Here is a 144,179-nt window from a genome sequence, read left to right as displayed (position 1 = left end):
AAAAAAATTGCTAAAATTGATGCAGCTCATCAGTTGAAAAGGTGAATAAGGCTGAGAGTCGGCTTCACCTGCCCCTTCCCCAGAACTAACTGGTGTTCAGCACCTGCTCCTTCCCCAGAAGTAACTGCTGTTCAGAGATGGGTTTGATTCCTTCCAAGCCTTTCCCCTTTGCATGCAGCTGTGTACACGTACTTAGGTGTAGACATACACCTGTTCCCTGGAGGGGTTACTTTTATTTTTTTATTTGGGGAGATAACTAGTGAGGCAGCCTGGCATTTGCTCATCTTGTCTTTTAAGTGTGGAGCCCTCTGTGGAGTAGGCACCAGGTACTTACTAGTTGGCCTCTGTTAGCTGTTTGGCTGACCCAGTTTCTGCCCTTCACAGACATGCTGGCCATCTGGTGTGACATTCAGCAGCCTTGTTCACAGCTAGTATAATGAAACAAATGGATCAGTTACCTTGTAAAATTGAAAAAGCATATAACATGCAGAGAGAAAAGAGTAAATGACCATGTGTGTACTGCTCTGCTAAAGTCCATATTACATGACTGAGATGACAAAAATTTTTTTCACCTGACATTTGGGTCCTGAGAAAGGGCATTGATGTGTTACTTTTTCTTTTTTTTTAGATAGAGTCTTGCTTTGTCACCCAGGCTGGAGTGCAGTGGTACAATATTGGCTCACTGCAACCTCCGCCTCCCAGGTTCGAGTGATTCTCTTGCTCAGCCTCCCAAGTAGCTGGGACTACAGGTGCATGCCACCAGGCCCAGCTAATTTTTTGCATTTTTAGTAGAGACGGGGTTTCACTGTGCTAGCCAGGATGGTCTCCATCTCCTGACCTCATGATCCGCCTGCCTTGGCCTCCCAAAGTGCTGGGATTACAGGCGTGAGTCACCTTGCCCGGCCTTTTTATTTATGATAGAGTTAGAAGAAATGCTACCATGCTTTCTTTTCCGTGATCCCCAACTCCCACTTCACCCCCTCTAGAGGAGCTCACCTGGTTAATGACAGCCTGGAATTATTTGAGCCAGGTCACTGTATAAAGGTCATACTGATTCTGTCCTCTTGTGCATCACTTGCTCAGCTCAGATATTTCATAGCTCCCTGTATACAGGTAGATGTGTTACCCTCTTAGCCTGCTTTCTTGGTTTGATACATGCCTGAGAGCATGTGAGAGCACTTAAGATCTGGGCTCATGGGAGGACTGTTCTGCCCACCCCATCTCTCCAGGTCAGCCTGCATGCATGCCTTCCTCCATCTGGTTCCAGAGTAGGGGAGGTCTCACATTGACCTCAAGTTTATGTGACTTTTTCTACCTCTACTTTCCCAGACAGCCGGTGCTGTGGGGCTTGTAAGGTGCCATGGGGATTTGTGAAGTCAATATCTACTTTTCTTGTTTGGGTGTTTTATAAATTAGAGCCCTGGAGGGGAATAAATACTACAGGTACTCCAAACCCCTAATATATAAACATCTAAGCCTGTCCTTTTTTTGGTGGTAAAATATACATATCATAAAACTTACAATTTTAACCATGTTCAAATGTACAGTTCAGTCGCATCCAGTATATTCACAGTGTTGTACAGCCATCTCCTTTATTCATATCTACAACTTTTTTATTCTAAACTGAAACACCATACCCATGAAGTCATTGTATAGAAGATTGATGCATTTGACTCTGTAAAAATTAAAACTTTCTATGAGAGAAAAATGCCTCAAAGTCAAAAGTCAACAGACTGGGGAAATAGATCTGCAACATACATGTCAGACAAAAAGCTAATTTGGGTAATATATATATAAAGCTATCATAAATTATTAAAAGACCTGGCTGGGCGCAGCGGCTCACGCCTGTAATCCCAGCACTTTGGGAGGCTGAGGCGGGCAGATCACGAGGTCAGGAGATCGAGACCATCCTGCCTAACATGGTGAAACCCCATCTCTACTAAAAATACAAAAAATTAGCCAGGCATGGTGGCGGGCGCCTGTAGTCCCAGCTACTCAGGAGGCTCAGGCAGGAGAATGGCGTGAACCTGGGAGGTGGAGCTTGCAGTGAGCCGAGATTGCGCCACTGCACTCCAGCCTGGGCGACAGAGCCAGACTCCGTCTCAAAAAAAAAAAGAAAAGAAAAAAAATTATTAAAAGACCAGCAGACAAATTGAAAAATGGACAAAGGACGTAAAGAGACAGTTCAAAGAAAAATGTAGATTTTTAAATATTTGCTAATTTTTTTACTGTGGTAAAATATGTATACTAATTTTTTTTACTGTGGTAAAATACATATAACAGAAAATTTACCATTTTAACCATTTTGAAGAGTACAACTCGGTGGCATTAAGTACAAATACATTGTTGTGCAACCATCACCACTATCCATTTCCAAACCTGTTTTATCATCCCAAAGTGAAACTCCGTATCCGTGGAACAATAGCTCCCCATTTCCCCTCTCCCATCCCCTGGCAACCACCATCCTACTTTCTGTGTCTATGAATTTAACTGCATTAGGTACGTCATAAAAGTGGAAGCTTACAGTATTTGCTTTTTTTGTGTGTCTGGCTTATTGTACTTAGCATAATCTTTTCAAGGTTTATCTGTATTGTAGCATGTATTAGAATTTCTTTTTTAAGGCTGAATAATATTATGTGTATTGACTATATTTGCTTATCCATTCATTTGTAGATGGACATCTGGGCTTTCTCAACCCTTTGGCTATTGTGAATGGTGCTATAAACATGGGTGTGCAAATTCCCACTTTCAGTTCTTTGTGTATATTCTCAGAAGTGGAATTACTGGATCATATGGTGATTACTGTTTTCCCCGGTGACTGTGCCATCTTACTTTCCCATCAGCAGCGTACAAGAGTTCTGACTTCCCCACATCCAGCATTTGCTATTTTCTGGGTTTGTTGTTGTTGTTGTTTCTTTGGGTTTGTTGGTGGTGGTTTTTTTTATGGTAGCTATACTTATATGTGTCAGTTGGTATTGCATTGTGCTTTTGATGTACATTGTTCTCATGATAATTGATGCTGAGCACCTCATCTGTGCTTACTGGTCATTTGTATATCTTCTTTAAAGAAATGTGTATTTTAAAACCTTTGCTCATGTTTAAATTTGATTATTTTGTTGCTGCTGCTGAGGTCTTTATATAGCCTGGATATTAATTATTTATCAGATATATAATGTGTGGATATTTTCTCCCCCTCTGTGAATTGAATCTTCAATCTATTAATTGTATCCTTAGATACATAAAAGTTTTTAACTTTGATGAAGTTATTTTTATGTATTTTTGTTGTCATTGTCTGTGCTTTCACTATCATATCCAAGAAATTATTGCCAGATTCTATGTTATGAAACTTTTTCCCTATGTTTTCTTCTAAGGGTTGTATAGTTTTAGCTCTTAGAATTAGATGTTTGGTCATTTTGAATTAAGTTTTTTATATGGTGTAAAGTAAGGGTCCAACTTCATTCTTTTCCATGTAAATATCCGTTTTTTTCTAACACCATTAACTGTCCTTTTTTCATTGAATAGTTTTGACTCACTTGTTGAAAATTATGACCATATTTTTTGGTTCCTTATTTCTATTGCATTGGTCCTTATGTCTGTCTCTATACTGGTACAATATTGTTTTGGGTACTGAAGCATTGCAGTAAGTTTGAAACCAGGAGGTGTTAGTCCTCTAACTTTGTTCATCTTTAATATTCATTTGGCTACTTGTGGTTTTTTGAGATTTCATCTGAATTTTAAAATAGGTTTTTCTATTTTTTTAAATATTGGGATTTTTATAGGAGTTTTATTGAATCTGTAGATGACTATAGATAACAATGACATCTTGACAAGGTTTTGTCTTCCAATCCATAAACACGTATGTCTTTTCATTTATTTGTGTCATCTTTAATATCTTTCTGCAATGTTTATAGTTTTTGCTGTACAGGTTTTTCATTTCCTTGGTTAAGTTGGTTTCTAGGTATTCTTTTGATGGTATCATAAATGATACTGTTGTCTTGATTTCTTCTTCATATAGCTTGTTATTGTAGAAATACAACTGATTTTTGTGTATTGATTTTGTATCCTGCAGGTTTGCTGAATTTTATTTATTGCATCTGACAGTATATTTCATAGAAACTGTAAGATTTTTAATATATAAGACTATGTCATCCACAGATACTTTTACTTTTTAAAAAAATTGGAATATCTTTTATTCTTTTACTTGCCTTATTATTCTATCTAACTAGAAACTTCAGTACTATGTTAAATAGAATGGTAAAAGCAGGCATCCTTGTTTTTGCTCTCAGGGTAAAAGCTTTCAGTCTTTCACCATAATGTTACTGTTTTTTGTTTTTTTTAAATATAACATACTATGTTAAGGTGTTTTCTTTCTTTTTATAGTTTATTAAGTATCTTTTATCATGAATGGGTTAAATTTTGATAAATGCTTTTTCTTTGATTAATATGATCACATGAAGATTTTTCCTTCTTTATGTTAGTGTGATATTACACCGATTTTCATGTGTTGGAGCATACTTTTATTTCAGGAGTCAATTATACTCATTCATGGTGTATACTCCTTTTAATGTACTGCTAAATTTAAATTGCTAGTATTTTGTTGAGGATTTTTGCATCGGCATTTGTAAGGGATGTTTGTTTGTAGTTTTCTTATGGTCTTTGTCTGGCTTGGTGTCAGGGTAATACTGGCCACACAGAATAAGTTAGAAAATATTACCTCCTCTTCAATGTTTTGAAAGAGTTTGAGAAAAACTGGTGTTAATTCTGCTTTAAATGTTGGGTAGAATTCAACAGTGAAGCCATCTGGTCTAGGGCTTTTCTTTGTTGCTGGGTTTTTGATTACTGATGCAATCTTCTTGCTGACTCTCCTTGCTGAATAGGTTTATTTAACTTTTCTGATTCAGTCTTAGTAGGTTGTTTCTAGGAATTTGTTCATTTTATTTAGGTTATTCAGTTTTTTGGTGTACAGTTTCTTATGGCACTCTCTTACACCTTTTTTTTTTTTTTACTCCAAATTTAGTAGTAATGTACCCGTTTTATTTTTTAGTTTAGTAATTTGAGTATTTTCCTTTTTTCTTAATCTAGTTAAGGGTTTGTCAGTTTTGTTGATCTTTTTCAGAGAACAGACTCGGTTTTGTTGATTTTTGATATGGTTTTTCTATTCTCTATTTCACTTATTTCCACTGCTATCTTTATCATTTTTTTCTTTTGCTAGCTTTTAGTTGTTCCCTCCTTTTCCCTCTGTTTTTAGTTGCTTAGGTGTAAAGTTAAGTTGTTGATTTGATATCTTATTTTTAATAATCATTTATAGCTATAAATTTTTCTCTTATAATACTGCTTTTGATGTATCTCAGCTTTTGGTATTTCATATTTTTAATTTGTCTCTAAATATTTTCTATTTTCTCTTGTGATTTCTTCTTTTATCCATCATTGAGTGTTTAATACCTGTATTTTTAGACATAAAATGTGTAACCTACAGAATTTTCTTGATTTGTTACAATTTTATTTGTTGTGAGTTTTTATTTCAGAATTAAATGTGTGTATCAACATTTGTTATGTTCTCATAAACTCTGTAATACGTGGAGGTTCCTGGTCCACATGCATAAGCCTCTACATGAATATTATTTTGAAGCATTTAACCTTTTATTATTCCAAATGTCTAAATGAAATTGAGATTCGGGTTTCTGAGATGAAATCGTGGTACATGACAGAAGTGCTTAAAAATTAGCCAAAACTTAAGTTAAAGTTTACCTTCAAGATTCAACCGGAATGAGTTGCTCTGTATTGCTGGTAATAAAAAAATAAGTCTTTAATGGTATAAAAGCAAACCTCAGAGAATGGTTTTTTTTCCCCAGTTGACATCTAAATTAAAAGCTGCAAAACATTTTTATGGCCTTACGCACTTTTTACTTTAGAATTCCAACTTTTTCTAGTTATAATTTTTCTAAACAGATTCCTGTGTATTTGAAAGACAAATGATTTTTTAGTTGAAATGCTTAAACAGCTTTTAAGGAGCTAAAGCTGTTGTGCTTATTCTTGCATTAAATAGTTTCTTTAATATAACTACATTTTAAGAGTTTGATTTAGTGTTAAGTTCGCCTAAATTTTGGTTAAGCAGAAAGCATTACGTGAGATTCTTGACATATGCTTTCAAGAAATCTCTTTAAAAAATGTTAAAGGAAGAACTATTTTATTTAACATAAAATTGAATCTTTAATTATTTGTTTGCATAATTTGAAAAATTATGTCTCACAGCTTTTTAAATGCTCAAGTATAATACATATTTTCCCTTAGTAATATGAGGATAATAACTGTAGTTACCATGGGCTAACTATATGCCACACAACATGCTAAATTCTTTATGTATATTTATCTTCTAATCTTCAGAATTGTCTAATACGTTTGGCAGTTTTATTGTCTTCATTTTTATAACCATTATTCTTGATTCATGATATAGTCTCATGTTTCTGTGCTTGATTCTTTACGTATGTTTGTTTGTTCAGTGCTTCTATTTCTAATGTAATAAACATTTAGAAATTAGAAATTAGAAAAGTGAGATTTAGGCCCGGCACAGTGGCTCACGCCTGTAATCCCAGCACTTTGGGAGGCCGAGGTGGGCGGATCACCTGAGGTCGGGAGTTCGAGACCAGCCTGATCAACATGGAGAAGCCCATCTCTACTAAAAATACAAAATTAGCCGGGCATGGTGGCACATGCCTATAATCCCAGCTACTAGGGAGGCTGAGACAGGAGAATCGCTTGAACCTGGGAGGCGGAGGTTGCGGTGAGCTGAGATCATGCCATTGCACTCCAGCCTGGGCAACAAGAGTGAAACCCCAACCCAAAAAAAAAAAAAAAGAAAAGTGAGATTTAAACGTAGAATAAATTGTCCATGGAATACCCAGCTATAAGACATGGAGCCACGATTAAAACTGGCATCTGATTCTAAAACCTGCGCTGGTAACTACTGTCATCACAGAAAACCTTCCTTGATCGTTCTACATGAATTAACTTATCTGTCTCTTTCTGCTCTCACTCTTCATTTTTTTAATTAGTACTCATTACTACCTGGCGTATATGTGTAGAATTTTTTTTTTATAGAGATGGGGTCTTGCTCTGATAATCATAGATGTATGTTTTTAATTTGCTATCTGTCTCTCTTGCTTTTTTGTTCACCATTCTCCTAAAATAATTCCAGGCATTTGTAAGTGGTTTGTAGGTATTGGTTGATATTAAATGAATGAATGTAATTAGTGTATTCTGTACACCATCAGTACATATACTATTAAAGATGTGATAGGTTTTGTGTTTTCCTCTCTTTATATTGTTATTCCTATATTGCAGCAGTCCCCAGTCTTTTTGGCACCAGGGACTGGTTTTGTGGAAAACAACTTTTCCATGGACTGGACAGGGGGATGGTTTCAGGATGATTCATGTACATGACATTTATTGCATATTTTATTTCTATTATTATTGTATTGTAATATATAATGAAATAATTATACAACCCATCATAATATAGAATCAGTGGGAGACCTGAGCTTGTTTTCCTGCAACTAGACAGTTCCATCAGGGGGTGATGGGAGACAGTGACACCCAAAATGTGGTGCTTATGTCCAATCTAGTCTGTAACCTTGTTTTGGTTGCTGTCACTGCAAAAAACCCTGCTTCACAAAGACAGGATGTTGGAAATGGAAGCAGGCATTTCAGTGATACTATTGACAAGGAAATGTCAGTGCTCTGTGGAGAACAGCAATGGCTTCACTGTCCTTAAGTTTTACATAACATTTGCTGTTAGTGATCCTCCTCTGTGCTCTTTTTTTTTTTTCTGATATATTTCCTCTCTTCTTCCTCCTCTTAAATGGTACATATAATCCTGTTCTTTTATTTCTAAATTTTTAAATGCTTTTCAATGCCTGCAGGTCTTTACTGAATACCTCTACAATCATTTAACTCCAATTCTATTTCAATAGCTAAACTGCCCATCTGGTATTTCCATTGGTTATTATACTTATCACAAACTTGGTAAATCTGAAATTCGGTGCTATAGATAATTTTTTTGTGGTAGTTTAAAAATATGTTCAAAAACTATTTGAAAGTCTTCAAAAAGTATGAGGGATCTTCAAAAAGTTCATAGGAAATGCATATTATGAAGAAACTACGCATAGATTTCAAAAATATTTTGCACCTAAATAAACTTGTACTAACTTCTTATAACATGTCTGAACAGGATCTAATTTGAGGAATTCTAATAAGAAAACTAAGACACCAATTTGAAAAGAGGTCCCATTAGAGCAACATGAATTCTGCTAAAATTAAAGCAAGAATAAACATAAAATTTATAGCAATACGGCAATTTTGGGTGAATAGTAAAATCACTGATTCTTTTATGACAAGTTTATGAGAACACTGCCCCCCAACATTCACAAGTTTACAAATGAATAACTCATTTGAAGAAGGGATACAATGTTGAAGATAAAGCCTGCAGTGGCAGACAATTCACATTAATTCACCAGAAAAAAAAAAAAAAACTTGTTCATGCCCTGCTTTAGGAATGACAACAGCATAAACAACAGCCAACACCATAGCCGTCTCAATTGGTTAAATATACACAATTCTGAAAAATTGTCCACTCAATAGATTAAAAAACTCTTGTTTCCACATCAGCTGCAGACAAGAGCAGGGCTTTCAACTGAAATTTTACGTAAGTGGAATCAAGATCCTGAAGCATTTCTTCAAATAATTGTAAGAGGAGGTCAAACACAGCTGTTCTAGTGAAATCCTCAAGACAAAACACTATAAAAGCAATGGCTACCAAGAGGTGAAAGTGGTCCAGTCACAGCAAAAGGTGACTGTCTAGAACAAAGCTCATAGCAACAGTGTCTTAGGATGCTCAAGGCATTTTTTTTGTTGACTTTCTAGAGGACCAAAACCAAACCCCAATAACACGTGCTATTATGAGAGTATTTTGAGAAAGTTAAAGCTTTAGAAGAAAAACTTCCAGGAAATTTCACCAGAGAATTCTCCACCACAACGTTCTCCTCATTCCTCTCATCAAAAAAGACAATTTTGCCAGTTTCAATGGAATATTATTGGGCATCCACCTTTTAGCCCTGATTTGGCTCCTGCTAACTTCTTCATTTTCTTTTCTGATCTTAAAAAAATCAGAAAAAGACAGGGGGATGGTTTCAGGACACCCATTTTCTTCAGTTAATGATGTAAAAGAGACTATCTTGACGTGGTTAAATTCCCAGGACCTTAGTTTTTGTAGGGATAGGTATTATTGCTTATAAAAGTGTCTTGCATTTGATGAAGCTTATGTTGAGAAATAAAGTATATATTTTGTTTTTGTGTTTTACTTTTGTTTTTTTACAAACTTATTCAAGTCCTTGCATCGATCCTAATTTTCTTCCTCTTGAAAGTATGTCAAGCTTAATAATCCTCTCTGGTGAATAGAATGTGACAGAAGTGACCAAGTGTGACTTCTGAGTCTACAGCATAAAGATTTTGCCACTTATGCTTTGCTTTTTCCTAAGCACTCACTGTGGAAGAAACCAGCAATTATTTGGTGAGAACAGTCAAGCAACCTTACAAAAATATCCATGTGAAGAGAACCTGAGGCCTTCAATTACAAACCCCACCAACTTGTGGGCCGTGAATGTGAGCAAACTTGAAAGTGGATCTTCTAGTTTCGGTCAAGGCTTTGGATGACAGCCCCAGTTAAACTCTGACTGTAACCACATGAGATATCCTGAGGCACAACCACCATGATAAATTGTTCTTGAATTCCTCATTTACAGAAACTCAATTAGGTAATAAATATTGTGATTTTATGCCACAAAGTTTTGGGGTTATATGTTATGAAATGATATATAGCAATTTCACACTTTCAACATCCATTTTATTTTTTATACAATCATACATTTTTAATAATGGAGATATATCTTGAGAAACACACCACTGTGTAATATTGCTGCATGAACATCACAGAATGTACTTACACAAACCCAGGTGGTATAGCCTATCACACACCTAGACTATCTGGTATAGCTTATTGCTCCTAAACTACAAACCTGTATAGCATGTTACTGTGCTGAATACTGTAGGCAATTGTAACACAAGGGTCAGCATTTGTGTATATAAACATAGAAAAGGTACAGTAAAAATATGGTATAAAAGATTTAAAAATGATACACTTGAATGGGGCACTTACCTCAGGTGGTCTGCTAATTTTCATGGTCACATGAAGATTCCACTGAGATATATTCTGCACTACCCACTGCCATAGGTGACAGCCTTGACTATGTGCACCACCCATGAAGGTCCCCTTTGCCTTGCTTTTCCTGACTTGTCAAGTGCATGATGATGTGGTAAGCCAGCATAAGAGCTGAACTCTGTTCTCTTTCTATTGAGTTCTGCAGCTATTTATCCTGAGTTTGGTGCCTAGATTTTGTAGACCCCATTTCTTTGACATTCTTGGTAGAATCAGGCCATCTTCATCTCACTGTGCTATCCTTGTGTTACTGTTATGTGTTATGATGCCTAAAGTTATTTTTTATAAGAATAATCCAAGGGTAGGCCATAGGCATAGGACCTTTGAGCCTATTGTTTGAGCCAACCTCACAGAGAGGACAGTTAGTGGTTTTCCCTGGATCAGCATCAATTTGGATAAACATTGCTGTCAGTTACTATGAAACTGGTTACATTCTCCTTTCACTTTTTTTGTCTTAAGAAAACATCTTTAATCCATAGAGCATGTTTTCTCTGGTTTTATACCCACCAGGATCACAGGCTTTTTTCTGCTTTAAGATATGGCCAACCATCACATTAGGGCCTATACATTAAGTGCACAGAATTACATACAAACTGTCCTCTAAATACTCTTCATTTTAGGACAAAACTATTGGTACTTATATATACTTTTATTACAATTCTTACGCTTATTTCTCTGAATAGCATTACTTCATCAAGGATTATTTGAAACTTTAATGGCCACATTAATGATTGACTAGAGAAACATTGTTCCTTTGAAAGGAACGTTAGAAAAACCAAGTTTCCTCAGGTCCAATGGGCAGTATTTTTAGTTGGTAGGCAAAGGAGTCCACATATAATTCTGAATTAAACATTGCTCCACTAAAATATTCTGTGGTTAAAGATGGCTAAAGATGAAAAATTTTACAATCAGAAGTAACAAAAACTAGATACATTTTTTAGTAAATCCTTCCCCTCCTTGTTCTTCCGTTGCTTCCTGGTGTGCAGCTCTCCCTCCTGCCCCTTAGGATTCTGATCTCTCTTCTCCTCTGCCCCACCACTGACTTCTCCTTCTTGCTTTTTGTTCTGAAATTATTTTCCCAACTGTCATAAATTCCCAACTTTCTTACATCTAAAGATCCACATTTACAATGACCCAGATATGTAAGCGACTGCAGAATTTAAATCTAGCGCATGAGTTCAGAGTCTACATGAACTAACAAGTTATACATGAACTAACAAGTTACAATTAACAATTTTTAAAAACTAAACAAAGTCAAATATTCATCAAATAATTTAGAATTATTTAGGGCATACATGGCCCAGGGTTACTTGACATATCAACTTGTACACCTGTTAATTGGAACATCAGATGCTAAATCCTGGATGATGAAATGTCTGACCTGGTAGGAAATTTGTAGAATTCCTCTTTCCAAAATAAATATCAGGGTCAATATCATTCATAAAAACATGAATAAAATTATTAAACTATAGAAGAATTTGGAGATAGACTATAAAACATTGTCGCAACTCAGAGTTAAAACGGGTTTTTATTAAAAATCTATGTAAAAGTTATAAAACTTAAAATCTTAACTGGGATAATTATATAATAAAAGCTATCATAAATGCTCAACAGGAAACTTCAGAAATTTTATTTTGTCATTTTGTTTTACTATCAACTATAATTACTGTGTTTCTTGTAAGAAATATACCATTATGAGGTGATCAGAATCAGGTAAGGAGGTTAGACATTCCCTCATTTATTCACTCAGCAACCCTGCCACAGAACTAAACCTGTGCGAAGTGCCCTGGTGGGCCCAGCATGTGGTGCTGGGAAATGATTGAGTGGCCCTTTCCCCCACTCAAGGAGCCCACAGTCTGAGGATATATGGACAAAAACACTAAAGCAAGTGCATATAAAAGAAGAGTAAATGCTATAATTAAAGTAGGATGTTGGGAGGGAGGGCTGGGGAGCCATAGCATTTGAGGGACCCAAATGCCTCACTGAGGTGACATTTATGCCATGACTAGGATGACAACAGAGGGCTAGCCCTGCACAAGTCTGGGAACAGTGTGTCAGGGAGATGCCACTCCTGGTGCAGAGACATGCAGGCAGAAGTGACTTTGGCAGAGGATGTGAGAAAGAGGCCGGTGGGGCTAGAGGGAGCCTGGGGAAGAGAAGAGGAGAGGCAAGGAAGGCTCTGAGGCCTGGAAGAAGAAGATAGTGATCTGCTTCTCTCTGACATCATTATCCCCAAACTTAGCACCTTCAAACAACAAATGCTTACTTATCTCATGACTTAGGTGGACTAGAATCTGGACACAGCTTTGCTGGCTGCCTGCAATGAGACTGGGGCTGTGTTCTCAGCTGAAGCTGGGCTGCGGGAGGATTGGCTTCGAGGCACACTCATGTGGGTATCGGCTGGATTCAGTGTAGACTGAGAGCCTGAGTGTCTCCCCTGGCCTGGGCACTCCCTCATTCTCTGTTGTGTAGGCCTCTGCACAGGACAGCTCATAACACTGGAGCTTGCTTTCTGAATTTGAGGAATGCAGTAGAAAGTCAGGAAGAAAAATACATATTGACAGAGAAAGAGAATGAGGGAGAAAACACTGGACAGAGTAAACAGAAGAGATGAGAGAGATTGAGGAAGAACACACAGAAGAAAGTGACTAGGAGAAAATGGCAGCTTTTTGGATAATAACATAATGAGAGTTGCAATAGACTGAACATTTCCCCACCAAAAATTGTATATGTTGAAATCCTGGCCCCCAGTATAACAGTACTAGGAAGTGGGGGGTAATTAGGTCCTGAAGGTGAAACTCTCATGAGCGGGATTACTGGCTCTATAAAAGAAACCCCAGAGAGCTCCTTCCTCCACTATCTGTCAGGTAAAAATACAATGTAAAGTCTACAGTCTGCAACTCAGAAGAGAGTTCTCACCAGATGCCATCCATGCCGGCGTTCTGATCTTCAACTTCTGTCCTCCAGAACTGTGAAAAAGAACATTCTGTTGTTGATAAGTGGCTCAGTCTATCTTTGCTATAACAGCGTGACCTAGGACAGAAGTGTTATCCCATCATTTTCGTTGCATTCTGTTGGTCAGAAGTGAGTCACTAACTCCTTAGTGTTGTGAGCCCTTCCTATAGGCTGCCCAACACATAGGCCAAAATGAAGGACATGGGTCTGATTCTGAATATAATGAGAAGGCACTGAAAGGAGTAATGTCAGAGGATGACAATATCTGAATTTCATTTCATCTCAAACTCTTACTGGTGCAGAATGAAAAATGGGGCTGAGAGGGGAAGTGACTTTCCAATAACACACTGCTGGACACAGGCCTGTTTGAATTGTATTTTATGCTACCTCCCATTCCTTATAATTCTTTTATCTCTAAGTGTGTGCATTATCTACATGGGATGCCACACCATGAGTTTTACAAGTTTTATCTCATACACACCTGATGAGTTCCCTAGGAAGGAGATGCTGGCATGTTACCCCATTGTACATGTTGAAAGACCCCAAAACCCACAGTAACTTTTCTGGTGTCACAGAACTAGTAAGAAAAAGTAGATTGTTACCTGGATCTGTGATCTCACACCTGAGGCCCTGGCTGCATTCAGGTCTTTCCAGGGAACTGAGAAGGGCTGTACTTGCATAACTGTGCACAGGTAAAGAGTTGACATGCAGGGATAGTGAGCAGTCAATAGCCCAGCAGGGCCTTTGGGTAGGTCTTATGGAAGCAAGGAGCCCAGAGGATGAAACTTTGAAAAAGCCATCTTACTACCTTGGTGACAGACCCCAACAAAACTTAGAACTCTGGTAGCCAAGCACCCACACCCTAGAGACAGCCCTGTATCCAGGTCACTTGGTGGGAAATGCTTAAGAGAGCATAATGTGCTCCTGCTCTATCCCAACTCTCTTAGGCTCTTGCTTCAGGAAGGCCTAAAGTGAAAACCTTTTCTGAGATGCTCACATTGGCTTATTTCTCACCCAAGATGCCTCTGGAGATTTTGCAGAGGTCACCCAGAGGTAACATACAGTAAGCCGAGGGCAGGCCCCTCTAGCCTAGGTCTCACCAGTGCTTTCATTTCCCTTTGCATTAGAATGTAAAGAAAAATCAGGAATTTAAAATAGCAAAAATTGACCAAAACTACATTTTTGTTAGATTGCCTAAGGTTCTGTGTTGTTGTTGTTTGTTCGTTTGAGACAGGACCTCACTCTGTCACTCAGGCTAGGGTTCAGTGGCACAATCATAGCTCACTGCAGCCTAGGTTTCCTGAGCTCAAGCAGTTCTCTCACCTCAGCCTCCCAAGTAGCTTAGAGACTACAGGTGCACACCACCACACCTGGCTAATATGTATTTTTTATTTTTAGCAGAGATGAGGTCTCATTATGTTGCCCAGGCCTGTCTTGAACTCCTAAACTCAAGCAATCCTCAATTTTTGATACATAGCTTTGCTAGGTGTAGGATTCTTAGTTGACAGTTTTTTTTTTTTCTGTGAGCACTGGCCAAGGAAATTTTAAAAGAAGAAATAGAGAAACTTCAAATAAGTCAATTAAATGAACAAATCAAGAGCTAAGAAACAACAAAGAATGAGTACTGAGGTTGTACTTATGGCAGCTAATGATAGAATAGATCCAGTTAGAGAGTTCAGGCAGAATTGTATTTGTAGAGAGTAGAAGTCTGAGGGGTGAGGGTGTCCTGAATGAGGCCAATTGGAAGACTTGTTTGTTATAGAATCAAAGACAACGCGTGGGAACATACCATGCCAAACCCAAACAGGCTGAGCTGGTGTTCTGTGCTAAGATATATAGGTTTATGAAAAGAAAAGCTACCATTATAACATCAAGTGTTTTTCTTAATTAAAAGAATCACAAATGTGGCAGTTATTATCAGGGTGGAGTTATACTTCAGGTTTGGTTGGTGGGTGTCACAAAGCCAAAAGTTTATCTGTTGCCAAGAAGTCGGTGTTCTAGTTTGTGAAATAAAACATCCCCATGACTAGAAACAGTAGAGGAGAAAAAGGAATGGGATGGCAAACACAAGTTCCTGACCACAATCAGGCACAGCAGCTGTGCTGCGTTGTGGTGAACTGCCCCCTGGTCCCTGGTGCCAGCAGACTAGAGCGGCCAACTCAAACCACAGATATAGCGGCTGCCCCTCCCCCCGGGAACGTGGTCCATCTCCGCCTCTTCAGCCTGCTGCCGCTGGCCAGCTGGAATTCCAAGTCAATGGGTCTTAACTTGTGAGGCGCTGTGGGAGTAGGGCCCACAGAATGATGCCACTTGGCTCCCTGGATTCAGCCCCCTTCCTAGGGGAATGCATGGATTTATCTCGCGCTTTGCCGGACTTCTGGGGGCAGAGAATGCAAAACTCCTGGGTTTCCACGCACACCCCAGTGAGCCAGCGAGTACTCCCCTGAGACTCCACACAGCTCTGTGCTTCAGACCCAAGGCCATGGTGACTGGGCTCACGAGGGAATCTTCTGATCTGCAGGTTGCAAATATCCCTGGCAGAAGCATGGTTTCCCCGGGTAGAGTCACACAATCACTCACCGCCTCCCTTGGCTGATAGTGGGGCTCCCCTAGCTCTGTGCCACACCTGGGTGGGCCATCGCCCCACTTGCTTTTCCTCACTCTCTGTGGGTCGAGCTGTCTGCCTAGTCAGTCCCAATGCAAGAACCTGGGTACCTCAATTGAAGGTGTAGAATTCACTCGCAGTTTTCATTGCTCTCCATGAGCGCCATGAGCCACAGCTGCTTCTAATCCACCAGCTTGGCCCCATCTAAATTAGGATTTCTTAATACATGAGATGTTTTAAATATTTTACAATAATGATATTTTATCACAAATAATATTTTGTCTCAATGTGTTATGAAAATTGCTAATAAATAAATTCTTTTTTGGTTACCACAAAACTATCTGGAAATGTAACTTCTGCCATTTATAAAATGTTTGTAGAGTTAATAGAACTTTACCTGAAGGGAGGCTTGCAATATACATCATGATTTCAAATATAGTATTAATTGTTTTGTAATTTTGTGTTTTTTTAAACTAAATTTATTAAATTGGTGATATATTACTTTAGGTAAGATTATTTGGTGATGAGAGAATAATAATTTGCAGAATATTAAGAATATAAGAGTTCCTTATTATGAAAATGTCCTCTGTTTTATATTACTACCATTTCCTCTGAAAGTTTAAAATTGTAATTTTCTAATTAAAATATATACTCACAAATGTGACTTGTAAATGTTAATATGCATAATTTTGGATTTTTTTTGCATTTGGTAGGGATAGGATTTTCTGGTGTCTATTCTTCAAGATAAAAGAGAGAATGGAATAAGGATAAGTTAAAACACAAAGGAACACAGGATGATAATAGAGATTATTCATTTGCAGCCTGCCATGGCATAAAAATATCAAGAAGAAACATGATCAATAGAAAACCTGCATGTCCCTGAACATTAGAGAATTTTTCATTTGTCTCTTTTTTATTCAATAAAAGTGTAAACTTATTGAGAGATTATAACAATTGTAAATATATATGCACCCAACATCTGAGCACCTAACTATATAAAACAAATATTAACAGAACTGAAGGGATAAATAGACAGCAATACACTAATGTTAGGGGACTCCAATACTACACTTTCAACAATGGATTTATTATCCAGACAGAAAATCGGTAAAAGAATAGTGAACTGAAACAGCTATAGACCAAAAGGATCTAACAGTAATATTCAGTTCACATTAAAAATCTCTGCAGTTTTCACATTTAGGAGAGATAAAGTCAGAGTGCAGGGACCTCCCCTGATCCTGATCAGAGCACTCAAAGTACAAAGCATGTGTATTTATCCCCTCCCAACTCCACAGTGGAAGCAGTTGCTCTGGCTATCTTATTACAGTCATGCACAGAGACATGATGGTCAAAGAGCTTGCGTACTTTAAAAAAGAAATGTTCTATTATGTTGAGATTTAAAAAATGACATGATTTGTCTACAGATCTTCATAATCTGCCTCAATTATATTAAATTTATAAACAACTTACATAATAAAATAACATACTGGGCTTTTATTATTATTTTGATAATTTCTTTGTCAACATCATTTTCACCATATTGTATAAACAGCATTGTAAGACCTATGACTGGTCATTGACAATATATACAATACGTATATATTTGTACACAGGATCCAGCTCTGTCATTCTTGCTGGAGTGCAGTGGCACAATCATAGCTCACTCCAGATTCAAACACCTACCACCAGGCAGGATTTTTAGAGGTTTCCAAAAATTGTAAGATATGACTTGTGATCAAGCCCCTCCACTGTTTTTTGTCTTTTGTCTCTGCAGTAACACTTCTAGTACTTTTTTTCTCAACGAGCTAAGAATTAAATGTCTTGAGATCATAAATGTCTATGTTAGTAAACATCATGATTATGGCTGCACCCTGCATTAAGTTACATTGCCAGAGAAATTGAGATGTATTTTAGTTATTTGGTTATTACCTTATAATTATTCTTTTGGCACTTCTGCACTTCACAAGATTATTTTCATGGAAATATCTAGTTAGAAAGAATAATACTTTTCTAAAATTGTAACTTCAGTTTCTCAGTTTGCCAACTATTGCCACTGAACCAACCAACCTTCCTTTATCTGTCACATGAAACTCTCATAATCACTTTATGTTGTTGATAACCAGTCATAGGTCTTACTGTGCCATTTCTAGAATATGTTGAAAGTGGTGGGGACCAAGAAATAATAATAAAACAGCCCAGTATTTTATTATATAAGTTGTATATACATTTAACTTAAGCCAGAGTGCAAAGATCTGTAGACAAATCATGTCATTTTTTAAAAATCTCAACAAATTGGACATTATTATAAAGACGAATAAACAGATTTATAGAGCTCTATTTTCTTCAAATTATTTTTCATTACACTCTCTTTCTTTGCTTCAGACATCTGATCTAAACACCTGCAGTATTTGTGATCAGTCTATTGTTTTGGTACATTTAATGATGTTATTTTTCCCACAATTATTAATGATTATATATACGCTTAGGGACTTATACAGTTTTGAAGGTAAAGCAAGCACAATGAGAATGAACTTGATTTGCATTGTCTGTCTCTGAGAATGCTCAGAGACTTCACCCTCAGCCCAAGGACAATCTGGTTGCCACATTTCCTGGTGAGAGCTCAGATGTACATCCTGATTTATGTTTTCAATGTATCATTTGAAACTCAGTTTTCTTTTATACTCTTACCAATCCATATGACCTTTTATTCTTTTTTCCCCACATCTGTACAATGTTTTTGTAAATCCTATGATACTTCCATAATGGATGTGTCAGATTCACCAAAAGAAAATATAAGAAACAGTAAAGTTTAAAACTAGGATAAACAATGAATAACTTTTTAGCATAGCTATGAATATTTGCATATTTGTGTGTAATATGTTTAAGCAATTATTGGAAGATATTTATACAAAATAATAACATTACTTACCCCAAATTCAAATTGAGCCAAGTGTTTTATAATTTTTTAATTTTTGTAAGCACATAGGTATATATGTTTATAACATACATGAGATGTTTTGATACAGACATACAAAGTTAAATAATCACATCACAAAGAATGGGACATCCATCCCCTCAAGCATTTAGTTTTTGAGTTGCAAACAATCCAATTACACTCTAAGTTATTTTAAAATGTACAATTAAGTTATTGACTATAGTCACCCTATTGTGCTATCAAACAGCAGGTCTCATTCATTCTATTTTTTGTACCCATGAAAAATGCTCACATCCCTCTAGCCCCCCACTATCCTTCCCAGGCTCTGGTAATCATCCTTCTACTCTCTATATTCATGAGTTCAAGTGGGTTGATTTTGAGATCCCACAAATAAGTGAGAGCATGTGATATGTGTCTTTCAGTGCCTGGCTATTTCACTTAACATAATGATCTCCAGTTCCATCCATGGTCTTGCAAATGACTGGATCTCATTCTTTTTTAAAGCTGGATAGTACTCCATTGTGTATGTGTACCACATTTTTTAATGCATTCTTGATGGACACTCAGGTTGCTTCCAAAGTTTAGCTATTGTAAATAGTGCTGCAACAAACATAGTAGTACAGATATCTGAACATACTGATTTCCTTCCTTTTGGGTATATACCCAACAGTACAATTGCTGGATAATGTGGTAGCTCAATTTTTAGTTTTTTAAGGAACCTCCAAACTGTACTTTATAGTGGTTGTACTAATTTACATTCCCACCAACATTATATGAGGGTTCCCTTTTCTCCAAATTCTCTCAAGCATTTGTTATTGCCTGTCATTTGAATATAAGCCATTTTAACTCCAGTGAGATGATATTGCACTGCAGTTTCAATTTGCATTTCTCCATCGACGTCGAGCACCTTTTCATGTGCCTGTTTGCCATTTGTATGTCTTCTTTTAAGAAATATATATTCAAGTCTTTTTTGGCCATTTTTGATCAGATTATTAGATTTTTTCTTGTAGAGTTGTTTGAGCTTCTTATATATTGTGGTTATTAATCCTTTGTCAGATGGGTAGTTAATCCTTTGTCAGATGGGTAGTTTGCAATTATTTTTTCCCATTCTGTGGGTTGTCTCTTCACTTTCTTGGTGTGTTATATTTTATTGTTCATTTATTATTTTATTTTATTTTCCCATAAGTTATTGGGTTACAGATGGTATTTGGTTACATGAGTAAGTTCCTTAGTGGTGATTTGTGAGATTATGGTGCACCCATCACCCAAGCATACACTGCACCATATTCATTGTCTTTTATCTCTCACCTCCCTCCCACTCTTTCCCCCAAGTCCCCAAAGTCCATTGCATCATTCTTATGCCTTTGAGTCCTCATAGCTTATCTCCCACATATCAGTGAAAACATATGATGTTGAATTTTCCATTCCTGAGTTACATCACTTAGAATAATAGTCTCCAATTTCATCCAGTTCACTTCAAATGCTGTTAACAAATTCCTCTCTATGGCTGCATAGTATTCCATCACATATATTTCTTTATCCACTCGTTGATTAATGGGCATTTGGGTTGGTTGTATGATTTTGCAATTGTGAATTGCGCTGCTATAAACATGCATGTGCAAGTATCTTTTTTGAATAATGACTTATTTTCTTCTATGTGGGTACCTAGTAGTGGGATTGCTGGATCAAATGGTAGTTCTACTTTTAGTTCTTTAAGGAATCTCCACTCTGTTTTCCATAGTGGCTGTACTAGTTAACATTCCCACCAGCAGTGTAGAAGTGTTCCCTGTTTGCCACATCCACGCCAACATCTACTGTCTTTTGATTTTTTTTTTTATTATGGCTTGCAGGAGGTAAGGTGGTATTGCATTGTATGGTTTTGATTTGCATTTCCCTGATCATTAGTGATGTTGAGCATTTCTTCATGTTTGTTGGCCATTTGTATAACTTCTTTTGAGAACTGTCTATTCATGTCTTTAGCCCATTTTTTGATGGGTTTTTTTTTTTTCTTACTGATTTGTTTGAGTTCGTTGTAGATTCTGGATATTAGTCGTCTGTCAGATGTATAGATTATGAAGATTTTCTCCCACTCTGTGGGTTGTCTATTTACTCTGCTGACTGTTCCCTTTGCCATGCAAAAGCTCTTAGTTTAATTAGGTCCCAGGTATTTATCTTTGTTTTTATTGCATTTGCTTTTGGGTTGTTGGTCATAAAATCCTTGCCTATGCCAATGTCTAGAAGGGTTTATCCAGTGTTATCTTCTAGAATTTTTAGAGTTTCAGGACTTAGGTTTAAGTCCTTAATCCATCTTGAATAGATTTTTGTATAAGGTGACAGATCAGGATCCAGTTTCATTCTCCTACATGAGGTTTGCCAATTATCCCAACACCATGTGCTGAAAATGGTGTCGTTTCCCCACTTTATGTTTTCGTTTGCTTTGTCGAAGATCATTTGGCTGTATTTGGGTTAATTTCTGGGTTCTCTATTCTGTTCCATTGGTCTATGTGCCTATTTTTATACCAGTACCATGCTGTTCTGGTAACTATGGCCTTATAGTACAGTTTGAAATCAGGTAGTGTGATGCCTATAGGTTTGTTCTTTTTGCTTAGTCTTGCTTTGGCTATGAGGCTCTCTTTTGGTTCCATATGAATTTTAGAATTGTTTTTGTAATTCTGTGAAGAATGATGGTGGTATTCAGATGGGGATTGTGTTGAATTTGTAGATTGCCTTTGGCAGTATGGTCATTTTCACAACATTAATTCTACCCATCCATGAGCATGGGATGTGTTTTCACTTGTTTGTGTCATCTATGATTTCTTTTTCTTTTTTTGTTTTTTGTTTTTGGAGACAGAGTTTCGCTCTTGTCACTGAGGCTGGAGTGCAATGGTGCGATCTCGGCTCACTACAACCTCCGTCTCCTGGGTTCAAGTGATTCTCCTGCCTCCACCTCCTGAGTAGCTGGAATTATAGGCATGCACCACCACGCTCAGCTACATCTATGATTTCTCTCAGGAGTGTTTTGTAATTTTCCTTGTAGAGGTCTTTTGATTCCTTTGTTAAGTATATTCCTAAGTATTTTCTTTTTTTGCAGCTATTGTAAAAGGGGTTGAGTTCTTGATTTGATTCTCTGCTTGGTTGCTGTTGGTGTACAGAAGAGCTACTGATTTGTGTAAATTAATCTTGTATCTGGAAACTTTGCTGAATTCTTTTATCAGTTCTAGGAGCTTCCTAGAGGAGTCTATAGGGTTTTCAAGGTAAAAGAGCATATCATCCGCAACTAGTGACAGTTTGACTTCCCTTCTACTGATTTTGATGTCCTTTATTTCTTTCTTTTGTCTGATTGCTCTGGCTAGGACTTCCAGTACTATGTTGAAGAGGAGTGGTGACAGGGGGCATCTTTATCTTGTTCTAGTTCTCAGAGGGAATGCTTTCATATTTTCCCCATTCAGTATTATGTTGGCTGTGGGTTTGTCAAAGATGGCTTTTATTACATTAAGGTATGTCCCTTGTATGCCTATTTTGCTGAGAGCTTTAATCGTAAAGGGATGCTAGATTTTGTCAAATGCTTTTTCTGCATCTATTGAGATGATCATGTGAGTTTTGTTTTAAATTCTGTTTATGTGGTGTATTACATCTACTGATTTGCATATGTTAAACTATTCCTGCATCCCTGGTATGAAACCCACTTGATCGTGGTGGATTATCTTTTTGATATGTTGTTGGATTTGACTAGCTAGTATTTTATTGAGGATTTTGGCATCTATATTCATCAAGGATATCAGTCTTAGTTTTCTTTTTTGGTTATGTCCTTTCCTGGTTTTGGGATTAGGGTGATGCTGGCTTCATACAATGAACTGGGGAGGGTTCCTTCTTTCTCTATCTTGTGGAATAGTGTCAAAAGGATTGGTACAAATTCTTTGGATGTCTGGTAGAATTCTGCTGTGAATCTGTCTGGTCCTTGACTTTATTTTGTTGGTAATTTTAAAATTACCATTTCAATCTTGCTCCTTGTTATTGGCCTGTTCAGGGTATCTAATTCTTCTTGAGTTAAGCCAGGAGGGTTACATTTTTCCAGAAATGTATCCATCTCTTCTAGGTTTTCTAGTTTATATGCATAAAGGTGATCATAGTACCCTTGAATGATTTTTAGTATTTCAGTGGTGTCAGTTATCTCCTGTTTCATTTCTTAGTGAAATTATTTGGATTTTCTCTCTTCTTTTCTTGGTTAATCTTGCTAATGGTCTATCAGTTTTATTTATCTTTTCAAAGAACCAACTGTTTCATTTATATTTTGTACTTTTTGTTGTTGGTGTTGTTTCGATTTCATTTAGTTCTTCTCTGATCTTGGTTATTTCCTTTATTCTGCTGGGTTTGGGTTTGGTTTGTTCCTGTTTCTCTAGTTCCTTGAGGTATGACCTTAGATATTCTGTTCATGTTCTTTCAGACTTTTTGATGTAGGTGTTTAGGGCTATGAACTTTCCTCTTAGCACAGCCTTTGCTGTATCCCAGAGGTCTTGATAGGTTGTGTCATTATTGTCATTCAGTTAGAAGAATTTTTAAATTTCCATCTTGATTTTGTTTTTGATCCAATGCTCATTCAGGAGCAGGTTATTTAGTTTCCATGTATTTGCATGGTTTTGAAGATTTATTTTGGAGCTGATTTTCAGTTTTATTCTACTGTGATCTGACCTAATTTCATTATTTCTTTATGGGATATGACTTATACACAGTGTGTGTGTACATATACATATATATGAATCTATATGAATTCACCATATATTATTCACTTTCCTAATATACTGTACTTAAGTGAATGTATACGTGACAATAACATGAGAGAGTAATTGCAAAATTATTCAGTGAAATTGTATGTCTATAAAGGGTTCTGATACAGAGATATCTTGCTTAAGATGTGGAGAATTATGTTTACTGTTAGAGAAATTAGTATTTTTCCAAGGCATGAGAAAGTATTCCTGTATAAAGTCTTAAGAAAAGGAATGCCATGGAATTAATTTAATGCAAATTCATTGATGTCATAAAGCAGAAAAAGGTAGTCTGTGTCCTCTAACATTGAGAGCTGGATTTTAGCAATTTCCTCCTGAGATTAAAAAAAAAAAATTTTACATACTTCTCTGGGATAGAAACAAAACTCAAAAAGAGCCAGGATTATTTTAAGGAGATGTAGTTAATTAGCCCTGTGGAAAGTGAAATAATGCCATAAAAGATGCCTATGTCTCACCCCCAGGGCCTAGCGATATATCATAGTATGTGACAAAGCAGAATTAAGGCTGCAGGTGAAATAAAGGTTGACAATCAGCTGACTCAAAAATAAGAATATTAACTTGAATTGCAAGTTTGGCCTAATGCAATTACAAGGGTCCTTAAACCTTTGTAAAAGAGAGACTAAGAAGAGAAGCAGTCTGGGTGCTGTGATGTGAGGGAGTCTGTTTGTTTTTAAATTTTTTTTCCATTTAGTGACTCTCTTCTTTAAAATAAAATTTAGTTTAGATATACAAACATTCATGAGGTATTTTTATATGACTATCACTCTTCTAGTTGATAAATATTAGGCAAGAGATCTAGAACTACAAAAAGTGTTTTCTAAATACTGAGCCCCATACTATGGTAGTATAGATAATGGGCATTCTATATGGGTGATTATGAATGTGCTGGTGTGCTGTGTGTGTGTGTGTGTTTGTGTGTGTGTGTATCTATATATGTATATATAATTTGGTGTACAAAATAATGTGACTATTTTTAAAATTTCATGATAGAATTAATCAAGAAAACATTTTGAGTGTTTGACATCTTGTAAACTAAAAATTAAAAAATAAAAAAGTGTAAAAAATCAAGAAAACATTGAATGGAATAAAAAAGATATCATTTGTGATAATTTTGACCATATAGTAAATAACATTTATGATGTAAAATCTATTTTTTTCAGATATATATTTCTGTAGTTTTCCCTTCCTTTTTTTTTACTATGCAGTAGTAGTTTATTATTTCTGCATCAATATTTATATTTATTTATCTCTTTTTGAACACTATGCATGTCTGAATTAAAAGATTTGTATCTGGTTTTTAATTTTATCTTATAAAATTATTACTTTCTGATTGTTGTGTTTTATTCTTTTTATATATGCCAGTGAAGTAATTGGATATGTTCTACCCCTTCCTATTCTAGTCTTTATTTATCTATATTTATGTTTTATGTCAGTTTACCTTTTTCACTATAAATTTGTTCTGCTTAATCTCCCAGTGCACTATTCCTCTCAGCAGCTCCTACAAAGTTAATACAATGTATATTCATAAGATGAATATTCAAATATGATGTATATTCAAATTCTATACCTTATTTTTCAGCTATTCAATTTATCCTCGGCTCTTTTCACATATGCTCTTCAAATTTAAAGATTTTTGATTTTTCAACATTATTTTGGTTTCATATTTTCCCACTGTATTGACTTAAATATTTGTGACTATTTCAGTATCAGAAATGTATGTGTAATCTATTCTGGTAGCTTAAATTCTGGTAGCTTATTTTCTTGTATGCTTCAATATTTATAATTTAGTCCTCACAACACAGAGATCTAATACTGTAAATATTTTCAATCTGTATGTTTATGTATTTATTCTAGTTGGCCTGGCACAAGACTTTCAGTGTTGCTGTGTGACCAGCCATTGGATTTTCACATTCACAACTCCTCTGAATTTTTTCTTGCCTCATTTCTGGTCCTGGGGAACTCTGATATTTTCTCCTCATCTCCATTGTACATTTTAGGGATTCTCAAAACTTTTGTTGCACAAACATCAACACTGTCCACATAAGGTAAATATTTTACTTAGATATTTTCTAGCAGACATTGAGTACTCATGAGAAATCCTCAGTTTCTTTATTTGGAACACCCCCTCCCCAGTATTCCATATGGAATAGTTATGTGTAGAATGTGATTACTTCATTAATATATCAAAGTAGGGATATATTTTGAACACATTTCTGAAGTTCTAATCCCTTTCTTCATGAATAGCACCTGCACATGAACATAATCGATATTTTCTCTGTAGCAGGAAGTTAGCACTGGTAGAATCTGTTCTGCAATACGAGGTCCTTGGGCTCCAGTGTCAATGCTTCCTCCTTAGATCCTCACTGACCCTGTAAATTTACCTCAGTCTCTATTTCTTAATCCAATATTTATTTAAATTGATCTTCAATTACTTTGTATGTGGCTAGATATTATTTATGGGTTATATTCTAATTCACATTTTCTGATGTAATTTCACAGAACCTAGAAAATGTCACCTATTGAATATCTACTTCCACGAAATCAGTGATACATTTTTAGGTCTTAAACTTCAATATTTAAAATGTTTGTCTCTGGAATTTGAAAATAATGTGTATGCCTTGTTTCCTGGCTAAAAAGGCTAATCACTTGTTCATCTGATTAGTAATCAAACTTTCTAAAGTTTATTTCATACTTGATGTTAATTTATTTGTTTTATAGAAAAGTGTATTTCTATGACAGTTTTAGTGTCACCTAATATTATTTTCAATGTTGTAATTTTTATTTATATGAATCTTTGTGTTACACATTTTAAAGTCATTGGTATTAAAACTGTATGTGCAAATAGCTTGAAATAGCGCCTAACACATCATGGATTCTGTGTAAATATTCACCACTCTGTTTCATCACATTTTAACCCATTCATACCATTCTTCATTTGCTAAAATTTTGTTTGTCCTTATTCAAATTTATGTTGGTTTTCTGTCTACATATTAATAAAAGAGAGGAGGTAGGCTCAGACTTCCATCTTGATTAAATACTATGACAAATGGCACATTTTCCTAGTTCTATTTAGATACAACATTACATTTGTCTCACACTATAAATGTGAGTATTAAGTACAGCAAGAAAAACAATCTTCTCCTTCCAATAACAGATGTTGGGTTATTCATGGATTGTCCACAGCTTTCTTCTCCCAACATTATTTTTATTCTTACATCTCAATTGCCATGAAAACCTAGAAGCATGAAATACTACAAATTAGAAACAAATTTGCTGCTATACACAAACTGGAAAAGTAAACTCAAGAAGAAATAGAATATATGCATACTCATACAACAGGTAAATAGATGAAGCTAATGAAAACTCTTCACACAGAGAAAAGCCCAGGCTCAGATAGCTTCACTAGTGAATTCGATTAAACACTTAATGAATAACCAATCCTTAACAAACACTTGCAAAACAGAGAAGGAAAACATCGATTCATTTTTGAGGCCAGTATTACCCAGATAACAAATCAGACAAAAGCATCACAAGATAATAAATGTACAGACCATTATTCCTCATGAATGATGACAGAAAGCTTCAAAAACTCTAGCAAACTGGATTCAGCAACACATAAAAATGTTAGACAAGCCTGGCATGGTGGTGCACACCTGTACTCCCAGCTACTTAAGTGGCTGAGGTGGCAGGATAACTTGAGCTTAGGAGTTTGAGACTATAGTGAGCTATGACTGCCACTCCACCCCAACCTGGTGACATAGTAAGGCCTCAACTCTGATAAAAATTAAAGAAAATTAGAAAAGAATGTTAGACAATATAACCAAGTGGAATTATCTTACAAATACAAATTTAAAAATCAATCAATGTAATACACCATATTAATAGAATAAAGGAAAAAACCATGATTATTTCAATGGACATCTGACAAAGTCTGACACTCATTCCTGATAAATCTCCCAGAAATCTAGCAATAGAAATAACTTCCTCAACCTCCTACAGGATATCCATGAAAATTTAATAAATTCCACTAAGGTATATTGAAAGACATATTGATACTTCCAACTCTATGCTTTTAAAAATTAATAAAATGATAACTAATAACAGTAATATATCCATCTGGAAAACATTAAACACTTCTCTAAAAATATTTCTTTTGCATGTGATAAAGGTAAAAGTTCAAATTTAATAAGAGGAGTGCTCTTGAGAAGACTGAAACTTGGTGTTCCTAATTTTTCTGACTCATTAGCAATTACGGTCAAATTGTCAATAATTCCAACAAGACAGGAGTATTCTCCTCAGCCAAAAGGCATGATCACGTAAAATCCTTATGTTAGGCATAACAGCATTTCATATTTGAATTGTTTAATAACATTATCATCATTGCTATATTCTCCTGGAAATAACACACAATACAGACTTCAAAAAATCAGAGCTTTTGCTGGTGATATATGCTCCTTCCAAAGGCGATTGTGTGCAGTATTCTGAGAAATAATTTCTCCAAAGGTAAGGTGTGGCTATCTGGGCTTTTGGAGGAAATATTCCAAAAATCCACATATTCTAAAAATCGTTTCCACTACAAACCACCATAAATGCTGGACAACAGAATATGTGCTCAACTGGGCAAATTATTCCTAAGTGGGGAATGAAAGTGAAGAAGCAGAGGTGGCAGGAAGGAGGGAGGATGACAGCAGAGCTGGCAAGGTGGGGCTGCCCATGATGGTGCAGTCATAATAGGGGCATCCTTTGTTGGGTTTTAACAGCATTTGGGTGTGGATACAATGCTACAGCAACACCAGTGAAGGGGAGAAGAAACTGACCAGCCTAACTAAAGGAAAAGCCTCAAAGTTCCACAAGTCTAAGAAAAATGGCCTAGAATACTCAGACTGCAGTCAAAGGACGATAAACAGTGAAGCTCCTCAGGCTATGCCTTGGCTGATTCAGGAAGGAAGGCAGCCCATTGTTACTTTGGGGCTTCTGTACACAATTTTTGCACAGAAATATTTAAGTGACTATAAATTAATTCAAATGTTTTCCAGGTGGATATTGAGGGAGAAACAGAAAGATCCAAGACAGTCTCCTCCAACCCAAAACTCAACTGAACCCAAAGCTCAACCCAAAGCACTGAATGGCACATCAGTTAAGACCTGTCAAATATAATCACACAATCTAATATTTTTAAACATGCAAAATGAAGACCACCGAAGTCAATGTCATTCAGAAATAACAACAACAAAACGAGAGCACCCTATACAATTAGGCCTCAAGGAATTTCAAAGTAGTGTATTAGGTATAGAAAATATATATGTAATTAGAAACATTTACAGATTAGAGGGATACAGGCAATGTAAAAAATATCAGCTAAAATATGAGTAAAAGAATGAACTGAAATCTATACTTAGGTGTCAGGACAAGAAGAAAAATGAATAGAAAATATAAAATAGAGGTGAAAATAAATTGAAAATGGAATGAAAGGGCTATTTCTAATGAATTTTCAAAACAGACATTTAAATAAACAGAGAAAATAGTAGAAAATAAGACATGTTTAAACATTTTATAGAATGATGAAATACAGGCTCATCAAATATCAACCAAGAAAAGCACAAAAGGTATACATATCTAAAAACATCATAAATGAAAATGTTAACACCAAAATAAAAGAAATGAATTAAACTCATTGAAATATAAAATGCAAATTATGGAACAATAGATTTTAATCTTGTTTCTCAGCTTCTTCATGAAATTGATATATCAATAGATATTAAGCTTGAAGTTGTAGGTTAAATATGTGTTAATCTGGAATTGCATACCTAGCTAAAATATTTTTCAAGATTGTGGAAAAATGTAAATTAATTCATACAAGTAATATAAAGTCTTTAATGCAATTATTCACATCTTTAAAAAGTATAGGCTGGGTGCGGTGGCTCACGCCTGTAATCCCAGCACTTTGGGAGGCCGAGGTGGGTGGATCACGAGGTCAGAGTTCGAGACCAGCCTGCCCAATATGGTGAAACCCTGTCTCTACTAAAAATACAAAAATTAGCCGGGCATGGTGGTGAGCACCTGTAATCCCAGCTACTTGGGAGGCTGAGGCAGAAGAATTGCTTGAACCTGGGAGGCAGTGGTTGCAGTGAGCCAAGATTGGGCCATTGCACTCCAGCCTGGGTGACAGAGCGAGACTGTCTCAAAAAAAAAAAAAAAAAAAAGAAAGAAAAAAGTATAATAACATTATAAATAAATTCCTACATTTTATTAATGTTTGTGAAGTATGATTTTTTTTAAAAAAAATTGGCCTCTAAAACGGTTAACAATTTCAGTAAAGAAGAAAATAAAAATTCAATGTTTGATATACATATATAAATTTCAGGAAAATGAAAGGTCCATGTGATGACAGAATCCAAATTATATAAAAGATAGAAATTTCAATATTTGTTTTTACACATTTTAAGGAAAAAACCCTGAAAGCAGGGTTTTTATTTTTATTTATTTTATTTTTTTTATTTTTCTGCACTTTACCAGAAAATAATGTTAATAAGTCTTGAGTTTTCAAGTCCCTCTCACTGACTTTGGCACTTAGAGAACAGCCAGCACAGGCTCAGGACACCCTGCTGGGCATTCTATCAAGGAGACCATCCTCATGGAAATGCAGCAGAAAGCTACATGCAGAAGATGGATGGATGCTCCCCTCCCAGAGACCAGCAGGTGCAAGTGTAGAGGGAGTGGGCCAGGGAGGAGCTGTGAACACCAAGCTGGGAGAGGTGCCTGACCTCCATTGGACCCTCCTGCCTGCAGGGGCCTCACAGGGTTCCAGCAGAGGCGAATCCTAGGTTCCCTGTCCTATGGCTGGCCCCTGAGACTTGCTCCACCTGCCAGCTCTTTCCACAAAGACATCAGGATGGCAAACCCAACCCAGCCGCCTCACAGAGAAAGGGGATTAATGTCAGGGCCCATGCCCATCCTGGCCTGTTCAGTAACTGTTTAATTGAGTAGTGAATAGGTTAGGCCAGAACGTGCTGCTGTGGCCCCTGGGATCACATCCCTGAAGGGAACTTGCCTGGGGCTGTGACCTAAAGTGGGAGGCCCACTTGGGGTTCAGTGAGCTGGGACTTAGTTCCCAGCTCAGTTCTCTCTGCCACTCCTGGGGGACTTGGGCTTGTCTAGAGCAGGCATTGAGGATGGCATACAGCAGACATGCTGAGCTGTCAGGTGGGTGCCAAGGGGTGAGCATGAGGCATCCCGAGGGTTGCAACCATCAGAAGGCCCTGAGGTCAGCCCAGAACCAGCCCAGCCTCTGTACCTGGAGCTGCAGGTGCACAGGCTGTACCTGGAGCTGCAGGGTGGGCGCTGTGCAATGAGCTGGTCAGAGTGGAGTGAGAAGCCAGTCAGGGAGGGGCTTTCATTGCCCTTTATCCTGTGGTGCAAATCAAGTCCCCAAGGCCACAAACCAGGCGGGGCAGAAACAATGGGCTAAAGCATCGCCTTCTCTCCTCTTTGGCTCACATACGCCCCTGACTTTCCTGGGCTTGCCTGAAAGTGAGAGAAAATCCCTCTTCTTGTGAGGATGAACACAGAAGTCACCAGTCAAGTTTGGTGAGGGGGGGCCCAGGCACCCCCAGAGTCTTTGCAGGGCAGCACCCACTACTTGCTGGCTGGACCAGGAGGCCAGGCTGGGACATTCTGGGAACTGAGGTCACCAGTCCCTACTATGCCTCGAATCTGTCCCCACCATGCAACCTCAGGCCAGTTCAGGCTCTGCCACCAGCTCCCCACATCGTCGTCCCTCAAGAGGCCTAGGGTGGGTTCCCCCTGCTTGGTGTCTCTGGCCCCTGCTCTCCATTCTGAGGCCTGACAAGCACCCAACCTCCAAAGCTGTGTTTTCCTGGGGGAGTGGGTGTTGGGACCACTGGCACAGAACTCGCAGCTTAGCTACATGTTTGTTCCAGACTTGGTTAATCAATGCAGCAGTAAACCCGCTGCTTCTGGGGTACTGTCTCCTACATTTCACGGGTCAGGTAGACAGACTGCGTCCCCTTCACCCCCAGGTGTGCGAAAACACAGTTGACTGCACCTGCAATTCGGTCCTGCCCTCTTCCACCTGAAGAAGACCTGCTCACACCCCAGGGGTCAGCTCCGCGGCTTCTTCTTGGTGAAGCCTCCCTGACATCGCCTCTGGCACTGATACCACCCTCTGAGCCCCAGCACAGTTCCAGCAAAAGCCGCACGCTGTGCAACAGAGGCCTGCGCTCGACCTCGCTGTGCACACAGCAGGGGCTGCCCTCGGTCCCACCGTCTCCCCTAACGCCCCTGCCTCCCAGTCCCACGGCCCCCAGGAGGAGCCAGTACCCTAGCCCAGGCGCGGCCTGGGGACCGGGCGTGGGAAGCTGGCCCACAGGGTCGCCCCTAGCAAGGAACCACCAGAGCGCGCATGCGGGAGCCGAGGCCGCAGCACTGGGTGGGCAGCTAGCTCACCGAAGACCCACGCAGCGGGCCAGCGGCCGCTAGGTCTGGGCGCGGGGCCGGGCCGGCGAGAGAAGGGTCCGGGGCACCCAGTGGGCTCGGATCTCGAGCGGTCCTCGTGACGGCCCCGCGACTGCGCGACTTCCCGCTCTAGAGAGTTTATGGACCCTGTCCCAGGAGGGCTCCGCAGCCGCCAGGGAGGTACCGGAGGGACCGCGGCGCTGGGAGAGGGTGGCGCCAGGCGGCCCTGGAGCGCTGGGCGACGCGGCCGGGCCGGCCAGAGGGCGGAGAAATCCAAAGCAGCAGCCCGGACAGCCGCTTCCGCCCCTGCGCCGCCCTCCCGGCCCAGGTGACCGGTCGCCCTACCCGGGGAGCAGCGCCCTCCTCCTCCTGGGCCGGAGCCGGGCGTGGGGGTCGCAGGCTGGTGCCACAGCCTGAGGACACCGCGGCCTCTGCCCCGGGGAGCACGCCAAATGCCGGACGGAGCAGCTGTTGCAGACGGTGAGGCCGCAGCCCCGCTTGAGGGTAGGGTCGGGCGGGGTGTCGGGGTCCTGGCAGAAGCCGCGGCGAGGGCAGGAGCGGGTGCGCTGGCCGCTGCACATGCGCCGCCCGCTGCACATGCGCCGCCCGCTGCACATGCGCCGCCCGCTGCACATGCGCCGCCCGCTGCACATGCGCCGCCCGCTGCACATGCGCCGCCCGCTGCACATGCGCCGCCCGCTGCACATGCGCCGCCCGCTGCACATGCGCCGCCCGCTGCACATGCGCCGCCCGCTGCACATGCGCCGCCCGCTGCACATGCGCCGCCCGCTGCACATGCGCCGCCCGCTGCACATGCGCCGCCCGCTGCACATGCGCCGCCCGCTGCACATGCGCCGCCCGGCTCCGGGACCCTGCGGGCGCGCCCCCTGGTGGCAGCCAGCGGGAGGTGTCGTCCCTGTCCCCAGCCAGGCGGCAAAGCGAAGCTGCTTCCCCGCGGGGGGAGCGGAAGTGGCCCAGCTGCTCGAGTGACTTACTAGTTAAAAAGCTGGGGTTGGAGCTGCCACGGGGGGAGGTGTGGAGGCCTGGGGGGCTCCGCCTAGACTTTCTGGGTGTCCTCCTGGGACCTCAGGTTCCTCACCTGTCGCAGAGGACTGATGGGCTGCTATGGCAGGGTTGTTTGGAGGATTAGGCCAAATAGTCCCAGTAAAGCCCCATTAGCCTCCCTGGCCTCTGGATTTTTTTTTTTTTTTTTCTGGCTTGGGTAACTGCGGAATGTGGCCAGGTGCTGAAGCGGGAAGGCTGGACTCTCCCTAGGCGTCGGGGTTCCTTCCTGGCGCCCCCTCTTCTTAGGCTCTTTTCAAGCACATACCTGGCAACGTGTGCTCTACCCAAGAGCGCTTCACAGATCTTCCTGTGGGCCTAAAACCAGAACGCTTTGTTCCCTGACCCCGGCTCTCATATCACCCCAAAGCTAAGTCTTTTGGCGGAGCTGGCTTCAGATTCGAGTCTCAGTTTAATGCTTGTTCTCTAAGGTCTGCCCAGGGCTCTTATGATGGGGCGTTGTTCCACTCCACCCCACCCTGTGCCTCCCCCAATGCGCTGGGGGGCCTCAACTGCAGGGACTTGGAACTGGGAGCCCTCCCTGACAGGCTGGCCTGGCCATGGACTGGTGGACCTCAGTCCCAGGGCGAGATACCCCGGGCAGGGACTCTCATCCCGGCTTTTGTACACTCCAGCCATTTAACCTGGTGTGGTGGCCTCGCTGAGACCCCAGGTCTGTGGGGCAGGATTTCTTCCTTGTGTCATAGTGGAGGAAACTGAGGCAGAGGGCCGGTGAATGACAAAGTCAGGGAAATGCTCTGATTGTGAAATGCCCCCTAGGCCTCGCAGGTCCCTTCAAGACACAGCATCCCTCGGGTTGCTGCATCAAGCTCAGCACCATGTGGGGATGAAGCTGGGGAATGTAGGGGCAGGGATATTCGTCCCCCATATCGGCACAGCAGGAGTTTCATTCTCTGATATGTGTGGACACCACTGCATGTGTGGGTGTGGGTGGGGCCCCCATTGTGTTGATTAAGAAAGAGCCCTTCCTGGGGCCTCTGGGGAAGTGAGGGGCACCATGTGTGCCTGGCAGCTGGTTGGGGTGTGGAGGGGCTCGTCTGGACTCTGTCCTGTTGTCACCTTTTCAGGGCCAGCTAGACCCTGAAGTCTTAGTGCCAGTCATGCCCAGTTGCATGCTGCCCTTCACTTGCCTTCCCCCCCCGCCCCTGCCTGACTCCCCCAGCTCAGCCCCTGCCAGGCTTTCTCAGGCCTCCGTGGACCCTGGGATCCCAGGAGATGGCAACTCCACTGCCTGCCTCTGCCTGAAGTCTGGGGTCCCTGTGCAGGGTGGGTGAACAGGTCAGGTGTCAACTTTTGGCTGAGTGCGGGGCCTTTCCCTGATCCCCACCCCACACTGCTGGAACCACTGTGCACGGCTGGTCCCAGGGCTGCACTGGGTCCCCCAGCCTACTGCTGGACCGGATAGAGGAGAATACTTGTGCACATGGCTTGACCTGTTGTTAATGCTCAGTCCAAATCAGAACTAACCAGCTGTTTCCCTGGGGTCAGGGCCCAGGCCTGAGGCTGCCATGACCAGCCCATTCTCTGCCTTCTTGGGGGCCATCGGCGGCCAGTGTTTGGTGGTCCCCAAAAGACATGATGGCTAGGACTGGAGAGCTGGGGGTTAGGTCAGGAGACCCCCTGACCATGGGGGTCCACAGGGGCTGTCCCTGAGCTGTGGGTCCCTATGGGATGCAGGTACATGTGGATGCTTTAGGAGGTGAGCATGGGTCCTTCTGGCTGGCAGGATCTTGGTGGGCACTGGACATGTGGGGCCAGGTTAGGTGGGATGGGCAGAATTGGGCCTGGCTGGGGAGTGTGACTGGTGTGGCCAGAGTCTGCAGTGAGCCCCTCACATCTAGGTTGCACATTGACAGAATGACAAGTGGTGGGTCAACCATCCCAGCTGGGTCTGGGGAAGCAGGCCTACCCAGTGGGACCCCCACCCTTGTCCTGGCCCCAAGCCCAGACTGCCTGCCTGCACTGGGCATTGTCTAGCCTTGGCAGGGAAGCCTGGGTGTGATGATCAGGTGTTATGTCTCTGGGTCTCAGGCCTTGGTGGGCCCTAGGGAGATGGGCAGGCACTGGGCAGGGGGAGGGTCTGGGGGCCACCTGAGTGCATCTGCCCCTGGGTGTGTGCCCCCACCCCAGCTCCTCAGCCCTCAGGGCAAAGTGACCAGGGCTCCTCACCTGCTGTGTGGCTCCAGCTCTGACCCCCTTGCGTAATGACTGACAGACTCTCCCCTGAGCCTGTGGGAACTTTATGTGGGTCATTTGTGAGTTGGGGGTCCCGACCTCCCTATAGGAAGGAGCCCACCACCAACCACCCTAGTAGGCCTACCTGGGCCTCCTCACTCCACTGGCCTGTGAGACCCAACTGGCCAGACCTGGTGTCCTATTTATATTTTGCTCTTTTTCTCAGTGTGTGTTTTCTGTAATGGTTGTTGCATGGCGCTTCCAGATAAGCTGCAGGGTAGAGACTGCTCCCTGCCCCAGAGAACCCCCACGCCAAATAGCCCTCACCACGATCTCCTGGGCTGGTTGTGTCTGTGCTCAGCTTGGTGTAAATGGCGCCTGCAGTGTGCACCATTGAGTGGATGTGTCCACACGGCTGCCTGAGCTGGCATCTCTGTCCTTGTTGCTGAGGCCCATTCTCTTCCCCCACTCTCCACCTGAGCTGCTCTTGAAGCCAAGAGGAGGGATGGAGAGGGACCCCACCCCTCCTGGGGTAAATCTCCACCATGAGGGGGCTGAGCTTGCCCACCCTGTCATCCACTCCTCTGAGCTCCATCTCAGCTAGAGGTCAGCCAACTGCAGCCTGTCCCCACCTGCTTTTGTGCCGCCCGTGAGTTAAGAGTGGATTTTACATTTCCAAATGTTCAGACAAATCAAAACAATTATACTTCATGATGCTGTGAAATTTGAATGTTGCTGTTTCATGAATAAAGCTGTACAGGAATCCAGCCATGCCTGTTTATTTACAGGTGGCCTGGGGAAGGCTGCTGTCTGGCTACAATGGCACAGTTAAGTCCTTGGCACAGAAAATGGTTGCCAAAGTTGATAATACTGACCCCTTTAGAGAAACAGTTTCCAGCCCAGGGTTTGAGGTTGTCTGGCAGGACCCCAGACTCTGGGTCAGATCCTTCCCCACTCACAGCTGTGATGGCCTCCACTGGTATGCCTGTAAAGAAGGGGTGCCAGGGGCCTCCCAAGGGGATGTTGAGGCCTTGTGTGCCAGGTTTCAGTGTGTGTGCTTCACAGTCACTCATCTCACCCGCTGAAGTCCCGGGCCTCAGGTGGGCCTGCCTGCAGGAACAACTGGTCCTTGGCAGTGGGAACTCTGTGGAGCTGAGCTGCCACCCACCTGGCAGAGGTCCCATGGAGCTCACTGTCGGGGTCAAGGGTAGTGCAGGGCTGGTGTCCTGGACTGCATGGGCCCCAACTACTGCAGGCGCTGACTTCCTCCCATGAAGAAATCAGAGCCAACAGCTGCAGCAGCTCACCCAGTGCGTGCTGTGCCCCTTCCGTGTGCATGTGACAGAGGGTGCCTGCTGGATCTGCACCAGTCTGTGGGTAGGAGGCCTTGGTGGCTATGTTCACTGAGTGGCTACCTGGCCCAGGAGTGGCCAAAGGGTCTCAGGAGGTATGGCCACAGCATCCTCTCCGTGAGGGTCTGTCTGATGATTGGTAGAGAGGAGGGCACCCCCAGGAGGTGAGGGGCTCCAACCCCATCAGGAGGGACAGCTGGGGTCCTCCTGGGGAAAGTCAAAGGCTGAGCCCCAGGACAGAAGGACGCTGCCCTCAGCTGAGTAGCAGCAGGCACTTGGACGTGGGCCATCACGGGGCCGCAGCGCACACACCCTGTCTCCTGCATTGCACCTCGAGAGGTGAGGAAGTTGGGATGCCAAGGCTGAAGACACAGATGAGACCAGACTCCAGGCACTTGGGGCTGGTCTGGGGTAATGCCTGCTTCCCACTCACCAAGCCTTGCCCTCCACAGGCAGATGAGGGACCAAGGACTTGGGGACAACCTCCCTAGGGTCACACTGACAGTCAGGGTTCCCTTAGGGTGCAGGAGGGGCTGGGCCACTGACATGGCTCTGGATGCCTGGCCCATGGAGCTCACTGTCTGGGTGAGCTGGCTCTGGGGTTCAGGCTGGGGGTGGGAAGGGAGCACCCACGCTGCAGATGGGGAGACTGAGACACAGGGCTCTAGGGGTTCCAGGGTTGGAAGGAGGCCAGGGCTGGCCTGCGAGGACTTTGGTATTGGCTCTTGGTGAGGTAGGCCATCACAGATGTGAGTGCAACAGGTCACAGGGGCTCAGGAGGCTGCCTGCTGGACCAAGGCCTTGTGGGCAGCAGAAGGCAACTGTCACATCCCAGTGGAAGGGGAGGTTGGTGATGGGGGTGGCAAAGGGAGAGCCTACAGTGTTTTTCTGACTGATGGGCTGTGGGTGTGAGAGAGCAGTCAAGGAGACAATGCCTGGGTGATTTGGCCTGGAACAGTGGCAGGGGGACTTTGCCCAGCTGTGGAGGGGTTTGGCTGGGAGGTGCGGCTTCTGGTTCTGGAAATGCTGAGAGATGTGCAAATGTTGTTGAGGGTCATCAAGGGACAGATGTGTGGAGACAGTTACAATTTGGGGACAGATGGTGTGTTGGCTGAGCCCCTGGGCCCTCTGGCATGGAGGAGACAAGGAGGTGAGGAGTAAACCAGCCAGGGGGACAGGGCTCAGGGAAAACCAAGCAAGCTGATCCCAAGAGTTGATCGAATCTGGGATGGGATGAACATTTTCCAGCTTCCTGTTCAGCCCCTGCCCCTCGTCTCCCCTGCACCCACCTGGTTCCCTTGCCCTGAGTCCCTGCTTGTCCTGAGTCACTTCATGTCCCTGCTTACCTGGCTGTCCTAGGCAGGCGTTTGATGTTTCCACCCCACGTGGGCTGGGGCTGTGAGGGTCACTGGAGGCCACCTTTCAGAAGGCACCATCTGGCAGTGGGCAGATGTGGCCTCCCAGTCCTGTGAAACAGCCCCCACCACAGCCTGCTGGGCTCTCTCCACCGCCCACCCCAAGAGGCCTAGGAGGGCCACTCACAGCTCTGGGAGGTGCCTCTTTTCAGCTTCTGTTCACAGTTTCCACCTGGACCTAAGCTTCCTCCTCCAAGAGACGGGTGTGTCTCTGTGGATGGATGGCCAGGAGGTCACTTTGAGAGGGCACTGCCTCCCTCCTGGGAGCCCTGCCTCAGAAAGGCAGGCCAAATCTCAGGTCCTGGGAAAGAAAACAGTTGGGCTGTGAGGAAGTGGGTGATAACAGCTCTGGACGTCAGAAGGAGGAGGTGGCAGGGCCTCAGGCACCATTCTCTCTGTCAGGCCACAGAGCTCTGCAGAGGGTGGTGTAGGGTCTCAGATTCTAGTGAACTACAGCCACCTGGCTGCACATCATCTTGCCTGGCTCATCATTTTTTATTGTTGAAAAGTGGACATGTTGAATACTATACTGTAGTCAATCTGGATAGCAAATTCTCCTCCCTCCCTAGGCTTTGTGGCTGTTTCTTGTGAGTTACAGTTGCTTATTTAGTGACCATTTCAGTTTATTTTTAAAGCTGTATTATTTGTCATAAGTGCTCACTGATACCTATGTTTCATTAGTTGTTGGCTCTTGATTTGAGAGAGGATTTTTTACATGTCTAGAGAATACACATTTTCTATCTTTGCAATTGTACTCTGCCTCTGTAATAAACCATGCCTTTAACACAGCCACGCAGCTTACAACTCGACTTTTGTCTTCACTTCCTGTTACTCAGAGAATAAATTTCAAGAATACATGAGATCTTAACCTTTCCCAAAACTTTTGTTGGGGCATGAGCGTAGCATTCTAGATTTTTAGAAATATATGGAAGCTTTTCAAAATGCTTCCTTATTTTCCAAATTGTCACATCATACTGACTTTCTTTTCAGGCTTTTTAGTGTGTCTATTGTTTTGACATGTTTTGCTTCATAAGGCAGCAAGATTACTCTTTTTCCCTAGGCAGGGATAATTATTCAAGCCAGAGTGGCCCAGCCCTTTGATTCCAGTTGATGGTCCCTAGGACAGCCTTAATCTTATACAGTAAAGAAAGGAAAATGAAGGTCACCTCTCAAAAGTAGCTGAAGCTGAATTTTGTAAAATTCAGACTCTATACATGGAATCATTTCCCTATACATGGAATCTTTTCCATATGTTCTTTTTAATGTTCACACTCAGCTACATTGTTCTTTGATATCTTTCTTCCTCTTCATTGTGTTGATTTCCAGCAGTAAAATTATCAAATCAGAGTTGTCCTGTCATGTCACATGCATTTCTACGTCGATTTTAACATAATCACGTGTTCAGCTTATCTGGGACTGCATATATGAGACACTATACATATGCCCCATGGCAGTGACAGATTCCATTATTTCACTTTTCATAAAGTGTCAAGTTGGGTCTTCTATCCTGTAATTTTCCTCTAACTATTTAACCATGCCTAAGAAAATGTCTATGTGACCTGTAATGAAAACATAAATAGCCACCAGCATAAACAGTCACCAATAGAATAAGTAAGTCTGGGGCAAAAAAGTGCTTCTAACAGAGCAACTCCAACTACGTCTACAGGATCTTTGAGAATTTTTTTTCTATTTCTAACATTTTTGTTTAATGTATACTTTCTCAGTTTGCCTGATTTCTCCACAAAATTAATTTATATATTCACTTATTAGCCATCTAAGGTTCATAAATATGTATTACTTAAATTCATTTTTTTCTACTTAATTGGCACTAAATTTACCCAATGATACTAATGTTTCTAGCTGTGCTAGCTTTGGCACTTGCAATAGTTTTGCTGCAGTGACCATGCATATTCAACTGGGATGTCCACGAGCCTATGTTTATAGAACAGATCTAGACAAAAAATGATTAACTGGCCATCTCCTTGTCATGGATGCAGGCTCTGTCTCCTTTCTCATCTTCTACTACTCTACAGTCTTAAATCACATTTTCAAGTAAAACATAATAGAAAAAATTTGTGTCTTTTTTATCAAGCAAGTAATTCAAATTCTAGGTCCTAGTCTCAAGTCTCTCTCAGAGTGACTCCTGTTCTGTTATTGCTTTTGTCAGACTTCTGTACCTTCCTCTAGGCCCATCTATAAACTTTCTTGTAAAATTCAGTTGTAGCAACAGTGTAAACAAAGTCACCAGGAAGTTTGAACTGGGAAGAGCCCACTGCAGCTTAGCAAGGCCTCTGTGGCCAGACTATCTCTCTAGATTCCTCCTCTCTGGGCAGGGCATCTCTGCGAAAAAGGCAGCAGCCCATCAGGGACTTATAGATAAAACCCCCATCTCCCTGGGACAGAGCACCTGGGGGAAGGGGCGGCTATGGGCACAGCTTCAGCAGACTTAAATGTCCCTGCCTGATGGCTCTGAAGAGAGCAGCGGACCTCCCAGCACAGCGTTCAAGCTCTGCTAAGGATCAAACTGCCTCCTTAAGTGGGTCCCTGATCCCAGTGTATCCTGATTGGGAGACACCTCCCAGTAGGGGCCGACAGACACCTCATATGGCAGAGATCTAGCTAGTATCTGGCAGGTGCTCCTCTGGGACGAAGCTTCCAGAGGAAAGAACAGGCAGCAATCTTTGCTGTTCTGCAGCCTCCTTTACCCAGGCAAACAGGGCCTGGAGTGGACCTCCAGCAAATTCCAGCATACCAGCAACAGAGGGCACTGACTATTAGAAGGAAAACTAACAAACAGAAAGGAGAGCATGTCCACTCAGAGACCACATTCGAAGGTCACCAACATCAAAGACCAAAGGTAGATAAATCCACGAAGATGGGGAGAAACCAGGGCAAAAAGGCTGAAAATTCCAAAAACCAGAACACCCCTTCTCATCCGAAGGATCAAAACTCCTTACCAGCAAGGGAACAAAACTGGACTGAGAATGAGTTTGACAAATTGACAGAAGTAGGCTTCAGAAGTTGGGTAATCACAAACTCCTTCGAGCTAAAGGAGCATGTTCTAACCCAATGCAAGGAAGTTAAGAACCCTGAAAAAAGATTAGACAAATTGCTAACTAGAATAATCAGTTTGGAGAAGAATATAAATGACCTGATGGAGCTGAAAAACACAGCAAGAGAACTTCGTGAAGCATACACAAGTATCAATAGCCAAATCGATTAAGCAGAAGAAAGGATATCAGAGATTGAAGATCAACTTAATGAAATAAAGCAAGAAGACAAGATTAGAGAAAAAAGAATGAAAAGGAATGAGCAGAGCCTCCAAGAAATATGGGACAATGTGAAAAGACCAAATTTACATTTGATTGGTGTACCTGAAAGTGACAGGGAGAATGGAACCAAGTTGGAAAACACTCTTCAGGATATTATCCAGGAAAACTTCCCCAACCTAGCAAGACAGGGTGACATTCAAATTCAGGAAATACAGAGAACACCACAAAGATACCCCTCGAGAAGAATAACCCCAAGACACATAATTATCAGATTCACCAAGGTTGAAATGAAGGGGAAAATGTTAAGGGCCGCCAGAGAGAAAGGTTGGGTTAACTCACAAAGGGAAGCCCATCAGAATAACAGCAGATCTCTCGGCAGAAACCCTACAAACCAGAAGAGAGTGGGGGCCAATATTCAGCATTCTTAAGGAAAAGAATTTTCAACCCAGAATTTTTCTTTCTTTTTTTTTTATTATTATACTTTAAGTTGTAGGGTACATGTGCACAACATGCAGGTTTGTGACATATGTATACATGTGCCATGTTGGTTTGCTGCACCCATTAACTCATCATTTACATTAAGTATTTCTCCTAATGCTATCCCTCCCCCATCCCCCCACCCCACAACAGGCCCCTTCAACCCAGAATTTCATACCCAGACAAACTAAGCTTCATAATCAAAGGAGAAATAACATTCTTTACAGACAAGCAAATGCTGAGAGATTTTGTCACCACCAGGCCTGCCTTACAATAGCTCCTGAAGGAAGCACTAAACATGGAAAGGAACAACTGGTACCAGCCGCTGCAAAAACATACCAAATTGTAAAGATCATCGTCACTAAGAAGAAACTGCATCAACTAATAGGCAAAATAACCAGCTAGTGTCAAAATGACAGGATCAAATTCACACATAAGAATATTAACCTTAAATGTAAATGGCCTAAATTCCCCAATTAAAAGACACAGACTGGCAGGAGGCTCAAAATAAAGGGATAGAGGAATACTTACCAAGAAAATGGAAAGCAAAAAAAATTAAAAAATAAAAAAAAGTAGGAGTTGCAATTTTAATCTGTGATAAAACAGACTTCAAACCAACAAAGATCAAAAGAGACAAGGCCATCACATAATGGTAAAGGTATCAATGCACCAAGAAGAGCTAACTATCCTGAATATATATGCACCCACTATAGGAGGATTCAGATTAATAAAATAAGTTCTTAGAGACCTAAGAAGAGACTTAGACTCCCACACAATAATAGTGGGAGACTTTAACACCCCACTGTCAATATTACACAGATCAATGAGACAGAAAATTAACAAGGATATTCAGGACTTGAACTCAGCTCTGAACCAAGTGGACCTAATAGACTTCTACAGAACTCTCCACCCCAAATCAACAGAATAAACATTCTTCTCAGCACCTCATCGCACTTGTTCTAAAATTGACCACATGAAGTAAAACACTCCTCAGCAAATACAAAAGAACAGAAATCATAACCAACAGTCTCTCAGACCACAGTGCAATCATATTAGAACTCAGGATTAAGAAACTCACTCAAAACCACCCAACTATCTGGAAACTGAACAACCTGCTCCTGAATGACTACTGGGTAAATAATGAAATAAAGACAGAAATAAAGATGTTCTTTGAAACCAATGAGAATAAAGACACAACATATCAGAATCTCTGGAACACATTTAAAGCAGTGTGTAGAGAGAAATGTATAGCACTAAATGCTTACAAGAGAAAGCAGGAAAGATCTAAAATCGACATCCTAACATCAAAATTCAAAGAACTAAAAAAGCAGAACAAAAAAATTCAAAAGCCAGCAGAAGACAAGAAATAACTAAGATCAGAGCAGAACTGAAGGAGATAGAGACACAAAAAAAACCTCAAAAAATCAATGAATCCAGGAGCTGGTTTTTTTTAAAAAGATCAACAAAATAGATAGACCACCAGCCAGACTAATAAAGAAGAAAACACTGAAGAATCAAATAGATGCAATAAAAAATGATAAAGGGGATATCACCACTGATCCTACAGAAATACAAGCTACCATCAGAGAATACTATAAACACCTCTATGCAAATAAAATAGAAAATCTAGAAGAAATGGGTAAATTCCTGGACACATACACCCTCCCAACTCTAAACCAGGAAGAAGTTGAATCCCTGAATAGACCAATAACAAGTTCTGAAATTGAGGCAGTAATTAATAGCCTACCAAATAAAAAAAGTCCAGGACCAGATGGATTCACAGCCGAATTCTACCAGAGGTACAAAGAGGAGCTGGTACCATTCCTTCTGAAATTATTCCAAACAACAGAAAAATAGGGAATCCTCTCTACATCATTTTATGAGGCCAGCAGCATCCTGACACCAAAACCTGGCTGAGATACAACAAAAAAAGAAAATTTCAGGCCAATATCCCTGATGACTATCAATGGGAAAACCCTCAGTAAAATATTGGCAAACTGAATCCAGCAGCACATCAAAAAGCTTATCCACCACAATCAAGTTGGCTTCATACCTGGGATGCAAGACTGGTTCAGTATACACAAATCAACAAATATAATCCATCATATAAACAGAACCAATGACAAAAACTACATAATTATCTCAATAGATGCAGAAAAGGCTTTCCACAAAATTCAACACCCCTTCATGCTAAAAACTCTCAATAAACTAGGTATTGATTGAACGTATCTCAAAATAATAAGAGCTATTTATGACAAACCCACAGCCAATATCATACTGAATGAGCAAAAACTGGAAGCATTCCCTTTGAAAACCAGCACAAGACAAAGATGCTGTCTCTTACCACTCCTATTCCACATAGTATTGGAAGTTCTGGCCAGGACAATCAGGCAACAGAAAAAAATAAAGGGTATTCAAATAGGAAAAGAGGAAGTCAAATTGTCTCTGTTTGCAGATGACATGACTGTATATTTAGAAAACCCCACCATCTCAGCCTAAAATCTCGTTAAGCTGATGAGCAACTTCAGCAAAGTCTCAGGATACAAAATCAATGTGCAAAAATCCCAAGCATTCCTATACATCATTAACAGACAAACAGAGAGCCAAATCACAAGTGAACTCCCAATCGCAATTGCTACAAAGAGAATAAAATACCTAGGAATACAACTTACAAGGGATGTGAAGGACCTCTTCAAGGAGAACTACAAACCACTGCTCAAGGAAATAAGAGAGGACACAAGCAAATGGAGAAACATTCCATGCTCACGGATAGGAAGAATCAGTATCATGAAAATGGCCATACTACCCAAAGTAATTTAAAGATTCAATGCTATCCCCATCAAACTACCATTGACTTTCTTCACAGAATTGGAAAACACTACTTTAGGCTTCATATGGAACCAAAAAAGGGCCTGCATAGCCAAGACAATACTAAGCAAAAAGAACAAAGCTGGAAGCATCATGCTACCTGACTTCAAACTATACTAGAAGGCTACAGTAACCAAAACAGCATGGAACTGGCACTAGAACAAATATATAGACCAATGGAACAGAACAGAGGCCTCAGAAATAACGCCACACATCTACAACCATATAATCTTTGACAAACCTGACACAAACAAGCAATGGAGAAAGGATTCTCTATTTAATAAATGGTGTTGGGAAAACTGACTAGCTATACGCAGAAAACTGAAACTGGACTCCTTCCCTACACCTTATACAAAACTTAACTCAAGATGGAATAAGACTTAATCATAAGACCTAAAATGATAAAAATCCTAGAAGAAAACCCAGCAATACCATTCAGGACATAGGCATGGGCAAATACTTCATGTCTAAAACACCAAAAGCAATAGCAACAAAAGCCAAAATAGACAAATGGGATCTAATTAAACTAAAGAGCTTCTGCACAGCAAAAGAAACCACCGTCAGAGTGAACAGGCAACCTACAGAATGGGAGAAAATTTTTGCAACCTACTCATCTGACAAAGGGCTAATATCCAGAATCTACAATGAACTCAAACACATTTACAAGAAAAAAACAACCCCATCAAAAAGTGGGCGAAGGATATGAACAGACACTTCTCAAAAGAAGACATTTATGCAGCCAAAAAACGCATGAAAAAATGCTTATCATCACTGGCCATCAGAGAAATGCAAATCAAAACCACAATGAGATACCATCTCACACCAGTTAGAATGGTGATCATTAAAAAGTCAGGAAACAACAGGTGCTGGAGAGGATGTGGAGAAAGAGGAGCACTTTTACACTGTTGGTGGGACTGTAAACTAGTTCAACCATTGTGGAAGTTGGTGTGGCGATTCCTCAGGGATCTAGAACTAGAAATACCATTTGACCCAGCCATCCCGTTACTGGGTATATACCCAAAGGATTATAAATCATGCTGCTATAAAGACACATGCACATGTATGTTTATTGCAGCACTATTCACAATAGCAAAGACTTGGAACCAACCCAAATGTCCAACAATGATAGACTGGATTAAGAAAATGTGGCACATATACACCATGGAATACTATGCAGCCATAAAAAATGATGAGTTCATGTCCTTTGTAGGGACATGGATGAAGCTGGAAACCATCATTCTCAGCAAACTGTCCCAAGGACAAAAAAACCAAACACCGCATGTTCTCACTCATAGGTGGGAATTGAACAATGAGAACACATGGACACAGGAAGGGGTACATCACACACCAGGGACTGTTGTGGGGTGGGGGGAGGGATAGCATTAGGAGATATACCTAATGCTAAATGATGAGTTAATGGGTGCAGCACACCAACATGGCGCATGTATACATATGTAACAAACCTGCATGTTGTGCACATGTACCCTAAAACTTAAAGTATAATAATAATAATAAAAGAAAGATACTATAGAAATGACTACAAATACATATGCATATCAAGAATAACGCCACTTTGTTCCCCTGGGACCACAGAAAACGACTGTAGATATTGTATATCACGGCACCCTAGCACACAACAGAGGCCAATTATGCTTACTAAAATGCCTTACTAAATTATGCTTACTAAATGGTAAAACCAGATTGTGAAACAAAAACCTGTACCCCTATAAACTTTACCATTCTAAAGCCAGGCTTACCCATGTAGACTTCAGGTTACCCCATACATGTCTACATAAGAAAGTACCCAGCAACCTACCTATATGTTATCATATACCCTACCTATATGTTATCAAAAAAGGAACCCAGACCCGTCCGGCCCAGCAACAATTCCAGGTCTTTAAGTCATTCTATAAGCATGTAGACCAGAAGTTACCAGGGCCTCCTCCTTTAGCTGAGAAACTGTTTGCTCAGCTGGCTGAAAACACTGCCAGCAGCCTAGGCGTTTCCGCATGTTATGTTTGTGGAGGAACTAACATAGGAGACCAATGGCCTTAGAAAGCAAAAGAGTTAATGCCACAAGATAACTTTGACTGACTCTTCCCCCGAACCGATGCCCACAGGTTCAAGCGTCTGGCTCTTAAAAACTTATTTCATCAGGGGATACTGTGTTGCTCGCTGAGGAAAAGCTTTTACAGACCCAGTAGGAGAATTAATATGTTTAGCACTGCAATATTATAATGAAACACTAAGAAAAACTTTCTTGCGAGGTAAAAATAGTTCCAAATCACCTCATCCAAATCCATTCTCCCGTTTCTCTTCTCTAAATCACACCTGGTATCAGCTTGAAGCTCCAAATACCTGGCAGGCACCCTCTGGTCTCTATTGGATTTGTGGGCCACAGGCCTACCAACAGTTACCAGCCAAATGGACAGGGGCTTGTGTACTCAGAACAATTAGGCCATCTTTCTTTTTGCTTCCACTGCAACACGAGGAAACCTTAGGGTATCCTGTCTGTGATGAAATTAAAGGAAGAAACGAAAGAAATGTAGACATAAAAAAGACATAAAACAGGAGATTAGAAAGACACAGATTGGCCACATGAAAGAATAATTCAATACTGTGGGCCAGCTACCTGGGCACAAGATAGGTCATGGGGGTACTGCACCCCAATTTACATGCTTAACTGCATCATAAGTTTGCAAGCAGTCCTTGAAATTATCACTAATGAAACAGCAAATGCATTAGACTTATTGGCCCAGCAGACCACGAAAGTTAGAAACTCCATTTATCAAAATAGACTGGCTTTAGACTATCTCCTAGCCCAGGAAGGAGGAGTATGTGCAAAGTTTAATCTAACTAATTGCTGCCTAGAAATCGATGACAATAGAAAAGCTATTATCCAAATAACTGCAAGAATGAGAAAATTAGCCCATGTTCCAGTCCAGACCTGGAAAGGGTGGACTCCTGATTCCATCGTTGGAGGCTGGTTCACCTCTTTAGGTAGACTCAAAACCTTAATAGGAGTAGTTCCAGCCATACTAGGAGGTTGCTTGATACTTCCTTGCCTTTTACCCCTCCTTGTTAAGAGCATTAAATCAACTATAGAGGCAATTGTAGCTAGGCAGACCACCACTCAGCTAATGGCTCTGTGTAAATATCAGCCTGTGCCTAAAAAAGAAAAACTGTTCTTTCAAAAAGAATCAAGTAATAGTGATGCTTTCTATTAAAATCTTGTTTATAAAAGCATCAAATGGGAAAACTGAGGCAGAAATTTGAAAATAATGACAATAAGTACGGCATTCATTCACTCCAAGAAAAGTAACAGACAAGGCTATAAGAAGGTTGTGGTGACCTAGTCTGAGAAGTAAAAGCCAAGGCCCAGAATGTGACAAGGCAAAGCTTAAAAAAAAAAAAAAAAAAAAAAGAACAAGTTTTCCTCTGCCTAGCAAGCTCACTTCAAAGACAGTTATAAGGTAATGCTGTCCCTGAAGTCAAAACCAACGGAATAGGCTCCAGACACCCCTCCTCTGGAGCAAGCGTGAAGGAAAAAAAAAAAAAAAAGACAAATGTCTGTATTTAGACAGTTCTTGTTTTTTCTTTCGAAGCAGCTACAAAGCCACAAGTTATATGAAGTCATCAGTTATGCTATAGATTACGTGACCTGTCAATATATGATTTACTGCCTTTGTTTTGCTCTTGTATGCTAGCCTTTATAAACCAAACTCTTGTTTTTGTTCAAAGCTCATTTTTTTGAATGGGAATCCACTGAGTCAGTGTGTACCTTAATATAAACATCCTCCTGTTTTCCCATATAGGTCTCTCTCGTCCTCAGTTTCCCACAACAGAAATACCGGGTGCTGAAGGCTTTTTGGCTTCCTGCTCCCTCCCTGTTTACCCCTTTCATCGCCCTGCTTCCCAACCGCCCCCTGACTCTGCTCCCCATTTTCTGCACGCCTGCGCCCCCGCTGCAGCCCGGGACCTCCTCGTGGGGGTCCACGATTGTAGCACCACCAGGTAGCGGCATCCCACCTCTTCCACCTCGCCGCCGCCACAGCACCAGGAGCCTGGCTTGCTGTGCGGGGAGCGGCGGGCCAGGGCCTGACCTCAAAGACGCAGGGGCGGGTTCCCTGCAGTCCTGAGAGGTTTCCGCTCCCGGAACCCCCAGGTAATTCAATTCACTCATCCGGCGCTGCCTCCACCGTCCAAGCTGGGGGAAGGGTTGGGCAGGGGCAGCGGGCTGCTTTCCCGGGGGGAAGGACATTGCCTTCGCCAGTCACCAGGAAAACCGTAACTGTACACCCGGAATCCCATTGCCAACAACTTCATGTAAACTCCAGTCCCAAGGACACAAGAGAGACCCAGGCCTCAGGCCCCATGGGCACTCTCGGCGTCAGGGCTCTCGCCAGACAGACTGGGGCAGTCTACAAATCCCGGGGCCCACCGCAACAAGTGGACAGGAAGGAGCAAATTAAGGGAAAACCCTACGAAACGCACCTCCAACGCAACCAACCAATCCAAGAAAAAACACGTTTCAGGGCTCCATTGGCCCACCCTCGTGGGCGGCCCTGCCGCCCTGTTCTGGCTCAGCTCAAGCACCCTCCACCCTACCCCAGCCTGCTCAAAGGGGCCCTGTGTACTGGAGCAGAACGCTTCCTCTCCAAGGCTCTATGGCTCTCGCTTTCTAGGTTCCTCACCCTCTCTCTTTCTCTTCTTCCCCCTTTACCTCGCGCTCTTTCTGTCACCTTTTCTCTCTCTCTCTCTCTCTCTCTCTCTCACCCTTCTGTCTCCACCCTCACCCTGCCTCTCTCTCTACTGCTGTCTCTCTCTTCCTCCGTTTCTATCTCTCCATCTCTCATTCTTTGCTCTCCTTCAAGCTGTCTCTGTATGTGTCTTTGTCTGTGTGTCTGTGTGTGTGTTTGCCCACGCGCGTGCACCCTTTGTGGGGGGGGGGTGCGGTGGTTTAGCTCGTGGTGGCCATTAGTTGTGCCTGGGTGGGCCTCACCCCCTGTCTCACGGGATCAGACTGCCGGCTTTGGTGCCAGCGCGGGGCAAACAGTGCCCCTCCGCCGGACCCCTTGTTGCCCACAGGCAGGGTCCTCCTCGGGAAAGGCAACGGTGGTGAAGGCTTTGTGAGAAAGAGGGCCCGCGGGGCAGGGTCGGCTTATCGCCCTTGGGCAGCCCTGGCAGCTCTGATTGGGTGGGGCAAGAGGGGGCCTTGCAGGAGGGGCAGCGAGGGATCCAAAACAATACCTCAGCGCTAAGGCGGACGACCGGAGGGGATCCCAGGACCCAGGACCGTGGGCCCTGGGCCCTGACGCCTCGGAGCACACCCGGTCCTGAGCGGGCCCGATGTGGTCTCGGGAGCTCGGGAGCCGGGGGAAGGCCTGGAGCTTCAGCGGAAGGGAGGCTGCCTGGAGAGCCCAAAGCCTGTTCTGGCCCAGCCCAAGCACCCTCCACCTACCCAGGCCTGCTCAAAGGGGCCCTATCTACCAGAGCAGAGCGCTCCCTCTCCAAAGCTCTATTGCTTTCGCTCTCTAGGTCTCTCACCCTCTCTTTCTCTTCTTCCCCTCCACCTCGCGCTTTTTTTGTCGCCTTTTTTCTCTCTCTCTCTCTCTCTTTCTCTCTCTCCTCCCTCACCCTGTCTCTCTCTCTATGGCTTGGAGAGCACTCTCTCTCCAGGACTCTATCGCTTACCCTCTCTCTTTCTCTTTTTCCCCCTCCACCTTGCGCTCTTTCTGTCGCCTTCTCTCTCTCTGTCTTTCTCTCTTCCCTCACTATGTCTCTCTATCGCTGTCTCTCTCTCCCTCCGTTTCTATCTCTCCATCCCTCTTGCTCTTGCTCTCCTTCAAGCTGTGTGTATGTGTGTGTGTGTGTGTGTGTGGCCGCAAGCTTGCGCCCCTGTGTGAATGGGTGGTTTTGCTCATGGTGGTCGTGAGTTGTGTCTGGGTGTGCCTCAGCCCCTCTCTCCCAGGATCAGGCTGCCGGCTTTGGTGCCAGCGCGGGGCAAAGCAGAACCCACCCGGCCCCCTTGTTGCCCACGGGCTGGGTCCTCGTCGGGACAGGGGACAGGGTTGAAGGCGTTTTGAGAAAGAGGGCCCGCAGGACTGGGTCGGCTGATCGCCCTTGGCCAGCCCTGGAGGCTCTAGGTGGGTGGGGCAAGAGGGGACCTTGCAGAGGGATCCAAAACAATCCCTCACTGCTAAGGCAGAAGACCGGCGGGGATACCAGGACCGTGGGCCCTGGGCCCTGACGTCTCGGAGCACACCCGGTCCTGAGCGGGCCCGATGTAGTGGAAGCTTGGGAGCTCGGGAGCTGGGGAAAGGCCTGGAGCTTCGGCGGAAGGGAGGCCACCTCGAGAGCCCGAAGCCTGTGCAGGAGACAGAGGCCTCTGGCGCCCACGCCCGGCAGCAGGGCGGCGCTGTGGCTGTCCCACGCTTGGCCTGGCCACCAGCTACTGCGGGAGGCTCTGGGAGGCCAGCGGAAGGCGCAGCGCGCGGTGGACGGTGCTCGGGCGTAGAGGGGGAGAGCGGCCGGTAGAGGGGGAGAGCAGACCAGCCCGGCCGCCGGCGAGCAGCTCAGGGGTACTTGATCCGAGCCCCGTGGACCCGGGGTTGCCGGGATGCCTGGAGTTGGGCGCGCAAGACTGAGCAGAGCTCTTAGGGCTGCCAGGCGTCTATGGCCATACCACCCTGAACGCGTCCAATCTCGTCTGATCTCTCGAAGCTAAGTAGGGTCAGGCCTGGTTAGTACTTAACTGGGAGACCGCCTGGGAATAACGGGTGCTGTAGGCTTTTTGGTTTCCCGGTCCCTCCCACTTTCCTCCTTTTATCGCGGTGCTTCCCAACCGCACCCTGACTCTGCTCCTTCTTTTCCGCCCGCCTGCGCCCTCGCAGTACCCTGGGACCTCCTCGTGGGGCGTCCGCCACTGCAGCACCGCCAGTTAGCAGCTTCCCAGCTCTTCCGCCTGGCAGCCACCCCATCAGTAGCCCAGCTCGCTGCCCGGGGCGGGGCGGGGCGGGGCGGGCCGGGGCCAACCTCGAAGGCTCAGGGGCGGGTTCCCTGCCGTCCAGGGTGTCTTCCCTCTCCCGGGACGCCCAGGGAATTTAATTCACTCATCCAGCGCCGCTGCCACTGTCCAAGCCGGGGGAAGGGGCGGGCAGGGGAAGCGGGCCCCACAAGACACCAGCCAAGACCTCCGCTCCAGAACGCATGGGCTACTTTCCCCAGGGTAAGGACATTGCCTTCTCCAGCCACCAGGAAAACCGTCCCTGTGCACTCGGAATCCCATTGCCACCAACTTCGTATAAACTCCATTCCCGAGGACACGAGACAGACCCAGGCCTCTGCCCCGTGGGCATGCTCGGTGCCACAGCTCTCGCTAGAGGGACGGTTGCACTCTACAAATATCGGGGCCCACCGCACCAAGAGGACAGGGAGGAGCCAACAAAGGAAAAGTCCTATGAAACGCACCACCAAAGCAGCCAATCCAACACAAAATACGTCTCAGGGCTCTGTTGGGTCACTCCGTTAGCCCTTCCACCCTGTTCTGGCCCAGCCCAAGCACCCTCCACCCTACCCTGTCCTGCTCAAAGGGGCCCTGTCTACCGGAGCAGAACACTCCCTCTCCAAGGCTCTATGGCTCTCTAAGTCCCTCATCCTCTCTCTTCTTCTTCCCCCTCCACCTCGTGCTCTTTCTGTAGCCTTCTCTCTCTCTCTCTCTCAATCCTGACTCACTCTGCCTATCACTGTCTTTCTCTCCCTCCGTTTCTATGTCTCCATCTCTCTCTCTTGCTCTCCTTCAAGCTGCCTGTGTCTGTGTCTTTGTCTGTGTGTCTGTGTGTGGGTGTATGTTTGCAGGAGGGGCAGCGAGGTGTGTCTGGGTGCGCCTCAGCCCCTCTCTCCTGGGATCCAGGGTGTGTGTGTTGGGGGGAAGCTGTGGAAAGGGTGTTGAAGGAAAGTGACAATCAGCTTCCTGAAGGGCACTGACAGGCCATTATTCCTGTGGCTTGGCAAATTTTCTGTTTGAACTTATTTCTTGTTAAGAGTCCAAGTGTACTGACTATGGAGATAAGAAAAGAATAGCTCTAAGTAGCTGAAGCTCTGTGAGGTACAGAAGATTTTTCTGGCCCAGAGAGACTTGAGTATGGGATTTGAGACACATCTCCACACCCTTTCCCAGGGGCAATTGTTTAAAGGTATGTTGTTCCTAACTAGCTGTCTCATCTGGAATTTGTGATACAAAGAACAATGTATAGCCAGTCACTGACTTATGGATTTTAATGTAAATTTTTGATGAAAATTTAGGAACTGCCTCTTTTCTTAAAGCCCACTTGTAATGGTTACTAGTTGGAATGTATAATCAGGGCAACTTTAGTCTATGCTCTCAGGTAGGTATCCTAAACATATGCTTTTGAATATACTTTTGAAAATAGATTCTGACTTTTTTATTATGATGGGTTGACAGGGGACTGGCCTGGGACACCTGCCTGGGTGTAAATACCCCGACCATGCACTGCCCTGCCCAGCAGAAGAGTGGACATCAGGCCCCCTTTGGTCAGAAACACATGCATTGCCTAGCTGTTCTGGACCTGGGTCCTGCTTGCAAGGACAGTTCCACAGGCGCACCGGAATGCGCCTCCCCTTTCCACCCGCCAGCATTCCCAAGCACGCCTCGGCTTCTGACTGTTCTGTGCTTTGGGAGGAAAACTCATCTTCAGGTTTTTCTCCAACAGAAGATGATGATGACGTTGTTTAGACACTCAGGAACAGAGATTGCAGATTGGCTTAAGAGTGCGCCCTTTATTAAAGATGGTATGCATGGAAAGACATGGAACAATTTTGGAAGGATACAAAAAAATTGCCCATTTTGTTAATAGTCTCATTCAACCCCTTTGCTGACCTCATCTCCTGTCACTCATAACCAAAGGAGGCGGGTCCTGGAGCCCTGTCCAATCAGGGACATTGACGTGGGAACTGTCCAATCAGGAGCGCAGCTTGAGAAGCGGAGGCGGTTTCCGGGATCTGGCGGGGCCTTTGTCTTGTGCTCCAGCTGGAGCTTCGGTCCCGTATTCTCGGCTATTTATTCCCAGCTGCGGGAGGCCCTGGTGACTCTGCTGCTGCAGTGTCTGGTTTCCCTGTGACCTGCAGGTACTGGGAGTTACATAGCTAAGATGCCAGGACACCCCGAAAGCCGGAAAACGGTGAGAGTTCCTGGGAGGGTGTTCCAAGATGGCGGCCCGGCCTCCCGGCGTCAGCACTAGAGTCAGCGGCCCGGAGTCCCGGCTGGCACCGGTGGGATCTGTCACCTCTGGGTAGGGGCGGGGCCAGGCCGCCGCGGGATTCTCCTCCCATCACTGCGCCGCGGCTTCCGCCCCGGCCTCTCTGGGCGGCTATGAAGCCGCAGCCCCGCGGGTCCCCCAGACTGTGTGCTTGGTCCAGAGGGGAGGGTCATCGGGGAGAAGCCAAATCGGTGTGCGAAACATGCGCGGGAAGAGCTGTTCCATGGGGCTTATCTTAGCTGTGCAGTCCATCCTTTTTCCTGTGAAAAATGGAGTCACTTTTAAAGCTTTGAAGAGTTTGTTTGAGGAAAGGGAGTTTCATGAATGGGAGAGCGCCCAGCTATGGTGTGTGGCTTGTGGGTTTATGGAGGAGGTGCTTGAAGGAAAAACTTTTTTGTAAGGTGCATAAGGAAGCAAGCCAAATTTAATAATTGACGACAGTTACAGTCACCTTATTTGGACTGTCCAGGTGGAAATTTCCTAGTTATTTAATTACTGATTAATTGGAGTTTTGTGATTGGTTGAACTTGGATTTTGTTTCTACTTAAGGCAGTCATTAACAAGAAATGCATTTGAGCTATTAGTATTCTTTTTCACGTAGAAACGCAAGACACTAGAGCCACCTCAGTCTAATTGCCTGCTAATTATTTTAACACTGCACAAGAGACTGCTTTTCCCCTGCATTTTCCAAATAACATGGAAAGCAGGGTCTTAAATCCACTCCTCTGTTCTCCCAGGCTGACTCTGGCCTGCAATAAAATACTAAATTTTCAGTTTCTTTCCAAAATTCATAAAAACCACCATCACCTCTTCAGTTCACAACATTGTCAGCTATTTGTCTTTTATTGCGTACTCCAGGCACAATATTTTAATTAATCATTTTTTCACAGAACATTGGAGGGCACTCTTTGTTGTTGCTGTTGTTGTTTTGTTTGTTTTTGTTTTTTCTTTAAGAAGGAGTCTCGCTCTGTAGCCCAGGCTGTAGTGCAGTGGCGCGATCTTGGCTCACTGCAACCTCTGCCTCCCGGGTTCAAGCGATTCTCCTGCCTCAGCCTCCTGAGTAGCTGGGATTACAGACCCGCGCCACCACCCCCGGCTAATTTTTGTATTTTTAGTATTTTGTATTTTAGTTTCACCATGTTGGTCAGGCTGGTCTCCAACTCCTGACCTCGTGATCCCCCGCCTTGGCCTCCCAAAGTGCTGGGATTACAGGCGTGAGCCACCACGCCTGGCCTGTTGTTTTTTCCCTACCCGGCTTTTTTTTTTTTTTTTTTTTGGTTGAGTTGGAGTCTCGCTCTGTTGCCAGGCTGGAGTGCAGTGGCGTGATCTCGGCTCACTGCAGCCTCCGCCGCCTCCTGGGTTCAAGTGATTCTCCTGCCTCAGCATCCCAAGTAGCTGGGACTACAGGCGTGGGCCACCACACCTGGCTAATTTTTGTATTTATAGTAGAGACGGGGTTTCACCATGTTGGCCAGGATTGTCTTGATCTCTTGACCTCGTGATCTACCCGCCTCTCCCTCCCAAAGTGTTGGGATTACAGGGGCGAGCCACCACGCCTGACTTGTTGTTTTTAAGAGGATCTTGCTCTGTCATCCAGGCTGCTGGAATGCAGTGACATTGTCATAGCTCACTGAAGCCTCCAACTCCTGGACTCAAGTGATTTTTCTGCCTCAGCCTCTTGAGTGGCTAGGCTTAAATGTGTGTGCTGCCATGCCCGGCTAATTCTTTTTATTTTTTTTGTAGAGATTGGGTTTCGCTAGTTACCCATGTTTGTGGAACTCTTTAAAGATTTGTTTTCTGTTTGTGAAAGCAGAGAATAACCTCTTGGCACTCTGTTGTAAAGAAATATTTGTGCCACTCTGCTTTTTATCTTTCCTAGGCACAGACGCCTTGTACAAAATCTTTGAAAACTTTGGAAACTTTACAGCTTGTTGTATCCTCAGCCACTCTTTTATTTTTATTTATTTTTTGAGACGGAGTCTCCCTCTGTCGCCCAGGCTGGAGTGCAGTGGCCTGATCTCGGCTCACTGCAAGCTCCGCCTCCCGTGTTCACGCCATTCTGCCTCAGCCTCCCGAGTAGCTGGGACTGCAGGCGCCCGCCACCATGCCCGGCTAGCTATTTTTTTTGTATTTTTAGTAGAGACGGGGTTTCACCGTGTTGGCCAGGATGGTCTTGATCTCCTGACCTCGTGATCCGCCCACCTCAGCCTCCCAAAGTGCTGGGATTACAGGCGTGAGCCACCGCGCCCGGCTCCTCAGCCACTCTTATCCTAGTCCTGAATTTCAGAATTGTCTGGGAATGGCCCAAGATGCCCACAGTGGCTATGTCTCTTGGAGTATCTAGTGAATTTTGGTTCCTGGGTTTTTTCCTCCCAGAGGACAGCCGATGGCATGGAGATGGAGCCTCTCAGTGAAGCAGCTGGATGTCCTGGGGCTAGAGAAGTCTTCTGGTACACCCTTCACCTAAAAAGCTAACCCCTTAGACATTCTCCCCCAACCCCCAATTTCATTGCCTGGAGACACATCAGTGGTGTTGGGAAAAGACAGAAATAATTCCTGCCCTCTGGATTCTCAGACTTGTGAAGGGAGAAAAACTAGTCCAAAGGACAAGCAATAACTACTCCAGTGAGCTGGTGCGAGAACATGCAAAGCAAAACATCCCTGGGGCACACCGTGAGGCACAGTGCAGTGTCTCCAGACAGAATGGTCAGTGAGCACTTCAGTGAGCAGAATGAGGGGTGGGAGAATGTCCCAAATTATAGGATAGCCTGACTTGACGCTTGAGTCGGATGTGTCTGTGTTCCAGGTAGCACTGCTTCTCCCTGAGTTTGTCACCTTAAAAAGATTTGTTCACTTATTTCATCATCAGTTTTTTATTAAGTATATATTACACTTTATCAGTAGAGCTTGAAAGGTTAGAAAATATTTACAAAGGGTATGAAAGTGGTGAATTCTAGGAAAAAATATGTAGTCATATATTTCATTTGTTAAAAACCTCATTTACCTTTTTCTTCATCAGAGTGAGTGTAGTAAGTTTCTAAGTTCTGTTCTATTTTAAGGGTGATTTCAAACAGAATCTCAGGGCTTAAGTTTGGGAATTCTATCGGGGAGAAAAATAGGAAACGTCTCTTTTTCATTATGCCTATAGGAAACTCACTTTCACAAGACAGTATGGTAGATTAATTGGTAAATTATATAGATTCATGAAACATCAGTTCCTCTTTTTTACAGGGTGGATAATTTGTGACATTAAATGTTCTGTATTTAATTATCTGGACATCCAAATTCAATGCTAAGTTTTAGGAGATGGGACATGGCTCCTCTTAGAAGGGTTCACATTTAGTAAGTGTTTCCTAAATGATCTGTTATAGAAATATTTAATTGACGTTTTTGTTATCTGAAAGGAATAGACACTTTTGCCTTTCCTTTTGAAATATAAAATGTAAGTGTCTTACAATTTTATTCCCTTTTATAAACACTGTCTTTGAGTGATTTTGCTGAATTCTTCAAACTGGGCATTTTCTCATTTAAAACTAAATGAATAGCCCTAACTGGAAAGTAGAAGTCTGAGCCCAGTGACTCTAAGTTAAGGCCAATCTTGAGCCTGCAAAAGAAGGTCATTGAAGGCCCAGTTCTTCCTGAGGAGCCTCCTCTGCAGGTGTCCCAGCCTGCTCACACAAGCACGGAAGAGCCCTTTACATTGAGAGAAGCTACGGATCTCCTGGAAAGTGGGAGATCCATAGGCAGATGCAAATGTAGTTGGGTTGGAAGACGGGTTCAGAAGCTCTTTCTGAGGATAAATTTCATTGTCCTGGGCTGTTTCTAGACTTTGTCAAATAAAGCTAATTTATATTTACATAAAAAGTTACTTAATTCTTTTTTTTTTGATTTTTTATTTTTATTATTATTTTTTCCTCCAGAATTTTTCTTTATTTTCCATTGTAGTTTGGGTGATTTTTAAAAAAATTATTATTATACTTTAAGTTTTAGGGTACATGTGCACAATGTGCAGGTTAGTTACATATGTATACATGAAAAGTTACTTAATTCTAAAGGAATATTGCAACGGGAAAAATACCAACTATATCTGCAGTCATCTGAAATGTTAGGCAGAAAAGGGCTTTATTTAAAGGGGAACACACAAAACTAGAAAGAATGTGGGAAGGGGAGGACAGGATGAAAGGTGCCAAAATTAGATCCTAGATCAGAGAATGTTTCACCCTGAGGTCAGCCTGTGTTTAGGAGGGGCATAAAGAGGAATTATTTGTTGGCTCAGGCTGAGTGTGTGTCAAAGTTCAGGGGCCTGTTGGAAAGAGAGAAGCTAACCCATTTATGCCTAGTGTTCCATTATTGGAGCACTAAGCTCGTGGGAGTTATTTATACTTCCTACTGCTAGATGACCCTACTGCTCAGGGTCATCACCATGGTCTGATTTTTCACACACAAAAAAATTTGCCACCTCCAGCATAAATGGGTTAAGCGGTGGTTGGTGAACAAGTACTTTTTTTTTTTTTTTTTTTTTTTTTTTTTACCACTAAAGAGAATTGTTCAGGTGATTGTTTATGAGACAAAAATGGGAATTTGCAATCCATGTCTGGCTTTGTAATAGGTTAAAAAAAAAGGGAGCATCATCTAAGTCAAAATGAGAAGAGTGTTTCTTTTCATTCAGCTGTTCTTTGAGAATATAAAGGATGGGGAATTTCTTCAATCACATGCATTTACCAGGATTGCCTACCCACCCAATCTTCTCCTGCCACTTTCCTTTGCTGTATACAGATCTTTCATTTGGCTGTTTTGAGATGTACTTTCATGACAAACTGGTACATGTTTTGCTGAGTTCTGTGAGGAGTTCTGTCAAATTATTGAACTTGAGTATGTGGTTATGGGAGTCCCAGAGTTACAGGCAGTCACTCAAGAAGTATAGGTGGGTCCCTGGTGCATGTGACTGGCCTTTGTAGTGGGGGCAGTGATGTGGGACTGAGGCCTGGCCTTGCAAGGTCTGTGCAAACTGAGTGGTGTCAGTATTGAATTGTTGAGCAACCAGTGGTGTTGGAGAATTGGTTGGTGATCAGGAAACTCCACACATCTGGTGTCAGAAGTTTTGTCAGAAGTGCAGGAGCGGCAGCTGGAGGCAGATGCCCTTTCTTAGCGAAGGGAGGCTCTGTTCTGTACACAGGCTGTCACACTGCACTGTCCTGTGATTCCAGGTGTCCTCCCGAGATGAGAGGGGACTGAGGACTTAGAGGTGTTGCTGGAGTGCAATCATAGCTAACTGCAACCTGGAAATCTTGGGCTCAAGGACTTCCTGCCTCACCCTCTGGAATAACTAGGACTACAGGCATATACTACCATGCCTGGCTAATTTGTAAAGTTTTTGTAGAGACAGGGTCTCAGTATGTTGTCCAGACTGGTCTTGAACTCCTGGCCTCAAGGTTTCTTTCTACCTCAGCCTGCCAAGGTGCTAAGATTATGGATGTGAACCCCCATGCCTGATCGGGACAACTTAATATGTATTTTTTCTTCTGCTTCTTGAAATATATGCAAATTTTTTTTACCAGCTAAATAAATTTGAATCATTCTTTTTAACTCATGGTTGTCTTTATCTAAGACCTGGATTCTGTTGCATTGTTTTTTGTTTGTTTTTTGATTTGGCAGAAATTTATTGTTTTAAAAATTTTTAAAGTTGATTAAGAGCACGCAAAAGTTGAGCCCAAAGAATAGATCTTTCACCACATTGGTTGAATTTATTGCTAAGAAATCTATTATTTTGTTGCTATTGTAAATTAGTTTTTTTTACTGGTTTATTGCTACTCTGTATAAACAAAACTGATATTTGTATGTTAATTGTATATTCTGCTACTTTACTGAATGCATTTATTAGTTTAAGCTATTTCTTGGTGGACTATTTATGATTTTACATATATAAGATTATGCCATCTACAAACAGTGACTTTTTTTCTTCTTTTCAATTTTGATCTTCTACGTTTTCTTGCTTAATTATCCTACGTAGGACTTCCAGTTCTATGTTCAAATAGAACCATTAGAATGGTCATAATATAGACTTGCATTGGTGTTTGTGCATTTGGAGGAGCAAACACCTCTTTTCATTTTTATGAACTGGTTTCAGTAGGTAAAGATCTTCATCTTTTGGGTCTCAAGCCTGATGAGATCTTTTCTGGCCTTGCAGTAAAAAGGGTTGTAGCTGGGTCACAAGGTTGCTGCCAAATCTGGAGTGGGTTTTACCTTTAGTGGGCTTATTACCAGGAGCACATGTGGTTGTGAGTCCTATCATGTTTTTGGGCAGACTGGATTGTCTTCAGGACTTTCTGTGGAGCAGGCACTAGGGCAGGGTTCTGCTATATGGTGGGCCTAATACCAGATGCGTGGATGAGTGTGGCTCCCACTGAGTACCTAGCAAGGTTTCCCCAGGTTATCTACAAACAGTGACTTTTGAACTGTTTTGTGTGGGTCACTAGTATGATGCCCTCAGCTTTTTTCTTATTCCTCATGATTGGTTTAGCCATTCAGTATTTCTTGTAGTTCTATGTACATTGTAGGCTTGCCTTTTCTGTTACTATGAAAAGTGGCACAGGAATTGTGATAGGGATTTGAGTTAACTTACAGATTGCTTTGGATAATATGACACTTCATTAATCAAAGGGCCTGTCTTCTCAAAGTGACTCTTCTTGATCTTGGGTTTTAGCACAGTTTCCTAATGCCCTGTATCCCAAAGCTCACTATACTGTCCAGGCTGTTCTTGAACTCCTGGCCTGAAGCAGCCCTCCTGCTTCAGTCTCCTGAATGGAGGAGATTACTGTCATGAGCCACTGTGCCTGGCTCTCTCATAAAGTTACTTTGGTTAATGGATGGCTGACTAGTTTTTTTTTTTTTTTTTTGCTGCAAGGGAATATAAAAGTAGGGAACTCCTATTCCATCATCTTGATAATGTCACTGTCTCCATACATTTCTGCCTTATTTTGTTCTCCTGTATGTTTGTGTGTTATTTTAGGTTCAAACATTAAGAACAACATGGTAGAATTTATACATTGTGTAAAAAGTAAATTAGATAGCTAGTAGGTACCCTATATATATTATAATATTCACCTGTAAGATTAAGTTTAGTGCAGACAAAAGGGCTTATTAAGATTTTCATCCACTTTTTTCAACCTCTGTCCAAACTATAATATAGTTTATGCCCAAATTTTTATTTTATCAGTTACTCTTAACCATATTTCACAAAATTTGTATTTTTTAAATTTAGAAATGTGAGGCTATTATTTGCTTTTAAAGGCTGTATTACAGGTTATTTATTTTGTAAAATAATAGTATCAATGTATTAGTAATATAAATGGTTATTTGTAGTGTAAATACTTATTCATTAAAATTTTGACATTAGAGAATTTTATTAATTATTGTAGCGCATTTTCTGTAAAATTGTACTGCCATACACCACAGGGCAATGATTCAGAATGCCTGGTCTGCATAGATGCACAGTCACATATGAACATGGTAGTTATTTAGAAAAATTCTTTTCTAGTGTTGTATCCATGTTCCAAACAAGATTTTATGGGTAAATGTTTCTCTCATTCTAGTTTTACAGTTCCATGTTAACTGTATTTTTATTTTAGGGTAGGTTCCTTGACATCGGTTTATTGTATTCTTGGTTTTACCTAAGCATTATTTTGGATGACAATGTGCAGCTTTTTATGTACAGTTTATGTCAATTTGCAGTTTAATTGCAATATGAATTAGCCATATGTGTATTCACAATTCAATTTAAGTTCAACAGAGTTAATGAAAACTAAGCAAACCAATGTTACATGATAAAGCCCCAGTCAGCTGTCTTATACTTAAGCAAATACACCGAATAATAGTTTGTAGCTTTATTGCTGCTTTTGTTCAAACTATGTTTTATATCCTCTGTGAACCAGGAAATTTCTGATATTGTCCTATCAGGCTAAAGAAACAAAAAGCCGGGCGCGGTGGCTCATGCCTGTAATCCCAGCACTTTGGGAGGCCGAGGCAGGTGGATCACGAGGTCAGGAGATCGAGACCATCCTGGCTAACATGGTGAAACCCCGTCTCTACTAAAAATACAAAAAATTAGCTGGATGTGGTGGCGGGTGCCTGTAGTCCCAGCTACTCAGGAGGCTGAGGCAGGAGAATGGCGTGAACCTGGGAGGCAGAGCTTGCAGTGAGCCAAGATCGCACCACTGCACTCCAGCATGGGCAACAGAGCGAGACTCCGTCTCAAAAACAAACAAACAGACATACAGTGATTATACTTTCAAGTGGCATTTTATCCCAGATACTCCATATGTAGACAACTATGCTCATATTTGTTTGTTTTAATAAGGCTGTGGTCCAAAACCTTACGTTTTTATAGAAATTAAAGCTTTTCAGTTCCATTCTAAAGAAAGGACAGCCCCATGATCTAAATCCAAAGGTGATGGCTTAGAGTGAGGACCATTTCTTGTTGACATGGAGATGGTTGAGTTGGTCTACAATAAATCTATGGGAGAGGCAGGTTGTGATGACTTGGAAGTGTTGGCTGCCTTCATGGTCTCAAAGTTCTTTGCCAAGTTCACCTCAGCAGTGCTGTACTGTTCTGCTGTCAGATTGGGAATGCTTGGCCAGTAGTGGTTCTCTGCATGGTCCAAAACTGCGGATGCTTCCTTGATACACTGCCTGCCAGAAATGCAATTGTAGCAAAGGAGGTCGGTAAGGGGACAGAAACTAGCTGGCCACTGCCTGGTGGGGAAGAGCGATGGGCACCCAATCCTAGCTCACATGCCAAGTGCCATCCTCATCCCAGTACCGAGGGGTGTCTCCCATAATGTGCACTGCCTGGCCTTATGTAAATAGAGAGCTCAGCTAAGGCCTAAAGTTGTAAAGGGGCCTTTCCGGAGCCCCAAGTGTGCTGGACAACTCACTAGCCATGGAAAGAGCCTGGTTCCTTGTGGCCACAGAGAGGCAATGATTGCTGCGTGCCCACATTGCAAGGCCTTCTGGAGTCTTCATGTGAGAGTTCAGCTCTGGCAACAGAGGACATTTCCGGTGTTAGAGATTCTTAGTGTCTGGCAGGTGGGAAACTGATTGATGGCATCTGCTGGCTTCTAGAGCACTGCCTGGCGATCCTTATCTGTGGGCCCCAGCCAAGGCACTTCAGAAAGCTTGATCTCTGGCTAGCATTCTGGACTGCGAGACAGCCTGGCTACAGCTAGCGCTGGATGGAGAGAGTAGAGTGTGGTGAGGTGGGAACAGTGTGCATTCTGCCACGTGGCATGGGGTTTCTTGTGATTCTGAACTACCCAGGTGCGGTGACAAGAAGGCAATCAGGGAGTGGAAACAGTCCGACTCACACACATGGTTATTTATTGTCAGTGGAGAGAAGTTCATTGAAGGAGATACAGCGTGGGGGTGGTGCATTAACGTAATTCTCAGGGCTGAAAATGCCACCTTTAATAATTTTTTTCTTAGGACCCCACAAGTGTGTCATTGTCTGTTTTTAATTCCATGTACAAACATAGTGCTCTCCTCAAATAATGGAAGTAGCACTATTATTACATTGGGAAGAGTGCGGCAGCACTTACGAATAAAAGCCCATTGACAGATTGAGCTCATAATGCATACACTAATTTATTCATGATATGATTTCAGGTCATGCATAATGTGTGCTTGTTAATAAAAATATGAATTTAAAAAATTAAACAGTTTCTCTTAAAATGCAGCTATTTTAGCATTGCTCTTTACATTATACCTAACATATATAAGGGTTTTTGACTCACACAAATGGTCCACAGTTTTAGTAAATGTCTATTTTTTCCCAGTAAACCATATTCTTAATACAAATGTTAGCACTCAGTACTGCTTTTTATTTTTATTTTTTATTTGTAACTTTTAAGTTCAGGGGTACATGTGCAGGTTTGTTACATAGGTAAGCTTGTGTCATGGGAGCTTGTTGTACAGATTATTTCATCATCCAGGTATTAAGCCTAGTATTCATTAGTTATTTTTTCTGATTCTCTCCCTCCTCCCACCTCTACCATCAGATAAGTCCCAGTGTCTTTTGTTCCTTTCCATGTGTCCATGTGTTCTCATCATTTAGCTTCCACTTACAAGTGAGAATATGCAGTATTTGTTTTTCTGTTCCTGTGTTACTTTGCTAAGGATAATGGCCTTCACCTCCAATCAGGTTCCTGCAAAGGGCATGATCTCATTCTTTTTTATGGCTGCCTAGGATTTCATGGTGTATATGTACCACACTTTCTTTATTCAGGCTATTATTGATGGGCATTTAGGTTGACTCCATGTCTTTGCAATTGTGAATAGTGCTGCAGTGAACATATACATGCATTTGTCTTTATAATAGAATGATTTATATTCCTTCAGGTAATACCTAGTAATGAGATAGCTGGGTCAAATGGTATTTCTGTTTTTAGTTCTTTGAGGAAGCACCACACTGTCTTCCACAATAGCTGAACTAATTTACACTCCCACCAACAGTGTATAAGGGTCTTTTTCTCTGCAACCGTGCCAGCATTTGTTACTTTTTGACTTTTTGATAATATCCATTCTGACTGGTGTGAGATGGTATGTCATTGTTGTTTTCATTTGCATTTCTCTAATGATCAGTTATGTTGAGCATTTTGAAATATGATTTTTGGTTGCATGGATGTTTTCTTTTGAAAAGCGTCTGTTCATTTCCTTTGCCCACTTTTTAATGGAGTTGTGTTTTGGTTTTTTTTAAGTTCCTTATAGATGCTGGATATTAGACCTTTGCCAGGTGCATAGTTTGCAACAGTTTTCTCCCATTCTGTAGGTTGTCTGTTCCTCTGTTGATATTTTTCTTTTCTGGGTAGAAGCTCTTTAGTTTAATCAAATCCCATTTGCCAATTTTGCTTTTGTTGAAATTGCTTTTGGCGCCTTTGTCATGAATTCTTGGCCCATTTTTATGTCCTGAATGATACTGCCTAGGTTGTCTTCTGGGGTTTTTATAGTTTTGGGTTTTACATGTAAGTGTTCTATCCATCTTCAGTTAATTTTTGTGCATGATGTAAGGAAGGGGTCCAATTTCAATCTTCTGCAAACGGCTAGCCAGTTATCCCAGTAACATTTATTAAATAGGGAATCTTTTCCCCATTGCTTATGGGGTTTTTGTTGTTGTTGTTGTTGTTGTTGTTGTTGTGATATAGTCTCACTCTGTTGCCCAGACTGGAGTGCAGTGGCACCCATTGCTTATTTTTATCAGGTTTGTCGAAGATCAAATAGTTGTATAGTTGTAGGTGTGCAGCCTTATTTCTAGGTTTTCTGTTCTGTTCCATTGGTGTATGTGTCTGTTCCAATACCATGCTGTTTCGGTTATTGTAGCCCTGTAGTATAGTTTGAAGTTGGGTAGCATGATGCCTCCAGCTTTGTTCTTTTTGCAAGGGATTGCCTTGGCTATTCAGGCTATTTTTTGGGTCTATATGAATTTTAAAATAGTTTTCTCTAGTTCTGTGAAGCATCTCATTGGTAGTTTAATAGAAATAGCATTGAATCTATAAATTGTTTTTGGGCAGTATGGCCATTTTTACAATACTGATTTTTTTTCTATCTTAAGCATGGAATGTTTTTCCATTTGTTTGTGTTGTCTAATTTTTTGAGCAGCATTTTATGGTTCTCCTTGTAGAGATCTTTCACCTTCCTAGTTAGCTGTATTTCTAGGGATGTTACTCTTTTTTGTGGCAGTTGTGAGTGGGATTGTGTTCTTTATTTGGCTCTCAGCTTGGCTGTTGTTGGTATATGGCAATGTTAGTTATATTCACACGTTGATTTTGTATCCTGAGACTTTACTGAAGTTGTTTGTCAGCACAGGGAGATTTTGGGGCGAGACCGTGAGATTTGTTAAGTATAAGATCATGTCATCTGCAAACAGGTATAGTTTGACTTCCTGTCTTCCTATTTGCATGCCCATTATTTTTTTCTCTTGCCTGATTGCCCTGGCCAGGACTTCCATTACTATGTTGAATAGGAGTGGTGAGAGAAGGCATCCTTGTCTTGTGCCAGTTTTCAAGGGGAATGCTTCGAGCTTTTGCCCATTCAGTATGATATTGGCTGTGGGTTTCTTGTATATGGCTCTTATTATTTTGAGGTATGTTCCTTCAATATCTAGTTTATTGAGAGTTTTAATCATGAAGCGTTGTTGAATTTTATTGAAGGCCTTTTCTGCATCTGTTGAGATAATCATGTTATTTTTGTCTATAGTTCTGTTTATCTGATAGATCACATTTATTGATTTCCATATGTTGAACTAAACTTGCATCCCGGGGATAAAGCCTACTTGATCATGGTGGATAAGCTTTTTGATGTGCTGCTGGATTCAGTTTGCCAGTATTTTGTTGAGGCTGAGGTTTTTGCATTGATGTTCATCAAAAGTATCAGCCTGAAGTTTTCTTCTTTTGTTCTGCCTCTGCCAGGTTTTGGTATCAGGATGATGCTGGCTTCAGAGAATGTGTTAGGGAGCAGTCCCTTCTCCTCAAGCTTTTGGAAGAGTTTCAGCAGGAATGGAACCAGCTGTTCTTTGTACATCTGGTAGAATTCAACTGTTAATTTGTCTTGTCCTGTGCTGCTTTTTGGTTGGGAAGATATTACTCAATTTCAGAGCTCACTATTTGTCTGTTCAGGGTTTGAATTTATTCCTAGTTCAGTCTGGGGAGGGTGTGTGTGTCCAGGAATGTATCCATTTCCTCTAGATTTTCTAGTTTATGTGCATAGAGGCATACATAATATTTTCTAATGGTTGGTTGTATTTCTGTGGCATCAGTGGTAATATCCCCCTTGTCGTTTTCTATTATATTTATTTGAATCTTCTCTCTTTTTTACTTTATTAGGCTAGCTCATGGTCTATTTTATTAATTAAAAAGAAAATGCCTCCAGGATTTGCTGATCTTTTGAATTGTTTTTCATGTCTCAGATTTCTTCAGTTCAGCTCTGATTTTGGTTATGTCTTGCCTTCTGCTAGCTTTGGGATTTGTACTTGGTTCTCTAGTCATTTTAGTTGTGATGTTAGGTTGTTAATTTGAGATCTTTCTAACTTTTTGATGTTGGCATTTAGTGTTATAATTTTCCATCTTAGCACTGCCTTAGCTGTGTCTTAGAGATTCTGGTATGTTGTATCTTTATTCTCATTAGTTTCAAAGAACTTCCTGACTTCCACCTTAATTTTATTATTTGCCCAAAAGTCATTCAGAAGCAGATTATTAAATTTCCATGTAATTATATGGTTTTGAATGGTTTTGAGTGAATTTCTTAGTCTTGATTTTTAGTTTGATTGTGTTGTGGTCTGAGAGATTGTTATGATTTCAGTTGTTTTGCATTTCCTAAGGAATGTCTTTCTTCTGATTATGTGATTGATTTTACAGTATGTGCCATGTGGCTATGAGAAGAATATGTATTTTGTTGGTTTTGGGTGTACAGTTCTGTGGATATCTATCAGGTCCATGTGATCCAGTGCTGAGTTCAAGTGCTGAATATCTTTGTTTATTTTCTGTCTCAATGATCTAATACTGTCAGTGGGGTATTAAAGCCCCCTACTATTACTGTGTGGGAGTCTAAATTTCTTGAAGGTCTCTAAGAACTTGCTTTATGAATCTGTGTGCTTCTGTGCTGGGTGCATGTGTATTTAGGATAGTTAGATATTCTTATTGAATTGAACCTTTTACTATTATGTAATGCCCTTCTTTGTCTTTTTTGATCTTTGTTGGTTTAAAATCTGTTTGTCAGGAACTAGGATTGCAAACCTTGCTTTTTTCTGTGTTTTATTTGCTTGGTAGATTTTCCTCCATCCCTTTATTTTTAGCCTACATGTATCATTGTGTGTGAGATGGGTCTCTTGAAGACAGCATACCAGTGGGTCTTGGTTCTTTATCTATCTTGACATTCTGTGTCTTTTTATTGGGGCATTTAGTCCATTTCCATTTAAGGTTAGTATTAAAATGTATGGTTTTGATCCTGCCATCATGATGGTAGCTGTTTATTTTGCAGACTTGTTCATGTGGTTGCTTTATAGTGTCACTGGTCTGTGTACTTCAGTGTGTTTTTGTAGTGGCTGGTAACAGTCTTTTCTCTCCATATTAAGTGCTTTTTTCAGGAGTTTTTATAAGGCAGATCTGGTGGTAATCAATTCCCTCAGCATTTGCTTGTCTTAAAAGGATCTTATTTCTTTTTTGCTTATGAATCTTAGGTTGGCCGAATATGAAATTCTGGGATGGAATTTCTTTTCTTTAAGAATGTCGAATATTGGTCCCCAGTCTCTTCCGGCTTTTAAGGTTTCTGTTGAGAGGTCCACTTTTAGTCTGATGGGCTTCCCTTTGTAGGTTACCTGACCTTTCTCTCCAGCTGTCTTTAACATTTTTCCTTTTATTTCAACCTCAGAGAATCTGATGATTATATGTCTTAAAGATGATCTTGTTTTGATGTGTCTTACTGGTGCGTTCTGCATTTTTTGAATTTGAATGTTGGCCTCTCTAGCTATGTTGGGAAAGTTCTCGTGGATGACATCCTGAAATACGTTTTCCAACTTGCTTTCATTCTCCCCATTTCCTTCAGGGACACCAATGAGTCTTAGATTCATTCTCTTTACATAACATGATATATCTTGGATGTTTTATTTGTTCCTTTTAACTCTTTTTTTTTACACTATTCTTGTCTGATTGTCTTATTTTAGAAAGTCAGTCTTCAAGCACTGAGAGTCTTTTCTCCATTTGGTGTATTCTGCTATTAATACTTGTCATTGCATTACAAAATTCTTGGAATGGGTTTTTTAGTTCTGTCACAGTTATGTTCTTTCCTATACTGGCTATTTTGTCTGACAGCTCTTGCATTGTTTTGTCATGATTTTTAGCTTTCTTGCATTAGGTTTCAATGTATGCCCGTAGCTCAGATGATCTTCATTTCTATCCATATTCTGAATCCTATTTCTGTCATTTCAGTGATCTCAGCTTGGTTCAGAACCCTTCCTGGAGAGGTGACACAGCCGTTTGGAGGAAAGAAAGCACTCTAGCTTTTTGGGCATTCAGGGTTCTTGCACTGATTGTTTCTCATCTTTGTTAGTTTATCTACCTTCAATCTTTGAGGTAGCTGGCCTTTGGATGTGCTTTCTTCTTCTTCTTCTTCTTTTATTGTATTTGATTGCCTTGAGAATTTGATTGTGGTAAAATGTGGATTCAGCCAACTGGTTTTGTTTCTGGCAGATTTTAGGGGGCCAGCACTCAGTTCCCAAATCTTGGACTTTGTGCTCTCTGGGAGACTTGTATTGAACCTTGTTTGTTTTCTGGCTCCTGGAGGTTTGGAATCCACTGCACTGTATATATGGTGGGGGGTGAGGTGCAGCAGCTGCAGCAGAGTGCTAGTGGGTGCTGGGGTGCTTGCCATGCTACAGGCATTCATTGGAATGGTGAAGGCAATACAGCTGGGGGTTAGGAGTGGCGGGAGTCCCTGTTGCAGAGTGTGTGTGCCATTGTGCTGGAGGTGGTGTTGGCTTAGGGCCAGGGTGCTAGTGGTGCAGGTCTGGGTGCTTAATCTGTGCCCTACAAGCAGGAGTGATTGCTCAGGGGAAGACCCGCTGTTCTCTGTGCAGTGTTAGTGCAAGGGTGGGGTGCTAGTGTGGGTAGGGCTTGCTGGCTCTGTGCCTGCCAAGGCTGAATCTGCAATGGTGGTTGGTGGGGGGTCCACCAGCGCAGGTGGACAATTAAAATAAAACCTGCCCATATAGACAAGCACCAGCAAAGTGATGTGGGAAGTTACCATGGCCCTGGGGGAAGCTGCAGTATGGGGAGGGAACAGACAGGCTTGTGCATGGTCATAGGGGTCATCTCGCTGGAGCTCTTCACCAGTCGGGCATAGTGCATCAGTGCAAAAGCTACAGTGTGGGCCCCCAGGACACCCAAGACTGCCCTGCAAGCAGACATGGCCAGGCTGGGGCCCCAGGATAGGCCAGCAGACCAAGGGATGCTCAGGTCAGACCAGCGCCATCTGATAGGCAAGACAGCCCTGTGGAGATCAGATCTGACATTTCCCCTGGGCTGCTAAAGTCTCCTACTGGAGCAAGTTGAGCCTGTGGGGATGGTTGGCCAAGTCCACACTTCACTACAGATGCTTCTTTATCAAACCCTTTGGGCTCTGCATCAGCTGGCTTGCTATCTCTACCAAGTAGGGGTTGCAGCTCTAAGGGACAGCAGCTCTACCTGCTAACTCAAGTGTCTCTGGTGGTCGAGGGGTCTCTTCCTGCTCGGGGTTCCAGAGGCCTATGAGAGTGGATTGCTTCTTGACGTTCAACTTGTTCTCCTGGAGCTATTGTGGTCCAAAAATGAGTCCCGGTGTACAGTAGCCCCATGCATTGTTTCCAGCTTTCTGCCGCTTCAGACCAGCTTCTGTGTCTTCCCTCTGTCCACTCTCAGCGCCTTTCCTCTGAAGATCTGTTAAAAGCATACCTGTCATCTCAGTCCGTCTGTGAGAGCTGTTCTACCTGGCTGCATCTAGTTGGCTATCTTGCCCTCCCCTGCTGCTTTTTAAAATAAAGCAAAATTGACTTTCATTAGTCATACTTTCACCTTTAATACTAAAGCAAATGATATAAAATTGAAGTTATTCAAACCTAAATATTTTTGACAGAAATTATATCCATATTTCTGGAAAAGCTGTTAATGTCCTGATACACAGTGAATTTTTGTTATCGTTACTTTTGATGCCTTTATGAAACTAAGGGCTTCCTTGAGTCTCTAGTCTTTCTGTCAAGAATATTAACATCATTCTTTTATGAGGAATGAAAGTACATGATAATTTATCTAACTTCTAAGTCTATTTAGGCCAAAAATTACTACAAAAGGCCAGGCACGGTGGCTAATGCCTGTAATCTCAGCACTTTGGGAGGCCAAGGCAGGCGGATCATCTGAGGTCGGGAGTTCTAGACCAGCCTGACCAACGTGGAGAAACCCCATCTCTACTAAAAATACAAAATTAGCCAGGCGTGGTGGTGCATGTCTGTAATCCCAGCTACTTGGGAGGCTGAGGCAGGAGAATTGCTTGAACTTGGGAAGCAGAGGTTGCAGTGAGCTGAGATCGCGCCTTTGCACTCCAGCCTCAAGAACAAAACTCCCTCTCAAAAAAAAAAAAATTTTTACCACAGAAAATTGATAAATTAATATTGCAAGAGTGATACATTTAGAGTATGGACTTCTATATAAAGGTCATGTACAATTTTCATTGGATAATTTTCAAAGTCTTCAATATGAATGCTGAAATGAAAAAGGTTTAATAAATATGAAGAAAAGGAGGAAAAAGAATAGAAAATGTAGTATGGTTTCTTAGAAATATAAAATCCTTATATTTATTTATAATTTGTATCCTGTCAATTGCTAAGAAAAGTATTAGGGCTTGTCATTAAAATTATATTGAAGTATATTATACATATATAAATATACATAAGTTATAAGTATATAGCTTGATAAATGTTAGAAAATTCTGCAACATACCTAGGTAACTAGCCCTCAGTTCAAGAAGGAGAGCATTAAAAAGAGGAATAAAGAAAGGAAAGAAGGAAGGAAGGAAGAGAGGAAAAGAAAGAAAGGAAAAATTAAAGGAAACATGGATTACTAGAAATCTAGATGCCCTCTTGTAGTTTCTGCCTATCCACCAAGTGCAAACATTACCCTGATTTCTAAAACCATTAAGTAGTTTTGTCTATTTATGAACTTTATGGTCATAAAATGTGTACTCTTTATGATTGGCTTCGTTCACTCAACATTCTTAGTGGCGCATTGCTTCTTTTTCATCCATAATCTAATCTATCTATACTTATTGCTGTATTGTATTCCATTGTATAAAATCAACTTGTATTGTTGATAAAATTTCGATTGTGTCTAGTTTGGGACTATTATGAATACTCTTGCTTTGAACTTTTTAGTGCATGTCTTTGTTGCCAAGGTAGTCACATTTCTGTATGCTAGAGACCTAGAAAAAGTGCTAGATTATAGGTTATGCGTATGTTCAGCTTTAGTATATACTGCCAAATGGTTTTCTAATGTGGTCCTTACAATTTACATTTCCACCAGCAGTGCATGAGAGTTTCATTTGTTGTACATCTTGGCAAACATTTCGTATGTTTTCTTTTTTCATTTTAATTATTTTGGTGGCTATGTAACTGAACTGCATTGAGATATAATTTGCATTTCCTTGATAACTAATAAAGTTGATGTCATTTTATATGTTTAATGGCCATCTGAAGGTAATTTTTCTTAAGTATCAGTTTAAGACTTTTGCATTGTTATATTGCATTGTCTACCTTTTTCTTATTAATTTGCAAATACTCTATACATTCTGGATACAAGTATATTGTCAGATATATACACACGCACACACACACACACACACACAGAGGAATATCTTCTTCCACTCTAGTTTTTTATTTTCTTAATTTTGATAATTTCTTAAATTGAATGTAGTCACATCAATTTTTCTTTTTTTCTGGTTATTTTTGTTAATTAATTTGTTATTATATATGTATATATGTGTGTATGAGATAGGTTTTACTCTGTCACCCTTGGTGAAGTGCATTGACATTGTCATAGCTGACTGTAGCCGCAAACTTCTGGACTTAAGCAATCCTTCAATCCTTCCATCTCAGCTTCCCAGGTAGCTAGGACCACAGGGGCATGCCACCTGCCCAGCTAATTTTTTTTTTTTTTTTTTTTTTTTTTTGTAGAGATGCATTCTCACTATGTTGCCCAGGCTGGTCTTGAACTCCTTCCCTCAAGTGATTCTTCTGCCTAATCCTCCCAAAGTTCTTAGATTACAGGTATGAGCCACCACACCTGGTCCTGGTTTCTATTTTTAAAAGTTTTGCCAGTTATAATACATATGTCACTCTTATGTTTTCTTCTAAGAGCTTTATAATTTTAACTTTTGCATTCAGAGCTACAGTCATCTATAATCAATTTATGTGTGTGGCCTGAGATAAGAATCAAGATCTTTTCTGTGTGTGTGTGTGAATGTCTAATAGGCTTGGCACCACTAGTGCCAGTATAAGACATTATTTACTTACTGCACTGTCAACTTTGTCATTAATAAGTTGGTCATATATATTTTGTAAAAGTAGTTCTTAAAAGGATTATATTTTAGTTGAAGGTTAATTGGCAATTTCTGATAGGTAAAGTCTCTAGTTTTGTTTGTTCTGTTTATATTGCATTCTGGCTTTCTTAGAAACCTAAAGCACTGGAACTGCCACTATAATAGCCTCCCTGTTAAGATTTTTAAACACTTGTTTTTATTTATTTTACATATTATGTATCTGTTGCTCTGACTCCTTAAAGTTGGGTCTATTATTTCTAAGTTCTATTGGTAACCTTTACATCTAATAACTGTTCACAGCATACCTGATGTCTTATTTCATGTGTGATTCAGTAGACATCCAGGCAACAAATATTATATTTATGAACCCCTACTATTAATTCTTCCTTTTCTATAATGATAACTTTGCAACAATTCAATAAGTCCATTTTAGAAAATTTCTTTTTTTTTCTTTTTTTTGAGACGGAGTCTTGCCTTGTCGCCCAGGCTGGAGTGCAGTGGCACAATCACAGCTCCCTGCAACGTCCACCTCCCAGGTTCAAGCAATTCTCATACCTTGGCCTCCCAGGTAGCTGGGATTACAGGCAATTCCACTTTTGATTTAACTTTGTCAGGAGTTCCTTGACCACTGTCAGAATTGATGACTCATTAGAAAAACTAAAAACACTTAGAAAAACTGTTACATTTATGGCTACAATTTATTAAATAGAAAAGATACAGATTATATTTAGGGAAAAAAAAATAGGAGGTAGGAAAGCTTTCAAAGGAGACCAAGTGCATGCCTCCAGTTGTCCTGTCACAGTGGAGTCACACAAGCAGTACATAATTTTCCCAGTCATAATGTGACATGTGCAAAGTTTTGCCAAGTAGAGAAACCAACCAGAGTCTTGGTGTCCAAAGTATTTTGTTGGGATTCAATTGCATAGGCATGCATTGGGCACGTGATTGGCTCTAGCTACTCAATCACCATTTCTACTGTAGAGATCAAACTAATACAGCATGGCCCAGAGACCCATGCATCCAAAAACAAGAGATTCACTTCCACTTATATGGTTAGAATCATATATCTGTTGCTGCCTCAAGTGAGCTAAGACAATCTTTCTTATCAGGTAGAATTTTCCAAGGTTGTGGAGGTTACCTTCTAGGGGCAAGTCTAGAGCCAGTTCTGAAGACCTTTAAAACGTACATTGTTGGGGAAGTCCACACCAATTGAATTAACATTTTGTTGCAGAGCTTTATACTGTCACTGGGGCAGGATATTTTATATTGAATTATTTGTTCATTTGTCACAAGGCCTAAAGCAGTCAACAGCTCACTGTTGAATGAATACATGATTTCCAGGTACCTGTTCTCAGGCATGAAAATGTTCAAGGCTTAAATAGGAAAATTAATGACTACCTTGGTGATACAAGAACTTCCTTAAACGAACCGTTTATCCACTCTCCTCTCAAACCATTAATATTTAAAATATGCATAAATAAGCAAATATGACTATTAATTGAGATGAGCTAACAACTGAGAATTCTGAAAAAAACTACAGCTAGGTATTTACCTTGCTCTATCTCCAGCTAAGGCTGATCACTTTTGGCTGTCCATGTGTGAGGAACATTATTTACAAATTACATGTCAAACATGTTAAAAAATATTCCATGATACTTGTTAAAGCATAATGAGAAACACTTTATTCAGAATAATAAGATGGGTATAGACACCACTGCAGTAAGATTTTGTAGTTGGGGAGAAAGATTGTGCTCAACTCTAAATACAGACAGTATGGGTAAGTAAGAACTTATAGCCAAGGAGCAGGCTAAGGGTTGATGGGTGAAAACTTACTAAGAGGAAACAAGGATGAGGGGTATTCTGGTTAAAGTGACCAAACCAATTCTTGCTGGGGACAGCCAGGGTGATCAGACTTGTGGGATGGCGGACAGTGAGAAACCTTATGAAACATTGAGGCTGATCAGATATTAAGGATGAAGTGTTCTTGCTAAACTGACTTTTCAAGGTAATTTGCTACAACTGAATTTTACAAGAAAGTTTATAGATGGGCCTAGAGTAAGGTACAGAAGTCTGACAACAGCAATAACAGAACAGGAGTCACTCTGAGAGAGACTTGAAACTAGGACCTAGAATTTGAATTACTTGCTTGATAAAGAAGAGACAAATTTTTTCTATTATGTTTTACTTGAAAATGTGATTTAAGACTGTAGAGTAGTAGAAGATGAGAAAAGGAGACAGAGCCTGCATCCATGACAAGGAGATGGCCAGTTAATCGTTTTCTGTCCAGATCTATTATGTTAAACATGGGCTCGTGGACATCTGAGCTGAATATGCATGGTCAGTGGAGCAAAACTATTGCAGGTGCCAAAGGTAGCACAGCTGAAAACACAGGTATCTTTGGGTAAATTTAGTCCCAATCAAGTAGGAAACGAATTAAAGTAATACATATCTATGAACCTTAAATGGCTAATAAGTGAATATATAAATTAATTTTGTGGAGAAATCAGGCAAACTGAGAAAGTATACATTAAACAGAAAATGTTAGAAATAGAAAACAAAATGCTCAAAGATCTTGGCCGGGCACGGTGGCACACACCTGTAATCCCAGCACTTTGGGAAGCTGAGGTGGGCAGATCACGAGGTCAAGAGATCGAGACCATACTGGCCAACATGTTGAAACCCCATCTCTACTAAAAATTCAAAAATTAGCTGTATGTGGTGGCACATGCCTTTAGTCCCAGCTACTCGGGAGGCTGAGGCAAGAGAATCGCTTGAACCTGGGAGGTGGTTGGTGGTTGCAGTGAGCTGAGATCACACCACTGCACTCCAGCCTGGTGACAGAGTGAGATTCAGTCCCAAAAAAAAAAAAAAAAAAAATATGTATTCTCTAGACATTTAAAAAATCCTCTCTCAAATCTAGAGCCAACAACTAATGAAACATAGGTTTCAGTGACCACTTAAGACAAAGAATAGAGCTTTAAAAATAAACAGAAATGGTCACTAAATAAGTTACCACAACTCACAGCAAACAGCCACAAAGCCTAGGGAGGGAGGAGAATTTGATTTCCAGATTTACTATAGTATGGTATTCAACATGTCCACTTTTCAGCAATAAAAAATGATGAGCCAGGCAAGATGATTTGCACTACAGGTCCCAGATAACTCAGGAGGCTGAGATGGAAGAATTGTTTAAGCCTAGGCATTTCAGTGCCCTATGATTGAGTCTGTGAATAACCACTGTACTGCAGACTGGGCAACATAGGAAGACCCCATCTCTAAAAAATAAAATAAATAAGCAAATAAAAAAATAATTAGTCATTCAAATGAACAACAAAATATTATTCACAGGAAAATACTAATGAATTAACAGAAACTGTCTTAGGAAGCACAGACGTAATATTTATTAAACTAAGCCTTTAAATCAACTTTCATAAGCATGTTTTAAAAGCCTAAAGAAAAATGAACAAAAAGTAAAGCAAGTGAGTAAAACAATGTTCCACCAAATAGAATATATCACTAAACAAATAGGGATTTTAAAAAAGTCAACCAAATAGAAATTCTAGAACAAAAGTATCCTAACTGAAATAAAAAATTTACTAGAGGACTTTAACGGAGCACTTGAGCAAGCAGATAAACGAATTGATAAACTTAAAAATAAGTAACTAAGAGTCTGCTAAAAAGTAAGCACAGAAGAAAAAGGTAAGGCAGAAATTTAGAAACAAAACTTTCAGAATCTCTGATTATCACCAACATTTAAACTCTGCTTGCAAGCACCACTCCCTCTGTGATTCTGTGTGGTGTCCAAGGTGTTTCTTCCTTGGCATGTGAGAATATGTAGTTAATAAGCTAAAGTCAGTTTTACCAGTGCCAGGCATCATGTGTTTGGTCATATTCTTAACCCTAATAGGCAATTTTTCCCTCATCAAGGTGGTGATCAGGAGGTAGATGAAACAAAGCATTCCCTAATTACTGTGGGGCAGGAATGTAAGGGAGAGCTCCACTTACAGTCTCCCTGAATGCAAAGCCCATGGGGGTGGGGTGATAGGCTGCACCTAAATGGCAGGATGAGAATGGAAGACAGAGCCCTGTTCAATATTTGCTTTAACAGTGCATTCAATTCAATTTGGGTTGGGAGAAGCTAGGCCTCAATATTGCAGGGTGAGGATGAAAGAGTTCTGCTCCTAGTTTTTGTAACACTAGCACTGTGGGAAGAGAAGTGTTACGTCTTACTTGTGTGTGATGTTTGCCAGAATATGAAAAAGTGTCGTCAAGTAATCACTTTCTGCATAGGCCATCTTTATCCCATGCTTCTTTGGCTAGAGAGAGCATGTTAGATTTTTTTTTTTTAATTATTTTTCAGTTGCCTTTTCCAGGTTACTGTGTTCTCTGCTACTGAACCAGGATATATAGGAGGCAAAACAAAACAAAACAAAACAAAACAAAACAAAACAAAACAAAAGACATACCCAGGGCAGTAGCCGTTAAACCACTCCTGCTGTTCCAAGTTAGTCTGCCCTCTTTTCTGTACTTTCAGAGTCTTTAGACTGATGCTTTATAAGTTTTTACAAGCCCATTGCTATAATTTTTGAGAATAGAATAGAGTTTGCGTATCCCATCTTGTCTAGAACCAAAAGTTTCAACTTTTGGTGTGTCAAGAACATTTTGAGATATTTAAATCCATTTTATCTTGTATTTCCTGCATTAAGCAGTAGCCCGTCAGTTCTTATACCTTCTAAACTGCTGCAGACTCCTGAAATTTTGGGTATCATCACTGCATTTACAAAGTGCATGATGCAGCCAAAGATGTTAGGGGAAGTTATGGGTAAAATTTGGAGCTTCTCCTCCATGCCTTCTTATCTGGAACATCTCTCTACATTTTAGCCACTGTGGAAACCCTGAAATTCACCCTTTCCTTTTTTTTTTTTTTTTTTCAAGATTTTAAAAAAAATTCAGGGGTACATGTGCAGGATGTGTAGGTTTGTTGCATAGATGTGTGCCATAGTGGTTTACTGCACAGATCATCCCATCACTTAGGTATTAAGCCCAGCATCCATTAGCTATTCTTTCCAATGTTTTCCGTCCCCCCAGCCCCCCAACAGGTGCCCAGTGTGTGTTGTTCCCCCAACATGTTCATGTTTTCTCATCAATTAGCTCCCACTTATAAGTGAGAACCTGCAATGTTTGGTTTTCTGTTTCTACATTAGTTTGCTGAGAATAATGGTTTCCAACTCCATCCGTGTCCCTGCAAAGGACATGATCTCATTCCTTTTTATGGCTGCATAGTATTCCATGGTGTGCATGTACTATATTTTCTTTATCCAGTCTATCATTGATGGGCATTTAGGTTGATTCTATGACTTTGCTATTGTAAATAGTACTACAGTGAACATACATGTGCATGTATCTTTATAAAAGAATGATTTATATTCTTTTGGGTGTACATCTGGTAATGGGATTGTTGAGTCAAGTGGTATTTCTGCCCCTGGGTCTTTGAGGAATCGCCACACTGTATTCCACAATGGTTGAACTAATTACACTCCCACCAACAGTGTAAAAGTGCTTCTTTTTCTCCACAACCTCACCAGCATCTGTTGTTTTTTTACTTTTTTTTTTTTTTTTTGGAAACACAGTCTCACTCTGTCACCAGGCTGGAATATAATGGCATGATGTCAACTCAATGCAACCTCCACCTCCTGTGTTCAAGTGATTTTCATGCCTCAACCTCCTGAGTAGCTGGGATTATATGGTGGCATGCACCACCATGCCCAGCTATTTTTTTCTATTTTTTAATAGAGGCAAGGTTTCACTGTGTTGGCCAGGCTGGTCTTGAACTCCTGGCCTCAAGTGATCCACCTGCCTCGGCCTCCCAAAGTGCTGGGATTACAGGTGTAAGCCACTGCCCCCAGACTGTTTTTTGACTTTTTAATAGCCATTTTGATTGGCATGAGATGGTATCTCACTGTGGTTTTCTTTTGCATTTTTCTCATGATCAGTGATGTTAAGCTTTTTTTTTTCATATGTTTATTGGCTGCATGTATGTCTTCTTTTGAGAAGTGTCTGTTCATGTCCTTTGCCCACTTTTTAATAGGGTTGTTTTTTTCTTGTAGATTTGTTTACATTCCTTGTAGACTCTGAATATTGGACCTTTGTCAGATGGATAGATTTCAAAAATTTTCTCCCATTCTGTAGGTTGTCTGTTCACTCTGATGATCATTTCTTTTGCCGTGCAGAAGCTCTTTAGTTTAATTAGATCCCATTTGCCAATTTTTGCTTTTGTTGCAATTGCTTTTGGCATTTTCATCATGAAAACTTTGCCTGTGCCTATGTACTGAATGGTACTACCTAGATTTTCTTCTAGGGTTTTTATAGTTTTGGGTTTTACAAATGTAAATGTCTTTAATCCATCTTGAGTTAATTTTTGTGTATGGTGTAAGGGAGGGATCCGGTTTCAACTTTCTGCATATGGCTAGCCAGTTATCTTAGCCCCATTTATTAAATAGGGAATCTTTTCCCAATTGCTTGATTTTGTTAGGTTTGTCGAGGATCAAATGGCTGTGTAGCAGGACGAGCTGTAGACAAAACTCCTCAGACACTGAGTTAAAGAAGGAAGAGGTTTATTCAGCTGGGAGCATTGGCAAGACTCCTGTCTCAAGAGCCGAGCTCCCTGAGTGAGCAATTCCTGTCCCTTTTAAGGGCTCACAACTCTAAGGGGGTCCACGTGAGAGGGTTGTGATCAATTGAGCAAGCAGGGGGTGCGTGACTGGGGACTGCATGCACCAGTAATCAGAACGAAACATAACAGGACAGGGATTTTTACAATGCTCTTCCATACAATGTCTGGAATCTATAGATAACATAACAGGTTAGGTCAGGGGTCGATCTTTAACTACCAGGCCCAGAGCACGGGGCCGGGCTTTCTGCCTGTGGATTTCATTTCTGCCTTTTAGTTTTTACTTCTTCTTTCTTTGGAGGCAGAAATTGGGCATAAGACAGTATGAGGGGTAGTCTCCTCCCTTATTTCCCCACTTTGAGACTCTCACTGATTTGATTAGTGGGAGTTCTCACTTTTATCTTCACTATCTATGTCTTCCTGCATGACAGATAATGATTTATTGTAATACACTTCCGCTGAAGCATTCTGGTGAACTAGAGTAGCGATGAAACCTTTTACCATTTGAATGAGTGCAGGTAGTAAATAAGGGATCAGTAAGCAGGTTCCTATTACTACTATAATTTTTATTATAAGAGGTTTAAATCCTCCTGGCACTGGGAACCATTTTTAAACATGGCCTCAGGGTCAAATCCGTGCCACACTTGTACAGGCACTTGCCAGTTTCATCATGTCTTTAACTGTATCTTTGACTACTTGCCCCTGATCATCTATGTGCAGGCAGCAGTTGGTAAGGTTAAATTTTCTACAGACTTCTCTTTCAGCTGCTAGCAAGTAGTCGAGAGTCAGTTTATTTTGATAGATAACATTTCTCATCTGAGTTTCTTGCCAGGCCAGAACAGTCAAGGTTTTACCAGTTTTATTAGTGATAATCTCCAAGACAGCAACTACATGATTTGGTTGAGCATGTTAATGGGGGTTGGGTATCCCCACGAGCCGCCTTGTGCCCAAGCGGCAGGCCCATAGTATTGTATAATTTTTTCAGGAGGCCGTTTATCATCTTTTTAATTATCTATGGCTATGCTTCTCTTTTCGCAGGAAGCATAGACAGGGAAGCCCAGGAGTTCGCCTGTTTTTATGGGCAGTAGGAAGAAAGATGGTTTAATAGTGCCAATAACACAACTACCTGTCCACTGATCAGGCAGCTTAGTGTAGGCTCTATGTCCACATATCCATTATAGCCTGGTGGGGGCCGTCCAGTCCCAGTGGAATTCTGGGTAGGCCTAAATGGTCTGCAGCTTTGGAAATTTACTCTGTGTCATTTGAACTCCACCATGTGGTCTTCCTACAGGAAGGGTGAACTCCTTTCCCACTCTTGCTATACAGTATTGCCTAATGATTGAGGCTTTTAGGACCTAGAAGTGATCAGGGTGATTCTTTTGGGCCGGGAATTCATTCAGGAACTGGGTCTGTAGGTACTGATTCTCGGGCTTCCTATGGCCATTGATCTCCTATTACAGTTCCTCCACATACATAACATGAAGTGACATTGAGAGACTGCGCTACATGCTCGGCTAATTGCAAAAACAAATTTCTTGTTTTTCTTGGAATTTTTGGTACTGGCACATTTAGTTTATTGTAGAAGGTTTGAAATACTGGCTCAGGAGAGCGTTTATAAACTTTTTCTCAAACCACGATATTTACTTGAAGATCCAGTCCAGCTCTATCAATTTTTAGGGTTACACGTTCCCCTTTTTTCTAACGAGGATTAAGGGTTATTACTAGTTCTAAGGGGTTACACTGACCACTGGTACAGGAAGGGCCACTTTTCCCTTGCTGAAGGTAGACAGGATTTTTTCATTTTTTTAAATTTAAGTAGCCTAAATGACACAAGACCAGTATCTACATTTATTTTTTATTTTTATTTTTTTATTTTTTTTAATTGATCATTCTTGGGTGTTTCTCGCAGAGGGGGATTTGGCAGGGTCACAGGACAATAGTGGAGGGAAAGTCAGCAGATAAACAAGTAAACAAAGGTCTCTGGTTTTCCTAGGCAGAGGACCCTGCGGCCTTCCGCAGTGTTTGTGTCCCTGGGTACTTGAGATTAGGGAGTGGTGATGACTCTTAAGGAGCATGCTGCCTTCAAGCATCTGTTTAACAAAGCACATCTTGCACCGCCCTTAATCCATTCAACCCTGAGTGGATACAGCACATGTTTCAGAGAGCACAGGGTTGGGGGTAAGGTCACAGATCAACAGGATCCCAAGGCAGAAGAATTTTTCTTAGTACAGAACAAAATGAAAAGTCTCCCATGTCTACCTCTTTCTACACAGACACGGCAACCATCCGATTTCTCAATCTTTTCCCCACCTTTCCCCCCTTTCTATTCCACAAAACCGCCATTGTCATCATGGCCCGTTCTCAATGAGCTGTTGGGTACACCTCGCAGACGGGGTGGTGGCCGGGCAGAGGGGCTCCTCACTTCCCAGTAGGGGTGGCTGGGCAGAAGCGCCCCTCACTTCCCGGATGGGGCGGCTGGCCGGGCGGGGGGCTGACCCCCCCACCTCCCTCCCGGACAGGGCGACTGGCCGGGCAGAGGGGCTCCTCACTTCCCAGTAGGGGCGGCCGGGCAGAGGCGCCCCTCACCTCCCGGATGGGGCAGCTGGCCGGGCGGGGGGCTGACCCCCCCACCTCCCTCCTGGATGGGGCGGCTGGCCGGGCAGAGGGGCTCCTCACTTCCCAGTAGGGGCGGCCAGGCAGAGGCGCCCCTCACCTCCCGGACGGGGCGGCTGGCCAGGCGGGGGGCTGACCCCCCCACCTCCCTCCCGGACGGGGCGGCTGGCCGGGCCGGGGGCTGACCCCCCCACCTCCCTCCTGGATGGAGTGGCTGGCCGGGCAGAGGGGCTCCTCACTTCCCAGTAGGGGTGGCCGGGCAGAAGTGCCCCTCACCTCCCGGATGGGGCGGCTGGCCGGGCGGGGGGCTGATCCCCCCACCTCCCTCCCGGACGGGGCAGCTGGCCGGGCGGGGGGCTGACCCCCCCACCTCCCTCCCGGACGAGGTGGCTGCCGGGCGGAGATGCTCCTCACTTCCCAGACGGGGTAGCTGCTGGGTGGAGGGGTTCCTCACTTCTCAGACGGGGTGGCTGCTGGGCGGAGGGGCTCCTCACTTCTCGGACAGGGCGGTTGCCAGGCAGAGGGTCTCCTCACTTCTCAGACAGGGCGGCCGGGCAGAGACGCTCCTCACATCCCGGACGGGGTGGCAGGGCAGAGGTGCTCCCCACATCTCAGACGATGGGCGGCCGGGCAGAGACGCTCCTCACTTCCCAGATGTGATGGCGGCCGGGAAGAGGCGCTCTTCACTTCCTAGATGGGATGGCAGCCGGGCAGAGATGCTCCTCACTTTCCAGACTGGGCAGCCAGGCAGAGGGGCTCCTCACATCCCAGACGATGGGCGGCCAGGCGGAGACACTCCTCACTTCCCAGACGGGGTGGCGGCCGGGCAGAGGCTGCAATCTCGGCACTTTGGGAGGCCAAGGCAGGCTGCTGGGAGGTGGAGGTTGTAGCGAGCCGAGATCACGCCACTGCACTCCAGCCTGGGCACCATTGAGCACTGAGTGAACGAGACTCCGTCTGCAATCCTGGCACCTCGAGAGGCCGAGGCTGGCGGATCACTCGCGGTTAGGAGCTGGAGACCAGCCCGGCCAACACAGCGAAACCCCGTCTCCACCCAAAAAATACGAAAACCAGTCAGACGTGGCGGCGCGGGCCTGCAATCGCAGGCACTCGGCAGGCTGAGGCAGGAGAATCAGGCAGGGAGGTTGCAGTGAGCCGAGATGGCAGCAGTACCGTCCAGCTTCAGCTCGGCATCAGAGGGAGACCGTGGAAAGAGAGGGAGAGGGAGACCGTGGGGAGAGGGAGAGGGAGAGGGAGGGAGAGGGAGAGCAGTATCTACATTTATTTTCACACAGTCCTAATTCATGATAAATGTACTTATTTTCTGCCATATAGCCTCTTTCCTAATTAAGAGAACCACATCCTATTTTTAACTTATTAATGATAGCACAGGAATCAAATTTTAAGGTGACTTGTTTGGGCACCTCTTTTTTTTCTGTTTTGGCTAACACTTTACTCGTATCATTTATGAGCCCCCACCAGTCTTCAGTTCTTAATCTTATTTTAAAAACTGTGGTCATGGGAGGCTCAGATGGGTCATAACACACATCAGGTTGGTCATTTCCTGGGCTGCATACCTTGTATAGAATAACATTGTACAAACAAGTTCTTTTTAGAGTTCCAGTACACTTATAATAACCATAAAATAATAGGACCATAGCAACCTTTTCTCCTACCTCAGTGACTTGATGTATACACTGGGAACAGCCCTCAGTCTGAGGAAGGTCAGTTGAAGTCCTTACTGTACAAGTCCAAATTTTAAGGAAAATGAGTCCCGCGATGAGTTTCCTCATGCTTCAGCCGTGCGTGGACCAGTCAGTTTCCGCATGTGACTGGAGGAGGGCTTGTCTTCTTCCGAGTCACTTTGCAGGGGTTTGCAAAGCTGCTCCCATCCACGTACAGCTCCCAGTCTACTGGATGTTTAAGGATGGTCTCAGAGGTTGGGCCCACTAGAATAAACTGAGTCCAATACCTCTACATAGTTATGTTCAACTGGGCTCTCTGATACCGGGAGCAAGGTGGCGGGGTTTAGGGTGTTGTAAACTTCAGTGGTTATGCGGGGATTTTCACAGAGCAAGCTTTGGTATCTAGTTAGTCTAGCATTCGTCAGCTAATGATGTCCTTTGGTATTTATTAAAGTCACCACAGCATGGGGGGATTTTATGTTTAGGTTTTGCCTAAGAGTTGGCTTATCTGCTTCTTGTGCTAACAGGGCCATTGCTGCCAGGGCCCTTAGACATGGGGGCCAGCCTTTGGAAACCCCATCTAGTTGTTTTGAGAGATAGGCCACTGGCCTTGGCCGGGGCCCTACAGTCTGGGTTAAAACTTCAACTGCCATTTTTCTTTTTCTGACACATAGGGTGTAAAGGGATTTGTCAGGTCAGGAAGCCCCAGGGCTGGGGCCGACATGAGTTTTTCTTTAACTCATGAAAAGCTTGCTGCTGTTGGTTGTAATAGATGTAGTTTATCTAATCTACATTTTTATTAACTGTCACCCACTAAAATATTGACTTAAATCCTGTAGCTATTTGATTTCAAGCTTTAAATTTATCTGGTATTCCTTGCGGGGCTCCAGTTGCATCTAAATAGATGTGAGAGTTGAAAGACCCATAAGGGGCTTCTCTTGCTTTATGATGTCTTATTTCTTCTCCCTCTGGTTGATGAAATGCCAGGGTGAAAGGGATAACCAAATGGACTAAAGCACAAGTGCCACTCCAGTTATTCGGCAGAGTGCCCAGTAAAGGTCCACCACAGTACCACCACACATCCGCTCGGGGATGAACAAGGGCTGACTGATTCATAAGCTCTTGAAAATTCTTAAGCTCATCACATCCCTTCAGGTCTCCAAGGAATGGTAAGTTTTCTCCTTGTCGTGAGAGACACAAAGTGAACTTAGTGTTGGGAGATGGAAGCTGGATGGCCCTCGGGGGCTGACCCGCAGGGTGCCGGACTTCAGGATATGGCAGAGAGAGCTTGGCATGACTTACTACTCCAGGCTGTAGAATCCTAGAAAAGAGCTACCATGCAGCCTACGCCTGGTCTACTGGAGGACCACCTTAGTGGAAGGGGGACAGTTTGGGCCTCTGGCCTGCCATGTGCACAAGTACAACAATTTCCTTTGTTTAATGTGCAGATGGATTATTTGATCCATTTTAACCAGGCATTTGCATCTTGGTATCCTGTCTTTATTGCTGAAGTTTGTTTTAAGTCTTTAACGTCTATGACCCTCTAGTAAAATGAAGGTATGATTTTAGGAAATTACAAAAACCGGTTGGGGCAGTCCATCCTTGCCCTTTAGTGGTCCACAGAATGTTGGACCAACTATGGCATGAAAGCTCTACATTGGGGGGCAAGACTCCTGGTTGGCACTGGGGTCTTTATTGAAATCTCCCTGGATTAATGGTCCTAGTTTACTAATGCCCAGTCTGAGGAGAGTCAGGAGGGACAGAAGTACTTTTCTGAAGTAGAAAGCTGTCTTTGACTTGCAAGTCTCCACAGGGTATAACAAGGCAAGCATTAAATGCAATAGTTTGAGGCGAAATTAACATGGTTATGTTAATAACTAGATGGTCAGCAATAGAACGAGGAAAGAAGAAAGAGTAATAGAATAGATGAAAAGAGTTACATTTTTCTTAGCTTTGGTAGGGTTTTCCCCTGGGACCATGGCCCACAACTCTGGATGGGGTGGTGCTTTCTTGACTCTGGTGTTATGAGTCCATCCCCCCCCTTTTTTTTTTTTTGCTGTACGAACAGCAGTCTTGGTGGTTAGCAGCACAAGGTAGGGTACTTCCCAGGCTGGCTCAAGTTTTTCTTCTTTCCACCCTTTGATGAGAACGTGATCTTCAAACTGGTGCTGATTTACCGGAAATTCTAGGGGTGGTACATGTGCTAAAAGACTGAGTTTTTGAGGGAAAGGAAAGTGGAAGATAAATGAAGTATATAATTTTAAAGAAATTGACCTTTTGTTTTAAATGTGGGGACCTTGGCAGTGGACTTCATAGTCCTAAGTGCCTTTTTACTGAGAAATTTCCTTTAGCACCTATTTTTATTAGTTTTTAAACCAAAGAAAGCCAGATACCATTTTACATTTAACAATGCTTTTTGTATGATTTTTATACCAGATAAGCTAAATTTTACCTTTGTATTAGTGTGTTATTAATGTTAAACCTAATTTTAATAAAATCTTATAGACATATTTATCCAATTGTTAATGTTTGACCATAAGGTAAGATTTTATGGACTCTTTTTAACTTTTCATAATTTTTGTTAAAGAGCAGGTTGGTGCTTTAAGAAAAACCTGCTGTGCTTTTATTTTAATGTCCAGTTTACAGAAAAACTGGATGATACCTCTTTAACTTTAGCCAGTGTTTACACACAGAATTTTCTTTCCAATTAACATTTTAAAACTTGATTAAACCTTTAAAACAAAGTATACATATTTTTAACCTTTTGATGTAGGTAAAAATTTATAGTCTTATGCCTCCTTATAATTCTTTTACCAGAGGTATATTTTACTTTCCTTATACATCTTGCACATAAAGTGTTTTTCTATAACATTTTCCTCTTTCACGACTTTTGCAGACAATTCTTCGACATGCCTCAACTTTCTGACTTATTACAAATATTTGTTTCTTTAAACAACTAGTTAACTTATTTCAGGACAAGAGTTTACCATATAATACTCTTTTTACATAAATTCCGCCCCCCCTTTTTTCCTTAGGTTACTTCTGAACTGGTGAGGTGTGCTCACAATGAGGTTTCCTCTAAAAGTTATTTTTTTTACTGTTTTTCTGTTAGCAAAGCAGTTGCTGCTACAGATTGAATGCATTTGGGCCATCTGTGGATTACTGGGTTAAGGACTTTTGATAGGAAAGCCTCAGTGCTTTCGGGATACGCCCTTGTTTACAGTGACAACAAAGTGGTATTGGAGTGTTATAGGGTTACGGAGAATACCTTCAATTATCAATTACAGGTTTTAAATTTACCTTTGCTTTTAAAGGAATAAGGTACGCTGTTTTTTTTTTTTTTCTTAACTACTTGTATATATCTCTCTCTCTTTCTGTCTTTGACTTTGTCTCTCTCTCTTTGACTTTCCTTTTGCCTCTGTCTCTTCCTCTCTCTTCTCTGTCTCTCTCTGTCTCTCTCTCAGCCTGGCTTATGCTGCAGTTCTCTCAACCACTGTGGAGAGATCTAAAACCAGCTGTAACCAAGCATCTGTGTAAGGGAACTGGTCTGGGTGCCCTGGCTTTACAGGTTACCTTGTGCCATACCTTTGAAACAAGGGACCTATCCAGGCTTCTTTCTGATGGCCAATCCACCTCTAATGCTGGCCAGTCTGTTTTACACAAAGTTTTACATTTTCCTGGTGTCATAGTACTCCATAGTCTCCTTTAAATCCTTTTTTGAAATTTTTCAACATAGTTCCTAGTAGGGTGGGCTTATTTGTGCCTGACCCATGCTTCTTCGAGACAAAACACCATGCTCACACCACACGCACACCACAAAACAAAGAACGGGTAAAAAGGGCACACATACACTTTTGCAGTTTACACCAAACCAAAATCAAAACCAAAATCAGAGTATCCAGAAATCCAAGCCAGGTCAAAACCAAAACCAAAGTATCAAACAATCCAAGTCAAGTCAAAAACAAAAACCAGAGTGCTGGTACAGGCACACCGTGGGTGATCAGGCCACGCTTCCACTCAAATGGAGTAGGCAAGTTCCCAAGACCAGTCCTGTCAAGCAATTTAAACCAAGTCAAAACCAAAACCAAAACCAAAGTGCAGATAAAGGCACGCTGTGGGTGATCAGGCCATGCTTCCACTCAAATGGAGTGGGCAAGTTCTCGAGACTAGTCTTACCAAGTTTCAGATGTCCGGACTCCAAGTACTAGTTCCTTCCCGGTGTTTAGCCACTGCATTGATCCTCCATGGGAGCCTGCCACACACTGCTCTGGTGAGGCATCCCACCGGGGCAAATGCCTACCCGGGAGCACTCTCAGGATCTGCGTTGCTTGGGCTGGTCGGAGTCCCCTGCAGGGATGTTCCACAGGGCAGGCTTAAGCTGCATAAGGAGCTGCCGCAACCATCCGCCAATCACCTCACTTCCCAGTCAGGGAATCAAGAAATATAGCAGGACGAACCTAAGACAAAACTCCTCAGACACTGAGTTAAAGAAGGAAGAGGTTTATTCAACCAGGAGCATTGGCAAGACTCCTGTCTCAAGAGCTGAGCTCCCTGAGTGAGCAATTCCTGTCCCTTTTAAGGGCTCACCAGTAATCAGAACGAAACAGAACAGGACAGGGATTTTTACAATGCTCTTCCATACAATGTCTGGAATCTATAGATAACATAACCAGTTGGGTCAGGTGTCTATCTTTAACTACCACACCCAGAGCCTGGTGCCGGGCTGTCTGCCTGTGGATTTCATTTCTGCCTTTTAGTTTTTACTTCTTCTTTCTTTGGAGGCAGAAATTGGGCATAAGACAATAAGAGGGTGGTCTCCTCCCTTAGCTGTAGGTGTGCAGTCTTATTTCTGCTGAATTGTTTACTAGGAATGTTAAAATAAATTAATAATTCATTTTCATTTTACATTTTTATACAATCAGGTAACATGAAATATAACTTGATGTACAATTTTGCCTGTTACAAAGGATGTGCTAAATATAGTGGTATATGCACAGAACATATTGGCATGACAACAGGCTGAATAAATAGCTATTTTACTTAATAAAAATGAAAAAAGAAAATTATAAAACAAGGAATATCAAACACAAAGTCCAAATTCAACAGCACATAATAAAAGTTTTTTCTAAAATCTAGTTTTTTCTTTGAATTCCTGAAATTAATACCCTTCTGAAAACATCTACTGTATTTAGACATAATTAACTAAGATATAACTGAAATTAAAGAATAAAATTCTCCTACCACTTCATTGAGAAAATCCTGCCTCATTCTGATTACTGGTGTCAGTGATAAGCTTTGTTTCTATAGATTATAGATTAACTAAAATTATTCCTTATTGGAAACAAAGGGGTGGGCCAAAATGGATGGGTTTGGCTAGTTATCTGCGGCAGGAGCATGTCCTTAAGGCACAGATAGCTCGTGCTATTGTTTGTGGTTTAAGAAGGTGTTTAAGTGGTTTTCTGCCCTGGGTGGGCCAGGTGTTCCTTGCCCTCATTCCGGTAAACCCACAACCTTCCAGCGTGGGCGTCATAGCCATCACGAACGTGTCACAGTGTTGCAGAGAGTTTATTTTTGGCCAGTTTTGGGGCCAGTTTATGGCCAGATTTTGGGGGGCCTATTCCCAACATAAAACTTAGTATAAAACATGCGTTTTAGAATCTTCAGCTACCAAGTTCAAAGAGTACCAGTGTCTATTTAAAATAATTCCTCTCCCAAGCCAAAGTGTAATCAAAATTAATTCAAATGACATAACACATTCTAAGGCTAAAAAATATTCATTATTATTGAAGTGGAGGTAAATCCCAGAGCTTTTGGGGCTTTCTCATGCTGCAAATGGCTGTTTCTCTGGTTCACTCAAAGCAGCATATGACAGAACATATTGGCATGCCAACAGGCTGAATAAATAGCTATTTTACTTAATAAAAATAAAAAAGAAAATTAAAGGATGACACTAAGCTCAGTAAAGGATGACACTAAGCTCAGTAAAGGGCAAGACTGCTGGTACCCAGCTCTGACTTCTCAGTGAAGCGTGGCTACTATGTCCACAATACAGGATGTGTGAGGATCAAAGGCACACTATTCTGCTAGCTAAAGAGATAGCAAACCAGCTCCGCAACCCTAAAAGCTCCTTCCCCAGGTAAATAAAAGTATACGAGGGGAAAAAATTAAAATATGCTTCTCTACAGAGTAAGGGTTTTGAAATATTAATGTAATCCCTCCTCCAAAAATTTTAACTAGAGTCATCTGGTCATTTCTGACTACATCTCAAAGATGTATCCAGATTCAATTTCTGTTGGTTTATCCTAAGACACTTCTAGCTAAAAGTATTAATTTTATTCCCAAATAACCACTAGTCTGACTGCAGAGTATTATCTCCCAGAGTTATCAAGCACTGGAAGAGAAAAAAACAGATGTTCAAGCGGCAGGCAACATTTGTGGCCCTTTCACACAGTGGCATCTGAGTGGCTACTGAATAGTCTAGGAATAATTCTAAACACAAGAAAATTCATGGATTTTAGTAAATATGTTGTTATTTTCACAGTTGAAATTTCCTCAGACATTGCACTTTCTTTATAAGGGAATCCTGATTTTTCTTAATGTTATGGTGAGTCAGGACTTGAAATAGCAGCCTTCTTTTTCTTCTTACTATGTTTCTTATGCTTCTTTTTCTTTTTTTGTTTTTTCTGTTGCTTTTTCTCATTTTTCACTGCTTTTCTTCTTTTTTGCTCGTACCTCCTCAGTAAACTGTGATTCTGACAAGGACTCGGATGATAAAGGTTTATCTTAAGAATTTATCGTTCTCTTTTTGCTGAGCCCTTTAATGTCCTTTTCTTTCTCCGTTGCATCTTTTGACTTCTTTTTCTTTTTTAAACTATCCTTACTGTCTGATTCAGATTATGACATGGAGCTTTCAGAAGATTTATGTGAACGGTTCTTTTTCTTTCTCTGTTTTCCTTGTTTCTTATCCTCATTTTCACAATCAGAAGAACTGCTGGAAGAATTAGAGCTTGATGAAGAAAAAGATGAATACCTACCAAATTTATTCTTTTCTTTTTTTGTTTTGATGAGCTCTCACTTCCACTTAACAATTTCTCCCTGTCTTTTTCTAGTTCTTTCTTCCAGTTCTCATTCATTTTTTCTTCAAATTCAGCCAAAACCTTGGAGCCTTTCTTTTCTCCTCTTCTAGTTGCTCTTTTACTTCTTCCCAGGTAGGCCTTGGTCGATTCAAATAATCCTGTATTGTTGGGCCCTGAAGACTGGATTGGACCCCTTGATCTCGCCATTGCTATTGGGTTCATATAGGCCAGGATGTAGAACATATTCCTCCAGTTCTAGAATCATTTTCTTGTTCAAATAACCTTTGTTAAATTTAACTGGTTTCAGGTTTTTGTTTTTGTTTTTAACAGTATTGATCACATTCTAATTCTGTTGGTATCATGTCATAATTTTGGCAGTACCACGCGGTTGTCCCGCTTCCCCATGGTGCTGGGCTGAGTGCACAGTCGCACGCTGAGGGAAACCAGGCCAGAGAGAAGGCCGAAGCAGGCCCACCGCAGGTCCTCCTGCCGCCTCCCCTATAATTTTCTTTTAAATACTGTATGTAATTAGGTGAAATTTTATCTTTGAAAGCAACAGATATCTAAATTCAGAATGACTGAGTTATACTTTTTTTTAAGTTTGGAGGCACTTTAGTGTATTTATAATATTTTAAGACTGATTAAAATTATGTCATAAAATATGAGATTATTTTACATTTCGTATTAATTAGATTTTAGATTACTATGAAGACCATTTAGTTTTATTATGCCATAGTAGTTGCAATTAGAGAATTTTTTTTTCCTGGCTACCATATAATATCTGAAAATAGAACTTTCTGTTGTTTATCAAATCTTTGAAGAATTAATAAACACCATACATGAATGTTGCTTTAATATTCAGCGTGATTGTATATACCTTCTTAAAAATAAATTCAGCTTTATTATTTTTTCTTTATTTTTTTATTTCAAGCACAGGGGTACATGTGCAGGTTTGTTATATAGGTAAACTCGTGTAATGGAGGTTGGTTGGTTGTACAGATTATTTCATTACCCAGGTATTAAGCTTAGTACGCATTGGTTATTTTTCTGATTCTCTCCATCCTTTTGCTGTCTACCCTCCAGTAGGCACCCCATGTCTGTTGTTCCCCTCTGTGTGTCCATGTGTTCTCATTTAGTTCTCCCTTAGGGAAATGCAATATTTGGTTTTCTGTTCCTGCATTAGTAGCTAATAATAATGGCCTCCCACTCCACCCATGCTTCTGTGAAGGACATGATCTCATTTTTTTTTAATGGCTGCATAGTATTACATGGCATATAGGTACCTAATTTTCTTTATCCAGTCTACCATTTATGGGCATTTAGGTTGATTCCATGTCTTTGCTATTGTAAATAGTGCTGCAGTGAACGTAAGTGTGCATGTGTCTTTATGATAGAATGATTTATATTTCTTTGGGTATTTACCCAGTAATGGGATTGCTGGGTCAAATGGCAGTTCTTTTTTTCAGTCTTTGTGAAATCACCACACTGTATTCCACAATGTTTGAACAAATGTACAGTCCTACCAACAGTGTATAAGCATTTTGTTTTGTTTTGTTATTTTCTGACTTTTTAGTAATAGCCATTCCAACTGGTGTGAGATGATATCTCATTGTGGTTTTGATTTGCATTTCTCTAATGATCAGTTATGTTGAGCTTTTTAAAAATGATTGTTGGCTGCATGTATATCTTTTTTTTGAAAAGTGTTCTTGTCCTTTGCCCACTTTTTAATGGAGTTGTTTTTTTCTTGTAGATTTGTTTAAGTTCCATATAGATGTTGAATATGAGACCTTTGTCAGATACATAGTTTGCAGAAATTCTCTCCCATTCTGTATGTTGTCTGTTTACTCTGTCAGTAGTATCTTTTGCTGTACAGAAGCTCTTTAGTTTAATTAGACCCCATTTGCCAGTTTTTCCTTTCATTGCAATTGCTTTTGGCATCTTCGTCATGAAATCTTTGCCTGTCTGTATGTCCAGGATGGTACTAGGTTGTATACCAGGGTTTAGTTATGGATTTTACATTTTAGTCTTTGATTCATCTTGAGTTTTGTGTATGGTGTAAGGAAGGGGTCCTGTTTCAATCTTCTGCATATGGCTAGCCAGTTCTCCCAGCATCATTTATTAAATTGGAAGTTCTTTATTCATTGCATGTTTTTTTAAGCTTTGTCAAAGATCAGATGGTTGTGGGTGTCTGGGCTCTCTATGCTGTTTCATGTGTCTATGTTTCTGTTTTTGTATCAGTACCATGCCACTTTGGTTACTGTAGCCCTGTAGTATAGTTTGAAGTCAGGTAGTGTGATACTTCCAGCATTGTTATTTTTGCTTTGGATTTTCATGGCTATTCAGTCTTTTTTAAAAAAAAGTTCTGTGAAGAATGTCATTGCTAGTTTGTTAGGAATAGCATTGAATCTGTAAATTGCTTCAGGTAGTATGACCATTTTAATAATACTGATTTTTTTAAATGCATGACCTTGGAATTTTTAAAATTTGTTTGTGTCATCTCTGATTTATTTGAGCAGTGTTTGTAGTTCTCACTGTAGAGCTCTTTCACCTTCTTGGTTAGCTGTATTTCTAGGTTTTTCCTTTTTTTTTTTTTTTCTTTTTCTTGTGACAATTGTGAATGGGATTCCATTCCTGATTTGGCTGTTGGCTTTATAATTTTATTTATTTATTTATTTTTATTTTATTTTTTTTGAGATGGAGTCTCACTCTGCTGGCCAGGCTGAAGTGCAGTGGTGCAATCTTGGCTCATTGCAACCTCCACCTCCCGGGTTCAAGCGATTCTCCTGCCTCAGCCTCCCGAGTAGCTGGGATTACAGGCATGTGCCAACACGCCTGGCTAATTTTTGTATTTTTAGTAGAGATGGGGTTTCACCATGTTGGGCAGGCTGGTCTTGAACTTCTGACCTCGTGACCTACCTGCCTCAGCCTCCCAAAGTGCTGGGATTACAGGTGTGAGCCACCATGCCTGGCTTGGCTTTATAATTTTTGGTGTATAGAAATGCTAGTAATTTTTGTACATTGATTTTGTGTTTTGAGACTTTGCTGAAGTTATTTATAACTTTAAGGAGCTTCTGAGTCAAGGCTAGGGGTTTTCTAGATATAGAATCATATCATCTGCAAACAGGGATAACATGACTTCCTCTCTTCTTACTTGGATGCCCTTTATTTCTTTCTCTTGCTTAATGTTCTGGCCAGGACTTCCAATACTATGTTGAATAGGAGTGGTTAGAGAGCATCTTTGTCTTCTGCTGGTTTTCAATAACAAAACAAAAACTTATATAAAGTTTTCTGCTTATCAGTTTGGCAGAGACAGATTAGTAATGAGATAATAATTGCTGAATTTGATAATTTGCCACATTATTAAAATAAAAATCCTGCTGTTTTCTCTGAAAGTTTCAAATTACTTATCAGTTAAAATTTATATTTACTGTGACAAGTAAATTTTTGAGAATTTTTAGTTGTATGCATTAAAAATTTGTGTAATATACAGTACTTTTCAGAAGCACAAATATCCACATTGTACACATAAGTAAAATATTTCACAATTTTTTTTGGACAGACAGTAGTGTTTCATCAGAGATTTCAAGTCTCTTATTTGGACCACACACCCTATCCTATATACCATAAGATAACAGTAATTCGTAGAGTGCAATTATTTTTAGTACTTGAAAATTTATGTTTTGCGTAAATTGTTGAAATAATAGTGCTTCACTGCAGAAATAGTATCTGAATATAGCCAGAATTACTGTTTGTTTATAACAAAGGCTAGAATTGGTAGAATTATTTTAGGTATTGGGCTCTAAGCATCCTTCCTCCTCCTAGCACTTTCCTGACTGTGCAAAAATATCAGTTTGAATATTTCATTTAAACCAGGTGTTAATTTAAAAAGGTCTTAAATGAAGTTTGCATATGGCTGAATAGTACTTGTTGGTTACACTTTAAAGAATGCTTTTTGATCCAGGCAGAGTTGCATGTACCTGTAATTCCAGCTTCTTTAGAGGCTGAGGTATGAGAATTGCTTGAGCTCAGGAGTTCAAGGCTATAATGTGTGATGATTGTAGCTGTGAGTAGCCACTGTGCCCCAGCCTGGGCAACATACCAAGATCTCCTGGAGGGGAAGAAAGTAAAGCATAACTTGTGACCCATACAAGCATGTGCATCTTCCTGGAATGGGCTGCTGCTGGTTGTGCCGGGTTCCCTCTTGCAGGTACTGCCTGGCTGCCTCAGCATCTCCACGTGTGAATGAAGTCTCAGGCTTTGTGGGGAGAAAGAGCAGCTCCACAGGCAGCTAATTGTCTCCAGAGCTCCAAATCTGTTCCTCCCACGTCATGATGGGCATGGGGCCGGGGGAATGTTGCATTGTTTTCAGAGGAATCAGGTACAATCCCTGGAAGGATGAATCTATTTTGCTACTTTCTGTTGCCAGGTTGGGGGAAGTACTAGGTGGTTCGCCTTTATTTGTATGGGGTACTCAGATGCCCTGCCACTGTGTTACTTGTTTTACTACCATACAATGAGGGTTCACTTTCAAACTTGGCATGTAGATGCTATTTGCCACCAGCACAGAGGAGGACTGCTGACTTGGGACAGTGTACTTGGCAGCCTCAGGTGTATCTGGCCACCCCCGTGTGACCCACTGGGCCCGACTCCAGGTGCTGTAGTCCTGCTAGTATGTAGGGAGTCATCTGATTCCTCACCCGCCATTGCTCATGGGCTCCAGGGTCTTGGCACCCCAACCCAGCCCCCTTCTGCTGCTTCATGCCAGCTGTGGGAAGATGTGGACTGGTGCCTTGTCCACTTGAGCTCTTGTGGGTGCTCCAGGCCTGTTGACAAAGCAGTAAGTGGCAGCCACTAACCTTGAACTTCCAGGATGTATTCAGTGGACTTCAAGTGCCTCTTAGAAGCCTGATTCCATTAACTGCCCCAAAACTTAATGCAATTTGAGGCTACTTCTCATTCTCATCTTAGTGTTACACAACCATTAATCTCCATTCTATCTGTAGACATTCACTTTCTGGACATGTATAATTGGAACCATACATTATCAGTCTTTTGCTTCTGGTTTCTATTAGTTTGTTTGAGGTTCATATCTGTTGTAGCATGTAGCATTATTTAATTCATTTTGATTGCCAAATAGGATTCCAATATAAAATGTACTTAACTGTTTTTCCTTATATTAACTGGTTGACATTTTGACATTTGAGTGTTTCCATTTTTCATATTTGGTTATAACAAACAATGTTCCAGTGAGTCTTTGTGTGAACCAACATTTTCATCTCTTTTGGGCACATGAGTGATAGTGGAGCTGATGCACCAATATGGTAATTCCATGTTAAACATTTTGAGAAACTACCAAATTGTTTTGTAAAGCGGCTGTGCTGTTTTACAGTTTTATCAGCAGTTTATGAGGGTTCTATGTTTACATCTCTGCCAATGCTTACTTTTGTTTGTTGTTAAATCATTCTACTGCATAAGAAGGGCTATCTCCCTGAGGGTTATTTTTTTGAGACAGGGCTTCACTTGGGGACCCAGGCTGGAGTGCAATGGCATGCTTATGGCTCACTGCTGCCTCCACCTCCCAATCTCAAATGATCTTCCTGCCTCAGCCACCTGAGTAGCTGGGACTACAGGATGTACCACCCACCATGCTTGGCTAATTTTTGTATTTTTTAGTAGAGATGGGATTTCACCATGTTGCACAGCTGATCTCAAACTCCCGGGCTCAAGTGATCCACCCACCTCTGCCTCTCAAAGTGCTGGGCTTACACGCATGAATCACTGCACCCGGCCTCCCTGAAGTTTTGATTAGCATTTTTCTAATGACTAATGTTAAGTGTAGTTTTATATACTTACTTACAATTTATATATATTTTTGACAGTGACAAAATGTTCATTAAAATTACCTTTTTAAAAATGTGTTTTTATCTTTTTATTGCCTTTTTTTTCAGTTAGCACTTTTATTTTATTTTATTTTTTAGATGGAATTTCGTTTTGTCGCCCAGGCTGAAGTGCAGTGGCGCAATCTCCGCTCACTGCAAGCTCCGCCTCCCAGGTTCATGCCATTCTCCTGGCTCAGCCTCCCAAGTAGCAGGGGCCCACCACCACGCCCAACTAATTTTTTGTATTTTTAGTAGAGACGGGGTTTCACCATGTTAGCCAGGATGGTTTCGAGCTCCTGACCTTGGGATCCGCCCGCCTCGGCCTCCCAAAGTGCTGGGATTACAGGCGTGAGCCACTGCGCCTGGCTCAGTAATTTTATGTTTAATCTTGCAGAAAACCTCCATACTATTTTCTATAGCAACTGTGTCATTTTACGTGCCCACCAACAGTGCATAAAGGTTCCAATTTCTCCACATCTTTGCCAACACTTGATGTTTTAAATCCGGAAGTGTGTGCCTTAAAACCCATGGGCATTTATGGCCTAATTTCACACTGATCATAGGTTACTCTGATTTCCACATACCCAGTGTAGTTCACCAGTCTTGTTGTGCCCATGAATGGACTTGGAGGAGAACAAGCCTTTAGAATACCTGCCAGGGTCATCATTAAGGGAGGACCCATCATTTTTTCACAAGCTCTGGTGTTACTCCCAGTCACCTCTCAGTGACTATTTCCTGTCATTGGCCTGGACATTCTGGTGCTTTGGATCCCCACCTGGACCAAGCCCAAGTCTTTTGTACTGATGACTATACAATCCAACAAGAAACCGGTACAGCTTTCCAACCCCCCTAAGGTGATCAACACCCTATAATATCAACTCAAGTAGGGCATAGAAGGGATTCATCCTGTTACATATGACATGATAGAAGGGGGTTTTCTGAAACCACTTTCTTAACCTTTTAACTTCCCAGTCTGGCCCTTTTTCAAGGCCAGGGAAAGGAATGGAGGCTCACTGCTGATTACCACAACCTGATCAATGCTATACTTAAATCTCCTTACATCAGACATTGTCACCATCTTGGAAGAAGTTCAGAATTCCTCTGCAACTTGGTTTACTGTTACTGACCTGGCAGACATGTTTTGTTTTGTCTCAATTTGTAGAGAAATTCAGGTGCAGTTCACTTTTACTTTTAAAGGCCAAAGATACATTTTTATGAAGCTTCCAATGGGCTACCTCGGTAGTCCTCCACTGGCTCATGATCTGTGCAGAGAGGACCTAGCTGCCCTCTGACTTCCACCTGTGGCATTATGTGGGTGGTGTCCTGGGTGATAACCCAAAGGAAGAGGTAAAATTGACCCTTAACGTTGAGAACCAACCCATGACCCATGGGGATGGGCCATCACCCTATACAAGATACAAGGACCTGCCATCTCCATCAATTTTGGGGGCTATATTTAGAGTAAGGAAGGCAGGCAAACTTCACAATCAGCCTCCCTCACTCACTCACAGAGTTCTTTTCTTGGCTAAAGAGGCCCAGCACGTTGGCATTTGTGTCTTATTGAGATAACACATTGATCACCTCTAATGCGTTCTAAGATGCATTTATCAGGCCACTCACAAGACATTCACCTTCATCTGTGTTCTTCTCAAGAAGAAGCTATAAGAGCTGCCCAGTGATTAGTCCAGGAGGCTCTTCCACTAGTCCCATGGGGAAAGGACTTGCAATGGTAGGTAATAGGTTTCAATAATAATACTGCTTGACTCATGGAGTCTTTAGACTACTCACTCTGGATCTTGACTCACAATGGGCTTTTGGTGTATGCCTGTGGTTAATATATGCTTCTCAAGACACAGTTGGTTGCGGTTTATCTAGTTCTGTCTGAGACCAAGACACTGACAGGATTTGAATTCATCTACTGAAAACAGAGATCTCCATTGTACCTTGGATCTGAGAACCCTATCCACCTGCCTGGATGCAGGTGGGCTGAGGCCTAAAATGGGGTCAGCCTGAACAATATATATTTTAAAAAGATTCTGTCTTCTACTTTTTTCATTACTTTTATTTTTGTTTTTGCAGTCTCTTAGCAGATGACATGTGATATATGTCACATTGTGGTTCAATTTTATTAAAAAAAAGCAACAGTTTTCTCTCTGTTCTACCATTGTGGAGAGTTTTTCTGGAGTTGAAAATAATTTTGTTTTTAGTTGCTTTTTAAACACTGTCCAGAATTACCAAACATGATATAAACATATGTTACCCACAAGGTTTCACTGTAAAGGGGCCTTTCTTTTTTGGGGCGTTCAGTCACATCTCACAATTGTACAGCAAAATATTGCACAATTTTTAGATAGAAGGGTCTCTGTATTTGGAATCTGCAGTTTTTTGAGAGCAATTAGACCATATTTCTACCAAAAAAAACTTCACAAAACAGCAACCAGACCTTCCAGCTCTTTCTTTTAATGCCCCGGCATCTTCAGACCCAAAACTGAGTCAGAGATAATGGGACCCAGAAACAACTGGGCTCACATCTGTGTATTGAGTAGGCGTTAAGACTCTCAACTTTCATTCCTTCTCCTGTTGTCCAAATGCCCAGGAATCTGCAGAGGGCACCTGTCACATTCCTGCCCCTCAAAGACCTAAATCTGCAGCTTAAACTTTTCAATCTAGGTCCTGGGGTTCTTCAGCATCTGTTAGAAAGAAGCCTTCATGAGGGCTATCTCTCCTCCAGATTTTCTCCCCATTCTGTAGCCCCACGAAATAGTAAACCAGGTTGACTCTGCCTACAGTCCATACAGAGGGGCTGGCATTTGCCTAAGATTCAAAATAAAGGGCTAGACTTTGAACTGAGGATGGATAGAAAACTCAGGGGAGACATCTACCTTGTGAGACATCAACATAGACTTTGTAAAGTCCCTCTTTTGGAGTGGGTTTCTCCATGTTTTGTAGATTTTGTCCAGTGACCTGCTGCAGTTGTGCAAATAGCAAAAGGTAGAGCACCCTGTCTCAGAGTTTCTTTTGGAGAGTAAAGCCTACCTTCAACAGGACCTGGAAGAATCTTTAAGTGTAAACAAGTACCTTAGCAATGAGAGGTCAGCACCACAAAAATGCCCAGAGTCATGACCACAACTACACCTCATATGTGAACTCTTACTAGAGTAGGATAGTTTTGTCTTTCCTCTTACCCAAGAGTTAGCTGATCAGGGACAGGTAGTATCCCACATGGATCCAGGGTTGGCTGCTTTACAAGGGCAGTTTAATTTACTTTCCTGGCCTCATAGGAATACCTTGAATTGGTCCTGCCTGATTCATCATGGGGACATCAGCCTAGGCTTACTGGAACCCCTCTCATCAGCATCCGAGATTCTGTGAGACATTTAGGGATGTCCTGTGAAGACTGTTGATGGGGTTGTATTCTGCTTTCATCTCAGTGGAAGAGAAATAAGGCATCTGGGGTTTGTTTCTCCCCTCACAGAATGAATCTTCTTGGTTGGTACCTAGATGGGAGTTTCTTCAGTTTCCTGGTACTTGGATGAAGAACCAAGAGGAGATCTGGAGATGCAAACTATATAGACCAATTGCCTCCATTTGATGTGGCTATTAGAAAAGCAAATGGAGCTGTCATGGCTCCATCATCCAGGAACTTTCAGTCTAGAAAATGTAGATAAATGCTTGAATTTGAAAGTATGTGGCCTGTTTTTTTAAAAAGTAGAGAGGGAGGTGCACAGGGAACTTGGGCTTTGTTTGAGCTTCTTACTTCCCTAATGTTATTGTAAGTTCTGATGTCACTACCTGAATGGCCATTCCTGAACAGAATTATGAGGAGGAGGAGGAGGAGGAGGGGGAGGGGGGAGGGGGAGGGGAAGGAGGAGGAGGACAGCAATGGTGGTGGCAGTAAGTGCTTTTACCTTCTTAGGAATAAAATATTTAGCTTCTAATATATTAGTGCCAGAAAATTCTAAAGGTTTATATTATATTTATTGTTAGGTTACAGAATAAAGAATTGTCTTAATTGAAATCACACAAACTGTGAAAGTCAAGTTTCTCATGGGCAGCCTTAGGAAAGACGTAACTGAAAATAAGCCAGTCGTATAAAGATGTGAAGCCCAGGGTCCCAGCCCTGCCCAGATTCACCCTCTTCGAAACCTTGTCTAAATATGTTTCCATCCTGGCATTTCCCCTCACACAACTGATTAGGGGAGATCAGAGGTTTGAGTAGCTGCTCTTGCTGCCTCCCCAAAGCTGGTACCCACAATTTTCCCAAATCCAAACAGATAAATGGGAGCCAAAGACTATATTTTGGTGCCTTAATTTTTCTTTTTTAATTAAAATCTGTGTTTCTAAAAACATTTTGCTCAGTAACCTGTTCTCTATTTCCTCAGATCCAGTAGTTGCTCTCCAAGTTATAAAACAGTAAATATAAATATATAACAATAAAAAGTTCCTCTGACCTATATGCCACACTTATTTCTGTGTCTCTTCCATCTATATTTAGCTTTTATTTTATATATTTTTTTTCTTTTTTTTTTTTTTTTTTTTTGAGACGGAGTCTCGCTCTGTCACCCAGGCTGGAGTGCAGTGGCATGATCTCGGCTCACTGCAATCCCCACCTCCCGGGTTCAAGCGATTCTCCTGCGTCAGCCTCCCGAGTGGCTGGGATTATAGGCTGCCACCATGATGCCCAGCTAATTTTTTGTATTTTTAGTAGAGGCGGGGTTTCGCCATGTTGGCCAAGTTGGTCTCGAACTCTGGACCTTAGGTGATCTGCCCGCCTCAGCCTCCCAAAGTACTGGGATTACAGGCGTGAGCCACCACGCCCGGCCTATACATTTTATTTTTAAAATCAGTGATAGAGAAATGGAAAAAGAAATAGAAAGGATATGCCCTGTATTTACATCCTGGCAATTATGAGACACTTCGCACCTACCTCCCGGGGTTTTATGAAGATTAACTCACATAATGTGAGGTTCCCTGTGTAATGCTTTGTAGTGTACTTCCGAGCACATAGTACATGCTCCATAAACATGGCATTAATGTTTGTGCACAAGTTGTTTCCCAAATGGAGATTTGCCCAGACATTGTGGTCCTCTTTAAACTTTAAAGGGCTAGCAGACAATGCCATGTTTCAGAATTGTGATTGGTGGTCTTCACTTTGGATCATATTTGTATTGGGCTAAGAGTATTGTGTAAAGGGGCTCTGTTTGTTGTGCCTGTTTTTTTGTAGCTAAGTGCTACTCATGATGGGCCTAGGAGGATCAACATTAACACGAACAGGGACTTCTTACAGAAGCCAGTTAATAGACCTCTTCCAAACCTACAGAATCACATTACTTAAATTGGGGCTCAGAATAGCAAATGATATATGCACATTGAAGTTTCAGAAGCAATGCTTAGCTAAGTGGCTCTCAGCCCAAGCTTCCAATTAGGATCACATGGCCAGTTTAAAGAAATACTCCCACTTCTACCCTCCCCACAGGTTCTGTCTGTTGGTCTGGGTAAGAACATCGGTGTTGTTTTAGTTTAGTACCCCATGTGATCCTAAGGTAAGGTCAGGGTCAAGCATAAGGGCCCTTAGATACATTTGTGAGAGTTGAGTTCAGCCTTTGTTCCAGAGGAAGGTCACAGGGCCTGCTCTCCTTTGGTTTGGTGTGGTCAAGTCAGTGCAGCCAGTATTTTTATCGTCGTAGCCAAAATTGCTGGCTTCCATGGCAGAGAAGGGCACTTGATAGCAGGAAAATGAAAACTCACATTTTGACCTTTACATAGGAGCTCATTGTTCCTGTCCTGTATGATGAAGAAACAGGAGAGTAGCTTTTTCTGCATTTCAAGGTCCTTCTGCCTGTGTGTATGGTCATAGCAGGTGAAGGAGTTGTGCTGACATCTCTTAAGGCATATTCTCAAGATGTGTGATTTGTCCAGATAATCTCATCTGAACAGAAATCAGAAAAAGAGGAAGAAATGGCTGGTTCTCGGGTAAATGAGTACTAGGTCAAGGGCTGGGTCAGCTGTTTCTCCAGAAATGTCATGTGTTTAAAACTTGCAGACTTTTATTTATATATTTGTAATGTTTCTGCCTAATAAATTTATTTCAAGTACTTTAAAAATTTTTCTTCTTATGATAGTCAGGGGGCTCTGAAAAATATTTCTTTCCTATATACCAATGTTTTATATCCATTCAGGCTCTTTAAGTGCCATAAGCAATCTTTACTATAAATTTTGACCTGCAAAATGAATGTTTCTTTTGTATCTGTTGAACATAGGCAGGTGTGGATGCCCAAGATTCCCATTGGAGATGGATTTGGGTCCTTGGATTAGTTAAAGGAAAGTTGTTGGAACTTTGCACGAAACTGATGTTTCTTTATGATTAGATTCAGATTTTGCCTTCTTGACCTATGCTATTATAGCAATGATGTTGTAACCTCCTGTGCATTTTTACACGTGATACCAGTTTTTTCTGTTAGAGTTGATGTTAATTTTATTCACTAGGTTAAGGTGCTCTCTGACAGATTTCTGCACTATAAAGCAAATTAGTTTTCTCTGTATTATTAAGTACATTGGGGAGATTTAATAACTGAGGGGCATAAACCATCACATTTAATTTGGAAGTTCTCCTTCTTAAATTATTTGGCCTATATTTTGCTTTGGAAAATGAAGGCTCTTGTTTAATGGTCAAATGAACTGGGATAAATGCCCTGCCACTTAATGTTTGCCAGAATATTCTCCTTGGTTCAGAAGCATTGGCATCACAGGTGAACTTGTTCAAAATTCAAAGTCAGGTTTCAGCCCAGACCTTCTGAATCAAAATCTACATTTTAAACAGATTTCCAATTTCTTGTTGTATGCATTAAAATCTGAGAGGCACTTCAGATGATTTTTCCATCTGAGAAATTTATCCAGCTTATCCTGTGTAATGTAAATATAGCTGTCCAATATGTAATGCATGTATTGGCGCCCTTAGTTTTATACTACAACACTTATAAAAATATAGCATCTACACTGGTTTTGTAAATCTTTTGCCATCCTCTTTCCTTAGAGTTACAGAATGCATTCAAGAATCTTTGTGTTTTAAACAATGTCTTACTGGACAGTTTCTGCCAGAACAAGTTCACTTTACTCTCTTCAGTTGGAGTCAAATTAAGAACTCTGCCCATGGCACATTTTGTAAATATGTGTGTATTTTCCCCCCCAGGGACTATTGGCATTCAGTGATGTGGTCATAGAATTCTCTCCAGAGGAGTGGGCATGCCTGGACCCTGCCCAGCGAAATTTGTATAGGGATGTGATGTTCGAGAACTACAGAAACCTGGTCTCCCTGGGTGAGGATAACTTCAATACACAATTTATATATTTCATACTACGGATTCCATATTTTTCACTCCTGAAATGTTACCTGAGAGTTTGTCATTTGCATGAATGAGTTTTTGATCTCTGCTTCTAAGGAAAACTTGGGAATTTGTTGGTGTAGAAAATAAAATCTTCAAAATGTTTCATCTTGACATAAATTTTAAGGTGGTCTAAATTCTTCACTCTAGATGACTGGTAATTCCAGAACTTTAGTGGCATAAGATATTGTTGCCCACACCTCAAAATCTAATTACACTACCAAGTTTTGATTCAGTAGTATTGGGTAGTGGAGCTGAGAACCTATATGTTTTTGGGAGGCCAAGGTGGGCAGATCACCTGAAGTCAGGAGTTCAAGACCAGCCTGGCTAACATGGTGAAACCCCATTTCTGCTAAAAATACAAAAAAAAATTAGATGGGCATGGTGGCATGTGCCTGTAATCCCAGCTATTTGGGAGGCTGAGGCAGGAGAAACACTTGAACCTGAGAGGCAGAGGTTGCAGTGAGCCGAGATCGTGCCATTGCGCTCCAGCTTGGGCAACAAAAGCGAAACTCCGTCTCAACAAACAAACAAAAAGAACCTATACATTTAAAATCCTTTCTAAATATTGTATAGTTAAAGTCAGAAAATAGTATTTTTGGAGTAATTTTCTAGAACCTTCTAAAAAAATTTTTTCCTACTGAGCACCATACCAGGTTGGTAACTGGAGCATGCCAGCAAGAGTCATGTTATTTTTTCTAATGAAACAGGTCTTGCTATGTCTAATCCAGACCTGATCACCTTTCCAGAGCAAAGAAAACAGCCTGGGAGTTTAAAGAGACAGGTGATAGTAGCCAAATTTCAAGGCAGGTAGGAGTAAATAAAGCAGATGACACAGATTAGAGGCCCAAATGTCAAGGAGAAAGCCAGAAATGAAAATGTGGTTTGTGCAGCTCTGCTTCAGAAAAGCCTGGTTTTCTTTGTCTTCCCCTCACAGGAGCATCTTCTGCCCCATGCTCTTAAGTTCTCTAAGGATTCCACTACCCATGAAGTGATTTTCCTTTGAGTTTACAGAGTGAAGCAAAGTCCTCTTCATGGTTTATAAGGCACTATATAATCTGACTGCTTTTCCATTGCTTTGTGGAACATAGGAATATCTACATATTTTTGAGGAACTCTATTTTACACAATTTAATTCTCTTTTTGCATCTTGTCTGAAATTTGCAAGAGTAGTGGTATATTGGCATTTGGTTCAGAAATCCCAGGAACACCACAAACGTGTTGTATTTTCAGCTTTATGATTTTCTATCCTATGGAGGTTTCAAATGTGATTTTACAGAAGCTCATACTCAGTGATTTTATCAGAACACTAAATATAAGAAAATCTAAACTTATTTTACTTCAAAATTTTATTTTCTAAGTAAAAACTGAGATTGGTAATTTAAACTCTATGCCCACACTGTTACAATATCAACAGTAATATAATTTAATATATCTACTCCCTACATTTAAAAAAAATACTATTTTATTAGGGAGCTTGGAAGATTGCTGAGCATATATTAAACTCCCACCTTTTACCTTATTTTTAAATAACTATATTTTAAATTTGTTTTTATTTACTATAAAGCTTACTGTGGCATACACACATATGCATGCATGCATATATATTTATTTGTGTGTGTAACAACTCTTTTACAAATAAAAATTATGTATGTCCAACATAAAAATTTGATGTGTACACGTTGTACTATAATTAACACACTCAAATTGATTTGGAGTGAGAATTCCTAATGTCTACTGCCTTAGCAAATTTTAAGCATACAAGACATTATTATTAACTGTATTCATAAAATTACACATTCGATCTTTTAAATTTATTCATCTTAAAACCAAATAGCAATTCCAGCACTTTGGGAGGCCAAGGTGCGCAGATCACTTGTGGTTAGGAGTTCGATACCAGCCTGGCCAACATAATGAAACCCCATCTGTACTAAAAAAAACAAAAATTAGCTGGGCATGGTGGCAGGTGCCTGTAATCCCAGCTACTCAGGAAGCAGAGGCAGGAGAATTTGCTTGAATCTGGGAAGTGGAGGCTGCAGCAAACAGCCACTGCACTCCAGATCCTGCCATTGCACTCCATCCTGGGTGACAGAGCGAGACTCCGTCTCAAAAAAAACAAAAAAACTGAAAAACACCTTCCCAATTTATTCACTTCTAGGTCCTGCCAACTCCCTCTGTACTCTCTGCTTCTGTGAGTTTCACCATTTTGGATTCTTTGTATAAGTGAGATCATACAGTATCTGCCTTTTGGTGTTTGGCTTATTTTACTTAGCATAATGTCTTTCCAGTCCATCCATGTTGTTTAAATAGCAGAATTACATTATTTTTATGACTGAATAATATTTTATTGTATATGTAAACCATATTTATCCATTTACTGTCTAAAAACATTTAGGTTATTGTCATATCTTGTCAATTGTGAATGATACTGTAATAAATATGAGGATGCAGCTATTTCTTTGAGATACTGATTTCATTTCCTTTGGTTATATACACAGAACTGGGATTGCTGAATTTTATGATACTTGTATCTTTTTCTAAGAGCCTTCATACTAATTTTTATAACGACTTCACCAATTTACAACTTTTAAAGTATACAGTACAGGATTTCTGTTTCTTCACATTGTGTGTTGTGTTGTGTTGTGTTGTGTTTGAGATGGAGTTTTGCTCTTGTTGCCCAAGCTGGAGTGCAATAGCATGATCTCAGCTCACTATGACCTCCACCTCCCAGGTTCAAGCGATTCTCCTGCCTCAGCCTCCCAGGTAGCCAAGATTACAGGCATGCACCACCACACTCGGCTAATTTTGTATTTTTAGAAGAGACGAGGTTTCACCATGTTGGCCAGGCTGGTCTCAAACTCCTGACCTCAGGTGATCTGCCCACCTCAGCCTGCCAAAGTGCTGGGATTATAGACATGAGCCACCGCGCTTAGCCTGTTTCTTCACATTATTGTCAAACTGTTACCTCACTTTTTAATGTATATGTATTAGTCATCTTAAGTGTGAAGTGATATTTTATCATGGTTTTGATTTGTGATTGCCTGATGATTGGTGATAGTCAGCCCTCTGATATATCTGTTGGCATTTGTATGTCTTCATTGGAAAAATATCTATTGGGTCTTTTGCCTGTTTTTCAATTTTATTATTATTGTCATTATTATTGTGTTCCTTTTGATTTCTGAGTTCCTCATATATTGTTGATATCTACCTTTTATTTGATATATGGATTGCAAATATTTTCTCCCATCCTTCAGGTTTTCTTATTTTATTGTTTTTCTTGCTGTGCAGATGCTTTTTAGTTTCATGCAGTCCAACTTGTTAATATTTGCTTTTGTTGCCTGTACTTTTGGTGTCATATCCAAAAAATCATTACCACAACCATATCAAGTAGTTTTTAAAATATATTTTCTTCTAAGATTTTTAAGGATTTCTGCCTGACATTTAAGTCTTTAGTTTGAGTTGATTTCTTGATATCATGTAAGAAAAAATGGTCTAATTTCACTTGCATGTAGATATTCTTTTGCCCAGCATCAATTACTGAAGAGACTATCTTTTGTGCATTGTGTATTCTTGACGCCCTTGTTAAAGATTCATTGACCTTATATGCATGGGTTTATTTCTGAGCTCTCTATTTTGTTCCATTTTTTGTATCTATTTTGTTCCATCCTACTCTTATTACCATAGTTTTCAAATAGAGCTTTAAATCAGAAAGTGTGATGCCCCCAGCTTTGTTCTTATTTCTCAACTATTCAATGTCTTGTAATGCTATATAAATTTTAAAATTTTATTCCATTATTTTAAAAATGTCCATTGGAATTTTGATAGGAAGTTTATTGAATCTATTGATTGCTTTGGATAATATGACACTTTACAATAATTAGTCTTCTAATTCATAAACATTGGGTATCTTTACATTTATTTGTTTTTTCTTGTTTCTTTTATCAATATTTTATTTCCCAACATAAAGATTTTTCACTTGTTTAAGTTTTTGCTAAGAAATTTATTTAGATGTTACCATAAATGAGTTTTTTTTATTAAGTGGTTTGTAGTTAGTGTATTAGAACAAAACTGATATTTGTATAACCTTTTATATTCTGCCAATTTACTGAGATTTTTGATTTATTTGTTATGGCTTTCTACATATAAGATAATGTCATCAACAAACAGCAGTATTTTTACTTCTTTCTTTTCAATTTTTATGGCTTTTAAAAAATTTTCTTGCCTAATTGTTCTGTCTAGGACTTCCAGGACTATGTTAAAATAGAAGCATTGATAATGGGCACAATATCACTTTGCATTGGTGTCTGTGCATTTGAAGGAGCAAACACCTCTACCAGTTTTTATAAACTGGTTTATACAGGTAAAGATTTTATCCTATTGGGTCCCCAGGCTGATGAGATCTTTTCTGGGTTCATAGTAGAGAGGGGATATACCTGAGTCCTAAGGTTGTTGGCAGGGTCCACAATGGGGTCTGTCTTTGGTGGGCTTATTACCAGGGGCTTGTGTGCTTGTGAATTCTGTCTTATTCCTTGGCCAACTGAGTTGTCTTCAGCACTTTGATCTATAGGGCAGACACTTGGCCTAATACCAAGTGTTTGTATGTGTGTGGCTCTCACCCAGTACTTGTGAGGTTTTTACCAAGTCACAGGTCTCTAGGTTGTCAGGACTGTCCACAGAATGTAGCTTAAAGGTCTAGAACTGAGTTATTCACCTGCTTCAGAGACCACAGTAAATGTCAAGGTCTGCAGTTCTGCATCTATGGCCATGAATGAGCATCTGACCCCAGCTCTCTGACTGGGCAGGACCTCTTCTTGACTATGGCTGGGAGGAGTTAATGACAGTTACAGTGTTACTTCAGAATTCTAAGTGGAATCATGTTAAATGGGCCATTTCTTCGTCTGTAGCCAAGACCAGCGGTCCTCAAGTTTGCCACCTGAAGGAAGACTTGCTTTCTGAAAAAGGCTTTCCTTGGTCTTGTGCTTTTAGCAGGGTATTACAACCCCCTGCCTGAATCACAAAGCAATCGTAAATGTACTTTTTGTGTGACAGGGTCTTGCTATGTTACCCAGGCTGGTCTCAAACACCTGGCCTGAAGTAATCCTTCTGCCTCACCCTCTCAAATAGCCGGAATTACAAATATGAGCTATGGTGCCCGGCTGTGTCACAAAGGCACTTATGTCCATAGATGGCTGATAAATTTTTGTTGCTTTGGGAGATATACAAGAAGAGGACCTCCTGTTCCAACAACTTGCTGATTTTACTCTTCCTATATGGTTTCACTTTCCATTTAGTTTTCTCTTTGCATTTCAAATTTGTGTGGAATTTTTTAATAAACATATATATTTGGGAAACCTGGTGGGGAACGTATGTTCTTAGTAAATCTTATATGTATTCATGAGTGCTTATAAATTATATATATTCCCAATAAATGAACACTTTTATTATTACTTGATGTTCATATTTTCTCTTGTGACAATTTTGGCTTAAAGTATACTTTGTGAAATATAACAGTTGTTGACATATAATGTACTTTTCCCAATATAATTGTTACCTTTCCAACTGTCATTTGATTACTATTTGCATGGAATCTTCTTTCTTCCTGCCAGTTTGTCTATTATACCAGTCGTCTAAAGTTAGTGTCTTGGAGACAAGACATAGTTTGTGGTTTTTAAAATTTTTTCCAAATCTCTTTATTCAGTCTTTTGATTGGGATGTTTTGTTGATGAATATTTGAATAGCTGTCTAAAACATAATTACTTACTATTGTCATTTATTGTTTTATTGGATTCTTGTAGCCATTGCTTCTACTCTCTTCTTCTGTGTGTGTTTATGTGTACTCTATAGGTATTTTCTTTGTGGTTACCATGAGAATCACTAAAACCCCCAAAGTTACAACATATAATAAACTGGTAATAGCTTAACTTCAGTTGCATACAGAAATTTTTTTCATTATTTTTACCCTAAACTTCATATTATTGATGTCACTAATTATATATTTCATATTATAGAGACATCAACAGATGTTTATTGTTGTTCTTATGCATATTTCAAATTGTAGAGCAGAAGTAAAAGTGTTTTCAGCACCATCATTCTAAAACTACAGAATTTTATTTTTGTATATGTGTACATCTTTCCCAGACAGTTATGTATTTGTATATAATTTTTTGTTTAATGACACAGTTTATTTTCAATGGGCTGGAGTCCATTTTACATTTTCTATAGGACAGTTGTACTGGTGATGTAGTTTTTCTGCATTTGGTTATCTTGGAAAACCTTCATCTTCTCTTAATTGTGAAGGACAGTTTTACTGTTAATAGTATTCTTGCTTGAAAGTTTTTGTTTTTTCTTTCAATACCCTGATTATATCACTCAACTCCATTTTGCCCTGCAAGGTTTCTGTTGATAAATTCACAGGTAATCCCATAGGAGAATGCTTATAAATGATACAACACTTTTCTGTTGCTGCTTTCAACATCTTATTCCTCTCTGTGATTTCAAAATCTTGCTTATAATGTGTCTTGTTATGGTTCTTTTTGTGTTTATTCTTGATTTTTTTTTTTACATCTTATGTATAAACATTTCTGTTATTTTCTTGTATTCTTCAGTCCCACACTTTGTTTCATGTTATATATTTTATTATTTTGTTGATACTCACATTTCCTGATTTTATTTAGTTGTCTTCATTCTCATTTCACTTATTGAGCATCATTCAGATGAGTTATTTGAATTTTTTAGATAATTTATACATATTTATTTTCTTAGAATTAATTTTTTATTTATTTTGTTTCCTTGATTGGACCGTGTTACCCTGATAACTTTGCATATGTTGTAATCTTTGGTTCATATTTGGGCATTAATAAAATGCCACCTGTCACACTCTTTATAAGTGGCTTTGTCCTGGAGGAGGCTAATAGCTATTTGCCAGGCTGGAGATTCTTATAGCCTCTCAAACCTCTTCTTATGATCTGTCTTCTCTGGAATTGTGTGTTTACTGTTCAGCTAAAGAGATTTGTTCATGTTTCTTTGTAAAAACCTGTAATCATGTGCTACACCTGATGTCTGTCTGTGGCACTGTGATCTCTCTGCTGCAGTAGCAATTATTTACCTTTTTCTTAGCAGACCAAAGCTGTCATTCAAAGCATACCACCATTTCTTTCAGCAGTCTTTGTTATGGGAAACAGAAACCAGTCTTTGGAAAGCCCCTAAAAGCCAGAAGTATGGACACATGTGCAATGTATTGTTTTTTTGTTCTTTGCTTTGAGGGAGAAGCCAGGAGTTTGAAGTTTACTCTTAAAGGCACCATGCTGTATTGGGGTGGAAGAAAGGCTGTATGTATAAATGTAACAAACTTTACTTTCTATTCTACATGGATTTTGCAATTGTGCTCACCTAGGGTGTTGCAAACCCTTAACTAGATTTTATCGTTTTCAAAAAGGCATTTTGGTCAGTATATTTTTGTTAAGTTTATATGTTCAAAAAGGAATCATGTCCTGTGGTATTTTATTATGCCATCTTGTTAATGTCTCTGATATAATTATATTTATTAGATTTGTAAAGTATATTTACTGGAGATTAGTAAGCAGAATAACTTTTTATTTTTATTTCTTTCAGCTATTTTATCTTATTCCATTCAAGACCTTTTGCCAGAGCAGGATATGAAAGATTTATGCCAAAAAGTGACACTGACAAGACATAGAAGCTGGGGCCTTGACAATTTGCACTTAGTGAAAGACTGGAGAACTGTGAATGAAGGTAAGGGGCAGAAAGAATATTGCAATAGACTTACTCAATGTTCATCAACTAAAAGCAAAATCTTTCAATGTATTGAATGTGGCAGAAATTTTAGCCGGAGGTCAATCCTTACTGAACATAAGAGAATTCATACTGGAGAGAAGCCATACAAATGTGAAGAATGTGGCAAAGTTTTCAATCGATGTTCAAACCTAACAAAACATAAAAGAATTCATACTGGAGAGAAACCCTACAAATGTGACGAATGTGGCAGAGTTTTTAATTGGTGGTCACAACTAACTAACCATAAGAAAATTCATACTGGAGAGAAGCCCTACAAATGTGATGAATGTGACAAAGTTTTTAATTGGTGGTCACAACTAACTAGCCATAAGAAAATTCATAGTGGAGAGAAACCATACCCATGTGAAGAATGTGGCAAAGCCTTTACCCAGTTCTCAAACCTTACACAACATAAGAGAATTCATACTGGAGAGAAACCCTACAAATGCAAAGAATGTTGCAAAGCCTTTAACAAGTTCTCAAACCTTACTCAACATAAGAGAATTCATACTGGAGAGAAACCCTACAAGTGTGAAGAATGTGGCAACGTTTTTAATGAGTGCTCACACCTAACTAGACATAGGAGAATTCATACTGGAGAGAAACCCTACAAATGTGAAGAATGTGGCAAAGCCTTTACACAGTTTGCAAGCCTTACTCGTCATAAAAGAATTCATACTGGAGAAAAACCCTACCAATGCGAAGAATGTGGCAAAACTTTTAATCGGTGTTCACACCTAAGTAGCCATAAGAGAATTCATACTGGAGAGAAACCCTACAAATGTGAAGAATGTGGCAGAACCTTTACTCAATTCTCAAACCTCACTCAGCATAAAAGAATTCATACTGGAGAGAAACCCTACAAATGCAAAGAATGTGGCAAAGCATTTAACAAGTTCTCAAGCCTTACTCAACATAGGAGAATTCATACAGGAGTGAAACCCTACAAATGTGAAGAATGTGGGAAAGTTTTTAAACAGTGCTCTCACCTAACTAGCCATAAGAGAATTCATACTGGAGAGAAACCCTACAAATGTAAAGAATGTGGCAAAGCTTTTTACCAATCCTCAATCCTTAGTAAGCATAAGAGAATTCATACTGAAGAGAAACCCTACAAATGTGAAGAATGTGGCAAAGCCTTTAACCAGTTCTCAAGCCTTACTCGTCATAAAAGAATTCATACTGGAGAGAAACGCTACAAATGTAAAGAATGTGGAAAAGGTTTTTACCAATCCTCAATCCATAGTAAGTATAAGAGAATTTATACTGGAGAGGAACCTGACAAATGTAAAAAATGTGGCAGTCTTTAAAAACTGCTTCATTATACATGGCTTCACTAATTTCATACTGAATAAAAGTGGTATGAGCATAATGACTGTTTAAGGATGTTTCACAAAATGTAAGCTTCAGAGTGCACAACACTATACTGAGTGAAATTTATAAATATAAAAGATTACAATATCTTTATTTCAAAGATCTTCCTGTAAACAGAATCTGTACTAGAGGAAAAACCCTTAAACAATTATTCAGACTTTATTCAACTTTAGAGGATTTTATGGGGGCAAAAAACCTCCTACAAATGTGGAAAAACATTTTTTCAAGATATATACCTTAGAAAACACCAGAGTTTATAGTATAGTAGAATATATTTTACAGATACAGTGAATACAAACAAATGTCCAAAATTAAGTCTAAATAAAACATTACATAATTTACTATAGAAAGTACTAAGGCACTAACAGTTTCAGATGTTACTTTAAAGCAGTGTTGATTGTCGAGAATAATTCAAAGTTAAAATAGATAATTTAGTTGTATGTAAATTTAAATGAATCAAGAGATGATGTCTTTTTGAAGCACAGTTACATTCACGTTATACTTTTTTGCATTAAAAGTTTTTATATTTTGATTATATATTTTAATATTGATGTAATTCATATCTCAAATAACTTGATTTTTATTATATTTATTGTTTATGTTAAAGTATGTGGTCAGTTGTTGCTGCATAAGAGCTATGAGAAGTTCTTCTATATTAGATGACCATCATTTATATGCTTTTTCATGAATGATTAAGGGCACTGAAATGTAACATTTATAAGGAAAATCTAAGTAGAAATGCTTTTTGTTGATGTATAACAGTGTTTTAAGTAACACATTAGGTATTCAGAGAAGTATTTTGCATTATAGTAATAGGGAAACATTTTGAATTTTAGTAGTAAATTGTTTTATGAGTTGCACATTAAGGTAATACAGTAGCTTTTGAAATGTTATTTTTAGAATGCAATTTCTTTTCATAAAACAAAATGATTTTTAATGTGTTAAGAATATTTTGCATTGAATGAAGTATATCTTGCCACAATAATTAACCTATACCACCTTACCCAAAGTTGTAGGTAACAGATAGTAACAATACACTACTGGGTAACAGTGAAAGGACACCTCTAGTAATCTCTTTTCCCAGTGGCTTTTAATTTCAAACAACTTGGGGAGGTTTTTTTTTTATATGATATGCTTTGGTTTTTTTGTGCCTTACCTCATGTTGAAATGTGTTCCCCCATGTTGGAGGTGGGGTCTAGTGGAAGGTGTTTAGGTCATGGGTGTAGATTACTCATGAATGGATTGGTGTTCTTACCACTGCAGTTAGTGTGTTCTCTGTTAGTTCATGTGAAAGCTGGTTGTTAAAAACAAAAACAAACAAAAAAAAACTGATATTCCTCTTGCTTTGTCTTTTGCCATGATACCCCTTTGCCTTTTATCATGCATAAAAGCTTCCTGAGGCCTCATCAGAAGTTAAGCAGATGTTGATGTCATGCTTGTATAGCCAACAGAACTGAGGCTAATAAACCTCTTTTCTGTATTAATTTGCCAGTGTTCAGTATTCCCTTCTAGCAGCACAAAATGGACTAACATCCCATAGGTTATATTTTTATTTTTTTCTTTTGTAAATACTGGACAATGATACTCTTATATAATCTTCAGTATAACCATTATAATTGCCCACTATAAAGGAGTATAATGAAAAGCCATGTATTTTGAATCCCGAATGACTATTTACAAAATGTCATACTACGTTTTTCTTTGAGCCTGTGACCCCTCTGGCCTGTAAAAACACATACGTACATTTAGTTTTGATTAACATGGAGTTAATTTTATAAGTCTGTCACTCTAAACGTAAGTGTTAGCTTTAAGAGAATTACGGAGCATGTAATTGTGTTTGAGTGTAGGTGTGTACTTTTTTAAGAATAAAACAAAATTATTGGAACAAAATATAATTTAAAAAGTATTGGTAATTTACTAGCAAACTAGGAATCTCAAAGATTCTGAAAGTAAATATTTATTCTCTGCTTTGTATTGAATTTACTTCTGTAAAATCTTATGGCTGCTGGCTCAGAATCTTCTCATGCAAATCCTGTTTTTTTCTTGTCTGTTGATCATACTAAACCTAATGTATAGTTTTCTCATTCCAAAGTTCATGAAATTTTCTCTATATTCCTGAGAAATTCTAAGAATAACTTTCATAAAATGTATTAATGTTCACAAGATAATTTTAAGATGTAATTCTACAATGTGTGTGTTGCTACATTTTATTTAATTAGTACATTTTATTTTTGTATTTCAATTGGAGAACCCTATTTTGGCCAATTTTTACTTGGTTTTTGTTTCCATTTTAATATTTTACATAATTGATTTTTTTTCACTTTATTGAGCCAATTTGTTTAGATGTACACTGGGAAGGCTTCATAATTCACAAAGTTGTTTTGACATATAAATGAGGTGAACAAACAGGAAAGTGCTAGGTTTCCTGGGGGTATAATAGATGCTCTATAATTAGCAGTAAATATTCTTGTTTAAGTCACTTTTTGGCTACAAGTAAGAGATTAGAAATATTCAGCATAAAGAGATGGCATTAACTCTGCATGTAAAGAAAACACATGTATACCCAGGCTGTACAACTGCCTCTGAAATTAAGAGGAATTGTGTTTATTTCGTAGTTATCTCTGGTACTTCACTGTTATTTTATTTTCACCCCCAACTATGCGTCAATCATAGCCCTTTCCCTTCTTTGCTTATTATGGCTACAGATTTCTCACTGTTCTCTGCAGCCCATGTAATTTCATACAGTATTTTGTAGGTTGTGATAAGGAATTTGAAATTTTTAATATAGTGAAAAATTGGATTTAACTGGAGAGTTTGAGGACATTTTTAAGTTAGAAATGCACCATTTGAATCATTTAATTGGCATAATTGGGATGTACTCTACACAGTTTATAGGATTAAATTACTGAGTTAGTAATGTTTGTATGAAAGAAATGTTATTAGATTCTACCACAAAATATAGTAAACATGAAATCAGTTAGAATAGGTAAAGCATTAATAATGGTAGGCTATATATCATAATCACTATATAAAGAAACATCAGAATTTGGAAACTCATTAAGCAAAAATATATCTTAGAAATCTTAAGGACACTTAATGGCAAGCAAAAAAGTTTAAATTTAGTTTTTTATAAATTACATATAGCACAATTTATGTGTACATGTAGAATCTTTTAGTTTTTAGTGTTTATGTAATATATTAGACAATAATACATTTACATTTATGTTTACATTTATATTTAATTTTTCGAATTTAATTTAAATTTCTAAATGCTTCTGTGGCTTTAAATTTTGGAATAATCTTTTCTTCCCCATTGATACTGGAATCTTGGGAAGTTTCTTACTCATATCACAATATGTTTTATTTAAATGGGTGCAGCTTACATTGCAGAGTTTATATAAATAATCACATAACAAGCCAATTCCTTAGTCATTTTCTGTATTAAAAAACTCAGAGATCTAGAGAGCTTTTGGATTGAAATATTTCCTTGGTGATTTTGGATGCAAACCTGATTTCTGTGTTCACACCATGGCCAGAGATGGGACTGTTAGCACCACCTGCTTCTTTAATGTCGTCCATATGATCAGCATCAGCACCAGAAACTCCAGGTGTCCCAAACTTAAAGGAAAGCCATAGAGTCCTTTGGTGACTCCCATGTTCTGTGCTGGTTCTAGAACATGCTGGTAAATATCAGAGTTTCTATGCTTATGGCTGATAAGTAGACATTTTTAAAAATCATAAAAACTGTATTTTCTATATAGTTCAGCTAAGTTTATGAAGAAGATGCAGACTCAGTATTTGGAGCATTGCTATCGCTCCATGATGTGTTTAAAAATTATTTTTAAATTGACAAAATTTTATATCTACATATATATATATCTTGTAACACATGATGTTTGAAATGCTTAATTCTAGCCAATTAAAAATGCTTTACCTCAATAGTTATTTTTATTGTGAGAACGGTCAACATGGTCTTGGCACTTTAAAAAAAAAAAACTATATTCTCAATAACTGTATTCACTCTGCACTACAATAGGTCTCTTGAACTAATTCCTCCTAGCTAACAGGCATTGTTTATCATTTAACAGATAATTCTCTAAGCCCCCTTCTCCTAAAACTTCAGCATCTCTTAACCTTCTTTCTAGTCTCTACTTTTATGAGATCAACTTGCTTAGATTCCACGTGAGTGAGACCATGAGGTATTCATCTTTCTGTGTTCTGCTTCATTGGTCTATTTATCTGTTTTTAATGCCAGTATTGGACTGTTTCAGTTACTGTAGCTTTGCAGTATATTTGACTGTCAAGTAGTGCAATGCTTCCAACCTTCAGAGTCTTTTACTGTACTATATGAATTTTTGTTTTTATGTTTTTGTGAAAAATTTTATTGATATTTTGATAGACATTATGTTAAATATATACATCATTTTGTGTAACATAGACTTTTTAGCAATATTAATTTGGCCAATTTATGAATAAGGGATAACTTTTCATTTATGTTTAATTTTATACCTCAGTTTTCTTTAGCTTTTAATGTAGAGATCTTTAACATTTTTGAATAATTTTATTTGGAAGTAAACTTTCTGTAACTATTGCAGGTGTCAATTGTTTTCTTTATTTCTTTTTCAGATAGTTTGTTGTTAGTGTATAGAAATGCTACTGACCCTTATATCTTGATTTTGTATCCTGCAACTTTAGTGAATTTATTCTAAGCATTTTTAAAGTTTTCTATTTATAAGACTGTGATATCTGCAAACAGGGACAATTATTTTCTTTCTTTCCAATTTGGTTGTCTTTGGTTTTGTTTTCTAATTGCTCTGGCCTGGAAATTCAGTAGCATGTTAAATAAGAGTGATGAAGTTAGATATCTTTGCCTTACTATAACTCTTAGAAAAAAGGCTTACAACTTTTGAAGGTTTAGCATGATGTCAGATGTCCATTTGTCATATATGGCCTTTATTGGCTTGAGGTATGTATGTTCTATATGTAATTTGTTTTGAGATTTTGTCATAAAGTAATGTTGAATTTTCTAAAATTCTTTTTCTGCATTCACTTAAAAGTTATAATTGGTTCTGAGATCCTTCATCTTTCTCAGAATCTAGGAGGATGCATCTGTACCTAGAGGAGGACACAAAGGCATCATATGTTACATTCTCGTGACATATAATGTCTACTGCTTATAATGTCTACTGTGAGTTTCTGACTCCCCAAATGAAATTGAGGCCCAGAAACTTTCAACTGCTTTGTTCGTTGAATAATGCCAAGTGTCTGGAAATGTGACTATTCAGATTAAATGCTTAATGTGTGTGTGTTGACTAAATAAATCTCAACCAGAACCTTCTCAGATATTTTGTTGAACGTGGGACCTTTGTTTTTTGTTGTTGTTTTGTTTTGTTTTTGTTGTTTTTTACCAGCAGGGGACCCCTGTTTTGTCTATGTCAAGAACAAAGACCAGGCAAAAGAAATGTCAAACCGCATTTACAAATGCAAAAATGGACTTGTTTTTGATATGCTTTTCCCAACAATAAGGGACATGAGTCATTGGGGCATGTTACAGAGAGTTTCAGTAAAATTCAGAAAAAAATAATAAATATGAACAGCCACAGCATGCCCAGAAGCCTTTTTATGGAGCCAGGCATGGTTGACCTGCTTTCCATGTCTCAAAACATTAGTCCCTACAAGAACCCTATGAGGTTTATCTTCTTTTCACCCATTTTCAGAGAAGAAAAGTTCAGCTCAGAGAGCTGCAGGAACATTGGGGACATCTCCAAGTCACAGCCAATAGGTGGCAGTCATCAGTGTGTCTTGGAAGGGACAAACATTGAGCTTCTGAACAGCTACTCCAGAAACTATGGTGCTGTGGTGAAGTCCTGGTTAGGAGCCTAGGAAAATGGTGAAGGAAAAGATGGTCCCAGCCTGCAAAGCTGAAGTCAGGAACTCCACCAGGATCTCCCTTCTCCCTAGCCTGGTGGTCCACATCATGCAGATTTACTCTAGATTCAGCTTAGACTCATTTTTATACTACTCGGGGGACAAGGAGGGAACTACAGTCAGTAATAGCAGCATGAGCCTCAGGTGCTTTGGGGATTGAAATTCAGACCAGGAAATTCCAATACATCAGTGCATGTGGAAGACATGAGTATTTAAGGAGAAGGTTCTAGGCTTCCGAAGTAAAATTGGATGTGGAGGTTGGGGATTGATTCAAACATTAATACTTTCAAGCGTTTCTATGGTATTTGTCAGCTGTGGAGCAACAGCACACATCTGTATTAATAGCCTGTGTTAAGAGATTACTGTGAATCCTGAAAAACATCCTCATTGTAGAGATGAGAAAACACAGGCTTTTGCACATCCAATGTCTCCTTAAAGCATGTGGTTCAGAATTGAGAACGTGCAGAGTGAGAGTGGTATGAATTTTCCTGTAAGCTACCTGAAGTTCTGTTTGCTGTCATGTGGAGGAAAAGAGCCTTGGAGAAGTTTTATTTTTTTCTGTTTGGAAAGAATACACAGAGCAAGATGATTTACAATAACCCTTTTGACCTAACGCACATACTTGTTTTCTTTAACATTAAGGGGAGTCTTAAGAAACAGCTACAGCAGTTTCTCACCTGGCAAAGACAAATGCTGGGAAACTGCAGGGCCAAGGATGTGAGCAGATGACGCAGGGAAGAGAAACCCCAAATAAGTATTAAATGACTGAAAGGTGACTCAAACTTATCTGTTAAACAACTGGAAATGCAAGGAATTACATGAGTTTCTTTGTCACACAGACACCAGATTGGCAAAAAATTAAGTCTTAACATTCAAGGGAGGCTGGATGTAGGGAACCAGCGATATTGAGAGACTGCTGGGGACACTATACTTGCCACAGCCCTTTTGGAAAGTAATCTGGCTATACCTATTAAAGTTTTACCCATGCATATTCTTTCACCAAGTTACCCCTTTCTGCAGGTGATTACTATATATTATGGGCTGAATTGCATTTTCTCCCAAAAATGTATGTGTTCCCATGTTTTAATAGCCAGTGCCTCAGAATGGGAATATATTTGGACATATGATTTTTATAGAGGTAATTAAGGTTAAGTGAGTTTATTGGAGTGAGCCCTAATCCAATATGACTGGGGTCTTTATAAGAAGTGATGGTAAAGATACAGAAACAGAAGATCCTGTGAACACAGCAATGGAAGACAGCCATCTACTAGTCAAGGAAAATGGCCTCAGAAAAAACACCCCAGCCATAGCTTGATGTCAGGTTCCTAGCCTCCAGAATTGTGAGAAAAAAATATCTGTTATTAAAGCCTTGAGTTTGTGATGCTGTATTATGACAGCGTAGCAAACTGTTATAGTTTGTTAAGACACATACAATATGTTTCCTGCAGCACGACTGAAGTGGAAATAAAATGTCTTCATGCCAGTTTCCACCAGCATTGAAAGGCTGAACCACTGTGGGAAACAGCTTTGATTATGAAATAACATAAAGATGTGATATCAAGACATGTAAGGTCAGAGCTCCTGCCCTGATGGGACTATAGGCATGAGTTCTCTAAGATGACACATTGCAGAGAAATGCATAGGATACCTTAACCTTTTTGGGTTAACCCCCGGCTCCCCTTTTGTAAACACTACCCTCATAAAAATACTGGTGTGTAAGGTATGGAGAAGGAGCTGTCTGCTATAAGAGATACTTGGGTGCAGTTATTTAATAAAAACAGCAACATGCAAAGATACTCATGGCCTAGTGTGAAGTAAAAGCAACAGAAAAATGTCTTCTCTGATATTTCTATAAGTATGTGAACAGGGATTTGCGCCTAACCATTTGCCATTTAGGACTCATGAAAGCCAGACTCCTTTGGGAAAGAATGGTGAGTTACCCTAGTGGAAAAGCCCTAGGACAGATCCCAGGGTGTCTACATATTCAGGTCTTTGTCCTGGGCCCACTTTTGTCTCCTCTGATCCCTGTCTGCAAAGACCTCTCTGTGCCCACTCCCACCCAAGCCCAGTGCTAGATATGCTCGGTGGCATGGTATACCTGCCCTTCATCCAAAGAGATGGAGTAGTTGGACCCATCAAACAGCTTTTTATTGATCTCCTGCATGGAGCTCTGCAAAGAGAGTGCCTTGCACCTAGGCCAAGAGGCATCAGTGGTTGCCTGGTTGTCATCACGGGGACACTTCCATTAAAAGTTCTCCAAAGGTTGAGGCTTCATTGAGCCATGATTACAACACTGCACTTCAGCCTGTGAGACAAAAGTGAGACCCTATTTGAAAAAAATAATTATCCCTATATCAGGCATAAAAGAGAATTCCCATAGACCTTCAGCCAGGGAGGAAACCAGATCACGGTTTGAAGTCTTCGGGTTCACATCCAAGAAGACAAAATTGTTTTTCAACACTCACCTCCCTGTCCTGTCATGCCCTGTGGTATGAACCTGACCATCTCACTAAGGCTTCCGACACTTGATAATCTGCTTGTGTCCAGAAATAGCCTCCTCAGCACTTGCTTTCCCCAACACACGGTGTCAGAAAGACATGTGAGCCTTATTTAATAGGATCACAGATGAGGCCTTACCTGCATGGGCCTCTCCTGAGATGCCCTGTGTTACCTTTGCATGCCCCCTGCCAAATGGCCAGAGGCATCAGTGGTGAGAGTTGAGCCAATGCCTGCATTGTTGGAAAGCATTCTCACGTCAGGCCTTACTAAATCAAGAGCCTTGGAAAAAGGATATAGCAAAAGAACATCTTGCTCTCTTGAGCATTTCCTACTGAGTAAGTTGACTACTGGGGCTGTCTCTAGAATGTAGGTGCCTGGTTACCAGGGTTCTAAATTATCTTGGGGTCTGTCACCGAGAAAGTAAGGTCACTTCAGGGTTCTATCCCCAGGACCCCTTCCTTCCATAAGACCTACCCAAAGGCCCTGGTGGGCTACTGATTTCTCACGCTCCCCACCATGTCAACTCCTTGCCTATACACAGTTATGCAAGCACAGCCTCTCAGTCCCCTACGGAGACTGGACGCAGTCAGGGCCCCAGGTTTGTGGTGACACAGCTGGATCAGAACTACTTTTTTCTAACCAGTTCTGTGACCCTAGAAGTCATTGTGTATTTTGGTGCCTACCCAGCCTCCTAACCTACCCAATGGGGATTATACCAGCATCTTCCTAGAAAATTCTTCGGGTACAAATGAGACAAAACTCATGGCATAGTGTCACATGAAGATAAAGCACAAATTTAGAGATGAAAGAATTACAAGAAGGGGTGGGAGGTAGCATGGACTGCAGCTCAAACAGGCCTGGGCCCAGCAGTGTGATTTTGGAAAGTCACTTCTCTGGGCCTCATTTTTCATTCTGAATTAGAGGTTAAAATCCAAATATTGCCATCTTCCAGCTAATTACACATTCCAGTGACTTTCCATTATATGTAAAATCAGACGCTTGTGCTGCATATCAGGTGGTGTGCAGCATCCACAAAAACTCAGAGCACTGTGGGGCTAATGACTCACTTTTGACCAACAGAATTCAACAAAGACAATGGGATATCACTTATATTTCACCTCAGGCTGGAGATCAGCGTCTGGCATAATTGGGCTTTGGCAAGGGCTCTCAGGTTGTAGGCCGGAGGCTTAAGGTTGTACACTTACCTGGCAAAGAGAGTAAGAGCTTTTTAAGAACTATTTCATAAAGCCAGTAAATCCAATTATGAGGGCTTCAGCCTTAGAATATAATTGCTTTCCATTTCCTCAGCTTTAAGATGTCAAAATATGAATTAGACAATTATGTCATGACTAAGCCTGAGCATATTTTATGTATGTAAAGCTATTAATATTTTTTGTGAACTACAACATGTCTTTTGCCAATTTTTCTATTTTGTGGATTATCTTTTTCTAGTCAATAATCTTGTGATTATTATTTAATCCAGGGTCCCGTTATCCTCTAGGCAACTGCTCTCTCCTGGGAGGGTGTGCCTGGTCAGGTTTGCCTCACCTTTTGTAGCTACCCTATCCTGTATGCCATTTGGCTGTGGTTTTCTTCTTCAAGCCAATCCTATCTACATTTCATGTTTTAATGATTTTTCCTGACTTCTAGTTTAGTGAGGATACATCTTAATTTTCAGAGTGAGTTATTCTTTCTAAGAATTTGTGGTAAAGAAAGGTTGCCACAGATAACCTGTCAGCCATCTTAAATCAAAAGATCAGAAGTTATCTGACGTATATTGCATTATTTAGTCTGATACTTCTGAAATGGTAAATGCTTCTCTTTGGCAAGAGAGAACACAGGAATATTGGAGGATTTGCCTCATTAATGTATACTCATCTTGGCATAATTGTGCTAGACTGATTATTAAGCTAAAGAGGGTAAACAAAAAAGGGAGCCCAAACAGGTAAAAAGTCTACCTTCAAATCACTGACAGTATTATCTAATGGAATTTTACTAAAGGCCCCATCCTGGCTTTTGAGCTGCATTAATCTATTGTGTCTGGATACTATTTACATATTCATATGAGTCATTTTTTAAGTTGTGAAACTTCTATAGTCACCGTTCACTAATGAGTCCTCTGGGAACTAAACTGTTTTTTAACAAGCTTAACTGAGGTAACTGGAATCAAACAGGCCATAAATTACACAGGGTAGCCTTGACTTGTGGCTTAGGGGAAGTATATTTCTAAGTTTCTTATGCTCAGTGACAGATATGTGCCCTTGCAGCTTCTCCTTGAGTAGGCCTTGCTGCAGTTCGACAGGGGATATCCTGCTCATGAACTGTGGGGTTGAAAAGCATCCCTTGCTCACTGTAAAGGGTCCACGCTCTCTCCTTTTTCTTTTCTTTTCTTTCTTGCTTTTTTTTTTTTTTTTTTTTTTTTTTTTTTTGTGGTGGAGTTTTGCTCTTTTTGCCCAGGCTGGAGTGCAATGGCAGGATCTTGGCTCACTCCAACCTCCGCCTCCCGGGTTCAAGCAAATCTCCTCCCTCAGCATCCCAAGTAGCTGGGATTACGGGCATGCGCCACCACAGCCGGCTAATTTTTTGTATTTTTAGTAGAGATGGGGTTTCACCATATTGGTCAGCTGGTCTTGAACTCCAGACCTCAGATGATTCACCCACCTCGGCCTCCCAAAGTGCTGGGATTACAGGCATGAGCTACAGCACCCGGCCTCTCCTCTTTTTTTTTTAAACAGAAACTCATTTCATCACTCAGGCTGGGGTGCAGTGGAGTGATTTTGGCTCACTGCAGCCTCGACCTCCTGGGGTCAAGCGATCCTCCTTCCTCAGTCCCCCAAGTAGCTGGGACTACAGGTGCACGCCAGCACACCCAGCTAATTTTTTGTAGAGACAGGGTTTTGCCATGTTGCCCAGGCTGGTCTCAAATTCCTGACCTCAAGCGATCCGCCCGCCTTGGCCTCTCAAAGTGCTAGGATTTCAGACATGAGACACCACACCCCACTGAGAACAGAAAAAGATAAAAAAGGTCTACTCTATATCTCAGTCGATGTGTTATTTGATTCTGAGATAATAGCTACTGGGCCTTGCTCTTTCCCCCTGCTGATATATAAATACCTTGGGAAAACTTGGTTCACAGGCTACAGATGAGCCACTACAATTAAAAGTAGAACTGGCATCTACAATTTTGCTGAGAAGACGAGGAGATTGGTGACCCCAGCTTCCATTAATCTCCTCTCCAGGAATTTTCTCCTGGGAATGTTGATAGCTATTTTCTCACATAATTAGATAAAGAAAGTAAGCAAGATCAAATATTTCTCAGAACGATGACTTATCAGTTCTTGTTTAAGGGATACTTTAATAACTTGAAGCAGAAAATATAAGTTAATTGTATTTAATGTAGTCAGAGAAGTTTACTGTCAATTATTTTGGGAAATAAATATACCCCGAACTTATTTATCAGGCTCCTAATGGATCAGAGAATTTTATGTCTTCAATAATGTGATGAAACATATGAACACATTAACCATGAAATTATAGGGAAGAAAAAAGGATATCTAATTTATTGAGAAAAGCTAAGGTATTCAGATTCAAATGGGTGTATTTTTCTTTATCCCACTGCCCTGAGTTTATTGAAAATACAGATTTATGGAACATTTAGATATTTTATGGAACAGAAGTCACAGTATCAGAAGAAACTCCCAATTTATTTTTTAAAGTTTCTGTTGCAGCTCTTGAAATGGAAACCTCAGGAGATTCAGAACACCAAACAGTAGCTCTAACAATGTAGATATTTGAGTAAAAGTGTTTTGTATCCCCCAGGAAGAAGTCATACCCTTAAGTTTTGGGACAATAATATACCTACTAGACTAAATTGTGAATATATCCTTAGGTTTCATAATAGTTTAGCCTGTTGATACCAGTTCTATAATTAGTGATTTAATTTCTATAATTAAACATAATTCAACCAAGTTGAATTAAAACTAGTATCAGGCTCATAAAGGTTCTGCAGATATTACATTTATTAAAATGTGTTTTGATCTGCTTTGGTATTGGAGCTAAAAAAATCCATAATTCTGGCTAGCAAGCAGTTTCTCAGTAAAATTTATAACAGTCCACACACATATATGGTCCATCATTGTAAACATAAAATGCCAAGCTGGATAGAGTGTCTTCAGATGTTTTCTGACTCATGGCTGGTCTCTTGTGTTCAAATACATTCATGGTTTTGGCAGGAGAACTTTTATTCTGAGTTGGGCATGAGTATATGAACCTGTGGCTTATGTAAGCCACTGGGGTCTACAAGTGTTCACATTTGGCATCACACACTTGACTGCGTTCACAGTTTTAAAAATATGTTTAAAATATAATTTGAATTTTTAATCTACTTTGAGTTAAATTTTTTATATGATGAAAGGTAAGGATCTATTTGTATTCTTCTGCATATTGCCAGCCAGTTATGCCAACACCATTTATTGAATAGGAAGTCGTTTCTTCATTGCTTGTTTTTGTCAGCCTTCTTAAAGATCAGATGGTTGTAGGTGTATGGCCTTATTTCCAAGTTTCCTATTCTGTTCTATTATGTGGATTAAAGATTTAAATGTAAGATTGCAAAATATAAAAATCCTGAAAGCAAACCTAGAATTTACCCTCCTCAACATCGACTTTGGCAAGGAATTTAAGACCAAGCCCCCAAAAGCAATTGCAACAAAACCACAAGTTAACAAATGGGACCTAATTAAACTAAAGATTTTCTGCAAAGTGGAAAAAAAAAAAAAAAAAAACACCAACAGAGTAAACAAACAACCTACACAATGGGAAAAAAATATTCACAAACTGCATCCAACAAAGGTCTAATACCCTGAATCTGTAAGAAACTTAAGTCAACAAGTAGAGAATGAATAGTGCCATACAAAAGTGAGCAAAAGACATGAACAGACACTTTTCAAAGTAAGACATACAAGTGGCCAATGAACATATCAAAAAATACTCATCACAAATCACCAGAGAAATGCAAATTAAAACCACAATGAAATACCATCTCCCCACGCCTGTAATTCCAGCACTTTGGGAGGCCGAGGCGGGTGGATCACGAGGTCAGGAGATCGAGACCATCCTGGCTAACACGGTGAAACCCCGTCTCTACTAAAAATATACATATATCTAAAAAAAAATTAGCCAGGTGTGGTGGCGTGCGCCTGTAGTCCCAGCTACTCAGGAGGCTGAGGCAGGAGAATGGTGGGAACCCGTGAGGCGGAGCTTGCAGTGAGCCGAAGTGCCACTGCACGCCAGCCTGGGAGACAGAGCGAGACCGTCTCAAAAAAAAAAAAAGAAAAAAGAAAAAGAAATACCATCTCCCACTGGTCAGAATAGCTATTATCAAAAATACAACACATGCTATCAAGGCTGCAGATAAAAAAAAACCCATACCTCATTGGTGGGAATGTAAATTAGTTCAGCCACTGTGGAAAGCAGTTTGGAGATTTCTCAAAGAACTTAAAACAGAGTTACCATTTGACCCAGCAATTCCATAACTGGGTATATCGCAAAATGAAAATAAATTATTATACCAATAAGACACATGCACTCATATACTCATCATTGCAGTACTCACAGTAGCAGAGAAGTGGAATCAACCTAGGTGCCCGACAATGCTGGATTGTATTAAGAAAACGTACATTTACACCATGGAATACTATGAAGCTATAAAAAAAATCATGTTCTCAGCAGCAACATAGATGAAGCTGGAAGCCATAATCTAAAACAGATTAACTCTGGAACAGAAAACCAAATACCACGTGTTCTCACTTAGAAGTGGAAGATAAACAAATAGGCACTGTGGATTCCTAGGAGAGTAGGAAGAGAGACGGGCATGTGTTGAAAGACTACCTGTGGGTGCCATGCTTACTATACCCCAAATACCCATGTAACAGTCCTACACATGTATCCCCCTGATTTAATAAAAGCTGAAATTTTAAAAATCACATTGTACACCACAAGTATATATAATTGTAATTTGTCAATTATACCTTAGTACATCTGAATAAAGAATAAAGTGTAATTTGAAGCAAACATTTGTAGAACCATTTAAATGAGTAGTTTGGCCTCCATTGTATTGGACTAAAGTGTAAGATTATTATGGTCTCAGGTAGGACCTTTACCAGGGTGGGCTTCAGAGGGCCTCCCTACTTTGATTAGGTAAATGTCTGCCTGGCTGAGGGCTTTTTGCCTCCCAGGAGTTCAGCTTTTGTCTGCCCAGAATTAAATTTCGCTGACACAGAGCCGGTCCTCTGTGTCTGTGGCAGTAGCTTCCCCTGGTCAGGAATGATCAGAAAGGTCTCAAGTGGAAGCTGCTCACTGTCCCAAGATTCTACACGTTCCTATCCAGTAAGGATTGCACACCCCTCACCTAGAACTTTTCTATCCAGCTCTGTGAAGGGCTGCCCTAGTCTTTCAGGTTCCCTGTAGTCAGGATTTTTAAGCCCCCATTCAACCCCTGTTCACTGCCTCAGAGTCTCTATGCTTATACTCTGGTTTTAATAATTATGTTCAACTTTAAAATAACTTTTAGGACTGGGAGGCCAACACAAAATCAGACCACCAGGAATCCTTCTCATTCCCATTTGTGTGTTCCTTCATGTGAGGCCTTTTATTTATTTATTTTTTATGTCCAGCATTTTCATATTTGTAGATGTCTCAGGTTTCCTGGGCTTGGGAGGCTCCATTTGTTAGGAAAATTATGGCAATGAGTGGATCACCTTTTTTTTTTTTTTTCTTAAGACAGGATCTCACTCTGTTGCTCAGACTGGAGTGCAGTGGTGCCATCATAGTTCACTGGAGCCTCAAACTCCTGGGCTTAAGCAATCCTCTTGCCTTAGGCTCCCAACTAGCTGATACTGCAGGCACATGCCACCATGCTCTACAAATTAAAAAAAAAAAATTGTAGAGACAGGACCTTGCCATGTTGCCCATGCTAGAATCAATTTTTCTAATGTTCTGAATTAAGGGTTTATAAGTCTGTCAGGATGTCCCGCCATATTTGCAATTCTGCCCTATTTGCAATTCTAGAGAAAAAAAACACACATTTTCGTCAGACTTATCCATGCACATATTGGTGTGACGGACCAATAGGGCTGAATTTTTTTTCATGCCCAGTGTAGTATTAATATTGTGACTGTCTTTTATCCTACACAATCATTGTTTGCCAGTCTCCATAAGGGATTCTTCATTCTCCATCCAACACTTGCAGGGTGATGTTCCCTGAACTTCCAGCCATAGATCTTTTCCTTTCATATTTGATATTCTTTCTCAGGGTTACCACATCTATTTTTATACTTCTGCTGATTATTCCCAACCACCTTTAGCTATGACTCTGGAGTCACAATATGACTCCAATCTACCTTTTCAAAGTTATTCCACCAAACTTCTTTACATTTCTTACAAACTGGCCAAATTCAATGTTCTTGGCTCTCCCTATGCCTCCATAAAGGTGAATTTGATGTAAGGCCCTTATTTCCAAGGAGCTTATCACTTAATGAAAAATATTAAAAAGCATATCCTTTTTTTTAAATGTAAAAAAATAGGACATGTGGTTCCAGGAGTCCAAAAGAGGTGCTTGCAGAGGAAAATCAGAGAACATTCACGCAGGAGCTGATCTTGAAGGATGGGTAAGATTCAGAAATGCAGTGATGCAGAGAAATGCATTCCATGCAGAGCAAAATGCAAAGGTAGAATGGAGTAAAAAGTGTACAGAGAAGAGAGTGGTTTTGTTTGCCTGACATTGGAAAGGTAGATTGAAAAAAACTCAGGAAGGGCTTTGATGTACAGGCTTAATTTGAATTTTATTCCAGGTGATGTAAATACTTCTATGATTTTAGACATTATTAGAACCCTGTTCCTGAATATTCAGCCTACCACCACCATATGAGATTAGGGAACAGTAGGGGGAAGAAAAGGGAGAAATTTCTGAGTTAGGGGAGTGACAGTGGGTATGGAGAGTTAGAAAGGATATGAGGTAGAATTTTCAGGGCAGGGAAGACGAAGGGCCCATAATAAGCTTCAGGTTGGAGCCTGAGTGATTGGGAGGCTCAGGGTACTATAAACAGTATAGAGAAAAGAAAACACAGAGGGGCAGAGGGAATAAATTTAGGGCATGTTGGAGCTGATGCGATCTCTGGGAAACTCAGGTGGAGACTCCTACTCACATGATCATCTCAACCTTAGTGTTTTGAACTCCAGGGTCAGGTCGGTCTGGTTCCCTTCCCTACTCCTCTCAGCTAGGAAAAGCCTACTTTGGTGCCCAGGCTTGTGTGACTTGAGGGAGTAAATACTTCAGCAGCTCCCCCTGACCTTCATGCTGTGGGTCGGTCTAGGGATGATTATGAGAACCTTGCAGGCTGGCTCTGGCTTCTGTGCTCTACCTCACAGGACTAGCTTTTGATTGTCTCCGAAAATTATTGTCCCCTTTCTGAGGCTCTGACACAGTCACCTGGGACAAAAACCCCTGCCCCAAGTCTTGTGCTGGGGTCCTAATATCTACGGACAATACCTAGAGGATGAAAACATCCTTAAAGATAACTGTGGTTTTCTAACTGTTCCAACAGCCTAGGTGACACTTTGTGGTTTCTGATTATTGACCATTTTTAAGCCCAGTAGGGTTGGCTCAACTCTTCTTCCTGCAAGGCCCAGTCCCCATGCCTGTATCATCCTCATAAATGGACCCTGGCCCTCTCTCCACTTCCAAGTGCTACTTCAAGTTCAACACCACACTATGCCAGGAACTCAGAAAGTGAGCTGACCAGCAGGTGGTCACACTCCACCTTGCACTTACTTGGGGTTTTTGATGGAAGCATCTTGCATCCTGCCTCTTGGGTTTTCAACAATCCCATAATTTTTCACCTCTGAGCCTACCCTGGTTGTAGATAACCCACCACTGGACACCTGACCTTTTTGCTACACTGGAGGGCTCAAGACTGCTGCTGTTCATATCTCCTGTCTTGGATGATGTTTCTGCTAGTTGCATCTTGGTTCTAACAGTGCCATCATCCAATTCCATGAGAGCTTCCTTTGCATTTATGGTTTGAGGTTTGCAGAAATAAAACAAAATTGGAGGGAGGTCTGGGAGAATCCAGGTCCTCCATGACTGATTTAGTCAAACAAGGTGACTAAAGAGTCACCTTCTTCTCATTCTGAAGACTTCACATAATTAAAACTTTTCCCGGCCAAACACTAAATAAATTTTACACATGCTGCTTGAATCACTGTGCAAGCATTCTATGAATTACTGTGGATTTCTCAGAGATTAATATCTCTCTAAAACTATTCCTCTGGGTAGGCTGAAGCCAGCAGCTGTGGAAACTCAAGATTTGCCTTATCCAATGAAGCTTTAGGACAGGGCTGCCTTTCACATTTCTCAGATATACTGCCTATTTGGAAAATATTAACACTCTTGGCAACTATGAGCTCCTCAAATATTCCAGTTTTTCAAAAATTTGAAATGGAAAAGGTAATTGTACATATTTAGATCAGAAATTGCTTGGAGTTACTGGGATTTATTATAAAGGCTTTTATTCATATGTTTTAATTAAACTTACATTTTTAAAACACATACAAATATATTATTATGAAGTATATGAGAAAAAAAGAAAAGCTTTCTCTCTACAATTTATTTTTAAGATGAGAACTTAAGAAATGAGAGACACCACCGAGGTGGCTGCCAGTGTCAGGCACGGGTTTGGCAGAGAACAACCTAAGACAGGACCAACCACTGACAGATTCTACTATAGGAGCAAGAGGAAGTTTCAGGGAAGAGAAGGCAATGACCTACAGAATCATGACCTAAATAAATGGTGGTGGTTTTAAGCCTTTAGATTACAGGTTAGTTTATTTTGTTCCAAATGGTAATTGATACATAAGTAGAGTTAGATCCTTTTAGAAATCTTTCCCAGGAAACTTTCAAGTAAAGATGGTGGATTGAGCAAACACATCTGCTTTCATCTTCTCTTTGTCCCCAGTAAACTCAGAGTAAATGATAATTTTAGAAGTGCATAAATCCACAAGGATAGGAATCAAGTATAAGAAGGATAGACAAGATAAAAAATGTTGGAAGCTGGAAAGCAAATAGTATAGGACAAAAGATTGAAACAGGTATATATATTTGTCACACCTTATGAAACTGTGAACTTAAAAGATGAGCATTTTCTTTATGTAAATTATTTAAGTTTATTTGGAAAAAAATCATAGTGATATTAAATATAATTTTTCTTTTTTTTTTTTTTTGAGGCAGAGTTTAACTCTTGTTGCCCAGCCTGGAGTGCAATGGCATGATCTTGGCTCACTGCAAACTCTGCCTCCCGGGTTCAAGCGATTCTCCTGCCTCAGCCTCCCGAGCAGCTAGGATTACAGGCGCCTGCCATCACACCCAGCTAATTTTTCTATTTTTAGTAGAGATGGGGTTTCACCATGTTGGCCAGGCTGGTCCCTCAGGTGATCCACCCACCCCAGCCTCCCAAAGTGCTGGGATTATAGGCGTGAGCCACTGCACCCAGCCTATTTTTCTATTTCTATCTACAATTGAAATTCTTTTATTGTTTTGGTATTAAACATGATGTTGACATTTGTTTTGAGATAAATACATTGTATTAAGAAAGTATTTTTCTAGTCTTATTTAATAAGAAGTGTATGTTGAACTTATGACATACATTTGAACATTGCTATGGTCTGAATTGTATTTCCCTAAAATTTACATATTGAAGCCATAACCTGAAGTGTAACAATATTTGGATATCGGGACTTTGGGAGATAATAAGGTTTAGATGAGGTTTGAGGGTAGGGCCAACATGATGAAATTAGTGCCCTTATAAGAAGATGCACCAGAGAACTTTCTCACTCCCCTCCACTCCTGTCCATCCTGTGAGAACACAGTGAGAAGGTGGCCATCTGCAATCCAGAAGACAGCCCAGAAATGAACTATGCTAGCACCTTGATTTTGGACTTCTAGGCTTCAGAACTGTGGGAAAGTTAATTTCTATTGTTTAAGCCACCAAGTTATGATCTTTTGTGGCAGCCCAAGATGACTAAGATAAAAATCTAAAGGGCTAATTATTTGAACTTTATTATTTGATTAATTATATATATTTATATGTTGCCCAAAATGAACTATTTCTAAATTCTTTGCAATATGTGAAAATAGATTGTGTTTATTCAAACTAGAGGGAAAAGTACATCATGTTTTGTTGAACTGCAAAGAAAATTCAGGAAATTTTTCCTGATGACTGTGAACATTCACTTAAAGTACATTTTTTTTTTTTACATCTTTAAAATTATACATATAGTTACTTTCATTTCTGGCAACATGGTACACACTCCATATCCTGGGTGGGTGGGGAAAGGCCCCATAAAAAACACCTATTATGCTGGATAAAATGAAGTGAACAACAATCATCTAAACTTGTAAAAAAGTAATTGTAACTCTCAGGATTCAAAAAACAAAAATGCAGCTGAAAGCCAAAGTGGTAAACTCATGTTAAGAATGCAACATCTGCAAGGTGTTTGCCAGTACTGATAATCTCAAGACGGTATTTAATGGTAACAGGGAAAAGGAGAGATAAGCTGTGCATTCAGGTTTTAGGTCAAGATAAAATCCCATCCCACTATAATGCTGAGATCCTAAAAAGATTAGGTTCAAAATGAAATTGGAGACTGGAAATAATCTATCTTTGACAAAAGTTGGTGCTTGGGACATTTAACAATTTTGGAGTAATTGGTGGCTAGGAAAAGCATTCCCCTTAAGAGTTTATAACCACAATTCTTCCCTCAAGTTTGAAGTTTAGACTTAAATCACCTGCCTGTCCAGAAAATACTAAGGCAACAAACCAATCTAAAACAAGCCTTTGATTGATAGCATCCCAGAGTACCTTGAAGAAGCAAACACAAATGCTGTCAGGAGGGACTCACCCTTAAACTAGGAGTTACAAGATTTTAACAGTGTAAGACTACCAAATGTAAGCTCATGATTTCAAATCCCAGAAACATACAGGGAAACAAGAGCCATGAATGGGAAACAGGAGAAACCACAATAGCAGAACTAGACTTCCAAAAACCTTAAGACAGTGATTTCTCAGATAAAGTAAACTATGTAAATCCCCAAAACATTTATTTCTTACTATAATTTTTTAAATTTTATTATTATTATACTTTAAGTTTTGGGGTACATGTGCACAACGTGCAGGTTTGTTGCATATGTATACAGTTGGTGTGCTGCACCCAGTAACTAGTCATTTAGCATTAGGTATATCTCGTAATGCTATCCCTCCCCCCTCCCCCTCCCCACAACAGGCCCCGGTATGTGATGTTCCCCTTCCTGTGTCCATGTGTTCTCATTGTTCAATTCCCACCTATAAGAGAGAACATGCGGTGTTTGGTTTTCTGTCCTTGCGATAGTTTGCTGAGAATGATGGTTTCCAGCTTCATCCATGTCCCTACAAAGGACATGAACTCATCATTTTTTATGGTTGCATAGTATTCCATGGTGTATATGTGCCACATTTTCTTAATCCAGTCTATCATTGTTGGACATTTGGGTTGGTTCCAAGTCTGCTATTGTGAATAGTGCCGCAATAAATATACGTGTGCATGTGTCTTTATAGCAGCATGTTTTATAATCCTTTGGGTATATACCCAGTAATGGGATGGCTGGGTCAAATGGTATTTCTAGTTCTAGATCCCTGAGGAATCGCCACACTGATTTCCACAATGGTTGAACTAGAATCAATTCTTAAGTAATTATATACTGGCCATATCCTCCACCCTGTCATCTCTTAGGTTAAAAGGACTACTGACTCAAACTCTGCCTCTTGAGTTCACGGTTCACCACTTCCAGCCTGGTGACTTGGTGCTGATTAAAACTTGGAAAGACGATAAGCTCCACCCAAGTTGGGAAGCTCCCTATCAAGAGCTCCTGACCACTAAGATGGCTGGATGTGCAAACAGCTGAACAAAGGTGGACTCACTACACTCAAGTCAAGGGACTGGTAAAAGGGACCCCAGAAGGCAAGGAAAAAGACCAGTAGAAAGTGCATGGGTCACCTGAGGAACCCTTAAAGTTAACTCTTGGAAAAATCTAAAAGGAAAACATGGGCTGGCCCCATTTCTGGAAGTTAATATGGCTGGGATGGGCTACTATACAAAGAGCAGAAGGTCAAAATGGAAACTGGCAGGGGACTCTTCCCTACCCAATCAGGTTGGCGATTAATGTGACCAAGACGATAGCACCTCAGAATATAAGATTTGATACCTGCCAGGTTTTAACTTGGGGGAATTTAGAAAATCAGAGACAGTTCTCACAGGCAGATAAATATCTTTTCCCTGAACCAAATACAGGTTACTGTAGGGCATCACCCTGCCCCAGCTGGGATAATGTATGGTGGACTACCCAATTTCAGGGTTGAACAGTAAACATAGAATAGATAACTCTGAGCTGGAGACCCTTAAAGAATAAACTACATCTGTTCAAGGGCTCCCTGCCAAATAACTGCCAGAATTTAAAATGCAATTCTATACTCATCACCATTGACAATCCAGCCATTGTAGACCAAGAACCAAAAGTAGCATCTGGGATATATGCGTTAGGGGCAGAAATCACAGGGAAGGACCCCCTAGGGTAATTTGTTCTCAAACTAATCAAGAACTCAACCTCCCATTTGCCTGGGATTACAACCCCAGACCCTAATAAACACTTTAGTCCACCAAATAATGACCCTAAAAGGGAAAAATATGGTAAAGGATCTAAGGCAAACCTTAGAAATTGAGACAGGGTATGGGGATGTAAACGCCTGGGTCGAATGGGTCAAATTTTTGGTACAAGCCCTCAACAAGAGTAACTGCTGTGGGATGACCTTGGGCACAGGTGGTTCCATTTCCCCTAGGATGGAATACCCATCCTAAAGGACTACACTGTATGTTGGTTCTATACCAGGACAAGGATGCATGCGGAAGTAAGACTTGTAAGAGTCTGTCATCGCTCTTTCCCACATTCCAGAGCTCAGATCCCAGAACAATATCCTTGTTCTCTATAGGGAATATGAACCACTCCTCTTGCCTCTCTAGGCAGGAGGAAGAGTTCAATAATCCTGTGGGAGAACTCTCAACTTCTACCTACATCCTAAACATTACTGGTGAGTCAAGCAATGGCAATTACTCAGCTCTCCATACACCCTGGGCTGATGTCTGGTGGTATTGTGGGAAATGGAACCTCCGTAACCTGTTACCATCCAATGGGACTAGGACTTGTGCTTTAGTCCAATTGGCCATTCCCTTCACCCTGGCATTCCATAAGATACCCAAAAATACACATGGCCACTGACACCAGAGAGATTTGACAAATTCTTTTAATCCCAATACATATGTTAACTCAATTGGAGTCCCTAGAGGTGTGCCTAATGAATTTAGGCCTAAAACCAAATAGCTGCTGGGTTTTAGGACTCTTCTGGTGGTCAACTATTAATAGGAATGTGAAAATGGAAAATGGAAAAAATGGAAAGGCATGGTAGCTTTAATCCTTACATCTCTCATAATTGTGGCAGGAGTCTTAACAGCAGTGGGATGTTGTATTACCCCTTGTGTGAGGGGACTAGCACGAAGATTAATTAAAACAGCTGTTAATAAACAAATGCCCATAACTTACCAGCAAGATAACCTACTACTATTAGAAACTGAATTAAACTCACTCTCCTATGGAAAAAAAAAGTAAATGACTTCTAGAGCAATTCAAGGACCAAAAGGGCTTAAATGAAAATGAGACCAAAGGAAGTAAATAGAAAAGAGTTAATAGAAAAAAAAAAGAGTTAATAGTAAATAGAAAAAATAGAAAAGGGCAAAGTTATATGTCACCATTTTAAGGGAAGAGACCACCCCTCATATTGTCTTATGCCCAATTTCTGCCCCCAAAGAAGAAGTAAAAACTAAAAGGCAGAAATGAAATCCACAGGCAGACAGCCCAGCGCTGTGCCCTGGGCCTGGTAGTTAAAGATCGACCCTGGCCTAACTGGTTATGTTATCTATAGATTCCAGACATTGTATGGAAAAGCATTGTAAAAATCCCTGTCCTGTTCTGTTTCATTCTGATTACCAGTGCATGCAGCCCCCACTCACGTACCCCCTGCTTGCTCAATTGATCATGACCCTCTCACGCAGACCCCCTTAGAGTTTTGAGCCCTTAAAAGGGACAGTAATTGCTCACTCAGGGAGCTCAGCTCTTGAGACAGGAGTCTTGCCGATGCTCCCAGCCGAATAAACCCCTTCCTTCTTTAACTCGGTGTCTGAGGAGTTTTGTCTGCGGCTTATCCTGCTATATTTCTTGGTTCCCTGACTGGCAAATGAGGTGATTGTCAGATGGTCAAGGCAGCTTCTTAAGTGGCTTAAGCCTGCATTGTGGAACATCCCTGCGGGGGACTTCAACCAGCCCAAGAAATGCAGATCCTGAGAGCGCTTCCGGGTAGGCATTTGCCCCAGTGGGACGCCTCACAAGAGCATTGTGTGGCAGGCACCTGTGGGGGATCAACGCAGTGGCTGAACACCGGGAAGGAACTGGTACTTGGAGTCCGGACATCTGAAACTTGGTAAAACTAGTCTTTGGAACTCACCTACTCTGTTTTAGTGGAAGTGTGGCCTGATCACCCACAGTGTGCCTTTATCGGCACTTTGGTTTCGTTTTGGTTTTGGTTTTGACTTGGTTTGAATTTCTTGATAGGACTGGTCTTGGGAAGTTGCCCACTCCATTTGAGTGGAAGCGTGGCCTGATCACCCACGGCATGTCTTTATCAGCACTTTGGTTTTGGTTTTTGTTTTGACTTGGTTTGAATTGCTTGACAGGACTGGTCTTGGGAACCGTGTGCCCTTTTTACCTGTTCTTTGTTTTGTGGTGTGTGTGTGATGTGAGCGTGGTGTTTTGTCTCGAAGAAGCATGAGTCAGGCACAAATAAGCCCACCCTACTGGGAACTATGTTGAAAAATTTCAAAAAAGGATTTAAGGGAAACTGTGGAGTACTATGACACCAGGAAAACTTAAAACTTTGTGTAAGATAGACTGGCCAGCATTAGAGGTGGGCTGGCCTTCAAAAGGGAGCCTGGACAGGTCCCTTGTTTCAAAGGTATGGCACAAGGTAACCTGTAAGCCAGGGCACCCAGACCAGTTCCTGTACATAGAAACTTGGTTACAGCTGGTTTTAGACCCCCCACCCCGAACACACAGTGGTTGAGAGAACAGCAGCATAAGCAGCTGGCAGAGGCAAGGAAAGACCAGCAGAGAGAAAGGAAAGAGATAGAGAGGAAAAGAGGCAAAGAGAGAGAGGAAGAGACAGAGAAAGAGGGAGTCGAGGAGAGAGAGAGAGAGAAAAAGAAACAGAAAGGCAGAGAGAGAGGAAGAGACGGGCAAAAGGAAAGTCAAAGACAAAGAGAAAAAAAAAGAGAGAGATATACAAGTAGTTAAGAAAAGAACAGTGTACCCTATTCCTTTAAAAGCCAAGGTAAATTTAAAACCTGTAATTGATAATTGAAGGTATTCTCTGTAACCCTATAACACTCCAATACCACTTGTTGTCAGTGTAAACAAGGGCATATCCTGAAAGCACTGAGGCCTTCCTATCAAAAATCCTTAACCCAGTAACCCACAGATGGCCCAAATCCATTCAATCCGTAGCAGCAACTACTTTGCTAACAAAAAAGAGTAAAAAAAAAAAAAAAAAAATTTTAGAGGAAACCTCATTGTGAGCATGCCTCACCAGTTCAGAAATATCCTAAAAAAAAAAAAAAAAGAAAAAAAAGAAAAAAGGGGGAGGGAGAAATTTATGTAAAAAGAGTATTATATGGTAAATTCTTGTCCTGAAATAAATTAACTGGTTCTTTAAAGAAAGAAATATGTGTAATAAGTCAGAAAGTTGAGGCATGTCGAAGAATTGTCTGAGAAAGTCGTGAAAGAAGAAAACGTTATAAAAAAAGAATTAATGCAAGAAATGTTGTATAATTTAAAAGTAACTAGGCCTCCTGAATGTAAAACTAAAAAAACAACAACAGCAACGAAAACACCTTATGTGCAAGGTGTATTAAGAAAGTAAAATATACATTTGGCAAAAGAATTATAAGGGCATAAGAATATAAATTTTTACCTACATTAAAAGGTTAAAAATATGTATACTTTGTTTTAAAGGTTTAATCAAGTTTTAAAATGTTAATTGAAAAGAAAATTCTGTGTGTAAACATTGGCTAAAGTTAAAGAGGTATCATCCAGATTTTCTGTAAACTGGACATTAAAATAAAAGCATAGCAGGTTTTTCTTAAAACACCAACCTGCTGTTTAGCAAAAATTATAAAAGTTAAAAAGAGTCTATAAAATCTTACCTTATGGTCAAACATTAAAAATTAGATAAATATCTCTACAAAGTTTTCTTAAAATTAGGTTTAACATTAATAACACACTAATATAAAGGTAAAATTTAGCTTATCTGGTATAAAAATCATACAAAGAGCATTGTTAGATGTAAAATGGTATTTGGCTTTCTTTGATTTAAAAACTAATAAAAATAGGTGCTAAAGGAAATTTCTCAGTAAAAAGGCACTAAGGACTATAGATTCCACTGCCAAGGTCCCCACATTTAAAACAAAAGTCAATTTCTTTAAAATTATATACCTGGTTTATCTTCCACTTTCCTTTCCCTCAAAAACTAAAAGTCTTTTAGCACATGTATCACCCCTAGAATTTCCGGTAAACCAGCACCAGCCTGAAAATCACATTCTCATCAAAAGGTGAAAAGAAAGAAAACTCGAGCCAGCCTAGGAAGGACCCTACTTTGTGCTGCTAACCTCTGAGACTGCTGTTCATACAGTGAAAACAGGATGGACTCATCACAACCGAGTCAAGAAAGCGCCATCCCCTCCAGAGTCGTGGGCCATAGTCCCAGGGGAAAACCCTACCAAACTAAAGCTAAGAAAAATGTAACTCTTTTCATCTATTCTATTAGTCTTTCTTCTTTCCTCATTCTATTGCTGACCCTCTAGTTATTAACATAACCAAGTCAATTTTGCCTCAAACTATTGCATTTAATGCTTGCCTTGTTGTACCCTGTGGAGACTTGCAAGTCAAAGACAGCTTTCTACTTCAGAAAAGTACTTCTGTCCCTCCTGACCCTCCTCAGACTGGGCATTAGTAAACTAGGACCATTAATCGAGGGAGATTTCGATAAAGACCCCAGTGCCAACCAGGAGTCTTGCCCCCAATGTAGAGCTTTCATGCCGTAGTTGGTCCAACATTCTGTGGACCACTAAAGGGCAAGGATGGACTGCCCCAACTGGTTTTTGTCATTTCCTAAAACCATACATTCATTTTACTAGAGGATCATAGAAGTTAAAGACTTAAAACAAACTTTAGCAATTAAGACAGGATACCAAGATGCAAATGCCTGGTTAAAATGGATCAAAGATTCCATCTGCACATTAAACAAAAGCAATTGTTATGCTTGTGCACATGGCAGGCCAGAGGCCCAGATTGTCCCCCATCCACTAAGGTGGTCCTCCAGTAGACCAGGCGTAGGCTGCATGGTAGCTCTTTTCCAGGATTCTACAGCCTGGAGTAAAGTCATGCCAAGCTCTCTCTGCCATATCCTGAAGTCCAGCACCCTTCAGGTCAGCCCCCTGAGGGCCAACCAGCTTCCATCTCCCAACACTAAGTTCACTTTTTGTCTCTCACAACAAGGAGAAAGCTTAGCATTCCTTGGAGACCTGAAGGAATGCGATGAGCTTAAGAATTTTCAAGAGCTTATCAATCAGTCTGCCCTTGTTCATCCCCGAGCGGATGTGTGGTGGTGTTGTGGTGGACCTTTACTGGGCACTCTGCCAAATAACTGGAGTGGCACTTGTGCTTTAGTCCATTTGGCTGTCCCTTTCACCCTGGCATTTCCTCAACCAGAGGGAGAAGAAATAAGACATCATAAATCGAGAGAAGCCCCTTATGCATCTTTCAACTCTCACATCTATTTGGATGCAATTGGAGCCCCACAAAGAAAGCCAGATCAATTTAAAGCTTGAAATCAAGCAGCTGCAGGATTTAGGTCAATATTTTAGTGGGTGACAGTTAATAAAAATGTAGATTAGATAAACTACATCTATTACAACCAACAGCAACAAGCGTTTCTTGAGTTAAAAGAAAAACTCATGTCGGCCCCAGCCCTGGGGCTACCTGACCTAACAAAACCCTTTACACTCTATGTGCAGAAAGAGAAAATATGGCAGTTGGAATTTTAACCCAGACTGTAGACCCTGGCCAAGGCCAGTGGCCTATCTCTCAAAACAACTAGATGGGGTTTCCAAAGGCTGGCCCCCATGTCTAAGGGCCCTGGCAGCAATGGCCCTGTTAGCACAAGAAGCAGATAAGCCAACTCTTAGGCAAAACCTAAACACAAAATCCCCCCATGCTGTGGTGACTTTAATAAATACCAAAGGACATCATTAGCTAATGAATACTATACTAACTAGATACCAAACTTTGCTCTGTGAAAATCCCTGCATAACCATTGAAGTTTACAACACCCTAAACCCTGCCACCTTGCTTCCGATATCAGAGAGCCCAGTTGAACATAACTGTGTAGAGGTAATGGACTCAGTTTATTCTAGTGGGCCCAACCCCCGAGACCATCCTTAAACATCAGTAGACTGGGAGCTGTACGTGGATGGGAGCAGCTTCGCCCACCCCTGCATAGTGACTCTGAAGAAGACGACAAGCCCTGCTCCAGTCACACCCAAAAGCTGACTGGTCCACGCACAGCTGAAGCATGAGGAAACTCATCACGGGACTCATTTTCCTTAAAATTTGGACTTGTACAGTAAAGACTTCAACTGACCTTCCTCAGACTGAGGGCTGTTCCCAGTGTATACATCAAGTCACTGAGGTAGGACAAAAGGTTGCTATGGCCCTGTTATTTTAGGGTTATTATAAGTGTACTGGAACTCTAAAAAAAAAAAAAACTTGTTTATATAATGTTATTCTACACAAGGTATTTAGCCCAGGAAATGACCAACCTGATGTGTGTTATGACCCATCTGAGCCTCCCATGACCACAGTTTTTAAGAGTGTGCCAGTACCAGAAATTCCAGGAAAAACAGGAAATTTGTTTTTGCAATTAGCAAAGCATATAGCCCAGTCTCTCAATGTCACTTCATGTTATGTATGTGGAGGAACTGTAATAGGAGATCAGTGGCCATAGGAAGCCAGAGGATTAGTACTTACAGACCCAGTACAAAACTGTGCAACCCACGGATCGGAAGATCCCACGCCACTGGGGCCTTGGGTCTCAATCAGGGAGCTGCGCAGATTCTCAACAGCCACTTGGCTAGAATCGGCCTAAGCCTGCTGAGTTCCCAGGAAGAGGGGCAGCCATCACCACTGCTGTGGCTGTCTGCCATCTAAGCCATCTGAGATCCTTGGTGGAGGAGCAGCTGCCAACACTGAAGCTGCAGGGCCTCCCTGCAGGAACTCCAACTCCACTCAGGGGCTTAGGTACAGAACTATGATCTCCCTGGACCTGAGCCCCTAGGCAGAGGGGTGCCCATAGTCTCCGTGGACCAGCAGACTTATTCTTTCCTCCTGCTAGCTCTGAGGAATCCGGGCAGCCCAGACGAGTGGGTTTCCCCCAAGTGCAGCAAACCTCCTTCACCAAGGGACAGCCAAAGTGCTATGTTAAATGGGTCCTGCTTCCTGTGCCACCCAACTGGGTCAGACCCCCCAGCAGGAGCTGTCAGATATCCTATACAGGAGCGTTCCTACTGGCATCAGGTCGGTGCCCCTCAAGGTCAGAGATTCCAGAGAAAGGAGCAGGCCTTGGCTGTTCTCCAGGCTCGAGTGACATCTCCAGGTGTGGGAGCAAACCAGAGGAATAGGGACTGAAGTGAACCCCCAGCAAACTGCAGTAGCCCTACAGAAGAGGAACCTGACTATTGAAAGAAAAACAAAAAAACAAAAAGCAATGACAGCATCAACAAAACAAGTACCCACAAAGACCTCATCCAAGGGTCAGCAGCCTCAAAGATTGAAACTAGATAAACTCATGAAGATGAGAAAGAGTCAACAAAAAAACAATCTAACTCAGCGTTAGAGAAGAGGACAGAGTGCCTCTTCTCTAAATGATTGCAACATCTCTCCAGCAAGGGCACAGAACTGGACAGAGGATGAGATGGACGAATTCACAGAAGTAGGCTTCAGAAGGGAGGTAATAACAAACTTCACTGAGGTAAAGGAGCATGTTCTAACTCAATGCAAAGAAGTTACAAACCTTAAAAAAAGGTTAGAGGAGCTGCTAGCTAGAATAACCAGTTTAGAGATGTACATAAATGACCGAATGGAGCTGAAAAACACAGCAAGAGAACTTCGTGGAGCATATACAAGTATCAATAACCCAATCAATCAAGTAGAAGAAAAAATATCAGAGATGGAAGACTATCTTGCTGAAATAAGGCAGGCAGACAAGATTAGAGAAAAAAGAATAAAAAGGAATGAACAAAACCTCCAAGAAATGTGGAACTATTGAAAAAATGAACCTAAAACTGATTGGAGTACCTGAAAAAGACAAGGATAATGGAATCAAGTTGGAAAACTTGATATTATCCAGGAGAACTTCCCCAACTGAGAAAACAGGCCAACATTCGAATTCAGGAATTACAGAGAACCCCACTAAGATAGTCCACAAGAAGATCAACCTCAAGACAGATAATCATTAGATTCTCCAAGGTCGAAATGAAGGAAAATATGTTACGGGCAGCCAGAGAGAAAGTTCAGGTTACTTACAAAGGGAAGCCCATCAGACTAACAGGAGATCCCTCAGCAGAAACCCTTACAAACCAGAAGACAGTGGAGGCCAATATTCAACATTCTTAACAAAAAGACTTTTTTCAACCAAGAATTTCATGTCCAGCCAAACTAAGCTTCATAAGCAAAGGAGAAATTGAATCCTTTTCAGAAAAGCAAATGCTGAGGGACTTCCTCACCACCAGGCATGCCTTGCAAGAGCTCCCAAAGGAAACACTTAATATGAAAAAGAAAAACCGGTACCAGCCATGGCAAAACACACAAAAATGTAAAGACCAATGACACTATGAAGAAACGGCATCAACTAGTGTGAAAAATAACCGGCTAGCATCATGATGACAGGATAAAATTCACACATAACAACATTAACCCTAAATGTAA

General features: G+C 40.8%; 1 protein-coding gene and 2 pseudogenes across 5 annotated transcripts; 2 read left to right on the top strand and 1 right to left on the bottom strand.

The window, feature by feature from the left end:
• Positions 1–51,337: 51,337 nt before the first annotated feature.
• LOC112438750 (5S ribosomal RNA) lies at positions 51,338–51,457 on the top strand (annotated as a pseudogene).
• A 2,014-nt stretch (positions 51,458–53,471) lies between these two features.
• Positions 53,472–118,867, top strand: ZNF678 (zinc finger protein 678). Of its 5 annotated transcripts, XM_055106009.2 has the most exons (4): positions 53,472–53,866; positions 72,687–72,779; positions 104,164–104,290; positions 111,968–118,867. In XM_055106009.2, exons 1-4 carry the CDS (start codon positions 53,837–53,839, stop codon positions 113,458–113,460), a joined length of 1,743 nt encoding a protein of 580 aa, XP_054961984.2. In that variant the 5' UTR covers positions 53,472–53,836; the 3' UTR covers positions 113,461–118,867. The 5 variants fall into 5 exon arrangements, with proteins under 5 accessions (XP_054961984.2, XP_034804038.1, XP_034804062.1 ...); XM_034948147.3 differs by lacking the exon at positions 72,687–72,779 and having other exon boundaries at positions 53,473–53,866; XM_055106100.2 differs by lacking the exon at positions 104,164–104,290 and having other exon boundaries at positions 53,829–53,866.
• On the bottom strand, positions 84,528–98,172 carry LOC134729093 (protein FAM133B-like; annotated as a pseudogene).
• Positions 118,868–144,179: the final 25,312 nt, after the last annotated feature.

This window comes from Pan paniscus, chromosome 1 (assembly GCF_029289425.2).
Source record: "Pan paniscus chromosome 1, NHGRI_mPanPan1-v2.0_pri, whole genome shotgun sequence".
In the NCBI taxonomy this organism is placed as follows: domain Eukaryota; kingdom Metazoa; phylum Chordata; class Mammalia; order Primates; family Hominidae; genus Pan; species Pan paniscus.
The sequence above is the reverse complement of the archived record's forward strand: the minus strand, read 5'-3'. Positions and strand labels throughout refer to the sequence as shown.

Coding starts and splice junctions, on each gene's coding strand:
- ZNF678 (XM_055106009.2), top strand. CDS start 53,837: ATGCCAGGACACCCCGAAAGCCGGAAAACG. Junction 72,780..104,163: donor CCAAAGTTCTTAGATTACAG/GTATGAGCCACC, acceptor TTTCCCCCCCAG/GGACTATTGGCATTCAGTGA. Junction 104,291..111,967: donor CAGAAACCTGGTCTCCCTGG/GTGAGGATAACT, acceptor TATTTCTTTCAG/CTATTTTATCTTATTCCATT.